This window comes from Mixophyes fleayi, chromosome 11, assembly GCF_038048845.1.
Source record: "Mixophyes fleayi isolate aMixFle1 chromosome 11, aMixFle1.hap1, whole genome shotgun sequence".
NCBI classification, from domain to species: Eukaryota; Metazoa; Chordata; class Amphibia; order Anura; family Limnodynastidae; genus Mixophyes; species Mixophyes fleayi.
The window spans coordinates 23048659-23170554 of NC_134412.1; the positions used below are offsets into that span (position 1 = coordinate 23048659).

The window sequence follows — 121896 nt, forward strand, 5'->3', positions numbered from 1 at the left end:
AGAGGCAATTTTCTTTTGAGGTTGTCACCGGAGGCATGCCACAGACTAAGAGTTAGATGCTGGAAGGAGCAGGATCTCCCAACAGCTTAGAGTGGTGATGATAGACTACTGATGTGGGAAGATTGTGGTCTCAAACGCACCTCTATATAAAGTAAAGTTCAGACATCCAACTTGTAGTTTCCACCACAAACCATGTTAAACTGTAGAAAATAACTTGGTTGTGTAAGTCCAAATGTAGCTATTCTTCAAGTACCTAGAGTGGATGAAAATCTGAGCAGTGGAATACTACTGTATTGTTAGAGATAGGGAAGTTCTCCGTTTGTTCTTTTAACCTCTGTGTAACTGGATATCTCTTTAAAATAACATATTCCTAACTGTTATTGAACAGCCTCCCTAAAATGTGGAAGTTGAGCTTTGTATTGTTATTGTGTTTGTAATAGTCGTTTTATCTCATTATAGAACGCGTCAGATTTAAAACATATCTTAGTGGTGCAAGAGTGCAAATAGAGGAGTTTTTATTTTACAGAGGCTAAAATCTATAATCTTGTACCTCTCTCAGCCTCATGTTGCAGACATTTCATTTAGGCATCATTTTAGTCTATTAATTATTAAGTCTTAATATTTTCCTGTTGCAACTATCCCTTAAAATTGTTTTCCACCAAAAACAAAAATAAATAATAGTACTCACCCATCTGCAATTCATGTAGAGATGTGCATAATGTCAAATTGTATTTTAACCTATAGTTAACTATACTGACTACTGCAGCATTAGGAAAATACTGGGAGTAGGAGACCTACCACATGGGAACACGTACTGCTATAGAACCCCATTTAAATCAGTGGTCCCCAAGCACTGTGTTAGGATAACAGCCATGATGTTAGGCTAGATGTATCATAAGAATTCAAGGGGGACAGAGAAAGTATCTTAAAATATGTTGAAATTATGTAGTAAAGATTATATATATATATTATATATAGTATCTTGCCTGTAAATGACACAAATTAGTTGTAATGATACTTCAGATCCAATTCCCCCCCCCCCCGCTCCCACAAATGAGCAATATGTAGGCAACTGCCTTTTTTGGGGTCTGAAATCAATGGAACACTGATACTTGTGGTCCTAGAACAATGGAACACTTATACTTGAGGTTCTAGAACAATGGAACACTGATACTTGAGGTTCTAGAACAATGGAACACTGATACTTGAGGTTCTAGGACACTGGAATGCAGCACCAAAGAAAGCCCGGTCCCTCTCTCACTTCTACTCTACCTGCCAGCTCTCTCCTCTTATAAGTTACTTTCTCTGAGTAGGTATAAAATAAGCTGGTATAATAAACTTGTGTAAATGTACATTTTTCACTAAAACACTAAGGGCCTATTCAATTCCTTATTGTAGCGGGAGGAAATGGTTCTCCTATGCAAAGGTGAAACGTTTCTCTGTCCCCCTATTCAATTGCCTGAATGTTCACTTCTGCATGAGAGCAAAGTAGGCTTTTTTACGTGCAAAAGTGCCCAGGCAGATCAGGCCCCTTATTAGAAGGAGAAAGAGCGTCACTTGTCTCCCCTCAGAGTGTACATGTATGTACATTTTTATACTTATTAATCCAACTTTTCTGCTCGCCAAACCATGCACGTTTTCAGGGTCCGACAAACAGGCACTTAATCAAATTAAGACATTGTTCAGACACAAAGGCGCGCTGAAAGTATCATTTTGGGTGTGAAAAGGTTCCTGTGCGAGATTTTTTCTCTTCTTCTGTGGGGCTGAATCAGCTCCTAATCAATCCGCTTTTCTACATTAATATTTAATTTTCTATTTTTTTTCCTCATCTTTTCTACTTTAGATAAATCACAAGGACTTCATGGTCGATCCTATAGCAACTACAAAGTGGTGACAAGATGTATATTGAAAAACACGAGCAGCATAATGAAACTCGTCAGAATGCAACTTTGTTTTTTCCCCAGTTGCATTTCAGTCCAAATGCTTCTTGCATCTGCTTTTTACATGGCTACTATTAAAGTCAGAAGAGAACAATTGTCATATCTGGATTGTAATATTGAACAAATTGCATCCAAACACAACATTTTGCTTCTGTTTTTTTGTACAATAATGTTAATATATTTGGCTAAGTAGGAAACAAGCAGTGAGGGGCTGATCATATTGCGTGATAGTTAATTAGGAAACAACTTTAATTGGTGGTCAGACAGCAAGACCCTCAACTTCCTGCCTTGCTAGTAGAAATCAGGATGAGAAAGCCTAGTGTCTCTTATCTGCTATTTGCATTACTGGGTGATAAGGGGGGAGGATGTCACACATAGGCTCACTGCCAATTCCTACTCTTATAAGAATAGTTCAGGTAATTCTAAAGCACAGGTGTCACTCTACAGAGACTTTATTTGTCTAATCTGTATACATGATGGCAAAAATGTAAATAAATGGACCGCATGTACGAAGCACACTGAATGCACACCTGTGGCTTTGTTACGTGTACCTACATGGTCATATTAAGGCGCGTGTCTACTCTCTTCTCATCATCATTTATTTATATAGCGACACTAATTCCGCAGCGCTGTACAGAGAACTCACATCAGTCCCTGCCCCCATTGGAGCTTACGGTCTAAATTCCCTAACACAGAGACAGAGAGACTAAGGTCAATTTAATAGAAGCCAATTAAACTACTAGTATGTTTTTGGAGTGTGGGAGGAAACCGGAGCACCCGGAGGAAACCTACGCAAACACGGGGAGAACATACAAGCTCCTCACAGATAAGGCCATGGTCAGGGATTGAACTCAGGACCCCAGTGCTGTGAGCCAGAAGTGCTAACCACTGAGCCACCGTGCTGCCCAGACTCTGCTCTCGGAAGATGCAAACTAGAAGGATGACCACGCTTGTGGGGGGATCTTAAGAGGCGCACGTGGCGAAAGTGTAAATGTCACATGAACATTCAACCACATATATCATTCCGCAACATTTTACACTTTTCTACTAAACTGTTGTTCAGTTTAGCTGCTTTTTTAGCTTCATTTAATCATGAAAATGACATGTTATTACATGTGACACATTTGTGTGAAAAATGTTATTGCATAGGGCACCTCTGCTGAAGTGTAACTGCAAGACATAAAATTAATCTTAGTACAGTATAGGGTGAGATCTGGGGGTGAACGTATCAATGTGTGAATCTGGCAAACTGCTGATAATCGGCGATATTGCCGGACAGATTTAAGATGGAAATTTGTTTTAAATATACCTGCCAATATTGCCGAATATCGGCAATTTGCCAGAATCACACATTGATACATTTACCCCCCTGATCTGGACCGGTGCAAAATGACATTTCTTTTGTGGTGTGGAAATGGCTGAGCACCATACAGCAAGGAATGTCACTAAAATATGCCCTATCTACCCCTTTTAAATTTAATCTAGTTTTTCTCGTGCGCTGGGGCAATAAGGCTCATTGTTGCACCTACTTCATCCATAGCAAAGATTGGCCTTTCTGCACTCACCCATAGGCAAACCGAGGGGGGTTTCCTAGTGCATGGAAACCCCCCTCCAAGCCTGGAGCACTGTATCATTGAGGTGGCTGGACCCTGCCCCCGCTTCACACGGCATTGCTTGAAAAGGGGAGAGCTGTGCGCACCTAACAGTAGTGCATGGTTAGGTGCAACATTGCCCAGGTATATTATAGGGATAGGAAGAGTTGGAGAGCAGCCAAGCACTGTCTAAAATTATAGCTACGCCCTCATGCATGCTGGTCACGCCCACTGGTGGCGTGGTGTGGAAACCCCGCCTCTACAAATACTGCGTTTGCCCTTGCTCACCTCACCCCATTGGTCTCTGCAAATGTCTGCGTTTCCACAAATGCCATCATATTGCTCGGCAAAACCCTGTTCTTTGGTGGAAATATAGATAGACCTGGGCTCTTCGGTGGCACACGGCACCATCAAAGAGCCCAATTTTTTTTTTAAATCAGGTAAAATTTTATTGCATTTTCCTTTTTTTTTTTTTTTTTTATAACATTTTAAACAACAAAAAAGCCCATAACATTGGGCTTAATCCCCAATTATAACCCACACAGTGTTACAGGTATTATCAAGTAACCATACATAATAGTATCACAAAAGAAAAAATATTGACATTCAGATATACAAGCCAAGGTATGTACACCTCCCACCATTTCAAGATGCAATGAAATAATATTACAGTTTTGATAATACAGAATATAATCGTTGACCTTAATGACTCAACAATAGGCGGCTGGATGTCTGCCCCGAGCATTCATTAGGAGAGCTCCACCTCCCTCAACCCTACTGTAACATATGGGGATATCCTCCACCTATACCATATTCTTTCATACTTATCCACTAGGTCCCTGCTGGTGTACATGAACCTTTCATGGCCGACTGTATCGTTAACAAGGTCAATTCAGCTACTCAAAGTCGGGCCTTCAGGTGCCATCCATTTTCTAGCTATCACCACCTTTGCCAACATAAGTAACGTGTTGATAAGCAGTCTAATAAGTCTACGGGTTTTTTTGTTTAAGCCCAAACCGAATATAGAGAGTTTTGGAGTCAAGGCCACCACTCCCACCTCCAGTCTTTTAATACAATCCTCCACCTTTCCCCAAAAGGATGAAACCAGCGGACATTCCCAGAGCATATGCCAAAAATCTCCTTTTTCACTCTTACACTTGGGACACAACACCCTCTGACCCCCACTAAACTTAGAAAGCCGAAGAGGGGTGAGATACGCTCTGTGTAACAGAAAAAACTGGACCTGGCGAAATCTGACTGATGCAGTGACCTCTTTCGGGCTACACAACACCATATCCCATGCCTTGTCACTAAGTCTCCCCAAATCCCCCTCCCACCTGCATCGCAGCTCCGGCAAGCCCCCTTCACCAGATCCTTCCACCAATATTGAATACAAAAAAGAGATTTGCCGTCTTTGGCCCAACCTAGACAGTTGCACCCTTAAGGAGTCTGCACTAAAGCTTGGGGCAGCTCCCCGGAACTGCGAGGCCAAAGCATGTCTTAACTGCAAGTATCTATAAAAGTAACCCCTAGGTAGCTCATATAACCTCTGAAGTTGCTCAAATGAATATAATACCCCATTTTCATACAGTTGCCCAATCTGTATTATATTGTAGATTCGCCAGGCTCCAGCTCCCTCCATCCTAATCATTTCTCCAAAATCCAAGTTATCCCAGAGTGGAGTGCACGGATCTAAATCCAATCCACCCCCAATCTGGGCTGACAGTCGCCAAACCTTCATGGCCTGAATTAACAAGGGGGGGGTCCCTCCCAACCTTTCTTCCAGCCAGAAGAAACTGCACACGTGTATGATTAGATCCTGTCTCAGAGACTAAAAAGTCATGCAAATCTACACCCAACCGCGACCGGAACCATACCTCAATATGCGTTAACTGGGAAGCAAAATAATAAAGCCGTAGATTCGGCAAAGCCAAACCCCCTGACCCTCGAGAACGATATAAAGTAGTAAGCTTAACTCTTGCTCTCCTGCCTGCCCACACCAAAGAAGCCATGAGACGTTCAATGTATCGAAATGTGCTATGAGGAATATACACCGGTGACTGCTGCAAAACGTACAAAAACTTTGGTTGGATTATCATTTTGACCAGGTTAATTCTACCTGTGACCGACAGTGGCAGCTGCTTCCATACCCCAATCCGGCTCCTAAGATAGTCAATCTGAGGTTGGACATTACGCTGGATATATTGACCCATATCACTAGATATCCAGATACCAAGATATTTAAATACTGGGATCCATTTAAGAGGAGTCTGCAAAACTTGACCCATAGGGCAAGCACCCTTAATCGGAGTTACACTAGATTTGTCCCAATTAATCAAAAGCCCCGAGTACCTGCCAAACACTGAGACCACACTGAGTAGAGTTGGCAGCGATTTATCAGGATATGACAAAAAGAGCAGCATATCATCTGCATAAAGGGCAATCTTGTCCGTCCTGCAGCCCATCCTCAATCCAGTAATATCTGACTGCATTCTAATCATACATGCCAACGGCTCTATGGCCAAGGCAAATAGAGTGGGGGACAAAGGGCACCCCTGTCTGGTACCTCTGCCCATAACAAATTGACGGGACACAAAGCCATTTACACAGACTCTAGCTGTAGGGGAGGAGTATAGCAGTCGAACCCATTAAATAAAAACCGGACCAAACCCAAATTTCAACAGCACCGCCCACAGATACCTCCACTCCACAGAGTCAAAGGCCCTAGCAGCATCTAATGACACCACCACCGCCTCCTCCTCCACCGGGTGGGGCAACTGCAGATGGCAAAAAAAAAAAGAAGAAAGAGCCCAATTTTTACTTGATAACTGACCTATATGTTTTCCAGCATTGTTTCATTACAATTTCACTCAAACCCTTATCATGATAGACAGGTGGGGTCTATAATACCCCATTCATACTGCACCAAAATCCCGGGTTTTTCCCGGGGCGAGCTCAAACGACCCGGGTCTTGGTGCAGTATGAATGGTACAAGTGAAAAATCCCGGGTCTTCAACCCGGGATTTATCGAGGGGTAATTCCCAGGTTGGACCAGGGTTGCCTGCACTATGAATGGTGCAACCCGGGTTTTTGCATAGGGGAGGGAGAGATAGAGGAGAGAGAGAGAGGAGAGAGAGAGGGGGGAGAGAGAGGAGAGAGGGGAGAGAGAGAGAGAGGAGAGAGAGAGAGAGGGGGGAGAGAGAGAGGGGAGAGAGAGAGAGGAGAGAGAGAGAGAGAGAGAAAAAGAGAGGAGAGAGAAAAAGAGAGGAGAGAGAAAGAGAGGAGAGAGAGGAGAGAGGAGAGAGGAGAGAGAGAGAAAAAGAGAGGAGAGAGAGAAAGAGAGGAGAGAGAGAAGAGAGAGAGAGAGGAGAGAGAGAGAGAGAGGAGAGAGAGAGGGAGAGAAAGAGAGGAGAGAAAGAGGAGAGAGAGGAGAGAAAGAGAGGAGAGAGAGAGAGTAGAGAAAGAGGAGAGAGAGGAGAGAAAGAGGAGAGAGAGGAGAGAAAGAGGAGAGAGAGGAGAGAGAGAGAGGAGAGAGAGAGAGGAGAGAGAGGAGAGTGAGAGAGGAGAGAGAGAGAGAGGAGAGAAAGAGGAGAGAAAGAGAGGAGAGAAAGAGAGGAGAGAAAGAGAGGAGAGAGAGGAGAAAGGAGAGAGAGGAGAGAGAGAGGAGAGAGGAGAGAGAAAGAGAGGAGAGAGAAGAGAGAGGAGAGAGAGAGAGAGAGAGAGGAGAAAGGAGAGAGAGGAGAGAGAGAGAGGAGAGAGAGAGGAGAGAGGAGAGAGATTATGCATCTGGAGGACAGCACACACAATAGCTCATTTAAACATGCATGTAGTCTTAGAAACTGTGCTAGAGAGTGTATCTAATAAACCAAAAAACATAGATAATATAATTGGTACAAAAAAAAAAATACCCACTGAGCCATTAACATGCCTATAATATATAAAAAAAAGTACACTTAAGTACCCATAAAAGTGTGTAACACCTTAAAGTCACCCCTTAACAGAACCTCCTTCACATAATTAAAATTGAATAATGCTGGCATACGTAGTGATGCCAACAGTGATATTGTGCAAATGGTCCCGCTGTCGCCAAGTGTGGCCCCAAAATGACCGTAATGCTCAATAATCAGAAGGATCGTTTTCAGGCATGTTGGTAAATCAACTATTGGCCCTCTTCTGTCTGCACTGACAGACCTCAGGGGTGATTCGGCTAAACTGTCGGATTTCATCCGTTACTTAGGCTGGGTACACACTACAGAAAATCTTTCCTAATGCGATATCGTTAACTACTTTACCAACGATTGAAAAATTTAAAAAAAAGTCCCGATCAGCATTACAATGATGTGCTGTAACCCATAGCAACCAATCAGAGATCAGCTTTTAACAGTCAGATTAACACAAACAAGTTTTCTACTTGTACTCTTATTAAATAAGCTCTGCTGTTTCTCCCTAAGTCCTCTCTAGTATAATTTTCTCAGCAATAATCATTTTCTTTATTTATTTTTTTAACAACCTGATTGTTTTGTGTTGTGCAATTAGATTGTTTATACAGCTTGGCAATCACACATTGCTTTCTTCGAAAATTGTGCAGGAATTGGCTGTGAACAGTTTTTGTGTTACCCTTCTGTTGTTTAAAAAGAAAAAAAAGTTTAATTAAAAAGTAATTCACGTACTGCTGCACAAACTCACAATACACACAAATAACTCATCACATGGCAAAGAAATAAATGTTTTCCAAAAAGTGTAACTATGCATTTTGAACTCAACATCAGATCAGACCCCTTCCCCCCAAAAAAGACTAGAAATAAAGTGTGCATAGGCTCATAGATTCTGATATTAAAATATACACTTAGTTATATTTATTGTTATAGAAGTCTAATGCAAACCTCTTCCTCTTGCTCAAGGGATGTATCTAACCAGCAACGAGACTGATGTGTTAATCACGCCCTCTTTCCCGGGTTAGAGTAGGCGGGGCCATGGTACATGGAGTGTTACCCAATGAAGAACTTTGCCTGGGAGAGAGTTTGGTAAAACACATACCCATTGGTTAAACATAATTTTTTTCTTTACTATCTAATTCATTAAAAACTTTTCCAGGGGATCTAAGTAACTCTACTCCAGTTATGGGCAATCTGATACACTTCAGGGACCACAAAAGGCACCTGCTTTGCCTTCAAAAGGGCTTCACATTACCCTTAATATCAGTAATAAGTTGAACCAATGTATTTAATCAAAGAAAGAGACACCTATCTGTAATCACATATCACCAAGCTAGTGTTAGCAGCTATGTCTGACAATATAGGAGGAAGGAGCCTAGGAAGCCGGCATTCGGGTGGTCTGTTACCCATCACTGTTCTAACCAATATTTCCAGAGGTATATGAAATGTGTGCGGATGTCATATAGAAAACCTAGCAACCAACCCATCAGGTGGTTCAAAACCTACGCTTAAAGCCACAGTGGTGGTTTTGATGTGGTAAGGAAACAATGTTTAAAAGTCACACTTTCATTTATAAACACCTAGTAAATATACAGATTGTCTGCGCTGGGCTGGAGGTAGATATGTCACAGATATTTTTGAGGCCACAATCCATTCCATTATCGATGATCATTTCATGTGTGATTCTGTGACGTGAGCTGCTGGAAGGGTCTCTGTGGACAGGGTTAAGAACTGCAGATATGATCATTCCCCCTCGGCTACCATTTCTGCAAATGGTCTGATCTTGGTACCCGTCCCTATTTTGAAGGGCACACGTCAGGGTTGCCCCCTCTCCCCACTTATATTCGCTCTAATTGTAGAGTCTCTGGCCACCAGGATTCAAGCCAACCGGGAGATAGCGGGTGTACTTGTGGGCCCCTCTACACATAAAATTGCACTCTATACTGATGACGACCTACTGCCCATCACTCACCCTACTACTCCTATACCTTCCCTCTTGGCTGATCTAGACCTATATAGCCATTTTTCGGGTTACAAGATCAACTCGGACAAAACTGAGGTTTTAGACTTCAATGTTCCTAACTCTGACAAGATACTCCTGGAGCGTTCCTTTCCATTTCAATGGCGTTCCCCAAAAAATCAAGTATTTGCAGGTCTTTATTACTAAACATTACGGACACCTTTTTGAAGCAAATTTTCCCCGTCTCCTTGACCAAATAAAGCTAGATCTCACTGCTTGGTCACACCTTTATACATCCTGGATTGGCTGCATTAACGCCGCTAAAATAAAAATCCTCCCCAGATTGCTTTATTATTTCCAGACTCTACCCATCCGTATCCCACCCTTTGTTCTTAAATTCCTCCAATTTCACATTTCGAAATTTGTTTGGTCGGGCAAATGGCCCCGGGTACGACTTAAAGTTCTTCAGAGATCCCCGCTGGGAGGAGGTCTGGGGATTTTTGATTTCCGACGTTACTACCTTTCCGCCCAACTCGCTCACTGTGTTTTATGGTGTGGCTCAACAGAATCCAGAGTATGGTCTAAACTTGAGGCTGAGGGTCTGGTACTGGTCTCACTCTCTTCTCTGCTGTGGCTCTCAAGGTCTCGTCGTCCAAAGCGGTTTTTACTCCACCCAGATATCTCGCATTCGTTATCCATTTGGGACTCCGTTTCTCTCGCCTCATCCCTCTCCTGTGATTCCGTTATTTAACTTCCCAGATTTTTCCCCCGGGACTTCTCTCTAACTCATTTCAGCCAGGGAACTCACGTGGAATCAGATATCTCAATCACCTAACTTCTTCCACAATTTTTCCTCAATTTTCAGACATCCAATCTCACTTTCATATTCCCTCAAAACACTTCTACCAATTTCTACAACTACGCCATTTCCATAATGCAGTCAAAGACCGCCTCTCCTCCCGCCTTCTCTCTACCTTCGAATCTCTCTGTCTACATCAATCTTCAACAAAAGGTCTTATCTCTACACTGTACTATGAGCTTGCTCCCTCTACTTTGGGCCTTTGGGACAAACTAGCCTGGGAACGGGAACTTGATGAGGTGTTACTAGATGAGGAATGGTCTGAGATCCAGTGCTGCCTCCAGTTCTATTTGTGTTAGAATTAAGGAGAATATCTATAAAGTGCTATTCCGATGGTACTACGTGCCTTCGCGACTTTGTAGAATCCTCCCTCACTCTTCTGAGTGGTGCTGGTGAGGGTGCTCCATGAGGGCACATTCCTTTATACTTGGTGGGCATGCCCAAAACTGACAAGCTTTTGGACTGAGATCAAACAATTCTTCAGGTGGATATTCCCCTGGAGCCCAAGTTTTTTCTTCTTCCCCTGGGGGTCCCCTCGGCAACCCGCCATCAGAATAAACTTATTAGACACATTCTCTTGGCGGCTACTTGCCAAATAGCAGCGGATTGGCGGCAGCAGTCCCCCTCCCTCCCTGCAGACCATAGTTAATAGAGTTTGGTAGACCCAGCGAATGGAGTATATGACCAGAGTCACCCGCAACTCCTCGAGCGCCTTCACCAGGGTTCGAGACCCGTGGCCGTCCTTTTACCAGGCTTGCTCACCTTGAATAAAATCAACTCCCATCACTCAGTGAGAGGAGGCAGAGAATGACAGAGGACGAAACGCGTTGAGAGTTCTAATCGTCTTCCCCACCGCACTGGGAGTTGATTTTATTCAGATAGGTCTGCTATCTGCTACTTGATATGTAAGTGGCTACTATTTTTATATTAAAGTGCTGTTTATGATATTACATCGTTGGTTTCTTGTGTATTTTAATTTCTGAGGCCATTAGCTGTTTATCCGGATATGGAGCAAGTGTGACCTGTCCATCAATATCTGTGGGACCTCGATATATACAGGCTGCAAAGTTCTGATCTCTGGTACGCATATACCTGCACAAGTGTGTTTTGGGTGTTCCTCGTCACACTCTATGAGGGACTTGTCATTTAATTAGTGTGACTGACCTGAGATAAGCTATTGAGTTCACATATCTGGTACACGCACTATTATATTCGGGTGATGCATTTTGTGGTTGTTTCCCCACTGATGAATTCATTTATATTACTGTATTACGCTATTGTGCGCCTCCTCCTCCATTCTTTTATAGGTATTTCCACGTCACATCGCCTGGCTTAAGGAGGATTGGCAGCCGCCCGCACATGGGAAGTGTGTCTATTGAGAAGAATATAGACTTTTATCTGGACAATTTATATTTACTGGTGAACTGCTATAAGCGCCATTTTTGTATCTTGTGTTTTTGATTTTATATATATATATATATATATATATATATATATATATATATATAGATAGATATATATATAGATATATATAGATATATATAAACAAAAACAGACATAGATCCTCTGCACTCACCATGTACAGACTGGGGTGCAAGAGGGGGTTGCCCACATTGTATAGACAAGAAAACATGGATACTCTGCACTCTTCAAACACATAATTAATGCTGTACCAAGTACTGTTCTATAGTAAAAACAGGGAATGTTAGTTCCACATATTGCAATATATGTTAAGCTGACCAACTCACGCCAAAGTCTTCCAATTCTGGTCAGTCCTAACATGATCAAATCACCTGACTCACCTGACACAAGTTGGAATTAATTAATGTAAAGAATTCTTTACATTAATTAATTGGTGAGTTGGTCAGCTTAACTTATATTGCAATATGTGGAACTAACATTCCCTGTTTTTACTATAGAACAGTACAGTGTTTTTGTTTATACAATGTAAGTCCCATGACTCTTGCACCCCATTCTTTACATTAATTAATTCCAACTTGTGTCAGGTGAGTCCCAGGTCTCCCATGGCTGCTAGTGCTAGGGAAAGACTTGCCTTTAAAAGCTGTGTGCAGGTAAGCCTTAAGCCCAGATAATATAGCATAGCATTTGATCATGTTAGGACTGACCAGAATTGGAAGACTTTGGCGTGAGTTGGGTGAGTTGGTCAGCTTAACATATATTGCAATATGTGGAACTAACAGTCCCTGTTTTTACTATAGAACAGTACTTGGTATAGCATTAATTATGTGTTTGGAGAGTGCAGAGTATCCATGTTTTCATATATATATATAGATTATTTTATTTTTTTTGCATGCGTTCTGATACTTAATATTACACAAATGCATCCTGCACTCTGTTCTATCTGTTAACATACGACAAATACTGTTTAGGCAGAGTGTACCCAGATTCAAATGGAAACAGACACGTACACACAAGTTTCTCTTTTCAATTTAAAGATAATATAGCGTAGTCACTAGAAGGTTTTTATGTGTATATATCCTTGTACTACAACAGGTTAATGGTTAATGCCTCTGAGTAAGTGTCATTGCAGATACTAGTTAGGCCTCCAGCTGACCCGCTAACCTATTTTTTTTTTTTTTTTAAAGTTTTATTTTTGAGAAGGTCAATAATGAGCATCAGTCCAAGACAAAATCTGTTACAATCAGGTTATACACATTCAGGGACTAATACAAACATTGTGTATCATAATGAGAATATTGAGATTGACCAAATTTTAGCTATAGGGATAGCAGAAGAAAGAAACAGAAAGGAGGCCAGTCAGAGAAAAGTGGGCAAAATAGATTAGGAGGCGGTGTGGCAGACCGCCAATAGAAGAGAAGAGAAAGAAAGCAGAGCAAGAAATAGAGAAGTGGGGGGAGGGGGGGGGAAAGGTAGCGGGTTGAGGAGGGATATCAAGTGGAGTGTTTTAGAGGAGTCATAGGACAAAAGGAATTTGGATTTGAAAAAATGACATCCAAGGTTCCCAGACTTTATTGAATGATTTAGAGGTGTTGCGCAATATGCATGTCATAAACTCCATTTTGTATGAGTGCCAAATTCTATTAATAATTGTCTGCATAGTGGGCGCGGTGGGTTGTTTCCAATTAGTGGCAATTTGACATAGTGCTGCAGAAACTATGTGGCGGAACATTTTTGTTTGGTGTTTAGTTGCGGATGGAATTCCAAGTGGGAGAAGGAAAAATCTGGGAGAGACCGGGATGTCAATCTGCAGAATCTGAGATGCGAAGTTCCGTAGTTCCGACCAGAATGGGGCAATCTTGGGGCACTGCCACCAAATATGGAGGAAGGACCCTTCTGACGAGCATCCTCTCCAACATGAGCTGGATGAGTCCGGAAAGATTTTTTGTAATCTGGTCGGGACCAAATACCATCGATAAAGAAGCTTATAGGCATTTTCTTTCAGCTTCACACAGATTGAACTAGAGGCCGTGTTGGCTTTTATTTCATCCCAATCTTCCCCATCCAAGGGACCCCCCAGATCCTCCTCCCAGGCTCGCTCATGGGAATCTTGGGTGTCTGAGTCAGGGACTCTCAGCTCCCCATATAGCCGAGATATAAGGCCATTGGTAGAAGATCGCCGGAGGAAAAGTGACTCGAATGAGGTCAACGGCCTGATTCGTAAAGATGATTTAGTGGTGGAATGAAAGTTTCTTAGTTGTAGGTATTGAAAAAAAAAAAAGTGTTGGGAATATTGAATTTGGTTTTTATGTCTTCGAATGAAGGAAAAGAAGCGTCTGTAGTGATATTATTAAGATAGTAAACATCATTCCTTTTCCAAAATTCAAAGGACGAGACTATTTGACCTGGTAGAAAATCTGGGTTATCAAAAAGAGGAACAATTGGACTAGGAGCCGGGGCAAGATTAAACTTAGTGTTTGCTCGGTCCCAGAGAGAGAGCGAATGAGATACAATTGGGTGATAAAGAGCGGACCGAGGACGTTTAGTACGAGGGAGCCACAGGAGAGAGGAGGCGGAGGAAATACCCAGGCTCTCAGCTTCAATCGAGACCCACCGCTAACCTATTTTTAATGATTATTATTTATTTTTTTTGCTATCAAAGATACTTGTTCAATATACTGTTACCTTTGAAAGGTGCGAGTTTGGTCGGATCCTTGTTACACTTTCAATTGACGCTTTAACACTGCAGAAGCTGATCACTTTTATGCAAATGAGTATACACTAACCGAGGAAGCGGGTAGGCATTATTCAAAGCAGGCTCTGTGTGTCCGGTCATAAATATTTGCTCTCAATTTAACTGTTGTCATTTTTAAAAAGCTTTCTTTATGTTCCCTTCAGATGAGACTTTATTAGCAATCGGGACTGTTAATCTTCTATCAGAAGGAAAACCACATGGCGCGCGCACACACACACACACACACACACACAGACACGCACAGACACACACAGACATACACAGACACACACACACAGACATACAGACAGACACACACAGACATAGACACACACAGACATACACAGACACACACACACACATACAGACATACACAGACATACATACAGACATACAGACACAGACATACACATACACAGACACACATACACACACACACACACACACAGACACATACAGACAGACATACAGACACAGACACACACAGACACACAGACACACAGACACACAGACACACAGACACACACACACACACACACACACACACACACACACACACACACACACACACACACACACACACCCCTTCAAACCTCTGTTTTGTTTTATTTCTTTAAAATTGGTCAAGGGACTGTTTTTAAGTTTATAATCCACTTGGCACAGGTACAACTAAGCCAGAACAATGGACAAAAGACATAAAAACAGAATCGTAAAAAATCTCTTATGTTTGTAGCATGCAGCTATAAGAATAACAGATGTATCAAATAGAAGTAAAGAATTCCGATGAACAGAGCTAATGTTTTTTGATGCAAAAATTCACTGGTGCAGAGTAAAGATAAGGAATACATTATTTGGGATTCAAATGATCTGAGACCGAAATACAGGGAAATTGCTCCTAGGGAAATATTTGATATGTGGGACTGTCAAAGATGCGAGTTTAAATGGTGTTTTGAAAAACTAATTCGAGAAAACTTAAAATTAAATGTACGTTAAAAACAACTTTATTTTTTTTTAACTCTCAAAATGTCTTGTTTGTCCCCCCCCTACGTTACTTTACAGTGAGAGTGAAACTGGCAGTACATTGGGAGAAACAAAAGTTCAAACTAATGGGGTAGAGGACCAATTGTGATAGTACGAGTTGCTTTGAGCTGATGATTTTTGTAAATCATATACATCTAAAGTCTAAGAGCTAATAGGTACCATTAACGGGCCAAATCACGCACCTACATTTGATTACAGGGAGAGTTTTCTTTCTAAGCTTTTCTGAGCGGGAGCACACAAAATCTGTAACCTTTGTACACTTATATATTGCACTAAAGAAATCATGTATACTATATGGACAAATGTATTCGGACGCTTGACCATTACACCAACAGGGACTGTAATGACATTATATTCATGTACATATTCTTTAATATGGAGTTGGTCCCCCTTTTGCAGTGATGACAGCTTCCACTCTTCTTGGAAGGCTTTCCACAAGACGTTGGAGTGTTTCTGTGGGAATTTGTGCCCATTCATTCTGTAGAGCATTTATGAGGTCAGACACCGATGTTGGAAAAGGCCTGGTTCACAATCTCCGTTCCAGTTCATCCCAAAGGTGTTCAATGGGCATGAGGTCAGGGCTCTGTGCGGGCCAGTCAAGTTCTTCCACACCGAACTCATCAAACCATGTCTTTGTAGTCCTTGCTTTGTGCACTGGGGCACAGTCCTGTTGGAGTAGAATAGGACCTTCCCCAAACTGTTGCCATAATGTTGGAAACAAAGTATTGTACAACATGACTTGGTATGCTGAAGCATTAAGATTGTCATTCACTGCAGGGTGTGTCGATTTAAATCAACTTGATTTTAATCACGATTTAAATTGTGATTTAAATCACATGATTGTTTTTATTTATTTTTTTAAAATCATTGATTTAAATGACCTTTGAAAAAAATCCAGAGTTTTAACAAGTTTTTAATGGTAATTGGCATACTGTACAATATGGACTTTAGCTGATAATGAACATATCATGGTAGCCGCAGAGCAATCGCTAACAGCCGCAGCATCAGCTTCAGTAGAAAGAATATTTTTCACATTTGGGTTGGTGCAGTCAAACCTGAGAAACCGCTTGGGCACTGACAAAGCTGCAAAACTTGTGTTTCTTTATATTCTTTATAAGGCGTTAAATAAACCTAATGTGTAGGCTCATTCAGATTTACAAATCAGGAAAGGCAATTGCCAACTATTGTAACTTTTACCATCATTGCTGTTTCTTTCTTTTTGCAGTTTGTGTTGTGATCTGTGTGTAGTTTGTTGTGCCATGCCATGATTGGCGACAATTTTTTACCTGGTTTATTTGTTTACTTGATCATTCAAAAAAAAATCTGATTTAAATGAAAACAATCAGATTTTTTAAATTTTTTCTTTAAAAAAAATCATGATTTTTACCCGAACCCTGAAAAACAGCCCCATACTATTATCCCTCCTCCACCAAACGTCACAGTTGGCGTAATGCAGTCAGGCAGGTAACGTTCTCCCGTCATCCGCCAAACCCAGACTCGCCAATCGGACTGCCAGAGAAACGTGATTCGTCACTCCATAGAACACGTTTCCACTGCTCCACAGTCCAGTGTCGGTGTGCTTTACACTCCATCGGACGCTTGGCATTGGTCTTGGTGATGTGAGGCTTGTATGCAGCTGCTCGGCCATGGAAATCCACTCCATTAAACTCCCGCTGCACAGTTTTGTGCTTACATTAATGCCAGTGGAAGTTCGGAACGCTTCAGCTATGGAATCAGCAGTGCGTTGGCGACTTTTACGCACCATGCACCTTAGCAGTCGTTGACCCCACACTGTATTTTTAGGTGGTCTTCTGCTTCATGGCTGAGTTGCTGTTGTTCCTAAATGCTTCCACTTTCTAATAATATCACTTACAGTTCACCATGGAATATCCAGCAGGGATGAAATTTCACATACCATCTTATTGCAAAGGTGTGAAAGTTTAAATGTAATCACTTCTAACAATTTATTATAAGTTTCTTGTCACTAGAATGCACTTTGTATTGTATATTGGTCTCTAGAATACTCTCTGTATTGTATATTGGTCACTAGAATGCACTGTGTATTGTATATTGGTCTCTAGAATACTCTCTGTATTGTATATTGGTCACTAGAATGCACTTATAGTGCTTTAAAGTAACACGTTTACATATATTTCATATAAAAGAAACACCCGCATTTGACAAGCCACACCCATTTTCTTGCATGGCATGCTTTACATGCTGCCATTTGTTTTTAACATTAATTACATAAATAAAAAGGATTTCAATGTGTACTGTATATCTTAGTGGTATACATGTCTGTGATAGCTACGCATATGTGTAATTTTTAAAACGAGGACTTGCATCTGAGTCAGAACGCCCTCACTATACATGACTTACGTTAGTCCGCCCCTTTCCTCCCCCATTCTGCCTCTCAAGTCGTAGGGAGCGGTAAGGGTCATTTGCGTTGGGACATGAATTGATTGCATTACATTCACTGACGTAATGTCCCTTTCTGGGCATGCTATCCCATGCACAGGGCCGGTGCTAAGGTCCATGGCACCCTAGGCACTTTGAAAATCGGCGCCCTCCTCCCTCCTCGTCTTTCCTTACCTTGCCTCAACACAGCCGCTTCTCTGCTCCCCTCCACTCACTGACACTGTCGGGCCGTGATGATGATGTCACGGCCCGCAGTCAGTGAGTGGAGGGGAGGAGACAGAGCAGAGAGGCGGCGGTGGTGAGCAATAGCCTCTTCCCCCCTCCCCATGGATTTATATGAATGCTGTGCGGCGGCCGTGCAAGGTCAGCGGTCGCCGCCCAGTTTTAAAGTAATTTTCATTCTGTGGCGCCCTCCAGAGCCAGGCGCCCTAGGCAACTGCCTAACCTTGCCTAATGGGAGCACCGGGCCTGCCCATGCACGATACGCTACACCAGTGTTGGCTAACTTGTGACACTCCAGGTGTTGTGAAACTTCAAGTCCCAGCATACCCTTCCAGCAATAAGCTGCAATATAATGGCAAAGCATGCTGGGACTTGTAGTTTTGCAAACACCTGGAATGTCACAGGTTAGCCAACACTGCGCTACACAAACAGATGTGCGTCTGAAAGTGAATCCTATTGTCTCCCAATACTGAAAAGTTATGACCTGTTTTTCATGCTAAAAAACATTTCTTTATCTCATTGTAAAAGGTCATGGAATATGGATTGTAGATAACAATCTGTAGGCCTTAGAGGACTTATTTGCATTTTTTGGCGTACATTTCCAAGTACTCCAAACTAAACTAGAACCACTGTTGTCTGTGGAAAACATTGGATCTTATCTGAAGCATGCAAATGACTATGTCGAAGGCTCTTTGTGTGTTTAATTACATAAATGATAATGGAGTTTATTTACAAAGCTGCTTTAAATTGTACATAGAAGATTTAGTTTAGTTTTTCCCTCCAAATAGCAAGTTAAGTAGCTTTTAAGCATGCATCTGATAGAGATCTTTCTTAACTCAAATCATTATCTCCTTTTTAAAAGCTCTCTGTTTGGCAACCAAAAATGGTTGGCAGACACAGGCTTGCGGTTCTCAGCATGTCATGTGATGTCAGAGGGGAAAGAAGGAGGATGTCACAGTGCAGACAGAGCTCAAAGAGACATTCCAATGCCTCTGCTCACTACATCATGTGCCATGTGTCTGTGGTTGCCATGATAGTCCAGCTAATAGCTGCCTTAAGAAAGAATACAAGGGGAAATGGTAAATTCCAACATTCTTCTTCTAGCCTGTCACGGTTATTTATGTTTTACAAAAAACAACAACACATTTTTAGTGGGATTGCTGGTTTAATGATCACTGTCTACTGTGGCTCTGAAGAACTAATTCAGAATCTGTTAGTGGTCACATTCCTGATGATCCAGAAGGAGGCCATTAAGAGGTACCAGGAGGAAGATTTGGTGGCAGGGTGAGTGAGTCATCAGATTTAGTGGGACCGGGTTAGAAACCCGGGTGTGCAGACTAAACCGCCCTCCACCCATTTTTTCTGAAATGAGAAAGTGTCTGCTGGGAAAAGTAAAATTAAAATGTTTCCATTTTTCCATCCTAAAATTCTTCTCATTATAGTCATGAGAAAAAAGGGTTATTTTATTACATGTGTCTTTTTACAGTGCTATCTGTATGCAGTATAAAGTGCATCTGTTTGGTGCAAAATGCATCCAATTACAATTTTAGGCTAATGCTTGCTCTCTGCCGCTTCTGAGGACATGTAAATGAATGCCCAACTAATGCACAAACTACTCCCTTTGAATATCTCTTAGCTCAGCATAAAATGTTTTTTTAAATATGTTGGCAGAGAATTAACAACATTTCTACACTGTACCTGGGTTGAGCAAGGAACACCCTGATTGCCCAGCTCTCCCATCCCGTTTTGTCGCTGCCATATTGACACTCTAATCTAATTGTATAATTTTATGTAATAAATTATTATTTTTTTGGCTAACACTAAGCCTATCTAAAATTAAATTACCCTTGCTCGCCCTCTTAATAACTAATAGTTTCCCTAATAATGTTTTTTATGAGATAATTTTTAATAATGGATTTAGTATTATTTATGATACACATTTAATTCCGGCATATATATATATATATATATATATATATATATATATATATATATATATATATATATATATGTCAGTAAATATAAAGCACTTATACTTAGAATAAAGCATTTTGTAGCTCAGTAATGGTTCAATTACATTAATTAGTAAAGTGAATGTAATAACATGTAGCATGTGTGTATATATATCTACATCTATATCTATATATGTATATGTGTGTGTAATACTTATTATTACATAATAATAATAATTTGTTATATGATATAAATCATATATCATGTTGTCAATTTTAATAGTTTCTTTTTTTAACATTCTGTTAGTGAATGTAATCTGGGCTGTCAGTTGAACTATTCATGCACACAACTACGGAGACTAGCGCAGCACAACAACAAGTTAACGCCTAACTTTTATTTTTTGATGAATTCAGGTGATAAGTGATTTATTATCAGCCCACTAAAAAAAAAAAAAAATCATACTTATCGCTGTGAAAGGGGGAGTTAATAATAAATCGACCCATAAAGTGGCAATAACTAACTGTTATTTAATGAGAAAAACGTTTACAGTAATTGAGTCTGTAAATCTCAGAAATGACATGATTCGCAATCATTAATTTTAGCCTGGGGGTTACAAAATATCACACGAGGTGGGAAAATAAGGAACTAATCAAGTTATAGCATTTTATTTAAGAGACGGAATCAACCAGCGTCGCCTAGAGTGTAGGCTTTTGTGCCGAGAGATTTTCCCTGTCAGCTGACATTGTCTATCAGCCATCTGAGTCTGAGCATAGTTTTGGCGAAGATATTATTCAACGCCAAAACGTTCGTTTCCTGTAAATCTCAATGAACCAGAATTTTATTTTCTATATATTTTTTCCTGAGATTTCTCTGCAGCAATCCCTATTGTATCTAGAGATGCTCAGGCTCGGTTCCCCGAGAACCGAACACACCCGAACATAGCAGATCCGAGTATGGCTAGGTACTGTCGCGCCATTGTTACGTCAGTGTTACAACCTCGGATCTCGCGAGTTTTGGATTCCTTCTTAAGATCCAAAATGACGGTGGGTGGGAGGGAGTTCTGACCCTCCTTATTCTTTTCAGCCACTGCTGTGTGCCAATGTGTCCTAGATGTGCTATGAACTGCTATATGTTTGTGTCATTGCTCTGTCGCTTACCATCCAGCCAGGTCGCTGCAGTATTTGTCCGAAAGTGTATGAAAATAATATTGTGATCTGTGAGGTGCAAAGTTATGTGATTTAAGCATATTTTAGGATTTTTTCTAAAATATCCAAAACCAAAACAAGCGAGGGCGGTTTTGCCAAAACCAAAACACGATGCTAATCCAGATCCAAAACCAAAACCAAAACCAGTTCACGGGGGTCAGTGAGCATCTCCAATTGTAACCCTAGACGAATTACAGTTTGAAGTCAAACATATTGTAATTTATAATCTTGGATTTAGTTCATAATGTCACATATTTAATGAGACAAGTTGCAATATAATTTTTAAGTAAATAGAAGCCCTTTCATAAAACCTGCATGCTAAGTGCATTTACCCCCATACATGTGTTATTAGATAAACCTGAATTACACTGTATTTACTCTCTCAGATGTTATCACTATAATATTACCACCAAATAACTAAACTGCTTCTGGAATTGCTACACAACAGCCAGAGTCACAAAAATCTGTGCTGTCATTTACTACCAAATTGTCTTAATATATACGGTAATAAGGGCCCCTCAACAATGTTTGCTCAGATTAGGTTATTAAACAGAGGTACACCAGGTGTGCAGTACGTGATTTTGTAAACAAACTGACTTACACTATAATAAAACATGAGGGGAGATGTGTGCTCAGTGACTGAAATATGTCACTAGTTAAATACAAACTGGTTAATGCCGCCATTTTCACTGAATCAGTGATGTCTTATCCTCCTGGTGAATTGAAAGGATGGATTCTCACGAACATTGGTTCAGTCAAACAAAATGGCTGCCTCCGCTGTGTGTGTGTGTGTGGCGGTAGAACCGTAACTAGGGCTGTGAGACAGGGGCAAGCCGCCCAGGGCAAACTATGAAGGGGGTGGGGGGGGGGGGAGCAGGGAATGAATATTTTACATTAATTTGTTTACAATTCAGGGTATGGGGGTGTCATACTCCCTTCTTACCCCTGGCGCTAACATTTCTAGTTACGGCTCTGGGTGACAGATATAACTGTTATTAGCCATTGACTGTCGCTCTAAAGAAGGTTTATTAAGTTATTAACACTATTTATATATTTGTTATTACACTATAAAATGTTTTTTAGAAATACTATATAATGTACCATCAACTGACAGTAAGACCTTCACATATGTCCTGAGCGCGAGTCCTAGTTCTCTCCAGCACCTGTCTTCTGCACCAACGTCATTATCCCTGTTGGTGCTAAAGAGAGAGATCTTATTTCCAGTAATCACTAATATTGGAACTTGTGGAGTTGACCTTGACTACCTGGCCTACCAGACCTCTGACCTGACTACAATTACAGTCTGCTCCCCCCGAAATTAACTCTCTGTACTACTTTGAGAACCATACATCTTATAGAGGGACGTCATCCAGATTGTTGATGTTGATTGCTTAACGCTATATTTATTGTGGACAATTACTTTGCTGTTCATCCCCTCGCATTAGTAGCACGCAGCCCTGACTATGAGCGCTGGGGTTTTTATCACCTTGGCCTTGTCTTTGTGAAATTTGTATGTTCTCCCTGTGTTTGCGTGGGTTTTCTCCAGGTGCTCCGGTTTCCTCCCACAATCCAAAAACATACTGGTAGGTTAATTGGCCACTAGCAAATTGACGTGTGTGTGTGTGTTAGGGAATTTAGACTGTAAGCTCTATTGGGGCAGGGGCTGATGTGAGTTCTCTGTACAGCGGAATTAGTGGCGCTATATAAATAAATGATGATGATGACCACGCCATTTCTGTACTCGTATTACACTTGCACGTCTTTTCCCTCATCCGTCCCACCTAAGTGTAAGGACTCACAAGTACAATATGCGGCCACATCTGCATCCGGACATGTGAGTACCCTATTTTTTTGTGTGCACATGGGCATTACAGAAAACCATATTTTATGTTTGAAATAGGACATGCCTCTAATACAACCCAATGTGTGTATCATTGTGGTATTACTCTACCTTTTGTATAACACACATCTTCAGAGCAAGGTCGACTGCAAAAACTAATCTCACACCTATGCATTATATTATAATATATTACAGGACAAGGCGCAAAGGCCATCACAGAGATAAAGGCAGTCTCATAGCTTCCCCCCCCTGACCCAAGCATGGAGTTTAGAGCAGATAGTGAGCTTGTGCACTTGCATGAGGTCCATTAAATACTAGGGTGATACAGAAAACGAGGTGACAAATGCTGATTACACGCAACATGTTGACTAAGAGAATAATGTACAGATAATGGGACAAAGCACGGAAATAGTTTGAGACACTTCCAGCTATACCACAAAGTTGATCAATACTGTACACAACTCACCACTAAACCAACTGGTGTACAAGGTGACATTGATGGCTGATTACCAGATGCCAAGGGGGACACGCACTCTGCACATCCTGGTGCCCTGTTACAAACGTCAGAATGACAATTGCAAAACATTTATAAATGGTACCATAATATCCAAAAATACCTCTGCTTTTATCAGCTAGACAGATAACAGCTATCTGCGGATTGCTCACATGTGGTTCATTGCAAAATTTTGTTACATTTATGTTACTGTTGCTTCTTAGCCAAAAGGCCAGGACATAGAAAAGAAACGGTACCAGCTATATCTATATTCTATAGGGCTAACTGCAAAGTTCCACAAGGTCCCTGTCACATAGAACCTCATTGATCTTAGTTTCTAGGGTGCAAACCTGAATCTTGCTGAAACCCCACGGGACTCGTATGAATCTGGGACTCAGTACATCCCTACTTTTAATTGGCACTGTATCCCAGCTTGCAGGAAGTAATGTGACCATGGGTTATAATGTATGGAATCCTGTCTCATTGCATTAGTTGCTTGACCTCACTGTACCTATACAGATAGAGCAGCATGGTGGCTCAGTGGTTAGCACTTCTGCCTCATAGCACTGGGGTCATGAGTTCAATTCCCGACCATGGTCTTATCTGTGTGGAGTTTGTATGCTCTCCTCGAGTTTGTGTGGGTTTCCTCCGGGTGCTACGGTTTCCTCCTACACTCCAAAAAACATACTGGTAGGTTAATTATCTGCTATCAAAATTTACCCTAATGTCCCTCTCTCTCTGTCTGTGTGTGTGTGTGTTAGGGAATTTAGACTGTAAGCACCAATGGGGCAGGGACTGAGTTCTCTGTACAGAGCTGTGGAATTAGTGGCGCTATATAAATAAATGGTGACGATGATGATGATGATAGAGTAGATCTTATTGCAGTGCCTACTTGGATAAGTGGAGAATCGATGCCACTATGTTGTGTCAGATCAGAAATTAGGATATCTCTACTTAGGCATATTTACAGTATTTCCATTGCTGTGGTTTAACCAGTCACTAAAATAAACACTGCTCTAAAAGGAAGGGAAACAAAAGTAGACACTGTGGGACCGATTCAGAGACATTAAAGAAATTTAGTTCTTGTCAGTGCTAGCGGCAAACATCTAGTAACCTTTACATAAATATATCTGTAGTAAGTAACACATAAGACAAGTTTTAGTCATATAGCATTACATTATTATAGGCACAGCACAGTTAGGCATTACATCACATAAAGAGTTATACAAGTGATATGTTTTATGCAAGAGACAAATTAACCAATCAGGGTGGGTTAGAGTGCCACGCTTGTGTCTGCATTCTAATTCTGACATCTCAAAGTGAGCATTCTCTTTCTGACCATTCATGTAGCTGAAAACGGACAGCGATCTCTATAGGAGCATGTTGTAAATCTCATGAGATGCAGTTAAGAAACGATTCCACATGTGTTTGGCTTGAACAACTTGATGTTTTGTCACAGCGCATTTTTAAATATAGCAGAATGCACTGGTATATTAATGCATATTAAACACGCATTAGACACACATGTAACTGCAATTTGGTTTATACTAAAAAAAAATTCTGAGCATTTTAGTATGAGTTAAAAAAAATTGCATTGCAAACGCCCCGTGAGTCCGCAGTATTAAAGTGAGCAGTTATTTGCAATACAACCGAAAGTATGGATTCCGCGAAGATAACACAGACAAGCACCTCCTGTGTTTGGTCACTGATCTCAGACCCTCCACCAGCCTGTTCACCACATACCCCTAGAGTATGAAACCCATAGGAAAACCGAGGGGGGGGGGGGGGTCCTGGTGCCTGGAAACCCCCCTCCAAGCCTGGGACAAGCACTGTCTAAAATTATAGCCACACCCCCATGCATGCTGGTCACGCCCACTGGCGGCGTTGTGTGGAAACCCCCCTCTACAAATCCTGCATTTGCCCCATAAACCATAATATTAATACCCAAGATCCTGCTCCTAACTGGGTCTAAGTTTATTTTTAGAACCCCCCAAACCTTGTTTTCCTATGTCTCCCCCACCCCCCCCAACGTTATCTCTGTAATGCAAATAATTCCATACTCTTATATTCCGCAACATTAGCTTTTGCATTTTTACATCTGTGTACCAACAGGATATTCCTATGTATATCCATGTAAGTTTTTATTCAATTAGAGAAATGTTTTTTTTATACAAAAATAAGATTGTATTTGTTGCCATCTCACTTCTCTGTTTCCTGTGAACCTCAATAAACCACAAACACCTTTATTTCAAAAGACCTTTGCCCAACATCTACTTTTGGCAGTCCACATAATGTCATTTAAATATCAGACAAATTATAACTGTATTTATTTTTAGCTATTTCATATTATCAGATATATCAGTTTCAGACAGACATAACGGTAGTGTGTGGAAATGCTTTTTTCATAGACACTTAGGGCTAGATTTACTAAGCTGCGGGTTTGAAAAAGTGGGATGTTGCCTATAGCAACCAATCAGATTCTAGCTGTCATTTTGTAGAAGGTAGTAAATAAATGAAAGCTAGAATCTGATTGGTTGCTATAGGCAACATCCCCACTTTTTCAAACCCGCAGCTTAGTAAATCTAGCCCTTAGAGTTGCACGCAAAAACGCATCTGCACAGTCGCGGACACCATTATCAATTTATGTCTAGTGCAAAAATGTGTGCCTAGCAAATATACCAAAATCACCATCATCATTTGTTATAATAATGACTGCCGTATCTTTCATTGTTAAAAATAAATAATAATTTAAAAAAACAAGTATGAGCCCCACCTTCAGCACCAAAGTTATGTAGCCTGGTTTGGTCGCCACTTAAACAGGAAGGCAATTAGCTTGGGATAGAGACCAGCGCCATGCTAGACAGGCTGGACCAGATCACACTATAATGGAAACCCGAAGCGTGGGGACCAGACCTAGGGGTATATTTACTAAACGGCAGGTGTGAAAAAGTGGAGATGTTGCCTATAGCAACCAATCAGATTCTAGTTATCATTTATTTAGTGCATTCTACAAAATGACAGCTAGAATCTGATTGGTTGCTATAGGCAACATCTCCACTTTTTCAAACCTGTAGTTTAGCAATTGTACCCCCAAGACTGATCACATAGAGCAGGGGTCGGCACGCGTGCCGGGGGTGGCACGCAGCCCCCTGAGTCCTGGCACGCCGTCCGTTCTCAATGACAGCTCACTCCTTCCAAGCGCAGCAGTTCAGTGTCGGCTGCACAGTTCCTCCCAAGCACCTTTGCGGACCGGATCACGCCTGGAAGAGGTAAGTATAAACTTATATGTTTTTTTATTCATTTATTTGTGTCCTAAAAATGTATTTCATGCAATTCTGAGGCTATAAGAGTCATTGGGGGCATTTTTTCTCTATCTACAAAATTTTTGGGAGGCACTTTGAAGTGTGAAGAGAAGGGGGCATTATTGTGACATAAAAGGTATTGGGGGCAACTGTGGCACACTATGTGTTTCTGGGGCAACTGTGGCACACTATGTGTTTCTGGGGCAACTGTGGCATACTATGTGTTTCTGGGGCAACTGTGGCATACTATGTGTTTCTGGGGGCAACTGTGGCATACTATGTATTTAGGGGGGCAACTGTGGCATACTATGTGTTTCTGCGGGCAATTGTGGCAAAGTATGAATTGAGGGCACAACTATGTGGCATAAGATGAATTGGGGGCACAATTATGAGGTATGATGTGAACTGTGGCACTACTGTGCGGCTTAACATTTTTTTTTTTTGCTGGTCCATTACTGCTAATATGATATTAGCCTCATAAAATGAGAAATAATTATATATATATATATATTATATATATATATATATATATATATATAGCCGCCGAGAGGGGAGGGGACGGCTACAAATTGCCTGGGCCTGCTTGGTGGCCCGAGTTCCCTCTGGAGACCTAATTTTGAAAAAAAAAAATTATTTTAAAAGTACTTTTTTTAAAAAAAAATTATTGAGTGCAGGGGGATCGGTAGTGGCTAAATCCCCTTCAGCTCAGGTACCTTCAGACGCCAGGTCATGTGACTGCAGTGGTCACATGGTCCTCAGCGGGCTGCTGGATATCTTCCCATGCTGTGCAGTGGAGAATAAGGTAAGAAGGTGTGCCGGAGAGGGGGCATTTGTGACGAAAGGTGATGGAGAGGGGCATGTGTCACTAAAGGTGCTGGGCAGAGTGGGGGCAAGTGTGATTAAAGCATGTGGGCAGAGGGGACATATGTGAGCAAAGCTGCTGAGCAAGGGGGCATGTGTGAGTAATGCATTTTTCTGTAAGAGGGTGGCCTGGTGCTTTTCACCTGCTAGACACGCCCCCAATTATGTACTGCCACGCCCCCAATTGTACGACCACTCGCATGGTAAAAAAATGTTGTGCGCGGCGGCACAATATTTTTTTAACTATGCTTAACTATAAGGGAGGACACATGAAGTTGCTGTACTGGGGCCATGAATCTCTCTAGGCAACTCTCTATGTATGTATGTATGTGTTTGTGTGCGTATATATATATATACACACACACACACACACACACACACACAACGGGCACACCTGGGCTTGACTAGATTTTAGCCGGCACTCCGATAGACAAAGGTTGCCAACCCCTGACATAGAGCCTATATGGAGAAAGGGGAAGAAAGAAAACCAGCACTGTCCAAACAACTGAAAGGTGCCAGAGATCTTCTGTGCTGTGGGTATTGGGATAATGGAAAAAAGTGGAGCTGAGAACATCGCTGCTAATTGAATTTCCCCCCATGGATTAGCAACTTTTCCATCCCAGGGGCATTAACAGGATGATAAGAGATTCCACAAATACATGCTGTGATATAAATATAGTGTTAATAATACATTTGCACATTTTAATGTGATAACATTTATTTTATAAAAGTCTCACCGAAAACACCTCTTTTACCACTTGATTAAAAAAATAAATATATCAATGTAGGTACAGTAATACAATGGCAGTCCTTATCCTTTATAATCCACAGGGGATTAAATAAAAACAACAACAACATATTATGTGGTGAGAAGTTGTCTGCTCACAGTGTTGGCATTTGATGGATCCATCACATTAATCGAGGACACAATCATTCACCGTCAGGGCTCCGAATGGAGCAGTTACAAAAAGAAATGCATTAGCTATGTCCGGCTTAACTTCGTCTGGTAAGGTTAAGGTAACCCCACATCACATCTTTCCATAAATGTCACACAAGGAACAAACAATACAATTTTTTATAGGTGAAACATGTATCTGAAGAGAGGAGAATAAACTTCATTCAGTGCAAGACAAAATAGCAGAACAAGACTTCAGTAGTTTGTTTCATCTCTTGTGCCTTCTGCTTTACAGTCATGGCCAAAAGTTTTGAGAATGACACAAGTATTGGTTTTCACCAGTTTGCCGCTTCAGTGTTTTTAGACCTTTTTGTCAGATGTTGCTATGGTATACGGAAGTAATATTACAAGCATTTCATAAGTGTCAAAAGCTTTTATTGACAATTACATTAAGTTTATGCAAATAAACAATATTTGCACTGCTGACCCTTTTTTGTGAAGACCTCTGCAATTCGCTCTGCCATGTTGACAATCAACTTCTGGGCCACATACTGACTCATGGTCGCCCATTCTTGTCTAATCAATGTTTGGAGTTTGTCAGAATTTGTGGGTTTTTGTTTGTCCATCCACCTCTTGAGGATTGACCACAAGTTCTCAATGGGATTAAGGTCTGGAGAGCTTCTGGCCATGGACCCAAAATTTCGATGTTTTGATCCCTGAGCCACTTAGTTATCACTTTTGCCTTATGGCAAGGTGCTCAGTCATGCTGGAAAAGGCATTGTTCATCACTAAACTGATGGTTAGGAGATGTTGCTCTTGGAGGATGTTTTGGTACCATTCTTTATTCATGGCTGTGTTCTTAGGCAAAATTGTGAGCAACCCCACACATGAATGGTCTCAGGATGCTTTACTGTTGGCATGACACAGGACTGATGGTAGCGCTCACCTTTCCTTCTCCAGACAAGCAGTTTTCCAGATGCTTCAAACAATCTGAAAGGGGATTCATCAGAGAAAATGACTTTACCCCAGTTCTCAGCAGTCCAATCCCTGTACCTTTTGCAGAATATCAGTCTGTCCCTGATGTTTTTCCTGGAGAGAAGTGGCTTCTTTGCAGGACTTCTTGACACCAGACGGTCCTGGCGCTTGCTGGACATTCTTGGGCACCCTGAAGCCTTCTTCACAACTATTGAACCTCTCTCCTTGAAGTTCCGGATGATCCGATAAATGGTTGATTTAGATGCAATCTTACTTGCAGCAATATCCTTGCCTGTGAAGCCCATTTTGTGCAAAACAATGATGACTGCACGTTTCCTTGCAGGTAACCATGCTTAACAGAGGAATAACAATGATTTCAAGCACCATCCTCTTTTTAAAGCTTCCAGTCTGTTAGTCTAACTCAATCACATGACAGAGTGATCTCCAGCCTTGTCCTCATCAACACTCTCAGCTGTGTTAACGAGAGAATCACTGACCTGGGGGTAAATGTATGAACCTCCGGATTCTTCAACTCCGGCGAGTTCAGCGTCTTCAGCGCTTAAATTTAAAGAGGCGCTGCCTTGTAAAGGGAAGTCTCCCTTTACAAGGCAGCGCCGCTTTAAATTTAAGCGCTGAAGACGCTGAACTCGCCGGAGTTGAAGAATCCGGAGGTTCATACATTTACCCCCTGATGTCAGCTGGTCCTTTTGTGGCAGGGCTGACATGCAGTGGAAATGTTGTTTTTGGGATGAAGTTCATTGTCATGGTAAAGAGGGACTTTGAAATTAATTGCAATTCATCTGATCACTCTTCATGACATTCTGGAGTATATGCAAATTGGCATCATAAAAACTGAGGCAGCAAAATAATATTTGTGTCATTCTCAAAACTTTTGGCCATGACTGTAGGTAGAAACCATCTGTTTAAGCTTCCAAGGATATAACAATTAAAATATCTCAATAAAAAGTTCCACTAATTTAGTTTGTGTTACTTTTTATGTAAAATGAACCTAACACAACTATGGCAAATCCGTATTCCAAACCGGCAATATTATATCTGCAAAGTTTCATATTCCCTTATCATAATAGGACTTAAATGTTTTCCATCCTATGGAACCTTATCTTCCTCATTCCAAGCTATTATTATTGGGTATTGGCCATAAATAGGTTCTGATACAGGAAATCTGGTGTGCGCAATGAAAATGACCCCCGACAATTGAATACACATCCACAATGTTTAGTTCTATTATACAATAAAACTTTTATGCATTTGTGAATGTTCTTATACAAAGCAACTTTCATTTTAGGCTTAAATACCTGATATATACAAGACTACATATTCTTCTGGCTTCTTGCAAGAATTCGCACCTGCCTCTTCTTACACCCATAAGCCACAACTAAACATGCAAATCATGTGCAGGTAAGTGTGACATGCACAGATTACAGTCTATAATGTGTTGTTACTGTATTTTTATTTCTTAATATTTATTTATATAGTGCCAGTATAACTCTTCTGATTCACAATTGGATGCATGATCCTTAAACTTCCTTTACTTACAGGATGCAATATATGTGACCCAATATGCCATAATTAAGTGCCGTGCAACTGCTAGGTGGAGGTAATTTGATATCCGATTGCAATTGGCAAGGGTTGTTTGTTGCAAGCGTAGAACATTTGGTCACTGGTATTACAAAATAAGAGTATTCTGCAACATGTTAAAGACAGCACACACATCCCTTGTAAAACAGCAGATAACATCTGCAAGGAAACAGATTAAGTTATCGGACACTTCATACGGAAGGAATGACTCCACCCCTGGCTGGGCCAAAGAGCTGCAGCTACTTCATTTAATGACACATTAATTCTTCCTAAACAGCAAATATAATTTTGCTTTTTTTTTGGGGGGGGGGGGGGGGGGGGGCAGTTTTTTGTTTTTTATTTTACACCACTCACTACAGAATTTTTCTTTGATAGCAGACTGTCTAAAATAAAAGCATCATCTAGCTCAACCCTACTTTATAAAAGAGATATTGTCAGATGGAGTAATGGATGAGGTTTTTGGTTTTTTTTTTTAATTTAAGTTATCAACCCAAATGCTAAGTGCATTCTAGCATCCAAAAAGAAAGTTGACACGGGCCACCGCAGCAGGAAACAGAAATTAATAGTGGTAAAACCCAATTCACCCTTGTCCTGTGTTTAATTATAACTGGCAATTTTTACTTTCGTGTTAAAGTGTGTCTGCCACCTGCACATGGTGAAGGCAGCCATTTTTTGGTTGGTATGAATATTCACAGGGAGGCGGCAGATAAAGAAATAGAGCCTCATAAATAGTAACTGTGCCTCGTGAATGTTCTTTTCACACAAAATTGCTGCCTCTGGTGCATAGAAGTGAGAGGGGATCTACTATCTCCCTCCATATACCCGCCACATGGCATTAGCATCAAGAATTAGGTACCGGCCACAAACCCTTTTATGTCTCTTTCCTGCATAAGATCGTTGGACCGGTTTGGGAATATTTCCCTCAGACGATGGTCTGTTATGTCGTCCCAGCTATTATTAAATGTGTTATATGTACCTTGAACGTATAACCTTTTGTAATGCCAAACCTGTTTTTTATTGTTATGTTAGTTTAAAACTTTTACAAATAAAGATATAAAAAAAAAAAAAAAAGTGAGAGGGGATCTTTAAAAGCACCTTACTTTTTTGTTTGGTGTTGAATATGTGCTGTATATTAATAAATAATAATAGTAATAGTACAAGTGGATCAATGTTAAACATTATTTATACTTGTATTTATTTATGGAGCAATGTTAACACTATGTTTGTACTCTCGAGGCACAGGCTAGGGCTTGTGACTGTCTCCACTTTCCCTCCTGTGACCTAGCCAGATTACACGTCTAGGTAAGTGGCTACTCTCTATTCAGCCCTGGCGGACCCAGGCAGCCTCTATCTTGCTGCATCAGCCAGTCTCCTACTCCACACTGTGTTGGGCAGTGTCATTTTGACTACGTACATATTGGCATAAAAATTATGCTTCGTAGATGTTTTTCTAACGCAAGTTAAGTGCATATCTTATCAAATGAGGCGGTAGATATTTGCCTGTTTACCAGCCAGGATAGGGCTGGCAAATTTTAGCCCTGGTGCAAGACCATACTTGTCTACTCTCCCGGAATTCCCGGGAGGCTCTGGAATTTCGGGGGACTCCTCACAGACTCCCGGAAGAGTAGGCAAAGCTTCCGGATTCACCGAAATTCACGGGCTTAATCACATCATTAAGCAGCGCCCCTGTTATTCAATGCTGTGATTTTCGTCATTTTATAGTAGGGTCGGGGCTATGGTGACCCGACAACGTCAGCACGCCCCCTCCTAACCCCTGTCACATGACTTCTCTCCTGGGAGGTATGGGTAAGACTCATCTCAGCAGCCTATTTTAAAGGGAAAAAAAAAGCAGGTGGCTCAGTGACCCAGCCCACATTAGCCCACTATGGGAGCGGGGCACCCCCCAGCCCAGCCTGCATCTGTTACCCGCATTTGAGCATTGAGTTGCGCTGCAGTGCATTGTTTTGAATATTTGATGTGACATTTCAGTGCATGTGATCCACATCAATGCAGAGGAAAACATCATCATCATTTATTTATATAGCGCCACTGATTCCGCAGCGCTGTACAGTGAACTCATTCACATCAGTCCCTGCCCCATTGGAGCTTACAGTCTAAATTACCTAACACACACACACAGTCAGAGAGAGAGAGACATTAGGGTCAATTTTGATAGCAGCCAATTAACCTGCCAGTATGTTTTTGGAGTGTGGGAGGAAACCGGAGCACCCGGAGGAAACCCACGCAAACACGGGGAAAACATATACGTTTCCACATGCATCTGGCTTGAACAAAATAAATAAATGCATCTAAACCCCAAAAACCATGTACATACATGAAACCTGGCATATATGCATTATTACTTGCATTTTAACATGCAATAAAAATACATTGCAAGCACCAGTGTGTCTGTAGTCCTTCCTGCTCCGTTTCACTGTATTACTCCTTTGTCAGCAGCAGATAACACTACTGTGAATTTTCACAGAAAAAAAAAGCAGTTTCCATTCACAATGGAAAACCCAGTTTTCGTTTTCCACTGTAACAGAACTGCATGCCCAAAGGGGGATGTGCATGGGGGGCATGTGATGGCCCCCCGTGCATACTCAGATTATCATAGCAGTAGTCCTTAGAGTGGGGAGTAGATATGCATTGCCAAAATGTTTTTTTACTAAGGGGCCCAGCTAGTTATGCCCCTGCCAGAACATACAGTAATAGTCACATGCAGTTAGGAAACCTGGGGGTATATTTACTATACTGGGGGTTTGAAAAAGGGGAGATGTCGCCTATAACAACCAATCAGATTCCAGCTGTCATTTTGCAAAATGTACTAAATAAATGATAACTAGAATCTGATTGGTTGCTATAGGCAACATCTCCACTTTTTCAAACCCACTCTTTAGTATATATACCCCCTGGTCTCCAGCTGGCTGTATGCCCATGCCAACCTGTGAGGAGGGCACCTGCACTTAACAGAGTGCAATTCTTGCATCAAGCCGACACCACTAGGCCTATTCTGTGGCCTTCATTCTTTACCCAGTACCACCACTAACGTGGGTGCAAACTGTACACCTACACAAATATCTTAAACCAGAAACACAGGTTTTATTAATAAAAAAAAAAAAATCAAATAAGAAAATAGCTTTAACTCTATTACACATATTTAACACTGTGTTGAACAGGATAATACACAGGGGGACATATACAATAATGTCTGATAGTCTCACCGCCCTGTGTCAAGTCAAACTCAAATGTCATCCTGCTTTTGGCAGGCACACAGAGGATCAGGATCAACAGATACGGGATGAGATTCCAAAAGTGAGGGAGAGGCAGTCTTCTCCGAGTTGAGATTTCTTCTTCCAGACAGTCCATTGTGAACCGAAATTCCCACTGTCCTGTAACCCAAGTTCTCTGTTTGCTCTTCGTCCACTTGTGAGTGCTGGCTAGGGAAGGAGAGCTACACTTAAGATAGGTTGGATTGGTGGCCCTAAAAGATGTATCTAAGGTTTGGGTATGAACCCTAGTCTGCCTTAACCCTTTGCTGTGGATCAAGTTGGACAAAAACTTCTTTTCATAAGGGCATTGTTCGAGTTCCAAAAAGGAGACAATCACTCCCAACAAGGGTGAGTGGTGGATCCCTCCCTGAACATAGCTTGTGCGATGCTTTTTGTGCTGGCCGTCACTTCTGGTGGGTAGTAGCTGTCTGCCAATATACCAGTTTCTGCAAATGTAGCGGCCGGTAGTAGAATCTGCAGAAGTTAGATCTTCTTTCAGGGGATTTGCAGGGGAGAGTAGTGAAGAAAAGAAATATCTGAGTGATTGAGCGCCAAAGCATAGGACATCCACATAGGTGTGGCTCATGTGTTAATTAAGCAAATAACATCCCGACATGATCAGGGTCATATAAAAAAAATGGTGAACTGTTCTGTTTGCCTATAATTATGTCTCGAATGGCCATTAGAAGACCTCAGTGGTTTTAAAAGAGGGGTGAGAGCCGGGCACATTTGGCAGGACCTTCAGTGTCAAAGACAGCTCAACCCGTTCATGTTTCACAAGCAAAAGTGTCTATGGTAATATCAGGATGGAACACCGAGAGTAAAACATGAGGAGGAAAGGGCAACAGTAGGTGGGAAAGCATATTCCGAGCAGTGGTGAAAGATTGTATGGGTAGATTAACAGTTTGTTACAATAAACAGATGAGTACATGTGTGGCACGAACCTTAAGAACTCTAAGGGCTAGATTTACTAAGCTGCGGGTTTGAAAAAGGTGGGGATGTTGCCTATAGCAACCAATCAGAATCTAGCTGTCATTTTGTAGAAGGTACTAAATAAATGAAAGCTAGAATCTGATTGGTTGCTATAGGCAACATCCCCACTTTTTCAAACCAGCAGCTTAGTAAATCTAGCCCTAAGTATCTTGAGTGTTTTTTTCCCCAACAGTGAAGGGCTTGGTTGGTTACATAAAGTTGTTGGGCACGTTATGGTTGCCATTAGCTCAGGCTTGTCACTTTCTCTGAGCTGTAGTCCTGCTCAAGTATTCATGTATAAAGTTATAGCAGACGTACAGCTACAACACCACTAGTGACATGGTATTATTGGACCAATCAGTGAGCAGTGAACGCAGGACAGCTCAGAAAGACAGCTGGTCACTGGTTGTCTCAGAAACATGGAGGGAACCTGTCCAACCCCGCATGTTGCTGCAGGGCCAAGATTCCAAACCTGGAGGGAAATTTAAGCAAGGCCGGTATTGTCTACTCTGTTACCCATGTCTTCACTAGTTGTTTGATGATTTATTTGTTTAGATGGTTGTCCTGATGCTGCTGTGTGTAAGATTGGTGATGGATTTCAGGGGTGTTTTCTACATAATTTCATTAGCCTCAGGTACTTATTTGATGTTACTTAATTTGATATATGTGTGCTTATGTAATGCGATAATTGTCAGGTCATTGTTGCTGGCAACAACTTTTTAGACAGAGAGAGAGAGAGAGAGCGTTTCACCTCCCCAGATGCTGAGAGTTGTGAGACCCTCCCCCAACCAGAGTGAGACCCCAAAGAAACAGGAGGCTCTCTTAGTAATGGCTTTTATTAGGGGGATCAAGGGATAAACACTGGCAATTTACTAGTGCAATGCTATTAAATTATCAACTAAAAGATTCAATACTCTACTATATTCTTAATTTGATAATTAGGGCAGCAAGGCAGCCTAGTGGTTCGATTCTCGACCATGGCCTTATCTTTGTGGGTTTTTTCCGGGTGCTCTGGTTTCCTCCCACACTCCAAAAACATACTAGTAGGTTAAGTGTGTGTGTGTGTTAGAAAATTTAGATTGTAAGCTCTAATGGGGCAGGGGCTATGTGAGTGAGCTCTCTGTACAGCGCTGCGGAATTAGTGGCGCTATATAAATAACTGATGATGATTAGCTTGCTCTAATGGCTATACCCAGTGCCGTAACTAGACATTTTGGTGCCCTGGGCGAGACAGGGCACCGGTGCCCCCCATCTAAGTGGGAATGGCATCTGACAAGTGGGTGTGGCCAACCTAATGTGGATGTGTCCAGCACTTTACTGAAAGAATTTGTGTGTATATATATATATATATATATATATATACACAGTGGTGGGATTCCAATAAATTAACAACCGGTTCCCTGCCCTAATGACTATTTAAAGCATGCTAAAAATATATAGTGATAGGTATTATGCAGTGGTATTGTGTGTGTAAAAAATTTTACAAAATTGTCTTGTATATAAGAGCTTATGAATTTATATGTAAATTGTCACCACTTCTTCAAGTAATTTTGAAAACCTAATCAATGGGAATTGAACACCAAGAAAAGTATTTTACTGCAACAACATTATACATGGAAATAAATATTAAATACTAAGGCTAATAATTAACCAAGTACTATGGTAGCTAAAGAACATTTTAATGGTGTTATCACACACAATGGCAAGTCTGCAGAACAGAGGCAGCCCACTGTGGCTCTCATGCTATTATGGAACTACAAATCCCAGCATGTATTATTCTATATTTGCAAATCAGTTCAACAGCAAGAGAGACACTATGTCTACTTCTGTCATGAATAATTAGCATCACATTAAATCTTTATCGAAAGCAGAGTACAGGTAAACCTCTTCCCCTTGGTGTGTGGTAGAGAAAGGCATTTTTACACCAGGGAAGCTGGATTCACACACTGTAAATACTCGGCATTTGCGTTCCAAATACCTAACTTCCTGTCTGTGGAACGCACATGCGTTCCACTGCGGAAGTCAAAGGCACATTTTGAATGAAAGGCTCCGCTGCCGTGCACCGCTGTGTCGTGTCTGCACTCTCCTCCAGGTCTGCCGTTCTTATCACTGGCAACAGAGCTAGGTAGTGGGCGGCTGCTGCGCCCTCTTTGGGCTTGCGCCCTGGGCGACGGCACCGCCCGCACCACCCTAGTTACGGCTCTGGCTATACCCAAAAGAATTTCTGTGTATACCACACTCTAAAAAGTTCTATTTATCTTAAACATATATTAAACTTAGCCCAATTATTGTAAGTAAAATTCAAAGTAATCTGTCATTTATACAAAAACATGTAAGATTCAATTAGTCACTATCGGCATTGGAGTTACTAACATGACTATAACTACTATCTTACTTTCAGTTTTAATGTTAGTTTCCCCTATTCGTAGTAGAAGTAGAAGTTCAGTTTCACTACCATTCTGAAGGGGTAATGAATGACCCTCACTATTAGGTTTTAATTTTTATCTGCAATTTGTGTTTCTTAGTCTCTCTCCATTTACTGTCTTGTGAGTATTTGTAGATTACAATATTTTGGTGGAATTCTACAAGCCAGAACTTGTATGTCTATATTACTTTTTTGTGGATATAATTAGGGAGTCATTTAGTGGTAACAGTTATGGGTTCCTGATGAGACCAGAATTAGTGGAATGAAGAAGTTGGTTTCTGTTCTCCTGGTCCAGGCAGACTTGTTTCTGAAGCTTTGTAGTTAGGCAATCAGATGTACGGTAGTCAAAGTATTTGCTGTAGGCCCAGGGGATTGCTGTCTGTTTACACTCCTTGATCTCCCTATTATAATCCCCTCTCTCATTTGCACTTCACTTTTTGTTGACTCTTTTAGACACAGATCATCTATCTGGTGCTTTCCCTACGTATGCTACTCTGCCTGTTACTTTGCTTTCCCTACGTATGCTACTCTGCCTGTTACTTTGCTTTCCCTACGTATGCTACTCTGCCTGTTACTTTGCTTTCCCTACGTATGCTACTCTGCCTGTTACTTTGCTTTCCCTACGTATGCTACTCTGCCTGTTACTTTGCTTTCCAAAAGTATGCTACTCTGAATGTTACTTTGCTTTCCCTTTATTATTTATCATTTCTCTATATAATTGACTGACTTTCCTCATCTAAATCTACTCTATTTGGAAATACTCTTACATTTCTGTGTAAACATTTTCTATGTTGTCTTTTATTCTTTCTCACTCTAGGGGGTATATTTACTAAACTGCGGGTTTGAAAAAGTGGAGATGTTGCCTATAGCAACCAATCAGATTCTAGTTATCATTTTGTAGAATGTACTAAATAAATAATAACTAGACTCTGATTGGTTGCTATAGGCAACATCTCTGCTTTTTCAAACCCGCAGTTTAGTTAATATACCACTAAGTTTGTTTACTTTACTCTAATAACTTCGCTCTTACCTCTCATTGTCTAATAATGTATTCTCTAATCATTTATCTTCAAGGAAATATTCACTTTCACTTTATATGAATTTCTATTTCTCTCCGTTTCCCTGTATCTTTCCATTTTATTCTTCACCTCTCTTTTGTGCTCAGTATCTTTATTTTCTCTCTCTCCCATTTCTTCGTAGCCTAAATTTTTCACTGTCTCCTCCTGTCAGTCTCTCCTGCTTGTACTTTGCCTGTCAGCCAATCTCCCTCTCAATTCCACTCTAGCGTCTGCTACCTCTTGCCTCTCTCTCACACTATATTGTCTCCTTTCTCTTAACGCTCCTCTTACTAAAAGCACCTCTTCTTTCTCCCACACACTCTATGGCCGACTCCATAGGCAAATCGAGAGGGGTTTCCTACTGCCTGGGAACCCCCCCACTTCCAGCCTGTGGTACTGTATGATTGAGGTGGCTGTGCCCTGCCCGAGGACCAGCCATTTTGCAGCTTGTGTGCAGATCATTTCTGTCTGCACTGTTCACAGCCATCTCTCCCCAACAAGTATTGAAAGCAGTAAGAACAGGTAGGAGAGAGCAGGACAGTCTGTCAACTGTTCTGACACACTCAATCAGGACAAGACTGTAGGGACAGTTGGTAGCCAATCTATATCCTGCTTCACACGGCTCTGCTCAAAAAGGGAGAGCTGTGTGCCCCTAACAGTAGTGTATGCAGCATTGCCCATGTATATGATGGGGATAAAAAGGATTGGCGAGCAGCCGAGCACTGTATAAAATTATAGCCACTCCCCGAAGCATGCTGGCCACGCCCACTGGCGGTGTGGCATGGAAACCCCTCTCTACAAATCCTGCGTTTGCCCCTGGTCTCTTTTAAAGCTCCTTTTATTATCTTCTGATTCGTGCCTCACACACTCTGTGGGCTCATCTTTCTTAAAGCTCCTCTTACTAATTGCTGTCTCCTCCCAATGGTTTCTCTTGCAATTACACTGATCCTCTCTCACACAGGGGTACCTTCCTCATCTAACAACTCACTGGAGTCCCATGCGTGAAGCCTCACTCTTGACTGGCTACAGTGTTCAGCGAGGGGCTTTCTCCAGTCATGTGTGTGTGGGGAGGGGGGGGGGGAGGGTGATTGTCTCTCACTTAGACACATACAGGCAGTCTAGATTTCTGTTATTTTGCAGCTGTCTGCCGCTAGTTTTAAAAGGCATAGGGTCCTATTTATGAAGCCCTAAGCCTTGCGGAAACGGCTTTTTCTGCATGGTTTAGGCATTTTTAAGTAAAATGGTCATTTAGTACATTCCTAACGCAGGAAATATCTGAGATATCTCCTGCATTAGGCAAATTACAGCATTAACTGCGTTCTAGGCAATTTAATCACTTGTCCCCGTTGGCTAACATCATCTGAAGAGGCATTAGTCATTGAATCCTATGGGGAGAGCATTACGGTAGGGTGATCCTCAAATCCCTCACCGCAACCTTCCTGCTCTCCCCTCCGGTCACTATCGCAAAGTGGCTGATGATTTTTTTATTGAATTCATTTGAAAAGTCATCTGTCATCCGTGTGATGGGGCAAAAACCCTGTTAATTAATAACTAGGCCCCATAGATAACTATTATTACCATTTATTTTATATAGCGCCACTAATTCCGCAGCGCTGTACAGAGAACTCACTCACATCAGTCCCTGCCCCATTGGAGCTTACAGTCTAAATTCCCTAATAGAGACACACAGACACACTGACAGACAGACAAAGAGGGACTAGGGTCAATTTTGATAGCAGCCAATTAACCATAGTTGCCAACATTTTTTTTTCTTTTTCCGGGAGATGCCGGCTGGGACGTGGGCGTGCAGGGGGCGGGGCTGCGAAATCGCGTCATTTTGGCCCCGCCCCCGTGACGGGGCTAAACGCTGCGATTCCGGGTGAATCGCGGCGCTTAAACTAAATTTTTCCCCCTTCCTATCAGGGAGATTGCCACACTCGTCCGGGAGACTCTCGCAAAATGCGGGAGTCTCCCGGACAAACCGGGAGAGTTGGCAAGTATGCAATTAACCTACCAGTATGTTTTTGGAGTGTGGGAGGAAACCGGAGCACCCGGAGGAAACCTACACAAACACGGGGAGAACATACAAACTCCACACAGATAAGGCCATGGTCAGGAATCAAACTCATGACCCCAATGCTGTGAGGCAGAAGTGCTAACAACTAGGCCACTGTGCTGCCCATAACTACATTTACTGGTACATAAGGTTTCTGAGTACCACTGTTTGCAATTACCATGACTATATGCAATTGTACCCTAAATAATTGCTTCGTATGTACCATTTTCATATTATACCAACTAATTGGGTTTCTCGTAGTTATTTAAATGGCCATTTATTTTGTTGGGTCCCTACATTTGTGATAATGATGATATCATTTTACTTATTTAGCTGTGCATATATAATACTGATTATTGGGCTATCGGTGATAGCGATTGCATTTGAACCAAGAAAACACTATACATAGACAGAAACAAAGCCACAGATGTATATATTAGAGATGGGCGGGTCCGGTTCTCCGAGAACCGAACCCACCCGAACTTTGGGTATCCGAGTACCGAGCTGAGCAGCTCGGTACTCTCCCGCCAATTCCGAATCCAAATCGAGGCCGAACGTCATTGTGACGTCGTCGGATCTCGGGACTCGGTTCTCGCGATACTTCAACTTTATAAATACACGCCTCCACAGCAATCCATCGCCATTTGACAGAGGGAGAGAGCAGGGTGTAGTCATAGGCTAATTAGAGCAGGGACAGAGAAAGAATACAATATTGTTCTTGCAATTGCTCTAACCAAAATCGCTAGTGCAGAGAGGAGGATAGAGGTTTATTATTTTTTCTTCATATTTGGCACTCCCCAGCGCTTTTGGGTTGTCCCCCATAATTGTGCATTAATATTTCTGGCTGTCAAAAGTCATATCTGTCAGCAGTATCTACTCAATAAATGTTAGCACTCCTCAGTGTTTTTGGGGTGTCCTCTCTAATTGTGCATTAATATTTCTGGCTGTCAAAAGTCATATCTGTCAGCAGTATCTACTCAATAATTTTAAGCACTCCTCAGTGTTTTTGGGGTGTCCTCTCTAATTGTGCATTAATATTTCTGGCTGTCAAAAGTCATATCTGTCAGCAGTATCTACTCAATAAATTTTAGCACACCTCAGTGTTTTTGGGGTGTCCCCCATAATTGTGCATTAATATTTCTGGCTGTCAAAAGTCATATCTGTCAGCAGTATCTACTCAATAATTTTTAGCACTCCTCAGTGTTTTTGGGGTGTCCTCCCTAATTGTGCATTAATATTTCTGGCTGTCAAAAGTCATATCTGTCAGCAGTATCTACTCAATAATTTTTAGCACTCCTCAGTGTTTTTGGGGTGTCCTCCCTAATTGTGCATTAATATTTCTGGCTGTCAAAAGTCATATCTGTCAGCAGTATCTACTCAATAATTTTTAGCACTCCTCAGTGTTTTTGGGGTGTCCTCCCTAATTGTGCATTAATATTTCTGGCTGTCAAAAGTCATATCTGTCAGCAGTATCTACTCAATAATTTTTAGCACTCCTCAGTGTTTTTGGGGTGTCCTCTCTAATTGTGCATTAATATTTCTGGCTGTCAAAAGTCATATCTGTCAGCAGTATCTACTCAATAATTTTTAGCACTCCTCAGTGTTTTTGGGGTGTCCTCCCTAATTGTGCATTAATATTTCTGGCTGTCAAAAGTCATATCTGTCAGCAGTATCTACTCAATAATTTTTAGCACTCCTCAGTGTTTTTGGGGTGTCCTCCCTAATTGTGCATTAATATTTCTGGCTGTCAAAAGTCATATCTGTCAGCAGTATCTACTCAATAATTTTTAGCACTCCTCAGTGTTTTTGGGGTGTCCTCCCTAATTGTGCATTAATATTTCTGGCTGTCAAAAGTCATATCTGTCAGCAGTATCTACTCAATAATTTTTAGCACTCCTCAGTGTTTTTGGGGTGTCCTCCCTAATTGTGCATTAATATTTCTGGCTGTCAAAAGTCATATCTGTCAGCAGTATCTACTCAATAATTTTTAGCACTCCTCAGTGTTTTTGGGGTGTCCTCCCTAATTGTGCATTAATATTTCTGGCTGTCAAAAGTCATATCTGTCAGCAGTATCTACTCAATAATTTTTAGCACTCCTCAGTGTTTTTGGGGTGTCCTCCCTAATTGTGCATTAATATTTCTGGCTGTCAAAAGTCATATCTGTCAGCAGTATCTACGCAATGGATTCAAAGCAGTCCACATATGATCTAAATGAGCAACCAGGTTCTGTCACCAGTCCTGATGTTAGTGTTCCCAGTACGTCATCTGGCCAAGGCGATGTCAAACAACAGAGTGTTTTCAAATTAGTGCAAAAAACAAAAACCAAAAAAAAATTTACTGTATTGAAGCGAAAACGAAGTGTAACTGAGCAAAAGTTAAGTGACGATAAAAAAAAAATTGCAAGCATGCCATTCTACACACGCAGTGGCAAAGAGAGAATGAGGCCTTCACCTTTGGCTATTAGTGGCAGATCCCAAAAAGTTACCCAGCCTACAATTGGTGCACAACTACTGTTACGCGTCAAAGCTGAGCTGCAAGATACCAGTGAGGCATTACAGGAGAATATTTGCTCTGATTCACAAATGACAACAATCCCTGTGGAGAGTCCATCCAACAGTGGGATGTCTAATCGTGAGCATTCTGCTGATGTGTGCCTTAATAGCCCGAGTGTAGCCGGTGATACCCAAATTGAGGATGCCACTTTGGAATTAGAAGAGGATGAGGGGGAGATTTGTGTAGGCGACGAGGGCGCTAATGAGGATGTTGATGAGGATGAGGTTGTTTGTGTAAGTCCTGCACCAGTGGCAGCAGTTCTGGCACGTGACAAGAAAAAGGCCATTGTCATGCCTGGGCATAAAACAAAAAAATCCACTTCTTATGTGTGGAATTATTTCTACCCAAATCCAGACAACAATTGTATAGCCATTTGTAGTGTATGTGAAGCCACAGTCAGTCGAGGGAGGGACCTTAACCATCTTGGAACCTCGTCTATGTTACGCCATTTAACGAGAGTTCATGGCAAAGTGTTGGGAAAAGCTGAAAGTTCTTCCCAAAAGAATACAAGCACTCCCTCATCAGCTAAGACCCTCCGCTCACCGACATACCGACGGCCACAAAATACACCCACCACACCATCCTCATCAATATCCTCAGTAGCGCTCGGAGTTAGCCCGGCATCCCACTTAAGGCTGGATGACTCCGGCACTATTATTGATTCCTCTGAAGAAAGCGTTAGTCCTGCTGCTGCTGTTGCTGCTGCTGGGGGTGAATCGTCATCCCAGAGGCAGGTGAATAAAATGAGCAGTCCTACATTTCAGCAATTAACTGTGAAACAATCATTTGCGAGGGGAAGCAAATATGACAGCAGTCACCCAGTCGCCAAGCGAATCACAGACGCCATGGCTGCAATGTTAGTGTTAGATCTGCGTCCAATCTCCACAATAAACGCAGCTGGTTTTTCACAGTTAATTGAGGTTTTGTGTCCGCGTTACAGAATTCCATCGCGACACCATTTCTCCCGTAAAGCTATTCCACAACTATACCAAAAAGTGTGTAAAAATGTAGAGATTGCGCTGAAAAATGCCATTCTGCCCACTGTTCACTTAACCACAGATATGTGGACAAGTGGAAGTGGCCAAACCAAAGACTATATGACTGTGACAGCCCACTGGGTTGGTCATTCACCTTCACCAGCAGGAACAGCAGCAGCATGTACACCACTACGTAACATTTGTCACAGGCAGGCCACTCTTTGTATCACCGGCTTCACTAACAGGCATACGGCTGACAATTTGTTACGCAAACTGAGAGATGTGATTGATGCATGGCTTATACCACTCGGACTCTCCCCAGGGTATGTCATTTCAGATAACGCCAACAATATAGTGCGAGCATTACAGCTGGGTGATTTCCAACATATTCCCTGTTTTGCTCACACCATCAACTTGGTGGTGCAGAGCTTCCTACGAAACAACCGTGAGGTGCAGGAGATGCTTTCGGTGGCCCGTAAAATTTAAGGCCATTTCAGGCATTCAGCCACAGCATGTAGGAGATTACAGCAGCTCCAAGAGCAGTTTAACTTGCCCTGCCACCAACTTAAGCAAGAGGTGGTAACTCGGTGGAATTCCACCCTGTACATGCTTCAGAGGATGGAGGAACAGCGCAAAGCCATCCAAGCATATTGCACAAGTCATGACATTGGGAAAGGAGGGGGGATGTATTTCACTCTTGCACAGTGGGGAATCCTTTCAGTGCTGTGCAAGGTGCTGAAACCATTTGAAGTTGTGACATGTGAGGTCAGTGCAGACTCTGCTAGTTTGAGCCAAGTCATTCCTTTAATTAGACTATTGGAAAAGCAGCTTGAGAAAATGAAGGAGGAGCTGAAAGCAAGCAATTCAGCAAAGTATGTTGGCCTTGTCGATCAAGTACTTAATTCGCTTCACAATGATCCTCGAGTTATTAAGATCTTGAACTCGGATCAGTACGTTTTGGCCACTGTGCTTGATCCAAGGTTTAAAACCTACATTGAGTCTTTACTTGTAAATGAGCGAGATGTGAACTTTTGCAAGGAGCTATTGCTCAGCAAGTTGGCCGCTGAACTGGGCCTCGGCTTGACGACGTGTCCTCCTTCACTTTCTCAAGCTGTTGCTCGTAAAAAATTAAATTTCCAAAAAAGAAGCAGGGAAGACACAGGGGGCAGACGAGAACAATTTAACATCTGGGCTGGTTTGAAGGATTTTTCAAAAAAAAGTGTCACTTTGCCCATAAGTCCATCCAATATGAGTATAAACATGCAAAGGATGGTGGAGGATTACTTTCAAGAGGTAGTTGATATGGAAATGTCAGACAGTCCCTTTCCTTACTGGGAAGAAAAGCAAGCTATTTGGAAACCCATGTACAAACTTGCTTTGCAATACCTAAGCTGCCCACCCTCCAGTGTGTACTCTGAACGAGTGTTCAGCACAGCAGGGAACTTAGTCAGTGATCGCCGTAGAAGGTTACTTCCCAAAAATGTGGAGAAAATGATGTTTATAAAAATGAACTACATCTTCCACGAGGAAGGCCTTCACCATCCAAGACATGCAAGCACTGACTGTTCTCTAATGGCGGATTCAAGCGGCGATGAATTGATAGTCTGTGATGATGACGATAACACTGATGAGGGTGAGGATGAAGCTGAAGATGATGCCGATAACATCTTTTTAAAACTTTCTATGTAAGTGTAGGGTGCAATCTACCCCCAAAGAGGAAAGGGACTTGTGGCATTTCCATATCACATACCATCTTGAAAGGCTGCTGTTAGGGCAATTTATCCTTAAGGGTAGGGTGTCATAGACAGAGTGACCCTAAACTGGCTTTGTCCATTTTTCATAATATTGTACAGTCTATAATGGCTGAATTTTTTAGTATTTTATACAAGTGGAGGGGGGCCTAGAGAGACAGAAACCAAACTGGCTTTCTCCATGTCAATTAATATTGTACAGTCTATAATGGCTGAATTTTTTAGTATTTTATACAAGTGGAGGGGGGCCTAGAGAGACAGAAACCAAACTGGCTTTCTCCATGTCAATTAATATTGTACAGTCTATAATGGCTGAATTTTTTAGTATTTTATACAAGTGGAGGGGGGCCTAGAGAGACAGAAACCAAACTGGCTTTCTCCATGTCAATTAATATTGTACAGTCTATAATGGCTGAATTTTTGGGTATTTTATACAAGTGGAGGGGGGCCTTGAGAGACAGAAACCAAACTGGCTTTCTCCATGTCAATTAATATTGTACAGTCTATAATGGCTGAATTTTTGGGTATTTTATACAAGTGGAGGGGGGCCTTGAGAGACAGAAACCAAACTGGCTTTTTCCATTTCTTTACATATTTAACTATAAGTGTAGGGTGTAATATACATTCAAAGACGATGGCTGCATTGCCAATATGCATAGATGGAGAGGAAGACAATCTGTTTTGTGTGTAGAATAGGCCTACCAACGAAGAATTAAACTGTTTTTTTGGATGATTTATTACCTCAACAATTAGATTACTTGTCTCTAAAACAGTTGGAGCACTAAATTGGGTTAATTTAGGCCCAAAAACATGGATTTTCCCAAAAAATAGCAAAACAAAACCAAACAAAACCAAAACCAAAACCAAAACACGCAATGGCGGTTTTGCAAAACCAAAACCAAAACCAAAACACGACGGTAATCCAGATCCAAAACCGAATCCAAAACCAAAACACGGGGGTCAGTGACCATCTCTAGTATATATTGTGCAACTATCATGCACTATGAGACTGTATCTATCAACAGAGCAGAGTGTAATTCGAGAAATCGAGTTGGCACAAACGGGAAATCACTCAATAATAGGAAATGGTCTATAAATAGTGTAAATAATATAAATACAATACTCGGCTATGGATTCATAAAGACCACCAGCTTCATAGCACAGAGTTTCCATCTTTGATTAAACAACTGACTACTGTTGGTGTATCCCCCCCTCTTCCCTCTCCCTTCCCACCTTTCACTATCTCCTTCTGGCTATATATGTATATTTTTTGTGCGTATTGTATTATGTTTATGTCAGCTATTGATAACACCATCATTGTTGTAACCCATTATATTTTGTTTTATTTTTGTTGTAAAACCTTAATTAAAAATGTATTCAGTTAAAAAAAAACAAAAAAACTTTTATAGCACTAGACAACAAAATGTTTTCAAATATCTAAGACAGGTGGCAAATTGAAATACCTTTGGCAGTTTGTTCCAGATATAGGGAGCACAGTAGGATAAAAAAAAGAGCATCCAGATTCCTCATTGAAGTTAGTAACCATTAACAGGCTTCTGGAGGTAGATCATAGGTGATAAGTGACGTTAGCTGCAGGGATGAAAAGGTCTGTTTAGGTAATTGGGTAAATTAGACAAACTTAATTTTACATCTAGACTCCAGGGACAGCCAGCCTTGGCCTGTCCATCACAATGGTATGTTTTGTAGTTACACAGCAAAACAAAATGACCGATTGAGATATTATGAGTATTAAGCTTGGTAAGTTGAATTGGAAGGCTGTCCCATAAAATGTATCCCCATAGTCCATATAAGATGTCTATATGTAAACCAAAGGAAAGGTTACGATAAAGTTATATACCTAAGTATTTATATTTGGATAAGTGATTGATTATAAAAAATTCCAACATTTATCTAACAGTTGATTAGGTGTAATAAATACACTTTGCAAGTTTAGCCATTGTCCAAATAACATGGATACTGTTTTATCATCTAACTAAACTTTTATTATCTAACTAAATTAGCCAATGTTCCACCAGAGATAAATCATATTTTAGTATGTTTATGTAGCAATCCATATGGGTTGAAGCTGATTTATTGACTGTAGGTAAACAATAACATCAATTATTACCCAATTATTGGGTAAATCAATAACAAATATGGAAAACAGTAATGGTCCAAGAAAAAGGCCTTGACGGACCCCACAACTTACATCTGAATTATAGGTGCGAAACGACTTTAGGCAATGTGTTCCTAAATCTGAGTACTGAAGTAGTCTGATCCACAGTGTCAAACATGTTCTGCGAAAATATAAGCATAATGCATTAGTTAGATGCCCATGTTCCATTGCACGCTGAATTTCATTCCAGACTGCTAATAGGGTTATTATAATGGAATGGTTTGGTCAACAGCCAGATTGAAACGGCCTAAAAAAATTGCTGTTTTGGAAAAGCTGCTGATTTTGGGATGGACAGACTTTCGCATGATTTAGGATAATTAAGACAGTAGAGAGAGTTGTAGACTCTGGAACTTTCTAAAGTATAGTTCAAGATCCACATTGTTGTTGGGCAGCTACTAAAGTATCTGGAATTACATCTTGTTGAACAGACATTTCTGTGAAAGCAACTTGAGGTTGTTCAACGAACATCAAATTTGGCTCCTAAATTGATTCCACAACTTTTGGGCTCTTTTGAATTAGTTCAACATTTGAGACAAACATAAAAATTTCTAGTCTTTTTTTTTTATATACATACTTTTGAATTGCTTGTTATGGACTTCTTTACGTACATCTGGTTTCAATAACTCCCAACAAGATCACTACACATTTGTTTGGGTAACCCATTTCTAGAGAATATAGCGACAGCAATAGGTTTCTGGAGACAATGTAGACTTCATCTTGAGGACTTCAGGCCACTTAGAATGTGCATCTACCACAATCGGAAACATGATCCATGAATGGACCTGCAAAATCAATATGAGCTCTTTGCCATGTAGAGGAGGGCCATTCCCAATGGTGTAATCGAGCTAGTGGAGGTGTGCTTTGTATTCGAGGTAGTGGAGGTGTGCTTTGTATTCGAGGTAGTGGAGGTGTGCTTTGTATTCGAGGTAGTGGAGGTGTGCTTTGTATTCGAGGTAGTGGAGGTGTGCTTTGTATTCGAGGTAGTGGAGGTGTGCTTTGTATTCGAGGTAGTGGAGGTGTGCTTTGTATTCGAGCTAGTGGAGGTGTGCTTTGTATTCGAGGTAGTGGAGGTGTGCTTTGTATTCGAGGTAGTGGAGGTGTGCTTTGTATTCGAGGTAGTGGAGGTGTGCTTTGTATTCGAGGTAGTGGAGGTGTGCTTTGTATTCGAGCTAGTGGAGATGTGCTTTGTATTCGAGGTAGTGGAGGTGTGTTTTGTATTCGAGCTAGTGGAGGTGTGGTTTTGTATCTTTTGACATCTTTCACAGTCATTAGTTATTGATTTAATATGGCCATTGAATCCAGGCCACCATACACGGTGGCTAAGTGGTTAGCACTTCTGCCTCACATCACTGGGGGGGGTCATACGTTTGATTCCCGACCATGGCCTTATCTGTGTGGAGTTTGTATGTTCTCCCCGTGTTTGCAGGGGTTTCCTCCAGGTGCTCCAGTTTCCTCCCACACTCCAAAAACATACTGGTAGGTTAATTGGCTGCTATCAAATTGACCCTAGTCACTCTGTGTCTGTGTGTGTGTGTGTGTGTGTGTGTGTGTGTGTTAGGGAATTTAGACTGTAAGCTCCAATGGGGCAGGGACTGATGCAAGTTCTCTGTACAGCGCTGCGGAATTAGTGGTGCTATATAAATAAATGGTGATGATGATGATACATAATTTCTAGCTTGACTGTGCTGAGACGGCTTTCATGCGATTCTTCTAATATTCTTGTACAAAGCGTGGTAGGCACTAATACTCGGCACCCACACATTATTGTTCCTTAACATAGAGTAGATCTCTTCTTCCTAAAGAATCCTGGCTACAATGAGACAATAAACTTTAGATCATACTAGATCATTTCTGTTTTCTCATTTGATGACAGCATTAGTTATTGGAAGCTATTTTATAAATATACAGTGATACATACCTTCTTGGTCCATTTGGACAGACTCATCAAGTTGTTGTAGAGGGGGATTGTGGCAATTTGTCAGTGTTGCGTTGAAGTTTTCGTTCCTTTAAATTCAAATCTCATAACTGTGAGCTCCCAAGAATAAGGACCATCTTTGTAAGCTGGCAGCTGTCATTGCAGGAACTGCCTTCTGAGGATTAAATATAAACACAACATAAAATAATTATAGAAATAGACAACAGTTGGGCACATGATATAAATACATGTCTTAGAACACACTCCTAACGTCGACCTCCGCGGAACTATACATTAGTCAACAACTTACAAATCTGAGGCTCAAAGAGTTGATTTTGGATACTATTAATTATTGAAAAACAACTTCCCATACTGTCAGAAGGATTGGAAGAGCAATCAACCTTATACAAGAATAGGTTTGAGTATCAAAGTTATCCTCATTGCCTTAAATACACAGCTGGCCCAATAAGAACTTACATGCACCCCTGCAGACTAATGAGCCATATGGCTCCAGACCAATCAGGGCTGGTCCCTGATAGATTAACACAGATGCAGGCTAATGCCTGTAACTATCAGTCTCCTTTAATTAGCCCACAGGCTGTGTCCTTTTTCGCGCATGCGCCCGGTTTCCAACACCGCCGGGACGCAGCGCTACCTGACAGGCGTCCGGCCGTTGCCTTGGTGACGGCCGGGTAGGAAGGGGAAGTGATGTCCCGGTCGTCATGGTGACGGCCGGGACGCTGGGGCCGACAGGAAGCGAGCCGCGGCGACTGTGAGTACCGCCGCGGCTCGTGACACCAGGCTTCACTGCTGCCCAGGAACAAACACAGGATACCTAGGGGTAAATGTATTAATGTCCGGATTCTTCAACTCCGGCGTGTTCAGCGTCTTCGGCGATTAAATTTAAAGCGGCGCTGCATTGTAAAGGAAAACTTCCCTTTACAATGCAGCACCGCTTTAAATTTAATCGCCGAAGACGCTGAACACGCCGGAGTTGAAGAATCCGGACATTAATACATTTACCCCCTAGAGAGGAAGCTCCAAATGTTAGATTACAGAACAAAACAAAACAATAAAAATCACCTGTTACACACTGACATGTCCCTCGCTGCCCACGAGCTTTTGTTACATATGCAACCTCCATTCCACCAGCTTTTCTCACATGCCCCCTACCCAGGGCTGGATTAGCCCGAGGTCTTACTGGGTTAGAGCCCAGGGGCCTCGGGCATCTGAATGCCGGTGGGCCACCATCGGGTGGTGGGCGTCCCCGCCCCCAACTGTCAGCTGGTCAAGGAGAAGGCAGGCAGCTAACAGCAAATGTTATGCTGTTAGCTGCCTGCTGTCACTGTAGCACTTCTGCGACACGCAGTAATCTTACTGAGATCTCGTGAGAGTGAGACTATGAGTCACAGTTTCACTCTCAAGAAATCTCCTCAGTAAGGAGCTTACTGCACATCGCGGAAGCACTACAGGGAGTGACATAAGACCGCCTGCTGCCTGCAGACAGTGAAGAAAAGACGGATCAGGAATAGGAGGTAAGTGTTCAAGGGGGCCTCACAGCGTTATATTATGCCCTATTAAATGTATCGGGGGGGCTCCACTCCCTTAATCCGGCCCTGCCCCTATCCACTAGCTTTTCTGTCATATGCACCCCTGCCCTAGCCAGCTCTTCCACCCTTGTCCCCCTGCCACACAGCTTTGCCCTCTTGCCCACAAAATTTTAAACAGCTTACTGCTGTATGCATCACATTTAGATTACCTTTGCTTATGTGTTAAAGTATTCTGCATATTTACATTCATTTTATCTGAATAGAATGCCAAATAGTGTGCAAATACTAATAAAGTAAATGGTTGCTCAAACTTTTAATTCCTTTAAATTATTAGTATGTAACTTGTGGAGATTTCATAATGTAACCTCCCCCTCTCTCTGTCTCCACATTTTTCTGGTGCCCCCTCCCGTTCCCAGTCTCCCAATTTTTCTGGTGCCCCCTCTCTCCGTCTCCCCATTTTTATGGCGCCCCCTCTCTCCATCTCCTCATTTTTAAGGCACCCCCTCTCCTCCTTCTCGCCAAATCTTCTGGCGCCCACTCTCTCCGTCTCCTTGCTTTTTCCAATTCTTCTGGCACCCCCTCTCTCTCTCCGCCTCCACTGTATTTTCTCTAGCCCCTCTTCCTCAGTTTTCTCTATATTAATGTAATTACCTTTACTTCTCTCATCATCTTCGCTTCTTCTTTCTTCTTGGAGCCTTTTGGCTCCTGTCCGCTGACAGTGTCATAAGGTCACAACGCTGTCACAAGCCTGGAGCGATGCTGGGAGGCGGTGCTACCACCTCTCTTTACACGTCAGTACAGGGGATATGGCACTGCCCAACTAACAATGTTTCATTCAAAGACATTGTTAAAATGGATGCCCAGTCACCATGGCACCGCCACCAGAGCCCGGCGCCCTAGGCAGCTGCCTAGTGGCCGGCCCTGCTGATTACAGTCTTTAAAAGGCTCAGGTTTTGAAGAATTATTTGCAACCAAGTCACCTATAAATTGAAAGGATAAAACCACAAGACAGCTGTGTTAGTAAAATGAATGCGTGCGATCCATGTAATCAATGTGCGGTATGCAATATCTGCCACAAAGAGTAGAACCTTTACAAACTTTGACAATATGCCAAGGACAATATCAGGACATAGAAATGTCTGTGGGAAGGCTAAATCATTAAAGCCACGCTAATAACGGACACACAGCTTTTTCTAACTTGGCGATCCCTCTAGCCGAGCCCCAGTGGCTGCTCCAGGGTTCCACGGATTCTGGAATACAGAATTCCATTTATTTTTTAAATGGTGATAGAAGAGGATGCGAGAGGAAGGACGCCTCACTGGTGACAGGAGATTGCAGCTTCTGACTGATGCTATAGACAGAGGGAAGGGGGGTTGAATGGGAGGACCACACAGCCCTGAGCTTAAGTCAGGCATGTTAGGAGAAATACAGAGCCTCTGGGAAAACCTCCTGCTGGGGTAATCACCAAGTTAGTAAACCATAGGTAATACATATTTAAAATGTTTCAGGAACATTTATGCAAAAGTAAAAATAAAGCGGAGACAGACACGATCAACAATGCCTCTTACACCCCCTGCCTCAAATCTAAGGCAATACAACAGGTCTGGCCAACCTGTGATCTCCAGGTGCTGTGAAACTACAAGTCCCAGCATACCTTGCCAGCTATCAGCTGGTTATCTACTGGCAAAGCATGCTGGGGCTTGTAGTTTCACAACACCTGGAGAACCTCAGGTTGGCCAGGCCTGCTATACAACATATTGGTGATAGTGTAAAAATTCTGACAAAGAGAAACAGATTGGCGTTTCACATTCACTAACTTCTGCCCTAAGGGCTATATAAAAGCTGTGAAATCAATACTTTACCTAAATATATCACTCTGTTGCAAATACATGTTCTCATGTAGGATAAAGGAAACCTTTTATATGTCTGAATTTTCCCCAGCATGAATAAACATCTAGAGCAGGCCTGTCCAACCTGCGGCCCTCCAGGTGTTGTGAAACTACAAGTCCCAGCATGTCCTTCCAGCTATCAACTGGTTGTCTACTGGCAAAGCATGCTGGGGCTTGTAGTTTCACAACACCTGGAGGGCCGCAGGTTGGACAGGCCTGATCTAGAGAATAGATCAATGCATAATAATAATAGATCGATAATAGAGAGCAGGAAGGAAGCTGCCACGGAGGGAATCAAGGAAATGAATTTCACAGGTAATAATTCTCCCATTGGCTTCTCCCCCTCCGTGGCATCAGAGACTGACGGACGGACCTGCTCTCAAGCAGTTCATTATCTCCTGGGTCAGGGGAACTACATTTTGCTGTAACTTTCTGCTGATTTCTGCTTCTCAGGAGTTGTTACATCAGATATGTAAAGTAGGTTGTTCCATCCTGTCACTTAGCATAGTTCCTCTGCACTTTATCTGCCCATAAAGTAGCCCTGGCACTTGTCAAGTGGGCTTTTGGATGCTTAGGGCCTTCTTCTAATTTGCTGTATGCCCTGACTATGGAATCTCTAAGTCCCCTCACCACAGTATAATTTTTGGAGATTGCCCTTTCCAAAAACTTACTCTGGACAAAACTTACATTCAGAGTCGGGAGCAAATAAAAATAAAATAAAATAGGAGCAAATTTGCACCTTGGCAAAACCATGTTACACTACAAGGGAGGAGTGGTGTATTTAAAATGCGCAGACAGATTTAGAGTTGGGACGGTGAATGTCCTAGCTCATCTCTAAATTGCAGAGTAACAATAAAGCTCTCCAGTGTCCATTTGTGTGCTACAAGCAAAAAAAAAAAAATCCACTTGAACCACTTGCATTGTAACATGGTTTGTCCAGGAGCATTTACTAGATCCAGAGAGTGTGCAAGGCATCTTAGAATTGGGACAGGAGGAGGGAATGACCAATTAGTGATTGATATCAATTATATATCCTAATTAAAACCATCAGGGTTTTAGGGCAGGAAAAAAAATAAAATAAAAAAAAATATTGCATCTGAAATGGTCCTAAGTTAGGTCCCAATTGAAACAGACCGTGCAGGTGTGACTTCTGTGAGGTCAATTCTGGGCCACTCTAGATCCAATAGGATATGGCAGATACTGAATACCCCATACCTTCATTTTTACACCTCCTTTGAAACTTCTGCACAAATATAAATTGATCGATACGACTTGACCATATATCAGTGTCCCTTGACCCAGACATTTCCCAAGTCTTCTCTCGGTCACACTCTTGTCCCTGGAAGAGGCTTCAAACAGGGCCCAATTAGTCTATATGATATGATTGACGGGGCTTCATGATGACCACTTAACACCAGCATCTCTCGTTTCTTTCGAGAGAGTGCGCTAATACTCTCCCTTGTGAAAAGATATATCTATAGTTTATAACATGTGATGAAATGCTATCCTAGAACCCTCTGTGAAACATGAGCAGGACTGGGAAAAGGAGACCTTGGCCTTCACCAGTTGTTGAGGCTTGGTTGTCACGAAGGCCTCGATCTCAACCACAGTTAAAGGACATTCTTGCAAGTTCTGCTCAAAATGGCACGTTACCCTTAGGACTCCATAAAATCTACCCAGCTATCTCATGCCTATGTTGGTGTGGCTGCTGGCAGAGGGGGCGATTTTATTCGATATTTGTGGACTTGTTTCTAAGACCTCGCCCTACTGGTGGGAAGTTCAATCCATGCTTGACATCTCCTGGCTCTGGGAGATTGGTAACTACAGAAATACCAAAATGTGCGTGTGTAGCAATTAGGACTGTGGCAGGATTACCAAAACCGGACCGTTGATGTTTGGAAAACCCATCACCTGGTCTGACTAACCTCGATTTCTGCTGTGAATTGCAGATGGTAGGGTCAGAATTTTGTATAAACATGAATCCATCTTGCTTGTGTCAACAGGGAGAGAGGTTGTCCTATCCAGCACTAGAAAGGTGTAGCTAATAAAGTGGTTACAGAGTGTATACATCACATACCAGATGTGTAACATTGTAGGTTTCCATATTATAAAGCATGGTACAAGCCTTCATTGTTTTGTCAGTCATTATAACTCGTTTGGCTCTCTGTAGTGTCCTCCATTTGTCTATTGTGCCTATATAAATAATGTCCTGACAATCACAGCTTTATTTACAATAATTGTACTTGAGTGTCTTTCCCTATTAGGTAATGTGTACATTGGATTTGATTTAGCCTCCGATGTGCGATTTTAGCTGTAGGTGCTATACAGAAAATGATCACTTTGGAGGAGAATGAACACAGAAATCTGATTAAGTACACACGTCTCTCCTCTACAGTGGTGAGCCACATGGTATATGTAAAAGTCATTTATAAATGCAAAGCAATAAGAAGATGACTTAAAAACATTTTTCTTGTGGGGAAGTAAGGAGAACCATGAATTGCAGAACACTATAAATTAAATTCACTTGTATGGTGGCACAAGTAGCATATCAAATATTTCAAAGATTAGCATAAAAGTGTCTCTAGCTAGAAGCTGATTGGTTGCTATGGGAAACACATCCACTTTGCCTTTTTTGAAGGTTGATAAATCTATCTCACGATGTGTGCGTGTGTTAGATTATTATATAACAAATACTAATAAACAATCTAGGCTCAACAAAGTGTTAAACTCTGATTTGTTACTCAAAAGCAACCACCCTCTTAATCTCCCTAAATTACCCTATTACCACCCTCTACACAGCTAACACAAGACAACAACCCTCTGACCAACATTGCTGTGTGACTGATCACACAGCCCACTGAATACTTTTTGCATTCTAACTGGACCAATATGCAATATGATGTAGCACATGCCCTTGTGTAAGTGACTCCCATTGTCCCATAGATTGTAAGCTTGCGAGCAGGGTCCTCTTACCTCTCTGTCTGTATGTATTACCCAGTATTGTTTTATTACTGTTTGTTCCCAATTGTAACGCGCTACGGAATCTGCTGGCGCTATATAAATAAATGTTTACCATAAGGAATAAAACTTCAATATCTGCTGCAGATTGTATACAGGCATTTCCCCAGTCACCACAAATAAACTGAAAACCTTTATTATTTATTTAATATTGGTACAAAAAACACATTATAAAAAAGTCTGAAAGTGAGGTAAAGTCAGTCTCGAGAAAAAAGAGGAGCTACAAAAAAAACAAAACACGGCTGGTCAATGACTTGGCTCACACGTCTTTCATCCTTTATAAAGGAAAGGGACGAATCTTCCTCAAATGTCATATTCACTGTAATAGTCAGTCAGCAGTGGCAGTTCACTGGTTAACAATTATGGGGCGCTACTTACTCCAATGTAGGTGAAAACACCCCAAAACAGAATTCAGTTTCAATTTAGTCCAATAGAATATGCAGAATCTGGTGACGACCAGTTTGAGTCTCCAGCAGTGTAGACATCTGTATATGAAACAAAATATTTTTATCCCAAAATAAATGTATTCACTCCATATTGTAGACAGGTCGGCGACTAACGATCCAGCATAGCGATCTGTGCGTACGATTTGTTGGTGCCCAGAGGTGAAGAGACTATTACCAGGTAGGGGGTCCAAAGCGTAGGACCAGCTTCTCCTGGTCATCAAGGTCTTTCTGCACTTTCTTCCTCATGTAGAATATGGGACAGTCTCGACTGTGAAGGAATTACATTGTTTATAAAGCGAAACATTAGTATTAGACATTGATTTGCCTTCCTCTTCAAAATGTTATTTAAAAAAAAAACAAAAAACAAAAAAAAAAACAACACATGGGAGTCCATTTACTAAACTGCGGGTTTGAAAAAAAATGGAGATGTTGCCTATAGCAACCAATCAGATTCTAGCTGTCATTTTGTAGCATGTACTAAATAAATAACTACAATCTGATTGGTTGCTATAGGCAACATCTCCACTTTTTCAAACGTGCAGTTTAGTAAACAGACCCCGGGGTGTGAACATAAAATATTGATAATTTTATTGCTTATTAGACGAACCAAAGAAAATATCCGATTGGTTTCTATAGATTACGGAAAATGTGATATTCGCATGTCAGTAAGAAATGAGATTTAGAAACTCTCTGGCTATCTGTTCTCCATCGATGATTGTTTCATCAGGAGAGTAGGTTAGGACGGAGGAGATATTTATAATAGGTGGCTCGATGCTTTCCCTCAAGTTGTGAAAACTTCAGTTTTTAACTCGGAAAAAATAAGCATTTTTAGAAAACCTACATAAAAGATTTATTGAATTATTTGCAGTAAGTACAAAAATAAAAAATAAATAAAAACCAGAAAACAGGTGCATTAAAACACACTTCATTAACTGTTTTCTGCAGTTACAAATTTCAGGGTATGGTTTAATTTTGGGATATTTAAAAATGTACCCTCGAGGGAAAAAAAAAAGATGGATGTTGAACTTTGGGTTCCTGCATTCTGGAGTAAAGAGAAAGTACACAAGCAGGCACCTCCGTACAGAAATAGTGTAATGACACCAGCCCCTGGAGAACCAAGGGCCTTCTACTGTTCCACAGACATATCCTTATTTTTAGATCACACCTATGTTGTAGTAGAATGCTACAGATTAGAATGTTGAGAGACTAGTCAACATTCTGATTTGACCAATCAGACAGAAAGATTACGCACAGCTGTACATTTCAGTGCAATGGTTTATTGTGCAGACATACCCTATCCTAATACTTAACCATTGGTTGTATACAGTCTGTCTGTTCTAAGTGGGTCATTCATACCCGGTTCGAGGTATGTGCCCAGCTATCACAACGTCACATACAGAATGTCACTGGATTTGGACAGACTTGCACAAATGGCTGATAGATTTAGTAAAATGCTAACACTACAAGTAGAGTCAATTACAATGTTGTATAGTAATACGGTGTTAAGAACCAAGAGAGAGACCTGCTAAGACTTCTTCAAAGAAAGTCATGTTAAGGACGTATGACATGCAAGGACATGCATAGTCCCGAGTACATGCAGAAACAATATATCTCATGCCGTAGCCCACTTCAACTCCCAGTGGTGTCTTATCAAACAGCAACGCACAACGTGGTACAGTAAGGACGCAATTCTAAGATACAGCTGGCAGGCGACAAAGTGGAGTCATTGACTCAAATTATCTTAAACTAATAAATCAGGACCAGAAGTGGCCCAATATCCATTTTATCCTATGACATTTTTATTTCTTTTACTGCAAGCAAAAAAATGTGCGCAGTTCCCTTCATCTGGAGTATGTACAGAGGGCAGGTCCGTCATAGAGCCAGCACACCCAAGCTTAGCAGAACACAACATTCATCCAAAGTACAACGAGCTCAGGAACATAAAAATCTGTGGATGTATCGGACCGAACCTCACAATGTAAAGAGGTGCACAGGTTACCAACCACTACTCACACGTAGGCACCAACTGAAATTCCCGAGATAGCCGTAGCAAATAGGAACGGAAAACCCAATTCCCCTCGCGCCCTCCCTTCTTTTACATAGGCAATTTTATGAATGTTGTAAATTTAAAGCCGTGTTGAAAGAAAACAAAAAAACCGGCCATAAAGCACTGTGGCTGTCAGTCTCTCTGCCATTTCTCATAGACCTTTGTACCTGAGTTGCACATGGGGTATCTCTTCAACGGCTCTCTGCAGCCAGCACCTGCCGTCAGGCCCAGAGACCGTGAGAGACAGGTTTCTCCCTGTCTGCTGCTCCCGTGGTGCAATCAACTCAGCTGCAGTGATAAGAGATCTCTGGAAGCCATATTCTAAAACACACATGTGCAGAGAAGGCCATATATCACCTCACCCATAGCAGCTGGTGTGCGGAGCAAGGAATCTGTAAGCTGGATAAACTCCAGTTTGTTTTTCCCTTGGGAATCTGGAATGGTCTCATAAGAGCGGAGATTATGGGGCTATATTGTATGAAAAGGAGTAAAACTCAGTTTGATCTCGTGCAGATTTGTATGTCAAATCAAAGTCACACCAGTCTGCCCAGACTCTTCTGTTATCAGTAAGCAACAGGTGCGATACACCCAAATGTTTAGATACCAGGTCAACAGTTTATCAGTGTGATCATTACACAGTGATTTGTTGAGTAGCAATCTTCAGATCAGGCTGGCACTGAAAGGACGAGACAGAGATATTTGCATGGCGCAGGATGGGTTATGCCATTGTATGCCACCTTCCAGGCACCATGGGTAGAACTCGTTCTGAAAATAGCTTTTTTTGATTTTATATTACATGGAAGTGGAGACCAGGGGGTAAATGTAACAAGCTGAGAGATTCCGGTGGGTTTGAAAAGCGGAGATGTTGCCTATAGCAACCAAACAGATTGTTTAGTACATTCTGCAAAATGACAGCTAGAATCTGATTGGTTGCTATAGGTAACATCTCCACTTTTCAAACCCACTGGAAACTCCCAGCTTGATAAATTTAACCCCATGACTAGTTAGGTGAGCAAGACCTCTTTAAAAGCAATATACCCACACATACGTGTTGACGTCACAGAACCTGGAAAAGCATATTTTTGCACCGCGCTCCATTATTTCTTTACAGGTTGTTACTAATACATTTCAGTTGCAGTTTATTTTGTTAAGAAAAAATACAGACAAAACGGATATATCTGTATATATTTAGTGCGATTTCAGATGCTATGACTCTTTTATATGCTGCGATCTTCGGAGAAATTTGCAGTCACATGATACAGACAATAGCAGCAACATTAGCACATAAAAGTAACAAAAGAGAGCCTAACCAAAATAAAAGTAGAGGAGCATCACAACACAACTGTAATAGAGATGATCTATGCTGCATCAGCATCAACATAAGGTGATGTCAGTTTAATTGTAACATAGAATAATGGCTCTAAATACATGAGGTCATACAGCCTCCATAAATTTAAATCTTCCGCATTATGTCCTGTTACAACCTCACAACACTATTCCACTATCCTCACCTAGTGCACAGGACATCCTCGTGTAGACTTCCCTGACAGCGTTGGCATTGAGTCCAGAGACGGGAGAATTTCTCTTCCAGGGAACCCAGGTGAGAAATCTGCAAGAGAAAATACGGGGAAGGTTTGAGGGAGTGTGTGAAGCTGGCGTGCAGGCTGGCAGGACCAGGAATGTACCACTGTAACTTTACAAATGCAGCAGTGATCCAGAGGGGAAATAAAAGGTACTTTTGAAACGGGCAATAATAATTGACATATTTCAAGCTAACCTCTGGCAAAGTCAAATTAATCCTGCACACAAAATAATGTCCGTGAGAAGATGACCCCATAGCAGATGCTGAGAGGCGATTGGGCAGGGGGGGCCTCCTATTCATACAATGGACGATGCGCTGCTCAGAGCGGCGAGTTTCGGTCTGTTCTGCATTCCACTTCGGAATGTTTTCAAAATAAACACTTAAAAGCTTAGTGGGTGGGGGAGAGGACGCTGAATAACGCTATAGGGCATGGTGGGGTGGAAGTATGGCTGGGTGTTAGCCTAAGACCCAGAGCTTCTACTTCTAGAACATGTACTTACAAACATAAATGATTATGTAAGAGTTAACTCTGCAAGGGACAGGGCACAGCGTAAACTTTCCCATGTGACTCACTCTGCATCGGTCATATGTACTGCCCGCTTCGCAGCATGCCAGATCTACATTACATACTGCATAGGCTGCTCACTGTACCTCTGTAGACATACATCTAGATACAGTAATACCATGATATACTAGATTATCTGACCTCTTTCTGGTGAAGCTCCGATTCCTTCTTCTTACAGTAATTGCAAACAGCTCCTGTCACAACAAACAATTACAATATGGTAAATTTATACGACTTGTTTCAATAAATCCTAAGTCGTCTGTGCAATGTTGCTGACTTTACATACAAATACCAGAAATCTGACATGTCACTGTATGCACCTAAGCAGTCATTCAACTTACAGACATAGGGCCTGATTCATTAAGAAAAGTGAAGTAAAAAAGAAAATTGCGTAAGTCTCCTGGACAAAACCATGTTACAATGCAAGGGGTGCAAATTAGTTTTCTATTTTGCAAATAAGTTAAATACTGTCTGTTTTTTCATGTAGCACACAAATATCAACTTTAAGTTTCAGTGTACAAATAAGCTATCAAGTATTTGTGCGTTACATGAAAAAACAGCCAGTATTTAACTTATTTGCAAAATAGAAAACTAATTTGTACCCCTTGCATTGGAACATGGTTTTGTCCAGCAGACTACTCAATTTTTTTTTTACTTCACTCTCCTTAATGAATCAGGCCAATAATGAATATTATATAAGTATGCCAAGTACAGTCATTTAGTTTTAATGCAAACACATTTTTACCAAAAAAAAAAATATGAAGCCGTTTCCATGAGATTAGTGTCTAATTTTGGCATCTGTGAGACAGACAAGCTGACGATAGTATTTAATAAGGGTCTCCAGCAAATCTCTCATTCAGTGACCTTAACTGCTGACCTAATCATTCTCCCATATGAAGATAGTAGATTTAAGCAGTATAATTAAGGCACAAATACAATGAACAAGGTCACGATTACAAAGTTAGTGCATTTAGCAATTACACCTCATTCCTATACACTAAATACATAGAGGCGATATGCTTTTGATAGTGAATGCATGTTGTTATTTAAACACTTGATAGCTTAGGCCAGGGTTGTCCAACCCGCGGGCCGCATGCGGCCCAGCAGGCCTGTAAATGTGGCCCAGAAGGAGTTTTGGTTGTGGCAAGGGGGCAGCACTGTTAATGTAAAAAAAAAAATCCTGCAAAAAAAAGAAAAGAAAATACTTACCGTGCGGTCACGTCAGCTGGTACTCCGGCTCCCTCCCTTGTCTGCTCCCCCGTGCGGTGCTCGCAGTGAATGTCGGCTGTGATGTCATCACGCCCAACATCCATTGTGGAGCGCAGCACAGAGGAGACACCCGCGCGAGAAGAACAATCAGCAGCACAGAATTGGAGAAAAGAAGAGAAGAGGACAGGAGAACAAGCCAAATAAAAGGGAAGTTAAGGGGGATTTTTTTTTATTATTTCAAGAGATGCTGACAAGGGAATAAAAGTCACCTGGTTCTGGAGCATCATGGACCTTATCTCCCTGCTACATACTTCTACTTGTAATACTAATGGGGCATTATATATTATTCTCTTTGGCCCATTATAAGTTGTTATCCCTTAACTAACAAAGTGGTGTAATTAGCAAAACAGGTGACAATTTGGGGTCACAGTGGTGTATATGTCAGGTACCGCAGGCCTGGTCAGGGCACCCTGATATACAATGCCTGACTTAAATGCACTTTATTGATATTGCATCGAAACAATACAAAAAGTGATTATAGTATAATAACTAGAGAGGATTTTTTTGAACAGGGCGATTGAAAGGTAAGTATAGGGGGATTTGAAAAAAAAGTGATATATATATATATATATATATATATATATATATCTATATGTTAACTATGTTTTCTATGGTTTTTTGGATGATCAGCTATCGTTATTGTTAGTGTATCTTATGTGCGGCCCAAACCAACTCCTCGTCTTCCAATGTGGCCCAGGGAAGCTAAAAGGTTGGACACCCCTGGCTTAGGCTGTCCCATATTATGACATCTGCAGACTTTGGAAATATTAAACATAAAAGAAGCACATAACACGGAGATATTGATGACTACATTTTGCTGAACCTTTCAGCTGCTGAATTAGTTTTAACATTATAATATATGTAAATCTGTAGAAAGGTATAAACATTGGCTCACACCTGGCTATACTTGCCAACTCTCCTTGAATGTCTGGGAGACTCCCGCATTTCTGGGAGACCTCCTGGGCTTCCGGGAGAGCAGGGCAACCTCCCGGTTCTCGACCCCGCAATAGATAAGTGGCGGGGGGGAAAGGGCTTAATGATGCAAATATCGCGCCATCTTGGCTCAGCCCCCTGCTGTAATTGGTCAAAAGTGTGACAATCGTTTAGGGGCGGGCCAAAATGAAGCAATTTGTCAAGTCCCGCCCCCGCACGCACACTTCCCCCAGGATTATCCCTGAAGCCAACAAAAAAAGTTGTAAAGTGTGCTCCTGGCATCTAAATTTATTATAATTGAGCATAGGTACGAGTACAGCTAAATGTGTTGTGTGGGGTTTAGAGTTTTATCCAAATGGTGAGAGATTGTATTATTGTCCTGCTCAGATTAATCCTGTTAGTGTCCCTGTTATTAGTGTGGAAGGTTTGCAATCTTCCTCTTACAGCTTCTTGGCGTTTGTGCCGTTTTCTAATTCTTTTCCATTGTCCGCCTTAACTCAAGGGATTTTTGTAATTCTCCCTGGGTGGGAGCAGGTGCAAAAAATGGTACCGAAAACTGCAAAGGGGGCAAGGCTAAACATTTAGATCCCATAATATGAAATGTATAGTTTAGGACAGAGCAGACATTTTAATGTGAAGCCTCTGCTCTTCCTATGGTCCCCAATCACAGTTCTGCTTTGTTGCGCATTACAAAATTAAGGGTTAAATGACTCAAACTGAGACTCAGCAATTTTGGTGGATGCACAAGTTTTGATCAGGACGTTCAGCTTCCTGCTATTTCGCCAACACAAACAATAACACGGCTCAGCTAGAGTTTATTTTCGGCAGAATAAAACTCCGCTCCAAAGTTTTACTGCTCAGAATAAGTTTTGCTGTTTACAAACAATGTTTTACAGGTCGGGACAATCGGTGACAACTGCAGCTCTGTAACCTTTGTTTCTACTAAATGACCTTAATACACACTAAACATTTGTAACCAGTATCTCTGACATTTTTACCTTCATTACCCTAATGCAAAACAGAATTTTCATATTGTCCTTTTGGATTGGAAAACAAAGGAATCCCATATAAAACAATAAAGGCCTTTTATGCTTGCACAGAACATAGTAAAATATTATATTTGTTTAGATCTTGTGAACCTTTCACAGGTGAGTCAAGACAGCTGACTGAGCAGGTTTGTAACCGTTCAAGACTGTTATTAGAGCTAAAAGTGGTCAGGGCCAATATTAGTGTTCAGGATCAAAATGAGGACTTTATAGTGAAATATTTAGTTATGTGATACACTGATGTATACACAATGCTTCAGAAAGTTGTAATGCCCAAGTTACTCTTTGTTTCTCTGTGTTCCATGCACCAAAATTAAAGTGCTTTGTCTAAGGCAGTGGTGGGCAATAGACGGCCGACATGCCTTCATCTGCGGGCCACCAGCTGTCTTTCACGGCACATGACCAATTCTGCACAGTGTAGGGAGGCCACGCGGCGTACCAGGGCGGACGCGGGAGGCCACGCGGCGCACCAGGGCGGACGCGGGAGGCCACGTGGCGCACCAGGGCGGACGCGGGAGGCCACGCGGCGCACCAGGGCAGTCTACACTCCCTCCATCCTCTGTGCGGCCCTTTTGAAAGCTGGAGGATCGCACAATGGGGGCAGCAGTTTTGTGGACCAAATGACGATCCTGGAAAAGCAGCCATTAACTCACTAGGGACAAACAATAATGAAATTCCAGAGTAATACTCCACTAGGAACAAATACTCATAAGAATTCAGTATATATATATATATATATATATATATATATATATATATATATATATATATATATTTTTATTTTTTTTTTCTGGTAAAATTGCATAACATAAAGTCACATTAAGGGGCACAGTGGTTAGCATTGATGCATCACATCACTCCTATCTGTGTGAAATATGTAGGTTTTCCCAGTGTTTCAGTGGGTTTCCTCCCACACTTCAGAGTCATACTGGTAGGTTAATTTCTGACCAGTTATCGTGTGGTAGGGAATATAAATTGCAAGCTTAATGAAGTTGCATAAAGTAGACATTATATAAAAGGTTAATAATGAGCATAACCTCTTAAGGATTATCTGGTCTCCTCCTCAATAAACATCAGCATTATTCCACGTTATTAGTACACTGACTTGTACTTGACATTAGGTCGAAGATAGATTTGAACTGCAAATTTGAGGTCACATTTGAGGGACCTCTGCTGAAAAGTTTCATGAGCAATGAAGGAGCAGAGGGATCGGAGTAGTGGCTGTAATGACAGAGGACTCCTGATTGGACGAGTCCTGGTACCATCCAATCAGGAGCCGGTTGTCGGTACAGCTAATAGAATCCCTCTGCACTTGAGCTAACCAGCAGAGTTCCTCAGTACAATTAAGGGCATAAGAACAGGACAGCTGCATAGTGAGGGTCCTCGTGGGGCGATCTGTAACACTTCTTTCCCAAAGGTGTAATATCCCTTAGCTTGCATAAACAATACATCAATAACCACTTGTGTCATTTATCTACAAAAATAATATATTAATCATACATTTTTATTTTAAAGATAGAGAGGTAAGAGACAATTCAGCAGACATTATAGTGGTTTAAAAAACAGATAGTACCTTAAAAACACCAAGTCTGCTAGACGGATGCTTATTTCATACGTCAATGTGATTATATACAAGGATTAGCACAGTTATGCAATTCACTTTTTCATGTACTACCCCTACATAATACAGAGCTGTGGTTTCCTTAATAAACATCACGCAGACAAATGTATAACTAAAATATAATGATGTATCTGGACAAAATGGAAGCTGTTCATTAGATAATGGCCAAAATTACATCAAAAGTCCAAACATGCTTTGCATGAAGATAATAAGACTCATTGGTATGATCCCAAAGTGTTGCCCCAAGTATATGTGGACAGGCTATAAATTATAGATGGGGGGCTCGGTTTCTTGAAAACCGGACCCACCCGAACTGCGGGGATCCGACTCGGCTCGCCACTTTCGCGCCTATTCGGATTCCAAAACGAGGCAAAACGTCATTGTGACGTCATCGGACCTCGAGAGTTTTGCAATCAATAAATACCACCCTTCACTGTGATCTAGGGATACAGAAGGGGTAGAATAGAGTGACAAAGCACAGAGCTCCATTGCTGAATTTCTCATTGCTGAAACAGAAATATTCAAGTCCTTGCAGGCTTTTTGTTAGATTTTGCAGCAATAAGTGTAGGGTCTAATATACACTCAAATAGAACAGTTGCTTTGGTAATTTGGCCATTGCTGAAATACTTGCAGGCTTTTTTTTCTGAATTTGCACTAATAAGTGTAGAGAGTTATCAAAATGCATACACAGCAGTACACAGAAGAGCAGGAGCAGCAAGCAGCTGCTGCCACCAGTCCTGATGTCGCTTAACATCCAGCCAGCTTGCTGCAGTATTTGGCTGAAAGTGTATGAAAAGCATACTGTGACCAGTGAGATGGTAAGAATTGAATGGAAATTAGTGTTAGTGAGGTTAATAATAATGTAGGTATAAAATAATACCTAAATTATGTGATTTTAGCCCAAAAAATAGCAAAACCAAAACCAAAACCCAAAAGTAATCCAGATCCAAAACACGGGGGTCAGTGAGCATCTCTACTATAAATGGAATCCTGACTTAAGCACGTAGAGGCTACTGAAGGTCCAGTGGAACATGGTTATGAACAACAAAACAATTTAACATGCTGTCAGCATGGACATTAATGGGAGAAGAAAAGTCAAGAAACAATATATATCTCAATATACTGAAAATTGGCAACTTGAAAATCAAACAATGTAATATAATTGCATAAATGTACTCCAGACAAGGACTTTTACACTAACAGAGAAGCATGCAGTAAGCACGCACAAGTGTGCGCTCATGTTTGCTTGCTTGGAGTTATGGTGGGAACATAATAACAGGTCTTAGCAGGTTCCAGTTATTAAATACAAGAAAGTAGACCCAGATACTGAACATTCCATTTGTATTATTTTTCACATTCAAGTTTTACCACCAAAGTATCTCGTTACCTAGCAATGGAGCATCACTCAATGGCAGCCGCTCTCCTACAGAATGTGTAGACTGAATAAGGGGGAGGAGTCTGCTACGTATTAATAACGCTGCAGCCTCAATGCCACAAGAGGTTTCATATGTGTCTGATGTCTTTGGATGTGGTGGTGGCGGCCATTTTGTGAGCTGAGCCAATATAATCAGCGAGGCACAAGATGGCCGTTATAAAAAGGCCATTTCCAGTGTGTAGACTACAGGCCCAGTTTAAAAGATAGAAATAATGCCGCCATCATACTAGACTACAGGCTTTGCACTGCTCACTGGAGCTATAACGTGCTAGGCTGTGAGAAATAGACGCCTGGGATATTCTATTATTACACCATTGCTGTTGCTTATTTTTTTTTCCTCTGGTCAGAAGCGAGGTTGAGCAAAAGCAGCATAAAAATAAAAGAAAAGAGGAACTTTCTTCAGCTCTCCATAAGAAATGGAAGACGGTTCCGGGAAAACAAGACACCCACGTCGCAAACTTTTTTTTTTTTTTTTTTTTGGCAATGCTGTTTAACTTTAAATTCTGCAAAGTATTAGATTTTTTTTTCCTGTCACAAAGCAAATTTGCGTAAAATGAAAATAGCAAGGTTCCAGCAGCTGTAATATCTAAATCACAGTCTCTAAACAGGGGGTGCACAAATAAGACCTCAATTCGGGCTGTTTTTCTAGCCTAGAGTAAGCACCCAGTCGACGAATCATGAATTCACGTGTCTGAAGGCCAAAGGAGATATTGAAAAAGGTTGTTAGGCCCTCAAGCCCAACGTAGTTAATCTCTTACGTTAAGTAATAACTTATAAATGAGAAGTAACAAAGCAATCAACACAGAAATGTAGTAGCCAGCCAAGTGCTCTAATAATGCTTCATTAATTAACCACAGAGTGCAGGCATCACTCTTGCGCCTCATTGCAGACCACTGAGCAGAGGCAGGTGGAAAAGTACCTTCTGTGTTCCAGAACAGTTGGTCTGTGAAGGTCAGATACAAGTGTACAATAAAAAAAAAAAAAAAAAAATCATAAAAAAATAAATAAATAAAATATCTGCACTTTAACAATAGGTCATTCAAACCAAACATTTTGGAAAGAGGAAATCCTGGAGGCAGTTGTGCAAGCAAAATCCTGAAATAATTTGCTAAATTAAAAAAAGGCCACCAAAATAAAAAAAAGTGCCTGTGAGAAAAAAAAACCAACAGGTTACCGAGCAAGAAAGTCTAATATCACAAACTTTTATCCTTGCAACACTCAAGGTCGCTTACCGTCATGATTTAGCGTGGCTTTACATCCAATGCAGGTGCTGCGTTTCTTGGCGAAAGCCATGAGACCCCCAATTTTAGAGGTAAGGACGGTCTTACAGCGGGTGTGTTCTCCCTCTGCAAAGCAGAAAAACAAAAAACAATAGTCATGCCAGACAATCCGCTTTAATTGATCACCATCTAATACCCTTCCCAGTTCATTACCGGTAACAATAAATAGTTAGCGGTCATATATACCAATTATTCCAGTTGCCTTCAAGTATATATTTACTGAAACCATGCACTTTTAGTAGTTACCGAGGACGACAAGTGAGAAAAACTACATTTATCAGTACCTAAACTTAGTCGCCAAAACTGTAAAAGTCACTCATCTAAGGAAAAAAAAATAATAATAATAAAAAAAATATAATAATAATAAATAATAAATAATAATAATAATTCTAGGTATTTTACAATATATTTGTCATTCTGGTGTCCTGCAAAATGTAGGCATATGTGCATGTTCTGCTTTAGGAGGAACTACCAAACAATTATATAAGATAACATTTTAAAAAAACAGGTAAATAAATTACTGCCTCATACTGCGAAACTTTTGGAAAAACTTGTCTGTTCTTGGTCATGTAAAAGATTTGGCTTCAGCCACACCAGTCAACCTATGGCTTAGGAGAGACAGATAAATCTCAGAGATCCACATATAGAAAGTGAATCTTATTTCCAGGGTACAAGAAGCACACACCTTCTTGTCATCTAAAAAAGGACTTGTTAGCAAGTCCGAGAAAGTATCCTCACCGTGCAACCAGATTTTAATTTAGCTACTGAAATCAGGGGTCAGAATTGTACCAGTAGCTAGTGAAACATTTGTCTATCTTGAACATAGAGGTTCTAAGCTATTAGCTAGGATGGATTTTAGCTAGGTTTGTTTAGGTTGTCTAAGTCTCCTAACAAGCAGAAGCCAGGACCTCAAGACTAAGCATTAATTATTGTATTGTGTATTTGAGAAGGATGAGGAACAATCAGGAAAAAAAAAAATGGCTTCTAGATTTCCAGCGTTCTAAACCCAGCTGCAATGAAAGGCTTCATTTTGAGGACAATTTTGCCCAGGGCCACCTGTAGTTCAGGATACACCTACACAGGTCCCATCTGTATGGCAGTAACAAGTGGGTAAATCCTCTGTGTTATCAAATCTGGGAGACAAGTGCAGGAAACTATATACAGACCTGCGGATAAATATCGGAGCTATATATGGTACAAACTATAGAAGAAAGCTCACTGCATTCAATCTGGGAGAAGGGACAGCAGATTCATGATAGTTCCTACTCGGAGCCAATCGTCTTGAGAACAGGGAAAGAGACAGACTTATAGGTAGTAAGCCACAGTGGCAAGCGTCCATCACCATTACTTTATCCGTTACGGCCAGTGTACAGATCCTTAAATCAGCGCATGGTTGGCAAAAATAACAAAAAAAAACAAACATACGCACACATGTAGAGGGGCTCATTGGGCGCCAGTGGGAAATTAAATATGCCTTACCATGGAGATAAAAAAAAATTGGCAACTAGTTAACAAAAGCTAAAAACAAATCAAAATAGAACAAAAGACAGGATTTTCACACATAATACAATTATTATAGGCAAATTTTGTTTAGTTGCGTCATTTTCATTCGAGATTAATTTAATATATTTTTTTTTAATTTTTATTAAAGCCATTATATTGGCTACTACAATTTAATGGAATAAGTTTTGATATTTTAAACATGGCTGAAATCAGCTGTTGATAACACTTGAGCTACTGTTGCGGCTATAAAGAAATAAAAATCTGTTGTGAATCTCTCTCTCTTACCAACATCCGTTACCACGGAAACAATGACTGCAGTCCAGAGTTTATTTCCCCACTTTGGCCAGGATATTTCGCCTGTTTTCCTGGCAGAATTTGGTCTGCAATGTTCCCAGCCCGACCCAATACCCACCACATGGCAGAATGAATCGGCCTTTGTTGATCCAGCTCTATTCGTAGACTATACACATACAAAGATACAGTGCAGAATGGCACTGAGCGGGACTGTGCCTAGTTCCATTGAGACAATCCATTTGTGTGAACTTTTGCCGAAACTTTGCTCATTCTCTCATTTTTATTCAAAAATAATTTAATGTACAGCCTAAGAAGAGATGTGAATATTATAGCGATTTTCCAAAGGCCAACAATAAGCCTCATTATTTCTCTTAAAAAAACATATGTATAACTTAATTAAATGCCACTTCTCTACAAAATCATTTCTGCAGTGAAATACAAAGGTAGGACTTTATAGTAAAACGTTGCAATAGTACGTACTCCACTGCAGTCAGTCAGTGATTTGCTTTCATTGGTCTACACGGCATTTAAGTAAATCAAAGTTCTTATTCCGGTTGCGTCATTTGCACTAACAACGTTATGTACAGGTAGAGACAGTACTCACTCAGAAGAACACTTTCCGCCTTGGTCTCTCCCAGAATGGGCTCAAAGATTCTAAGCAAGGGTTTTGCTAGCTGCTGCTCCAAATAATACTGAGTGTCAATCGGGATGTTATTTTCCAGAACATAGATGGGGTCCTGCAAAAAGCAGCACAGACACAGAAACACACTCCAGATTACAACTGCAGACATGCACGTAATCTTATGAAAATAAATATTGCAGGATTATCATATTATCATGGAATTGCACAGTAACATGGTCGTCTGTCATGGTAATTCAATGTCACAAGGGAATAATATTTTTTAAAAAACACAAAAACTTGTGTTTATGTCACCTAAGCACGTGGAGGTAGCCATTTTGAAGCCTGAACCAATATTGAGTATACAGCCTGTCCATTGACTAGAAACCAGTGACATCACTAAGGTCCGTCATATAGTCATGAGGTACCGATTCCTGGTGAATTTATAAGCTTCATTTTCACACATATTGGTTCAGCCCAAAAACATTCACCCCCTCCGCTGTTTATATGTGACAATCGCACTTTAAAAAGGTCTAATCAATGGAAGGGAAACTTCGTGGCCTTTATCTGGCCTTGTATGAAAGGCTTCACTGTTCATAACATACTTATCTTTAAAGCAACGGGAAGAGAGAGTTTCTAAAGACTGGAAATTTACTGTTGAATACCCTTTGTTGTAGTGTTAAATCGGGAAAAAAAAAATAATAATCTGTCATCTACTTCACTGAATACATAATACATGTTCAATTCACATTAAAATAGTTCCTCTATAATGACACAATAGGGGAACAGCATAGACAACAGGGTTTGTCGTCGTCACTGACTAAGCTTAGTTAACAGACAAATTGCAGAAGTTAGCAACTTCTGGTCCCTGGTGAGAGGGAACCACTTTCTCTGCCAGACCAGGCTCTGAAGAAAAATAGTGAAAAAGCAGAAGTGCAACCTGTACCTAAACTCACTCTCTCCTAAAGCGCACCTGAGCCCTCCCAGGTGTGCTCCTTTCTATCCTTTTACTTATAATCCAAAACACAAAGAAGCGTCACACCTATTAATGAACATTGGCTGAATCCACAGATATATTGATAAGCTTTTACATTACGTGGTTTAATGTTGATTTATTGAAAAACATAACAATCACTACTGCAGATTAACTTTGTTTAATTGCTACTAAACCGTTCTGGGGAAAGCATATGCAAATTAAATGAAGCATCTGTAGAGTGGTTAATGTTGTGGTAGAGATGAAAGTGGGGGCTGGGATTAGAATGTTATCATTGCTCACTATAATATACAGAAGCAAGATTCTGTTACATCTTCTGGGCGTATGGACTCAAACACTTGTTTTGTACACATGTATTGGATATGTGCACTGGTATAACTGTTGTTTAAAAATACAAAATAAACAAGTTTAGAGTTTTGAGTGAGTGTACTAGAATAGGATTTTTGTACTGGTGTTAAATAATTTTCTCTCAATCCAATAGAGGACACTGGAACACTAGGCATAGAGTGAGAAGACAGGGGCTTGTGTACTTTAAATTTACACGGGGGGGGAAGAAAAAAGCTCCTCCCACTACACCACATTGGCTACATGGGAACCTCAGTACAGAACAAGAGGGAGGGAAGAGAACAATGTTGTCCAACAAGAACCCTAAAAAAAAAAAATATATATATATATATATATATATATATATATATATATATATATATATATATATATATATATATATATATTTTTTTTTTTTTTTTTTACAGGAACAAGAACAAAGTGTAAGCAAGAAAAAAATTGGGCGCAAACATAAAAATACCATTTTCTCATTCATTCATGGAGGATACTGGAATACTGGGGAAATCGGATTTCCCCAGTACGCTGAGAAGTTACGGTGTGCAGCACCTTTGGACATAACAGTGTTGTACCTGTAGAAGTTTGTAGAGGTGGCACAGAAGACCAGAGATGCTCAGCCAAGGCTCCAAGCCGCACCATCTAGAAAGCTTTCCCAGATCTGGTAGAATGTGTCCTCCTGTTTACTAGAACGGGATGTCCTGTTCCACTGTAAACCTGGCGAATTACCAAAGTAATCCATCCAGCAAAGGTCTCCTCAGATGCCGGCCAACTTCTCTTGTGGAAATCCTAAAGGACCACAGTGCAAGTTCTATAAACATCAGCCCTAAAGCACAGACAGCAACCAGCAAGTGAGTAGAACCCTCGACTTCCAGATTCCTACCATGTTCTAAGGCTGGAATGCAAATGATCAGATTTAGATGATACTGAGAGAACACTCTTAGCTGTTCCTTGGACCTTATTTCAGCCATGTCTTCATGAAGAGGACATAGAGGCTTACAGGTCAGAGAAACTAGCTTGCTTAGCTGTGAATACAGCCAAAAGAAGGGTGTTGTCCAGGTCAGGAACTCTAACTCCACTAAGGATGTCAACACCAGTTTGAGATCCCAAGGAACTAATGGAGAAAAGAAAAGAATGGAGGTTGCAGCTGCATAACCCCATGAAAGAAAATGTGCCCTTCCAATAAACATGCCGGTGTTCTCTGAATACAGAGTGAGCCAAAACATGAATTTTCAGCGAGCAAAGTCTGAAACACCATTCAGATCCTTCTGCAAAAATAGCAGTAGATGCGGCACCCGAAATAGAAAGGTAGGAAAGCCACAAATTTTCACACTGAGATATAAAAGTCTTCCACACTCTGCTGTAATATTTAGTCAAAACCGTTAAAGTCAACCACACTAAACCTTGGTGATGAAAAAGGCCTCTGCTTTTGAGACAAGACTTGTTAGACACCACATTCTTTTTGGCCTGTTGAGAACCGGAACCACCAGTATGACCTAAACTGCCTCTTCTTGCTCTCGACAGAACCCGCGAAAGCCTTGCTATGGAGGGAACAGGTAAATCAGATGATGGTTTAAAAGGAGCCGACAACGCGTCTACTAACAACGACTGCTGATGGAAATCTGCCTCCTAGATTTGCACCACTGGAATGATTAGCCGCTGCAATGGCCAAAACATTTTGTTCCGCCCATTGAAATATTCTGCGGTTTTCTCACATGTGAAGGGGGCTTCTGGTGCCGCTCTGATGGTTGAGGTATTATACTGCGACACTGAGTGGGCCCATAAGCAAGAGATGGTGTCATCGTACCATTCCCAGACCAAAGATCCTAAAAAAGAGGATTTATGTACTTACGTTAAATCCGTTTCTCCGATTCCGTCTGGGGGACACTGCTTACCATGGGTTGTGGAGGGGAGCTTGGGAGTTGGCACCTAACTAGTTAACTTTAGTACTGCCTACAGACCCCTCCCCTCTACAATCCCCCCGCCTCTTCCTCCTCAGTTATTTAAAAAGCCCCAAGGAGATAGCTCAATCAACCAAGAGCATAGAGAGGAAAGGCAGAAGGGAGGGATCGCAGTGTCCCCCAGACGGAATCAGAGAAACGGATTTAACGTAAGTACATAAATCCTCTTTTCTCTTTCATCCAGTCTGGGGGACACTGCTTACCATGGGGACGTTCTAAAGCAGCCCCTAAAGGGTGGGACTACTGTGAAAGCCCCGCTTGTAAAGCATTACGAGCGAAATTTGCATATATATTAAACTGGAAAACCTTTGTAAAGGTGTGGACAGAGGACCATGTGGCTGCCCTGCAAAGCTAGTCTGCAGAAGCCCCATATCTCGCTGCCCAAGACACCCCTACCGATCTGGTAGAATGGGCCGTAAGTCTCTCTGGCACCGGACGGTTAGCCTTATGTAAGCTTGCCTAATGGTAGCCGTAATCCATTTTGCAATGGACTGTTTTGAGGCTGGCTAGCCTCTCTTATTAGCATCATAAAGAACAAACAAGGAAACAGTATGCCTCATTAGAGAAGTTCATTTAACATAAACGCGGAGAGCCCTAACCACATCTAACTTTTCCATAGACTCTGAATCCGAATGGGAAGTTGGAGAAAAGACCGTAATTACAATTTCCTGTTTCAGATGGAAAGCCGAAACTCTCTAGGAACGAAGAAAGGGAGGGTTCTCAACCGCTCTGTCCTTTGTGAAAAAAACAGATATGGTTCCCGGCAAGACAGAGCTCCTAATTCTGAAACCCTACGCGCAGATGCAATAGCCAAAAGAAAGAGGACCTTCCAGGTCAGCCACTTCAATCTGCCACAAATAATGGCACAAAGGGAGGCCCTTTAAGCATGTCCAGCACCAGGTTGAGATCCCACGGTGCTGTAGGCGGAACATAGGGAGACTGAATATGCAAGACTCCCTGAAGGAAAGTCCTAATATCTGGCAAATCTGCTCATTTCAGGTGAAAAAAGACTGAAAGTGCCGATACCTGAACTTCTAGGGAACCTAAACGAAGGCCTGCTTCCAGGCCATCTTGAAGAAAAACCAAGAAACGAGGAAGACGAAAGGAGGACGTGTGACATGTCCTATTTTCGCACCATCTGATATAGGCCTTCCAAATCCGGAGATAGGTGCGAGCTGAGACCGGCTTTCTGGCTCGCATCATAGTGTTCGTCATGCTGGAGGAAAAACTTCTAGCCCTCCAGAGGCTAGCTTAAACAGCCATGCCGTTCAACTGAGCTGAGGTAAATTCTGGTAAGGGAAGGGAACCTGCAGAAGGTCGTCTCGAGACGGAAGACGGAAACCCTGTCCTTCCGCCATAGAGATTATGTCCGCGTACAAGACTCGGCGCGGCCATAAGGGAGCTATTAGAATTACTGGCAGACCTCCCTGCCTTACTCGTCTGAGCACGCGAGGAAGCATGGGGATCGGAGGAAACAGGTATTCCAACCTGACTCCCATGACATCGTCATGACGTCCACTGCCACCGCTAAGGGGTCTCTTGCCCTTGCGCAGAACCTGTGAGCCTTTTTGTTGTGTCTGGAGGCCCTGAGATCTATGTCTGAACCAGGGACTGGAAAACCTCCGGATGGAGTGACCACTCCCCCTGTTCTGCCCAAACCAAAATTTGAGCACTCCTGGTTCTTCCCTGCCTGTTGACATATGTGGCATTGTCTGACTGAACTCCGACAGGGTGGCCCTGGAGGAGGGACTGGGCCCCCCGGAGGGCCAGTAGAATTGCCTTCAACTCCAGCACGTTTATGGATAGGGCTGATTCCTGAACCGACCAAAGTCCCTGGAGCCTGAGGTGCAGGATTACCGCACCCCCAACCTCTTAGGCTGGCGTCCGTCGTGGCTATGATCCAAGACCATGGAGCGAAACACCTGCCCACCGTCATGTGATCCTGAATCAGCCACCACTGAAGTGAATCTCTCACCCTTGAGATAGAGAGATTCTCTGGAGATCCAAACGTAGGTGGGATCCTGACCATTCGTCCACAGATCCCACTGAAGACATCGAGAATGGGCTCGACGGAAGGGGATGGTCTCAAAGGAGGCCACCATCTTTCCCAGCAGCCGCATGCACAAGTGCATTGAGGGGCTGGGAGAGGACAAGACCTGAGTAGTAATACTCTGAATAGAACTGATCTTCTCGACAGGTAGGAACATCCTTTGCTGGCTGGTGTCCATAATGAGCTCTAGGAAACCATGCTTTGACACAAAACCATCTGGGATTTCCTTAAGTTTATTGCACCCCTGCCAGGAGAACAGAGTGGTCGTCAGGACGCAGTCTTTTCCTGGGTCTTGGAGACCTGGCGTCTAGCTGCAAACGAGGATCTCCCCCTGGCAGAGGAGCCTCGAGAATTGGGCTGTCTGCCTCTAAAGGACTGTCCTCTAGGCAAGGAGGTCCCCCGAAAAGGCTGATGAAAGGAGCTAACCCAAGGGTTTCTGCTCCTGCTAGAGAATACCGGCAAGGAAGTACTTTTGCCCCCCCATTGCCTGGGAGATCAGGGTATCAAATTCCGGACCGAACAAATCTGCTGCAGAAAAAGGAATTGTTTCTACTGGCTTTTTTTGATTCCGCATCTACTTCCCAGTATTTCAGCCATTTCAAATGCAAAGCCAGGGGAAGTAAATCAGAGTCCTGTAAGGCCTCTGCCAGCTGGTCTGCCCATGCTTCCATGGCTCTAGCCACCCAAGCCGAAGAAAATGTGGGCCTAAAGGAAGAACCCACAGCCGTAAATAAAGATTTCAGCTGGGATTTCACTCTGCGGACTTTGACATCCTGCAGAGATGCAGAACCTGGAGCTGGGAGTAAAGTGTGATTGGCCAATCGGGTTATTGGAATATACACTTTTGGAATACTCTCCCAGCGAACGACATCTTCCTCCTGCAATGGGTACAGGGAAGAGAACCTTTTGGGAACAGAAAACCTCTTATCAGGCTGTTTCCAGGCTCCTTCTGCAATATCCTTAAGTTCCACGGAAAAAGGATAGCCTTTCTTTAAGCCTTCTTAAAGAGACTTCTGTCTCTAGGAGTAGGATCCTCCGGTTCTGGGAGGTCCAACGCCTGTCTTACTGCTAAAACCAAATCATTAATAAATTGGCTTTTAGAGCCCTCTTCCTGTCCCAAATGTTGAACCTGGTCAGGATCAGAAATAATTTCCCCCTCTTCCTCTGAAAACTCCTCAGAGTCCGAAAGGACCATAAGGTCTATGGGTATTATCAAAAGGGTATTATCAGATCTAGGCCTCCTTCTTTCAGTAGGCGGAATGTTTGGGGATTCAAGTAACTGGTTTAGTTTATCCAAACCCTTTATAAATGCTGTAGACCATGCCGGTTCTGTGGGAACAGGGGCTAGGTCTGTATGAGAAGAGGAAGGTCCTGGTATAGACGTTCCAATAGAACCTGTGGTAACAAGGAGGCCCAACTGAGTATTAGATTGAAAAACCATCTGTGCTAGGGAGGAAACCGACTGTGTCAGGGAGGCCACCCAGGCCGGCTCCTCCGTCAGTGGGACTGAAATCTGTGAAATAACAAGTAATCAACTGATCTTATCATAAAAGTTGTACTTGTAGTAGTTAAACACCATAAAATATTTAGGCAAGTAGGAGACTATAATGTAAACCTTACTAGCCCAGTTATTACACAGAAAAACAAGTTATGTGTTTAAATAAAGCTGATACTTAGCCCATAGGCCACAAAGGGGAGAAGTCTAACAGCAGTGTCCTGTGCCTGCTCCCTCAGCTCTGTTCACTTCTTCCCGGGTTTCTCTTGGCGCCAGAAGACTGGGATAGACCATCTCTCTCTGGAAGGAGGGGGGAACTCTATGCTTTAGCTCCCCCCCCCCCTTCAGTAATTGCTGTCTCTGCAGCTATCCATTTTTTTAAAAAAAAAAGAAACTTGCTTGAAGCGTGGCAGAGTAGTGGAGACCTCTAGGACAGAGGTCTCCGCAGCGGAAGATACCCGACGCCCCCCTCCTATGAATGAGGGGGGAATCTTCTATAGTAGAACCCACTCCAGCGCTGCCACCTGTAAAAAAAATAAAAAATAAAACTCAAATAAAAAATTTTAAATTTACACTAAGTACTAAAAAACACTGCCCAACTCCTGGGCACCTAAAAAAACTGAGAAGGAAGAGGCGGTGGGATTGTAGAGGGGAGGGGTCTGTAGGCAGTACTAAAGTTAACTAGTTAGGTGCCAACTCCCAAGCTCCCCTCCACAACCCATGGTAAGCAGTGTCCCCCAGACTGGATGAAAGAGAAAAGAGGCACTAAAGTGTAAAACACTCCAGCCTTAAGGCCATTATCACCATATCACACTTGAATTGAGACCCCTGAAGCTGTTGACTCTCAGCCACCAGAGGAGCGACTGACAACCCAGTCTCAAACTATCTGGTCAGATGATGGTGTCACTAGTTACATTTTCCACATGAGTTCAATCTGTAATACTCAAGTGGAACCGTGCTAATTGTTCTGTCTCAAAGGTCAGGACCACCTTCTCAAAGACCTTCCTGCAAAAGGAACACAAGTCTCTCTGCAAGCAAACAGAGACTTTACTAGTCTCTGTAAAGAAACAATCTTGTCTTCTGGCAAGAAAACACTCTACTCAGATGTCGAACAGCAGCCCCAGGACAGATCATCCGCTGGGAAGATTTTGAAGTGGATTCTTTGAAATTGCTGATCAAACCAAGAGATTCCATATTCTGTACCGGTTCTCGGACCTGAGCCAAGGTTGAGAACCGTGCCTTGATCAGCAGATCGTTCAGGTAGGGAGCAACAGTCACACTACCCCTGGACCCTAAAAGAGCAGCCATAACAGTCATGATCTTTGTGAACACTCTCCACGTAGGAGCCAGACTGAAAATGAGAGCACAAAATTGAAAAGATGGGTCTGAATGGTAAGTCTGAGAGGACACTGGTGTCCTTCCCATATTGAAACATGCAAGTGTGGGTATGGGCAACTCATTCCGCTCCATGTCACCCGTTCACCTTAAGCTGGGTGTTAAGAGTCTTCAGCCTGAAGAGGGGCATAAAAAAATGGTGTTTGAACCAAGATGGCATTTTAGAGGAGAAGAAGAAGAAAGAAAAAAAAAAAAAAAAAAAAAAAAAGGTCAAGAATAAACTAAGTATTCACCACTGGCTGCACCCACTGTCTGCTCAAAAGCTGGTGTCCAGTTCCTCAATCCTCACTGCGCCACGTTACTGGAAGCATGAAGCAGCGAGGTGCAATTTGAGCTACAAAATTATCAGTCAGCCCCTACATGTCTTAGACTATTCTCCAGGGAATGAAGAGAAACGTGGGACAGCAAATTGTAGGTGAAACAGCTTTCACAGAGCTACATGGAGGGACATCACAGGCATCTGATGAGGTATTAGCGCTTGAACGCATTGTAGGGGCAGCTGCTCTGCACGGTCATCTATTTCCCATGGTCAGTACAAAATTTTTCTTTTTATTCTCTTTACATTTTCTGTGGAGAAACTCTTTAAAACATCATCCAAGATTTGCTACATTATGGGGGAGATTCAATCAGCCGCATTGCGCATTTTTACTGTTACCACGGTGAATTCTCCGCTGATTTTTCCTAGCACTTCTATGGGGTGTGAGGAAAAAAATCAGCAGAGATTTCTTGTAAAAACCCTGCAGCCGCGATGTTCTGAATCTCCCCCTATTAGTGCTTCAGATGGTTATTTAATCAGTATTGTATGCATCTCACAGACATAGTACTTATACCAAAGCACACAAGCATGTCATAAATACCACTCACCTCAGACTTCATATAAGCAGCCACGCCCTTGGCAGCCCCGATGATCACATAAGGGACTCGGTCTCCTAAATTGGGGGCACTTCCGGGGTCTCTCTTTCGCATTCTGTACAAACAAACAAACAAACAAGATAAAATGAGCCACTTCAAACTATTCCATGGCCCTCTGCCACTACTTAATCACACTTTAAGGGGTTAATTCAATTGGGCGCGTAACTGGTAAACGTAACGCGGACTGCGCATTATTACGGTAATACGCTTAATTACCGCTAGCGCAGTAGTTTCAACGCCGGGTTAAAATTACCGTAATAACGGTAATAGCTTTAACGCCGCGCTAATTCGGGGAGAATTGAATTCCTCCTAGTAATCAACAGTTGGATCGCTAAATACCACTTAGCCGTGATGCTCCTGAGAGAATCGTGGCTGCGCATTTTTACCGTTAATACGATAAAAATATCCGCTCATTTTTGCTCACAGCTCTAATGAGCAGATACTTCACTAAAACACATACGGCCACTCTGGATGAACATCGTGCGTAATTTTTTCTAAACTGAATCTCCCCCTGTAACTTGATACAAAAGTTTTAATCGAGGGTCTATCAGTTCAGAATTCCAGATTTCATTAGCACAGGACTGTCCAAATAGTGCAGCGCTGGCGAGATGTTAGCGTCCAGAACTTTTGCAAGTTGCTAAGAAAGTTACTGACTTAAACAAATAAATAAGCTGCCCTTTAAACGAGGAATTTATGCAACAGCAGTATTCTTATTTATCTCGCTCTGTTCGCATCTACTGTTTTTTTTCGTCTTTTTAATTAGAGCAAATAATTTCCTTTGTACTTCCGCCGCTAAATAGTTTTATGCAAACACGGCTGGTCTAGGACTGTTGGAGCTGTGTGGCTGCTATGTCTGAATTTTGGCTTCAAGTCACCCACTATTTAAATTTGGGCTAGTGGGAGAATGGAACAAATTTGGAACCATGACGCATATATTACTTGCTTAAACTGATGCTTATATAACCGTCAAGCTGTACACAGATGCTCAGGGGAACCCGGCTATGTCATCTCCTACATGCAGTCAACAGAGCGCAAAGCATCATGGTTTAAATGGTCGCCACCCACACAGAAATAAATCGAGGTGGGCGTGAGAGGAAAGGTGCTCAAGGTACTTGCCATACCACAAAATTGAGAAGGGGGGGGGGGGGGGAAACATTATGGGGAGGAGGGAGAGACACCTGGTCAGCTTGTGCTTAACTTCGTGCTCAACAATGTGTAAAGAAAATGATGTACAGGAAGAACAAATGGCTTCCTTCAGGTCTGAGGGGAGGCACCGTTTAACTGTAGGAGCCATCAGCAGCTAAACACTAGTAATATCTGTCATTTATATATTCCAGAACGTCAAAGCCACATACTAAACAGTATATTAATCACAGCACAGAACATCCATCTTCTACACAAAGCAGAGGTAGATTAGACTGGATTTGAAAGAGTGAAAATGATAAAAATGCTTCATACCAAGCACGACCACCACCAACAAACCACTAAACGCCAAAACGATTGGGAGAAACACACTCCCGATTATACAATGTCTATTTAGTAAACCCTATCAAAAGTTATCACTATTTGCACATCTTTGCTCACAATTCGTGAGCTAATGCAGTGGTTTCCAAACGTTTTCAGTTTGCGGTACCCTTAGAGTCACCATAATTTTTTTTCAAGGCACCCCCCCAAAATAATTACAGAGCAGTCCCGTTTTATAAGTAGTTAGGTCGAAATAACGTAGTAAGTATTTAGGTCAGGACAGAAAAACTTACTAAGTGGTTTGCAAAAATAATACACATAAATCCAAGGGAAAAGAATATTTTTAGATATTTTTTTTCAATTATATTCCTGTCAAAGAATAATTTACAGCTAATTTTAAGAGGAATAAGATAAAACAAAATAAAACAAGTACAAGTCATCACACTGTGCCCTCCTTCATCCTCACCACCCCACGCCCTCCTTCATCCTCACCACCCCGTGCCCTCCTTTTTATTTTAAATGCAGTTTTAAGCAACTGGAGAACTGTGCCCCATTCATTGTTGCCTTATTGAAGGGGTCTTGGTCACCCCCTCCCTCTTTGCTTACAGACTCTAGTGGATGTATAACAGTATGAGTTTAGTTGGTGAACTTCTCTCTCTCTCTCTACACGGGAAGTGTAGTTAGGATGTGAACGGAGAAAATAAGTCTAGCTCAGCGTCTGGGGGAAAGAAGGTGCACGGACCACGTTCCTAGGGTGATGCAAGCTGTGTAAGCACAATAAAACACCTTTAAAAAGCAAAGAAAAATCATCTGAATTGCAAATAACCGTCTCTTAGATCACAGTCCTGGAATTTTAAAAGTAGATTTTGTGCGCGCCATGTACTCTGCTGTGCGCGCCATGTACTCTGCTGTGTCATTAGACCAGTGTAGCCACTTCTACTGAAACCTTACTTTGCACTGTTATGAGAAGGGTATGATCCAACAATACAATTGTGCCCCATTATATTGAAATATTTTGCTCCTATTAGATGCAGGTCAGAGACTTATCCAACAACTTATAAGTCATCGGTTTACATTTTACCCACACTATGCTCACAATATCCAGTGGAGAGGGCTGTTTAGCGGTCCGGTGATGGCCTCGGAGAGTTAACAGTGGCCTCGCTGCGACTGTTCCCCAAGAGGAAACCAGCACCGAATACCGGCAGCGATTACAGATAATAGCTCACACAGAGCTTTAATAGCATTCAAAAGAGAAACCAAACAACATAATAAACATTGGCCATGCTAAATAACAAGAACGCACATTGGGACTAAACACACACAGCATATCAGAGTAGTTTTATCCAATGTTCTCACTGCTGTTGGCTGCAGATACCAAGATCAACCCAACTAAGAGCTTAGGTCAAAATTCATTTTGATATGTGCTTGATGCTGCTCAATTCAAGCAATGAAATATCCCTGCTTTAGTTGAGCTCACCCTAGATACCCCGCTAGCTTGGCGTAATAACCACCCAAGGTCGCCAGTACTGGAAGATGGTCCACGTTCTTAGTCAGCGGTAGTCTTGATGGACAGGAATAGCATCAGAGAGTTTTGGATTCTCTTTCGATCCCTTCACACCCAACCCTGTACCCTTACATTACCAAGTTTTTAAATGCCCCAGGACCCCAGCTCTACTAGGCAAAATGATCCTTACTGGGCTAATAAGAGTATGTAGAACACAATTATCCCATAACCTGATCGTAGGGTAACATATTAACCTTTCCTAGTGGTGTATATCCGTACACGGTACAGGTTCCGATCAAACTGTCATAACATGATAAAGGGGTTAATAGAAAGAGTTGCTGGGTACAATGAGCAGTTGGTGAGGCTTAAGTAGGTGGACTTCAGCATTATTAGGTCTATTCCTATCCCTATTTTTATGTCTATCACTATCCCTATTACTACCGACTTAAAGAGAACATTTGCCATAAAATGATAAAAAATAAATCTTATTAATACTACATATACAGTAGATTTAAACTGATACAATAAGGGATTGGGGTCTAGGACCAAATCCATGTATGTATATTTTTGTCACAATTTGTTACAGACTATTGGTCTTGTGGCCCTGGTCGTCCTGCCCGCATCACACAGCAGAGCTGGTCACTTGGCGAGGCGCCGTGCTGGGTGGATGAGATAAACAGGACATAGAAAGTCTACACCACCTCTGAGCTGGCAGAGAGACAAGTACCAGCCTCAGTGACTTTCACACACTGCGGTCACGAGAAACACACTTATTCTGAAATCAACTTTTTACTCAAGGGAAATTCAATATTTATAAGCAGCAGTGTTGTGCTTAAATGGATGGTAACATATGGCAACAAGACTATACAGCATGCGGAGGACAGACTTTCCTCCAGGCTTACAAAAATCTAACATGGCGGATATTTTGTTCACTACTTCAGCAGTAAGCCAGCCCTACCTGACTGCAGGGGTAGGCAACCTGCGGCTCTCCAGGTGTTGTGAAACTACAAACTCCAGCATGCCTTGTCACCTATCTGCTGGTTATCTACTGGCAAAGCATGCTGGGACTTGTAGTTTCACAAACACCTGGAGAGACGCAGGTTGCCTACCCCTGGTATAGCCTTTTTTTTTTTTATCCTAAAAAGCGCTAAAATGTCCGTATGTTGTCCAGTCTAGTACACAGCAGCACCCAATCCTAACCGTGTCAACACGTCAACTTCGAAAGGGCCCTGACCAAGTCCTATTTAGAAGTTATATTTATATTGTATTTTTTCTTTCGGATACATGGGCACAGGCCACACCACCCCTCAACAGCTGTTGCAGAACCTTAATAGGCATTATGGGATTTGTAGTCCCACAACAGCTGGAGAGCCAAAGGTTCTATACTGAACATAACTATTGTAGATTCGTAAGGAGGCGCCAGAGTGCTCCGCAGCGACGCACAGTGCGGAAAACAGTAAATACAGAAAACAGGGACATACAAGGTAGACAAAATAAATGCAGACATGAAAACAAAGGGTAGGGAGGGCATCAGAGCTTACACACTCTTTAAATAAAAAATTTTTAAAAAAAGAAACAACATATAATTTGGGAATTAAACAGTCCTACACACAACGGAAGCGGACTTTAGTGTATTGAACCAATATTTCATGTGAAACCAGCGACATCGAGTAGGCACAAATGATATTTACACGGCAATGATTTAATAGTGCACCGATAAACTATCTTATTTCCAATATTGGTTCAGTTAAAATAGGTTCTGGTGCTATTTAATGGATTGTATTAGATCACACACAGGCACAAACATACGTGAATACAGCTAAAAAGAAAGTCAAGTGTCAGGGTCACAAGTAACCATTGTCGAGCAAGGAAAAAAAAGAAAACAGTTGGCGGTAACTGCAGCGATTCTAGGATCTCTTAATGAAGCAAGCGGTTGAAATTCTAAGAAAAGCAGGTTCCTTAGGAGGGGGAAAAAAAAAAAACACGAAAACTGCTGAGTACAGGAGACTGGAGTTGGGCAATAACTGGCCAGCATGTAATGGGTTACAGGAAGTCCATGTAATTTTCATCTCATGCTCTGTAATGCTTCTTTCCACACACTTCTCCCCCACCTCCTCCTTCCACAACAACAGACCGTTTGCAGACACAGCTGCAACTCTGGGTGGGACAAGTTATTTCTGCGTTTCCCCTCTGTCACGGATCAGTACGCGCAGGCTGCGTTACCAGCGGAGGGGTAACAGCGAGCTGCCTGTCGATGCGGAGGGCTTTAGTTAGTACAGAGAGAGAGTTGTAGAATGTCACCGACACTGTGCCGAGTGATGCCTACCCTTCTAAACTTCAACAGCACACACAGGCTTCACCGAGAGCCACCCCCTGCAGGCTGGATACCCCCCCATTGTAAAAACGCTGCTTTGCATACAGCAGGCAGAACTCCCCCAACACCAATTAACATACACTAGTCCAAACACTAGACACAACGGCCCTGATCCTACCTCTCGGCCAGCTCCACGTGCGCCTGTTTTCCTGCGTACTCGTCCGCCGTGCGGGTCAGCTCCTTGGTGATCACAAGCTGAGAGATGTCTATCCGATTACAGAGCAGGTCAGAGATCACGTCTTTGGCGTGTTCTACAGCTCCCATTGGATCTCTTAAAGTCAACGCACACAGAAGAAAAAAGAAAAGTGAATTGGCGCAAGACCAGAATTGTATAAATGACATTTGGTGCTTTATTATAGGCTGCCAATAAGTGCCACAGGCTGGATTATAGATGTGGGGGTAGAATACACCCAATAACTAGGTAGCCATAATGGAAAGCCCCAATGTGTGAAAAACCTACAACTAAGAGGGATGCAGAACTTGTCACACTATGAAATCCATGCAGTCGTTTTAGGACTTCGTACCAGCCACCTTAATAACAATGTTGATGGACCAACGTGAACGTGGTACTGCAAAGTACACAGCATGGAGGAGACCAAACTCATTTTGGGTGGAATTGCAGGGGAAGAAGGGGGGGGTTGTCATGCATCATTCATCTGAACGGGGATCTCAAAGAGGAGGGGCCTTGACAACTGCATTGAAAGTTTGAAAAAGGTCAGCCCTGGAAATATATATTCATGTGGTATTAGATCATAAAAGTTACCATAAAGAAAAAGATAAAAAAAATAAAAAAAATAAAGTAATACAAATGTAAAGCTAACATTCTATTAGCCATTATCTCCATTTAGTCCACTGACATACCTGTCAATCAGGGTCTTCTGCAGACAAGTGTTGATGAGATTGGCCACTAGAGGGCAGTTATCCCTCCTCACAGTTTCTATTCCCTTACAATCCATCTTATCATGGGTGTCTGGGTTGGAGGAGAAGTACAGGCCAGCGTATCTCTTCTTGTTGATCAGAAGGTAAGGAAAATATACCTGCACGTTACCAGGAACAACGTATCACTGTCAAGGCTCAATTACAGTTGAATAAAAGCAGCTTTAAAAATCAGATAATTATAATATACACTATATTCCACATTTTATTCTACACTGAACTCCTAAAGTAGCATGGTGGTGTATAAACTTTAATTCTAGCATAAAGTCTCAAAAAAAAACAAAAAACAAACAAGATAAAAAACACACACAAACAGAAAAACAGCTGTATATAATGCAAAGGCGATTTTGTGCCACAGGGCGGAACATTTAAAGAACTAAGGAAAGAGATGCAAAAGCTAAAACAAAAACCAAAAGAAAATGTTTTGAAATAAATCAGTAGGAAAGTAATACACCCATTGGAAAGTGGTTTGTGCCCGATTGGAGGAGATAAATTGAAATGTAGTATTTCTGCTGTGAAAAGGTGGCATTAAGTGATCATATCTTTTATAGGTTCATAAACAGGGGAATTGCATCTATTGCGTTCAATCCTGCTGCAAGCTGAAACAACAAGGATCTAAAACCATAAAACACTTGAAATAATAGTCTAATAAGTGTACAGTTAATTGCAGATGTGTTAAAATGCAAATGACTAATTAGCACTCTTAGGAAAACTCCAAACAGCTGTGATTTCAGACCCCCCAAAGGGCTGAGACCCATTGTAAAGTGGGTGTGGTTTCATCAGAAAGTGTGTTACCCGATTGTGGGCAGGCTTATTTTTAACCAAAAATGTGCTCTTTTAAATGTTCAGAGGTATACCTTAGACAGTTGTGAGACAGAGGCAGATCTAACTACCAAAGGGGCATATTCAATTAGAAAGTGCGCACTATTGCCGGTAATACGGTACCGCAATAACGTGGATTTTCTTACGCAACCCTATGGGCTGGGAACGAAAATTCACGTTAATGCGGTACCGTGGATTAAGTTCGCGGCCTGTTCCGGCGTGATCCCGCGGACCGGAATCGTAATTGAATATGCCCCAAAGAGTACAACAAATCCAACTAATAGATTGTAGACGGCATGCAAACCAAACATCTACATTCTCAAAATTGTGCTACCCAGGCATATAGACTTATTAGCATTGTGACGGACACCGACCTTCTCAAACTCCAATTTTATGGGAGGGGTGAAATGACCGGAGACCCATTCGGCGGCCTCTCGTCCTATCTCCATGCTCTCGGCCACCGTCTTCACCCCGAGTTTGCACATCACAGAGTCTGTGTCACCATAAATGACCTTTGGGGAATGACAGGTACATATTACAAGACTATCCCACGGCTTCACAAGCCCGACTCAGACAACATCCGGGGCGCTTACCTTGGCGTCTGCTTTGTACCCATTGGCCAGAGTGTACTTCGACTCCACCAGTTGTTTGGTTTTCTCTATCATCTGTCTCCCAAAGCCAGTCACACTCTACAGGGCAGAGAACCATCATTGTACATCACAAGTTATCAGTGGATTCTTTATAAATCACCAGTTATCTGCTGCACTGACCTCTAATAAACAGGAAACATTAAAGCAGTATGGTGTATGTACAATCTAGAAAATTGTTATCCAGAAGGTTCTGATAAGCAGCCAAAAAAATAAATTAATATGGTAATTGCAGCTGTACAGTATAAGTCATTTCCACCTGAAGCCACTGTGAGGAGCGCTGCTACACAAGAAGATGAGAATGTCACTGTGAGGAGCCCTGCTCAACTATTTAAGGAGGCATATTCCAGTGTGAGGAACACATGATTACATGTAATTCAGAAGATATACGGCACAGGGCTTTAAAGTAAGAAGAAATTCACTCTGAGCCCTAAATGAATAACACTCCGTTAGTAATCCCCTTAACTGTATTGTTTGACACAAGACGTCAGTCTATGTGCATTTAATCAATTGACAGGTGGTTTCGGACACTTGTTTGCCATCATTCTGTTTGGAAAAGTGTCTAGCAATAGAATCCCAAACACCTTTATTATAATTAGCACAAGAAAAACATACAAATTATACACCACATACAAACCCACTCACTTGAATACAATTAGAGCACACTATGTTGCAATATCGCACAAGTTACTCAGGGTGCACATAGCACTGTGTTGCAAAACATCCAAGAATATGCATAGAAATACCATAAGTAACACTAAAACGACCAGCACTGCAGCCATAACCTTAGCTGGTCTCTGTATGTGGGCTACAAGGGGCGTTTAGTCACGTTATCACCACTATGAAAACAGTTCTGCTGCAGACACTGACACACATGAAGCGCTAGTTTTCAATTGGAAACTTCCAACAATGTGACGACACTATGACAGGACTTCAATAAAAAGGGGACACAATTACATTACACATCTCCTCTGCAACTACAAAATGCCACATAAGGTTTATGCATGCTGATCTGGACTCCGTTGGTAAAATCGCTAACGATATCGCATCGGGAGAAATTTTCTGCAGTTCGCCAAAGACTACTGATTTTAAACAGGGGAAAAACACACTTTCCTGTTCAAACAGAGTCTATTTGCCCTTTGAAGAGCAATCGGGCTAACAGAATATGGACAGGCATTATATACAACCTATGTTACTGCAGGTTATAATCCTCCAACAGTATCAGTTTCAATTCTCTCTGCCATGTCCTTCTGCAGAACCAAGCACAATGTGCTTAGTCCATAGGACAAAATCTCTCCATTATCAATGTCTCAATAGAATTTACCTAGAGAAGATCCTTAAGCGTTTCCATACATATTTGGCACTTAGACATAAAGCAACCAGCATATTTATTTATTTATTTATAGGAATTTTACATCTTTATTCAACTCTGTCTACTGTAGTTTGGGCACACCTCCCCCATGAGAACCTTCGAAATGGGAACCTTCAACTCCCCCCCCCCCCTTCCCCAATCCTACAGCATTATGGCAAGGGGGGCATTATAAAGAGAGTGATACTATGAATTGAACGCACCTTTGTGCAGACAATATACCTGGTGGTAAGGATGTGTTATGCAAACAGAGATCTGTAATTAAATTTAAGTTTGAGTAAAACTACAAAGCTTGTGTCGACAGTTTAGGCCACCAGAAAATGCAATAAGACAACAATACCTTTTATTTCTGGGTAAGTATGCAAATGCTTCCTTACACATTAGTGACTTTAAAACACACTATGTATAGAGAACGGTATTTTAATTTTAGGATTCCTTCAAATTATTAAAAACATAACAAACGTACTACCAAGGTTTAACAAATATAGCAGAAAGCAATGGCAATAACTAGTACTGTTGTGCACTGTAAAATGGATCTAGAAGTGTTTTAAGAGCACAAGAAAATATTAGAAAAGTGAATGACGGTAGCTCTTATAATTGTCACTTGATGGCTAAATTGCAGGCGCCAACACCACAAATATTTCCCAGCCTCCTTTGCGTGGCCTGTCTAATGACTTCTGTCTGTGTTCCCCTGAACCAATTTTGCAGAACTGGACAAACTCTCCAGACAACAGGAAGCCACCAGCTGAACAGGAAAACCTCTCTGGTATTCCCACATGCAAGCGGGTTAAATTTAAGTGAATGTGGGAAACGATACGTGCAGACTGTAAATGGTATAACATATATAGAAATAGAAAGAACTTGCAGATAAAAGAGAGTGCATTGGAGAACAAGACAGACTGGTGGATAGTAGTATAAAATAAAGAGATAAGGAGACTGGAAAGCAATCTATACAGTAACCAGTTTGCAATGAAGGTTCTACCGTGCAGAATTTAGCAAGACCCGGCCGGCCCTCGAGTTCCTGTTTTATTGACCCACACTACTGTAAACACAAATGCTTTAGGCAGATAAGCAGACTTCTACACAACCCCCTGCAAGGGCTCAAATTTGGAAAGACAGCTCAATCTCCTCTGTTGCAACCTCCCTCCCCCCCCCCACCACCATCCGGAAGGATGTGTGCTCAGTGTCTGGTTTTCCTCTACACATTTTGAAACAGCGGTTGTAACCTATCCGCAAAACACTGCCACCTTCTGTGAGCCCAGTGGCTGCAGTACGGGTCGTCAGGGGCAGAAAGCTTTCAAGTAGGAGATTTAAAATCAGTTTTAGGTGCTATATAAATTGTGGTTTTTAAGGTTAGGCACAAACCTTAGTTTCACCATTTCCAAAAACAGCTGAAAAGACTCAACAACTTGCTGAAGATCAAGAAACAGATTATCAGTGTCAGCTTCTTATGCTCTCAAACAAGTCAAAATTAGACTAAGGGGTAGTTTTATCAAACCTTTTAAAAGGAAAGAAAAGTGTTACCCATAACAACCAATCAGATTCTAGCTATCATTTATCTAGTACATGCTAGAAAATGATTGGTTACAGAGGGAAATACCTCCACTTTTCCTATCAGATTCACATCCCAGAACGTACTTGATAAATGATAGCTAGAATCTGATTGGTTGTTATGGGCAACACCTCCATTTTTCCTTTTTGGAATGTTCAATAACCCCGATCAAATCAGTTTACACTTGTTATTAAACTTTATTAACCTCAGCTGGTCCATAAATCTTACAAAAAAAAAAGTTTAAGAACTATTTCAGTCCAGCCCAGGTTATTAGAATGAGAAAATATGAAAATCAATCCATTGTATGATGGTCCCCCACTTCTTTTGTACCTATTATTAATATTTTATGCTGCCAATGGTTTTCCTTTAACTACCAGAAGGCTGGAATAGATATAAAATCTCACTCTCCATTAAGCTTAACTTTATCACAGAATTTGCATACTTACTGGAACTTGTACATTTATTGGAACAAAAAAGAAAGAAAAAAAGTGTGCCATAATTTTGTTTTTGAATAAGACCATTGATTTGAGTGCACTGGGGAACAGAGGGAATTCCCAGGGGACAAACAGTAATTGTATTTGCCAGCACTACCTAGCACACAGCTATAAACGCACATATACAAGGGGTCAGTGACAAGAGGGCAACTAAAGCCCTCTAATGGTGGTCGTTTACTTTAGGGCTTATATGTATCCCGTCAATCATGTTTCTTTCTATTAACTAATAAAAGGTGGTTTCCATTATCAGATGAATATATATTAATTTGTATAAGACTTCTTGCAGTATTTACGAATCTTATTCCTACCGCTTGTCGTCTATATTTTTAATACAGAATATACTGTAACCTACATACACTTTTTTTTTTTTTTTTTAACTCCAGTTAAAAAAATAAAAATCAAACTTTGGATTGTAACACATGAAATTCACTCCCAGCCTTTCAATTAAATGTGGCAATAGCCTTTTAAACCGTTCTGTATCACCAGTTGTAGGGATCTTTGAGGGATTGTACCCCCTAGTTCTAAATATTGATAGCTGCTTTGACATTTGTGGGAGGGGTTTGAAAACAGCAGGCGGCAGACGACTGGTTGAGGGTTGCTCGCAACCATCTCTCAATACGGCACGGAACACCCCCTATCTTTTAAATGAGCCTACGACGACTTATGATCCACAATATGGGGACAGGTTATTCTAAAAATTACCTAGATAATCTAAAGTTCTGCACATTTGGCAGCTTTACATGATCAAATGGCTGACTTGCCCAAAAAAAAAAAAAAAAAAAAAAAAAAATACATAAAAATTCAAATGGAGTTACCAATTTTGATATGTTGGCTGTGCTTTATTTATAAATCAGGGTTAAAACGTTGTGAACCACAGTCCCCTAAATCATAAATGTGGTCATTTAAAACGGAAATGTCCAACCTTTAGAAACGTCAAAAAGTAACAAACTTCAATTTGAGGTTTGGAGGTCCTTTAGCTTTTAACAATGGAGTAGAATGTTGTCCTCTTTGTGTCCGCCCCCTCCCTCTAGAATGTAAGCTCTCACCCTCCCACACTATCCTATTTTCCTGTGTACCACCCTTGACATGCACCGGCCACCTTTAGACAGAGTCTTCAGCATCTCTAGTCTATGCTCCTGGGCACAGACTGTCTTCATGCTGGTACACTCCCGGTCTTGTCTTCATTCCTCCTCTGTTCTCTGCAACTCATTAGTTTACGCTCTTTGTGTAGTCTTGTAGATGCTATGCCCTTCCTATATAGTTTATACATATGTAGTAGATGGTTTGTAGTGTAAATATAATTTTGCCGTTTGTCCAAACCCCACTTATATTAACATTTATTTTTATAGATAAATGATAGGCCGCGGGACGGGCGCAGGCCCTCACCTGTGATATTTCCAGACAGGGCAACTTGCCAACTTGTGCCCCCGTGAACCCGTACACAGAGTTAGCGCTCACTTTCAGCGCCAGCTGGCGACCATCCAACACTTTTTGCTTGAAGGGATCGGTCTCCTTCTTCAGTTCTGTTTTTGCCCTGTGTATACAGACAATGAAACAAAATAAGAGGTCTCCTAACAGTTGCCCCGTATTGGCAAGTAAAGCCCAGTAACATCTCTATTGTAGGAGAAAGCCACTCAAGCACCTGAAATCTAAATACATTATAAAGTGCATTTCTTTCTCACATAATGCCAGTGTTTGCAACTAACCTGACAATCGCCTAAATTTGTCCTATATAAACGGACCTAGGCGGCGGTCCGGTCTTGAACAATACTTCAATAGTCTTAATCAATATATTGCTTTATACTTTTTAATTTAAGTCCTAAATAAAAACCTTAAACACTGCTAAAATGCAAATCTTGTGGGCTAGATGCAGCCTACCCCCTTTCAAAGTGATCTTAACGATGCCAGGGCTTCCTAATGCTGAATTCTAATAATTATTCAGCCCAACATTGATTCCTCCACCGTATGAAGGAGCTGAATCAAATCCCAACCACCAATAGTCTTCTCTGTTACATAAAGTCGGATTGTTCTGTAGACTGTAAGCACTAAACGCCATCCGTAAACAGAGCTCTATGGACGAGGGAGTCCAGCTCTTGGCTTCCGGTAACAAGGGGGCCCCTATTTGCCATACGAGGAGTGGAATAGGGTACTGAAGGCATGGAGAACCCCCTTTAAAGCACCCCACTAAAAGGTAACACAAATAAATATAAATGTAGGTAAAATATATTACAAATTTAAAATTCCATTAAAACACAACACACAAAAAAACAAAAACATCTTGACAAGGATACATATTTATATGTCCTCACCGTTTGCGGGCCGACAAGAGGTTCTCCAAGATCTCCGGTAGCAGCCCTTTCCGAACGCTTGTCTTTACGAACTGATCGCCTGTCGGGGTCTTGATAAAGTCTTCTGGATTCAGTCTGGACATTTAAACAGGATACACAGCAAACATGAATAAGTGGAAGGCTAATGATCTTCTACAGTGTTGCTCACTAACGGGTTTCCGGTCTCGCCCTACTTTAGGGCGGTTTGCTGCCAATGCTCTCTTGGAGACTACTGAAACACGGAACGGAAGAAATACTCACCCGTATTTGTCAATAGATCCAGACTGCAGCAGAGTTGTATAGCACAGATTGTGAGCCATCATGATAGATGGATACAGCGAAGAAAAATCTAGAGTTGCAATAGGGACGTCATAATACCTGCAAAAATACGAACTGTTACAAAGGATGTCCGTATACAGCCTAAATGAGACAATGTGAATAACAGATAGAAGTACTTGTGATGTGAACTATAGACATATAACCTGACGATTGATCCGTCTATTAACCTATAGAATGTTCTTACATCAGTCTTTGTGGTGCATTATTCTCTCCTTCTAGAGAAGGTTTAGGCATCTGGTGGCTCTCCGGCTGCGGTTACCCCAACCAACACTACAACAGAGTGGGTCGGCTATGGTATGCTGGCACTTATAGTTCCCCAACAGAACTAAAAGTTTCCCCATGCTTGATCTACAGTGTAAGCTTTTACAAGGAGGGCCATCATTTCCTGCTGTGCCTGTTTTACACCACAATTCATACTACACGATTGGTACAGGACTAGAGAACATGTTGGTTCTATGTAAATCTTATTACCAAGAACAGTCGCAGCCATGTCATGAGTCCCAGCTTTTTATACACTACAACCACAGTCGGCTCTATGACCTCTTACAAAAAGGTTAATGCTCAGCAGCGACTCATGTGCCAGAGATTTTTTACATTGATATTGTACATGGTTTGCAACCAACGCGTGACGCGTTTAAGAGCTGAATGCAGAAGACAATGGATGAGTGACCAGGAACATTATCCAGAGCTTCCTCACCCTTTAGCAGGTTCAATGACTGTGGCACCGGTGTAATCCTCGCCCCCTTCAGATTTCACCACCGGCATTACTAGATCCTGCTTCATGGCCTGATGTATCAAGGGACAACAGAAGAACGTAAGAAAACAAACAAACAAAAAAACAGAAAACAAAAAACAAAACAAAAACAAAAACCACAAACACAGACACAAAACAAATACAACTAATCTCTATCAACATATATAAAATCAAGTTGCTTGTTTGATGGTCTTTACATTTTGTGACTGTATACATCAGACAACAAAGTCAATTACTGAGATGCTGTTACTGTAAGACTACGTTGGCCACATTGCTCTTGCAGAATAAAGTGTTCATGGGAGATTTGTCATTTCCCCCACACTGCCATATTTGCACTGTTTTAGGCGTCCTAGTCTGGGTAAAGCGGGAAATCTTTTGTGTTTACAGCAATAACTAACCACAGTGCCCATAATCCAGCAGTAGAAGCCAGATATCCTCATAGTTATGTAGATCAACAAAATAGAACGTGCGTGATTAGTTTTCCTAAAAATTACAGTGTGCAAGAAAAATAACTTTTTAAAAGCAGAGGAACTACAAAATAGCATCTGTATTTCGGATGTGTACCCATGTTTGTTTGCCATGTGTAATTTTAGTTTGAGAAGCAAAGATGGCTGAACATACGGTATAAGGGAAGTATATAGAAACTAGTAGAGAAATATATGTTCCGTTGGCACATACCTGTCTGAGCAGCTGCGAGACTACCTTGATCTGCTGCCCGCGGGATAGCAAGTAGTTGAGAGGCACGCCAGTCACACGCGCCATCTCCATGTAATTAATGACGCACATGAGCTTCTCCAGAAGACGCAGCGGTAGGTAGGCATCCTTCAGGCAGTACACAGCAAGCCGCCGCCGAGTCTGTTCATTGCCATTCTACCAAATCACAAAGTGGTTTAGTGACCAAGTCTGAAAGTTTCATTTAGGGCACATGCAATTTATTTAAATGAGTGATCATTTCTTTTAGAAAGCCTTTCATCCAGGGTGTTACGCTCACTCCTGGGCCTCCAGTCTCCTGCTGTGCAGAATGGCGGAAACCAGTCCAGGGGGTAAATTTATCAAGCTGCGGGTTTGAAAAAGTGGAGATGTTGTCTTTCACAACCAATCAGATTCTAGCTGTCATTTATTTAGTACATTCTACACAATGACAGCTAGAATCTGATTGGTTGCTATAGGCAACATCTCCACTTTTGCAAACCCGCAGCTTGGTAAATTTATCCCCAGGAGTGAGCATAAAGCGCTGTATAAAACGCGCACTCCAGGTGAACAGCATTATGGGGGAAAGCTGCTTTTTTTTTTTGTTTGCTTACTAAATAGTGCACTAGGTACTCTGAAATACAGCCAACAAATAATCTATAGGACCTGGTGACAGATCCACTACGCGAGTTCTCTGAGCGCTCTACAGATGGCTCACTTTGGCCCTTTTAAACATGGTGACTGTCAGCATACCAAATATCGCTGTACTATATCTTCAGTTAAGGTTCCCAATCTATTGCAATGTCGTTCAAAAGACCCAGAAGCCATCTTAAAGTATATATAGAGTATATTGGGAACAAGCGCTCAAATCCAGAAATAAAAACATCACCCTATCACAAGCAGCACATAGAGAGACTCTCTCCCAAGAGCCCAATGTTAATCCTGTAATATAATCCTATAGCGCTTCAGTAATAGAACATATAACTCCACATAAACAAATTACACATCAATATACATACATCAATAAAAACGTGCACTGGGTGGAACTTGGTTGCACCCATGCACTGATAACATACAGTCAATACCCCTTTGGGGTGATCTAGTATATTGTTCAAATTGAATGTTGAATAAAGGCTGAAAAAAAGGCATGAGCTGGAATATAAATAGTACCGTTATAGACTAGAGTCTAGAAGACGGTGTTGTGCCACACAATAAGTCAATCTTCTCCGTTGTGTGGGGATGTATCATCCGTTTGGGCAAGTTGTGTTCCTGGATAGGATTTAAGCCTCGCGGTGGTGAGCGCTGCTGATGGTCTCCGTGTCCACTCCAGAAACAGTGGATAATGCTGGGTAATGTAGTTCGTATGGAGTGATAAATCCTCCAGCGTTGGACACTGTATATCACAGCCACCGACAGTGCCTTTCCAAAGCGTGCACGGCAACCAAGGAAGACCAAAGCAATGGATCAATACAAAAAACTTTATTGTGACATACAAATTACATCAGTACTTACACTGAGGTTTTGGTCACGATGTTCCTAGTGCACTCTTGAAAAAGTTCCCTAAGGGAACGAAACGCGTAGAGGAGTACTAGGAACATCGTGACCAAAACCTCAGTGTAAGTACTGATGTAATTTGTATGTCACAATAAAGTTTTTTATATTGATCCATTGCTTTGGTCTTCCTTGGTTGCCGTGCATGCTTTGGAAAGGCACTGTCGGTGGCTGTGATATACAGTGTCCAACGCTGGAGGATTTATCACTCCATACGAACTACATTACCCAGCATTATCCACTGTTTCTGGAGTGGACACGGAGACCATCAGCAGCGCTCACCACCGCGAGGCTTAAATCCTATCCAGGAACACAACTTGCCCAAACGGATGATACATCCCCACAGAACGGAGAAGAGTGACTTATTGTGTGGCACAACACCGTCTTCTAGACTCTAGTCTATAACGGTACTATTTATATTCCAGCTCATGCCTTTTTTTCAACCTTTATTCAACATTCAATTTGAACAATATACTAGATCACCCCAAAGGGGTATTGACTGTATGTTATCAGTGCATGGGTGTAACCAAGTTCCACCCAGTGCACGTTTTTATTGATGTATGTATATTGATGTGTAATTTGTTTATGTGGAGTTATATGTTCTATTACTGAAGCGCTATAGGATTATATTACATCTTAAAGTATATGTCCACGTCTCCATTCAATAAGCCGATTTGCAAAACTATTGTCAACATGTTCCCTTATAGTTGAAGACAAAGTGCTAACTATTCTGCAGGGAGCTGTACAATCTTTGCATCAATTTAGAAAAAAAAAAAAAAAAAAACACCCAACAATCCAGAACAAGAAAAACAAAACACAGAATACTGATGTCAGACAGCCAAGTTCTGTTGCAGCGAATAGGGAAGGTCAGCTAAAAATCACCAAGTAGATGTGTACTAAAAATAAGCATTAATTAAGGACGTTGTAACAGAAAGAATAAAATTACATTATTTGCAAACAATCTTATGATCTATCGGGGGAAATGAAAAAAAACAACAAAATGTTGATTTCCCTTGAAAATCTTTTGGATCTGGACTGACATGAGAGATCTGCAGATCTCTTGCTTCCCTGTCAAACACGGGAATCGTTATGGCTAACCAATAGGTCTCTGGTCCTCCAATAGATGACGTTGTACCTGCAGATCAGTAATGATAGAATGCTGTACGTCCTCCTTCTGTTCCTGCAGGAAGTGGAAACTAACAGCATTCAGGGTGTAGGAGCGCAGCTTGTAATCCCTCAGAAGTACCTGAGGAGGAGACAACATGAGCACATTATAAGCACCACATACAGGTATGGACTTAAAATAATTATTGAGTGCAGTAAATTCGTGTTGGCGGTGAGTTTTAGCCTGCCACCTGCTGCTGGAAATAAGGTACTGCAGGGCAGCAAATAAAATCACTTCCATCGGATGCAATCACTATTGATAGTGCTATCCTCTGCAACAAGAGACAAGTCTACAGATTAAACCGGTTTATTACAGAAAGTGTCTATCGAGCAGTACCTGCAGCAGATCAAACTGAACTCGGCCCTCTATGTTAATAACTTTGTTCTCTCGCCTGCCCATCTGTTTGGACTGGAAGGAAGAGTCTCGGATGACAGACTTCATGCTCCGAATCCTCCCCAGGAAAGGGAACATTCTTACCTGCAACACAAACACACACAAACAGATCAACTATATGCATCTAAAATTAGCTTTGTATATAGTGCATTAAATGTTCACAGGAAATCACCTGACCGAGGCTGTAGTGACAGCTCAAAGCCAATAAGCTCAGCTCTTACAACTTCATAAATAAAAGATCTGGCCTTTGAAAATAGAGGTTGCTTCCGTTAACTTTTCTATGTATTCTGCACAGCTACTTCATGACCGCACCAATTCTCAGGTTTAAGCAGGATTATATGCATTTTGGTGGGCATAAGTTTTGGGGTTGTTTTTGTTTACCAATGTGAATCGCATACAGATTGAGGGAGATATAGTATAGAAAGCGGAAGCATATTGTAATAAAAACCTTTTATAAAACGGTCAAAATTCTGCTTTCATAACTTCAACATAGTAAGTGCAACCCCATAGATTAAATCAGCTAGCTCTCCGCAGTAGAACGGTACTTAACAAGTGCATTTTGGTTTTCCTTATTATTTGGGGAGGGACAATGGTTTGTTTGATGGGTCCGGTCTTTTTGCCAGCACTAAGTGGTTCATTGTAAATTGGATTTGCAAATGCAGTAAATCAAAACATAATCACCAATTGTTGTATTAATAGAATAGTAAACAGGCAGCCAGTGGATTTAGGTGCCTCACACAAATCCCAGAAAGGGGAACCATACAAAAGATAATAAAACCAATTCATAAGGATTTAAAAATAAAAATAAATAAAATAAATCACACATAAAATATACAAAGCATTAATGGTGCTCTAAACATAAACAGAATTTCCAGGTAATATGTTAGAATAGCAAATCTTAATAGTCCTAAAATAGCAATGCGAGTTATGTGACCAACACCACTTAAATAGCAGAATAGAATATAAAAATATATATCACACACGGATTAAAAAGCTTTGGTACCAAGTGCATCAATTATTACAAAACATAACAGATATTTCTCTCCGCACTCTTCCAAGTAACTCAAAATGAAAAACAACTCTGATAAACCACATGTAGAATGTCACAAAGAATTATACAGCCTCTGACTTGAGGAACATCATAACACCATCCTTTTAGCACGATAACAAATCGGATATGGAAAACCTATTATATGAGATCTATAACAAGCTTTCCGAATGATTTAGTCCCCCTGGCTAGATGGCCATGAAAGGACCTTTTAAACTTTAACATATATTGAACAATTCAACTTCACAAAACTCAGACTCTGTACCCTTGTCCTTTCCCATCTGTACCTGTTCCTAAACCCTTCTCCACACAAGGTTTCTTTTTGTTATTAAAATGTATTAACAATTGATAAATGTAAAAATCTACTTGCATTTATCTCTCAATACCTTAATGTGTCAGTCATCATCTTTATCCATAATGTTCTATACTATATATCCATCACACATATACACAATGTAAATATATATACAGAGAGAGAGAGGAGCAGTGGGGGGGGGAGAGAAAAACCAAGTCTATAAATTCCCCCCCTAGATATGTTTATGATTTTTGGAATTTCTCCTATAATGCAAAATGAACAGTTTCTTACAGTGGAAGGAATAGTGCAACATTACAGAGCCTATATTAGTCATTTACAAAGTAGGCCTAGTGCTAGATAGTAGCATTTCTCTTTGCAACCATATGCAGTGTCAAAGTTTCCCACCGGTCTCGTGAGCTTGGAGCTCTCCGAGATAAATCCAAAATGCATGCACACCAGGAACAAATATCCAGCCGCCTCATCCGGATACCCAAGCACCTTGGTGCTGGGTCTTACAGTGGGCGAGACTTGGGGGTGAATGTATTAAACAGCGGATTCCTAAGTCTTAGATTTTCGGCAATGTTAACGGCCATTATTAAAATGGAAATTTTAATCAAAACTAAAACTCACCAGTTTTATACTTTCACCCCCCTGACATTAAAGTGTGCGCTTCCATACGGCACTGCGGGCCTTAATATTGATATCAATTTAAAAATAGTTGTATTACAGGGTTAAGGCATTAATATATGCCTTGGTATTAGGGACTGGTGTAGCGCTATATTCATTTTATGGTTCATTGTTTTGGACACAAATCCTTTAGGAGTTTATGTTTTCATTCTACATGTAGCTATAATATACATATTAATTAAATGATATATAAATATAGCGTACTAAGCATTGTCATAAATATGCATCTTTATATAAAGCAATGCTGCATTATAGTTTTCAACGGCAAAGACAATGCTATATGGTTACTTTAAACATTAGGAAGCATTATTTGTATGTTTAACCCATTACGTCTCCAGCAGTTATAGATTTGTTTTTTAATAATTAAACACTGCAACTAATGAATACATTTCAGGTTTCAAATGCGATTGGGATAGAGATGGTGGTTTATGCTCCAACACTAGGAGGCAGTGCACTGGAAGAGAGTTGACCCTTGTCCCCTTCCTACGTTTACATCTAGCAAGAAGAGGAGAAAAATAAGGAGTGTAGTACAACAGACAACAAAAATTCCTAGGCTGATTGGTCTTCATCTCTGTAGAACCTCAAAGAAAGATGCAATGACGAGTCCCCTTTTCTTCTTCTGCAGAAGGGGAAACATCAGCTTTGTAAAATGCATGCTGGGTGACCAGGTGGCCGCTCTGTAAGGTTCACTTGCCAACAGCCTACGATACATTGCTCAAGAAGAACAAACCACCCTGGTCAAATGTACCGTCAACCCCCAGCGAACTGTCAGAGTAACTATCACAGAGTAGGAACACCAGATTGCCATCCTGACCCAGCACGAGATAGAGAGGAGGGAACACATCCCTTCCTATAGCCATTGAAATAGGACAATCAAGTTGTCAGAATGATGGTAACTACAGAACTCTGTATTTCTGCAGACAACCAACAGGGAGTGTAGAACTGCCTCCTTGGAAGTTCCGAAAGAGAATACAAAGTCAAGATCACCAGCACATGGTTAATGTGAAAACCAGGGATAGCCTTTCATAGGGTCCCGTTTTTCCAACCCAAGGTTATCTTGTTTTAGAACAAGGCTATCTTGTCCCAAAACAAGGTTACAGTTATCCCCCCAGTGTGTCTGGGAAGGAGAGTCTTGGGCACTGGGTGTGGCAGTCGTAGAGCCATGCCTGCCCTGGACATGAAGGGGACAGTGTTGGGAGAATTGGACAGCGAATGTTGACCCTCTAGCAACAATAAAACACAAGACAACGATAGGGCAGAAGGCTAATACAGGACAGTGGTAGGGAGACGGGGGTGGAGAGTTAGGGCTTCCACTCCCACTTAACTCTATCTGATAGGGGGTGAAACATCTCTGTCCAACCAATGACAGTGCTTAGCAATTCTGGTCCTCAAATCTCCCCACCAATCAAAGTTTTAAAAAGGACAATGAAGGATGTTTGAATCCAGATGATTTAGTGCCAACTTATAGGTGGTTTTGTCAGATTGACTGAGGCACTATGCTCAAGAATGGATATCCTTAAAATCTGAACTGTTACAGGGAATTGAAGATTGAGACTGGAACCATTGACCTATTCTTAAGGATAAATAAAAGTGACCTTAACTGGTCATATCTGATCATCATCTGGACAAAAACCATGTACATCAAATCCAAAAACCAGCTCACCGGCTGCACTGGTTGTATAAACACCCAGATATCTCAGATTAAAGCCATAACCAGTGAAAATAAGGTGCAAACTTCTGAACTTGTTCCGGGACTGAAGGGCCAGGTATGACAGTTTCATGGCTAGCATAATTATAAGTGCAACAATTACTTCAAATAGGACTCTTAGCAAGCATGCAAAAGTATTTCTAAGTCATACGCTCTTTTAAATCAGTATCCATCAAATACAGATTGAAAAAACAAACAAACAAAAACAAAACAAAACAACAACTTCTTTACCTTCAGAGTCTGCGCTCTGTTGATCAGATATGGCAAGTCAAAATTCTGAATGTTGTAGCCGGTTATAATATCTGGATCTATGATGCGCACAAACTCTGCCCAGGCCTAAGAGAGAAAATACATCATCATACTGCTGACAAATGATCCACTGTAAAAAATTTATGTATATTTATTTTAGTAGTCCTGTTCTAGAATGCCAAAATGTCCAGTAAATAGAGGAAAAAAAAAAAACCTGACACATACACCATTAAATTTACCTATGAACAGAAACTTAGTTCTGCCAGTGATGCATTATGGGTCATGTTGAAGAAAAAAGAAAAAAAAAAAAATACCAATATTTGTATTCTACAAACAATTCAGTTGAGACTTTGCTGCAGGAGCCGAATATTCCCAAAATATAGGAAAGACATGCAAATGTACAAAGCCATTTCAGTGCCCGCTTTTGTTATACCAGATGTATTACAAGTATTTACATAGACTCATTAAACAGACATTGGCAAGAAACGAAGTGGTGAAAGGAGATCTGTGTATTTTGCAATAACATTAAACAAAGACTTCATGATAAAGTGTGCAATATAACAAAACAAAAAAAAAACAAAAAACAAACATAAAAAAAGGTATAAAAAAAAAAAGTGATCAGTCAAGAATCTACTTGAGGATAGAGCAGAGTGGAAATTTCCCCTTGTAACAAAGGAACATTGTAACAGACGTCAATTAACCACACACCGGTCCTTAGATTATCCAGCAGCCAATAGCGGGTAGCTAAACTACACAGAGGTGCCCATGTGCAGCCAGATCTGGATTGACAAGTTCAACACTTGTGTGGCAGATATGGCTACAAAGACTGCGGCACTATCAGTCACAGAAATGCCTGGTCACCAATATTGCTGGTCTCAAGGAACTCCATTGTTATGTTCGGCCAATAATGCCATACACGCACTGATGTCACTCATTGCATGACCAGATGTTCCAACTGTTCATCTGGATCAGCGATTCGACTATATACATTACTATAACAGCCTAACTTGGCTGCAAGTGGCAGTAATCACCGATGCATGTATTGCCATCTTTATAGGGGCAGCATGGTGGCTCTGTGGTTAGCACTTCTGCCTCACGATTCTCGATCATGGCCTTATCTGTTTGGAGTTTGTATGTTCTCCCGGTGTTTGCGTGGGTTTCCTCCTGGTGCTCGGGTTTCCTCCCACACTCCAAAAACATACTAGTTGGCTGTTATTAAATTGGTGTGTGTGTGTGTGTGTGTGTGTGTGTGTGTGTGTGTGTGTGTGTGTGTGTGTGTGTGTGTGTGTTAGGGAATTTAGACTGTAAGCTCCAATGGAGCAGGGACTGATGTAAGTACGTTCTCTGTACAGCGCTGGGGAATTACCCTATTGTTTACTGAATGTAATAAGTTGTTATGAAGAGGCTGTAGATACCTGTAGGAGGGCATTTTCCTTCTCAAAGCAAAGCACCTGTGAGCCTACAATGCTAGAACAGGTGCCCAGAGTGAACACATTGCGGATGAAAGGGTCTTTCTCCCCCTGCCGCAAAACCATGTTGGAGATCTGGATGACAGGGTCTTTGTCAGGCTCCGGGAACACTCCTACAAAACGGGAAAAAATAAAACAATCTGTATTGTATATTTTCTACAAATGACTATTTTTGAATATTAAAGCAACCATACAATTGTTCTGTGTGTATCACAAAATCCATGCACTAATGTTCTACGTACCACAAACCCTGCACAAAGCAAAGTCTACAGTAACTAGACTTGGGGGGGGGGGGGGGGGGAGGGTGCAGTCTTCTTAAAATCAGCACTAACCACTGATATAATTTTATATTGTTTCTATTCTAATTCTAACTTTTGCTCTGTCTACATGTTTGTGGCCAAATGAAGAATGACACAAATATTTTGTGGAACAATTTCGAAAACATTGCTCATCGCTACAGAATATAACAGAGGAGTATGGAGAGAAAGCCTTAGATAAACCAGTGGATTTGCATATTATTTACATTAAGACCGATGTATTGCTATATACATTTTTGTTTTATTTTTATAATTATTTTTACTCAGATAGTACAAATACAACATAACAAAAACACCTTAAATGCGCATTAACGCTATATACATTTATAGCAAACTTGCATGTTTTTTTCCCCCACAGACCTGCATGAAACTAGCCCCTTAAACTTCTATAAAAAAAACATAGCTATAATGTTTTGCATTTAAAAACACATGTTGAACCCAAACACTTTTTTATATGCATTTGCTACTAAAATTCGTAGGTCACTGTAGGATTCCCCAATGTCTTTAATTCCGGTAAAATATGAGTGGGTATAGGGATATTAGAAACAATGGTTTGCATCATCACACAGGTTTAAAAAAACGCTAGTGAACGCCTGTAATTAACGCTAGTGGGTACGAGGGTCCCGTTTTCAAAATATGGGCGATATTGCACTTGGCTATATAAGCTGCAGCACACCAAGTCCAAAATGTACCATCCAAACCCATTGTATATAAACAGTGTAACATCATTTACCTATACAAACACAGTAATAAAACAATACCGGGTAATGCAGACAGAGAGGATGCATGTTCTATCAATTTTGGACAGCATGGTGGTTCAGTGGTTAGCACTTCTGCCTCACAGCACTGGGGTCATGAGTTCAATTCCCGAACATGGCCTTATCTCTGTGGAGTTTGTATGTTCTCCCTGTGTTTGCGTGGGTTTCCTCCGGGTGCTCCGGTTTCCTCCCACACTCTAAAAACATACTAGTAGGTTAATTGGCTGCTATCAAAAAACTGACCCTAGTCTCTCTCGGTCTGTGTGTGTGTTAGGGAATTTAGACTAAGTTCCAATGGGGCAGGGACTGATGTGAATGAGTTCTCTGTACAGCGCTGCGGAATTAGTGGCGCTATATAAATAGCCGATGATGAATTTACACCCCGTATCCACATAAGTGCACTTCAGTTCCCTTACCTTTCCTCCCGGCACACTCAATGTCAAAACTGAGGACCCGAAGAGGTGCGATTTTCTGCCACTCCCCTTCAGCAGGGTGACTGATGAGATCTGTCCAGCTAATATCAACCTCCAGCTGGGCAAGAGACACCTGAAAACAGACCGAGTGGAGGTTACAGGACCACCGAGCCACAGGAACGGATAACGTGATCATAACCTGCGGCCACCCCTCACCTTGCTGGGATTGTCTTTAGTGGCATCCTCTCCCAGAGACTCGCTACGAATACGGTATTTACTAGCGGGGAGCTCAATCCAATTACACCCAACAATGTCATTATCCACCATAAACCTGAAAAAAAATCATGAAGAAAATCTAGTTGAGTCCGACTACCCATGTGTGTCACAATAAGCCGTCTACCATAGACGGTCAATCTGATCATACTGGGCCCGATTCTGATTGGAACACAAGCTTAAGCGCTTAAAAAAAAAGTTTGCACATGAGTGAAGGTGTATGTACGCTGTATTAAAGAAAATATATTAAGCTGCAGATCTGTCAACTTGCCGATAGGGTCAAAACAGCAATTTTAATTAAGCCAAAACACACCATGTTTTGTCTTAAATAAAATGGTCGTTTTAAATATGATGGATCTGCGGATTTACTCCCAGGTCTGAATGAGTAGCAGATGCATCCGGTTGACAATAGACACACCCTTCATACACTTACATCCAACTTCTAAAATCTTTTATTTTATAGGTTACAAACATAATCGTCATGAAACAATTTATTCTTAAATAACCTAGCTCAGTGGATCCCAAACTTTTTCAGTTCGCGGCACCGTTAGAGTCTCCATAATTTTTTCAAGGCACCCCTCCAAAATAATTAGATAGAAAGGAAAATAAAAGTAATAATACCTGATTTCAAAGTCAATATTGGCTTCATAGGCCTGATAACAATGTAAAGGAAAGTTCCCAAACCGCAAGCCCTGCTCTAGAAGACGCTTGGCAGGTGCAATAAGTCGTTGAAGGGCCATCGTGATCTTCAGAAAGGGAATGATCCTCTTCCCATGGTATCCGTACATATCTGTGGTAACACCAGAAGGGATTCCATTACATGCATAAATATTGCACCCACATTATAATTAAAGGTTACTTACTAATAGTTTACAATGGCTTATCAATATTGATAATTATACTGACTATCCAGCCTCTCTGTGGCGCAGGCTCGCATTAGCCGTCTAGTTCTGAGCATCAGCACTGAAAACTCTTCAATGGCTGCGGAGCTGAATGCAAGGTAATAGTGGGGATCGTTGGGGAGAGTGCCTCACATAATCCGCACATACCAAGGAGGCTGCTTTCCCAAAACGAACAACTGAATTTAAACATGTACAACCGTTATGTGATCAGTTGCGATATGTACATTATTATGATCCTCTATTAAGAACTGATAAGCTTACATATTACAAGGAATAATATATCCACAGCTGTAGATTACAATGACATGAGAATTCGCCTCACAGCGCTGTATTAAAGTACTTTTCTGCAAGTCTCATGGAAACATATTGTCACTGAACATCTTAGAAAAAGTATTGCAACATTAACTTGGTGCAAAATACGCTTCCTGAAAAATGCTGCAACACTGTTTCACTAGAAAGCATAGAACCAAATTCAAAATGTAGCCGCTAAACACCACAAACGGAATGTTCAGAGATCCTGAAGATAGTAATCACTTACTCTCCTTCTGGCAGATCTTAACGGCCAGAACTGCCTGCGACATGTTGTCTTTGTTAGAACGCATATCCATGATCACGGCAGTGTTCAGCACTTTCTTGAAGTCGCTCAAGTAGTCCTCCTTGAACCCTGAAGAACCCAGGGCGCAGTAGAAAATACATTGTAGGGTTAGTCTCACTTTAGCAGTCTACTTTAAATCAAAAAGATATGGGAACAGAGGAATAATTTACTGGAGTAGTTTTTTTTCTGTGCCCATTCAGAGCATTACAGCATTGAGTGTCAGTACCACCCCTAGACAATCAGATCACAACACAAGAGCCATCAACAAAATGCGTTTGTGAAATATGCTTTATTCATGAAGGGTTTACCCAACTTGTTTTCTCCACTTATAAATATATGGTTTTATCCTCTCCCTCCCCTCCGATTGCTAGCATACACTTCCCAGACACGTACCGGTTTGGCAGGGTACATAGAAGTATGGAGCGAAGCCGTGAATATGACAGCATACACTGTTCCCGTCTGCTGTGATTCCAAACATCCGTATGATAGGCACAGGGCCTTGTGTAGCACCAGGCATCCCTGGAACATGGAAGCCTGCAAGACACAATATCCGTAAAGCTCACAGTTTGTTATGTAAATAAATTCTAGAGATATATTTATTTGGAACATTATTTCAATAGCTGTTTAGCTTCCAGTAGATCGGTCTTAAATTAAGAATACACTTAAACAAATTGGTCGCCCTGAGCAAAGCAAAATAAGCGACATACACTGCCTAAAAACCAGATGCTTGGAGCGAGTTTAAATTAATTCATTGTCTGACATCAGCGTAAGACTGCAAATTACCCTGCTCACAATTCTGATCACGAATTTCTGTTACAACTAAAAGGGACGTATTAAATGTTTACTAGTAAATACCCCACCCACAATGACAACGGCTGGAGGTCTGACGTACAAGATCCCTACTGTTTGGGACACGGTGACCCACCCAATACCGCCGATCATTCTGATGTACAGGAGGAAGCGGGATTCTGAATGTCAGTGCTGCCAACAGTGACTGGATGGCCAAGTGAGCATCTACTTTATTCTATATCTGCTTTGTCCACAATAGTATTTTGTTTCCCCCAATGAGGTTATTTAGAAGTTAATTAATGGAAAGAACCTATGTATTATAAAATAGAGGAACAAGCTTCTCTGGCAGGTTTAGTCTATATCCAGACGGGATTTTTAGGTTTATGAAATTACCAGGTACAGGCGTAAAAAAATGGGACTGGTTCTTTTTTCACCACTCGTAGACACAACACCATGAAGATGCCAGAACTCACGTAAATGATCTGTAGAAGCTACGCCCATAACGTTGAATGATGTGAGAGAAGGAAAATCTCCTATACTAAATGTGTGCAGTGTACAATATATTAGCACAGCATGAGGGATACTTTTTTCGCCCCAACATTTTATAGCATTCAATAAAGCATAGCTTCAAACTGAAATACTTTTTACAAAGAAAGTTTCACCTACATCAAAACAATATTATTACCTACATTTTATGGATGGCTACACCTATTAGACTCATTGTTACAACAGATAACAAAAACGGGGGAGGAATCAATACACGATTTATAAATTGCATCAATATATTTAACTATGGCATATTGATTAGATAAAACACTACCGTACGGAGGCAAATGCAATCAGTGCAGATACACGTGATTTATCACAGGATGCTGGCCAGTGTTAATTACAGCAATTCAGAACATCAAACATCTGAGCCACCTACCCAAAGCAGTTTAATGTTTTTTAGCTTCCTTAACTGCCCCTTTTTCCTGTGTAGGAGTACTGATTATCCCCAGGGGAATTCCTCAACCAGCGACAGCACAATCTCTTACTTTTCCTGGAATTAAACCTTCAACGAGGGAGCAGGAGTAGGGGGATAACAGAAAATCGTTGGCAAGTAAAAAAAAAAATAAAAGTAAAATTGGTTCCCTATAGCACCAATACTACCTGCTCTAATCACCTCTAATGTGCTACTTCCTTATTTTCACAGAACAAAGCAAATAGCTGTCCTTCGTTTATTTTGGATCTAGAGATTAACTCTTATAAAAAGGGCCATAAACAAAATACTTGCACACATCACCGAACTGCAGCCTCCTCGGACAACTTGACAGAGGCATCAGTTACAGCGAACACAAAGTAGACGCAGACACTCTGGCTGCTAAACCAAAATTAGTTACAATGCAGTCAATCAATTCACTAGGAACGTCAGGGATGCAGGATGTATTTTAGCCATGGAGTTTTGGTCCGGTTCACAAAAAATCTCCAATACCTTCACTTTACTGTAAAAAGCAACAAACACATTTTGAAACACTTTTTGAGGCAGAGGCTTGAACAGTCACACAGAAAGTAAGCTTCTGTACCGTGAGCCACAAAAGGTTAACCCGTTTCTGGAGGTTCCTCCCACCGCGGCACAATCACTGAATCATAGAATGGATTCCTCCGTGGCTCAGAACTACCCAATTAGAATCCAAAATTGCACTCGCCCACAAGGAACAACAAATCACACAGAGATGGATGCCTTAAAAATGAACTTATAACCCATCTACAACTTCTTGACTACAGGATCTGATTAGAGGCAGAACTCTCAGAATTCCAAAGACAAAGTCTTTCCACTTCCACGCAACAATGCAATGCTATAGTAAGCTCATTATGGTGCAACGCCTGCAAGACCACGGGGGAGAGTGGGTAAATTAATTTTCTAACTTTATTCATCCGAATTACTTCTACTCAATAAAAAAAAAATTGTTTTCGGTGGAATAATCCATTAAGCCAGTAGTTCCCAAACTTTTGCAGTTCACGACAGCCTTAGAGTCTCCATAATTTTTTCAAGGCACCCCTCCAAAATAATTATTGAGCAGTCCCGTTTTATAAGCAGTCAAAAAAACGTAATAAGTATTTAGGTCAGGACAGAGATACTTATTTAAGTGTATGCAAAAATAATACAAATAAATCCAAAGGAAAAAGAATATTTTTTATATATTTTTTTCAATTATATTTCTGTCAAAGAATAATTTACAGCTAACTCACTCTGTGGCCCCCCTGCATCACCACACACTCTGTGCCCCCTCTGCATCACCACACACTCTGTGCCCCCTCTGCATCACCACACACTCTGTGCCCCCTCTGCATCACCACACACTCTGTGCCCCCTCTGCATCACCACACACTCTGTGCCCCCTCTGCATCACCACACACTCTGTGCCCCCTCTGCATCACCACACACTCTGTGCCCCCTCTGCATCACCACACACTCTGTGCCCCCTCTGCATCACCACACACTCTGTGCCCCCTCTGCATCACCACACACTCTGTGCCCCCTCTGCATCACCACACACTCTGTGCCCCTCTGCATCCACACACTCTGTGCCCCTCTGCATCCACACACTCTGTGCCCCTCTGCATCCACACACTCTGTGCCCCTCTGCATCCACACACTCTGTGCCCCTCTGCATCCACACACTCTGTGCCCCTCTGCATCCACACACTCTGGCCCCTCTGCATCCACACACTCTGGCCCCTCTGCATCCTTTCTGCTCCCTCACTCTGCCCCCTCTATATCCCGCTGTGGATAGGAAGAAAAACAAAACAAAACAAAAACAAAACTTACCAATCCGGCGGCGCCCGGTACCCAGCATCCTCTCTCCTGCCGCTTCTCACTAAATATGTCATCACGCCCGGCATCCAGTGAGAAGCGAGGAGGGAGGAGGTTGCTGGGTCCCGGGTGCCGCCTGATTTGTAAAGTTGTTTGGTTTTTTTTCCCCCTCTTCTTCCTGGGCACCCCTGTGACAGCGCTGCGGCACACAGTTTGGGAACCTAGGCATTAAGCTCTAAAGTTTGATGAGAAAATTTTTTGTTAGTTAATTACAATAATGGTTTCAAAATGGTTCTGCTACAAAAGAGTTAACACCCTGGTCATATTAGTTAGTTTCTTTGGTCCGTACCCAACAGGACTCTAGATTGCAGAATGTCAAACTATCCAGAGGACAAACACCATATCTCTCAAGGAGAGGCTCTTGTTTAATTTCATTCTGTTTAAAGTGGTTAGATTTAGTTTTGTGTCTCTCGGGAGTGTTTCACAATAAAATCTACACTGCATTTTCTTGCAATTGTCCACTTTTGTCCATATACCAGTGCTCCGGTTTCCTCCCACACTCCAAAAACATACTAGTAGGTTAATTGGCTGCTACCAAAATTGACCCTAGTCTGTCTCTGTCTGTGTGTTGTATGTTTGGGAATTTAGACTGTAAGCTCCAATGGGGCAGGGACTGATGTGAATGAGTTCTCTGTACAGTGCTGCGGAATCAGTGGCGCTATATAAATAAATGGTGATGATGATGATGGGTATAATGTGTAACTGATTGTGTTGTAATAGTTTGTTAGCTTGTGTACTTTGGATCACTCTGGATTATGAGGTCAGTTTATATGAAGTGTGAATGGAATATATAGAGGTCGCATTATTTGGATTCTCTTGCAGCCATTACACACTGTCCACATTCCACCTATGTCTCATGGAAACATTTACCATTACAACAAAGATTTTGCGTATCTCACAGGAGTCATTTTCTCCAATCACGATGATCATATTAACTTACAACGGCAGCCATATTGAAAGCATGGAGGGATTAAATCAACCTCTATTTTCTCTATTGTCTACATAAACACAGTCTCCACTAAACACATTGTATATCACATTGCCGCCATATTAACCATCATCCCATGAACTCAATTTCTCCAGCTCTAAACGCCGTTACTTCAAAAGGTCACATTACAAACTACCCTCCATCACTGCACGCTCATTTCAATCCATTCTAAAATACCATAGAAACTCCAGCAATTACAGTTGCACATTCTAGCCATCTTGTACACCAAATACAAACAAAACGACCTCTATATAGTCCATTCAAGCTTCATATAAACTGACCAGTGATACAAAAAGTACACAACCTAACAAACGCTATTACAATACAAGTAGTTACACATTATACCCATCTTATTGAGTCATTAAATCTTCGCAGCTATATCAGGAAAAGTTTCCCCTGCTCTTCTCCAGATTACAAACTGACCTGGCTTTGTGGCGCTCCTTTATAATTTTGTGGCTGGGCAAGATAATTAGTATTCCTTATTGATCTTTATACTTTTACACGTGCATTTCATTTTGCACCATTTGTACAGCATGCATTTAACATGTATATTGACCCACTTAATACTTACAAAAAAAAATCACAGGAGACCAAATTCTTTATTTTTTTTTTTATTTCCATGCTTTTTAAATGTACCTAGACTAACCTACTGACTAACTTAACAATGGTCCCATGCAGAAGAATCCCATGCAGAAGAATCCCATGCAGAAGAATCCCATGCAGAAGAATCCCATGCAGAAGAAAGTTTGAAATATCAATGTGACTAAGCCTTGCACGCCAACTTAATAATTTTTTTTTTCTTTTTTCGATGCGGTTTAGGTGAGGCGACAGCTGGAATTGGTCGCCTTAGTCTTATTTGTTCTTAGACTGTTTTAGGCATTTTCTGCCCATTACCTTCCTTGGTCCTCTTCTCCCGACACTTTCTGTACCTCTTCCGTCTTACGGATGTCTGGAGTGTCTTGATAGTCTTCCGTTTTTTCAGAAACGCTTTTACAAATCTCTCCTTCTGCCTTTTGAGGCGTCTTCTTTCCCTACCAGAAGACGCCTCATTTTTGGCCATGTAGCTTCTCTTATGCTTTTTTGCATAGGCCGTGGTGTTGGCCATGTGCTTTTGCTGCCTTTTAAAATGTCCCCGCTTTCTGTATGATACGGACCGGTTTTTGGGCAGGTGACCCTTCTTCTGTTTTCTTTGATTGGCCATGGTAGTAGCCAATCTGCCTTCAGCCAGGAGCAGATGACTTGTGGGCTCCCGGTCCTCTCTTTTATACCCCGAGACTACTTTATGATGTCATATGGGTGGGGTTTGGGTGTGGCACTGTCTGCTTGTCATGTGGGTGTGGCCAATTAACAAAGGTCAATTGGGTGGGGTCTCTACAAAGGTCAAATAGGTGTGGCCTATTTTTCCCTTAAATGGGCATGGCTTCATTATTGTGTTATACCAAATTTACTAAACATCTGAGCTCACAGCCACAATAAAACAGGTGACTGTTACTTCTCCTAGAACATATATTCCAAAGAATCCAGCTTCAGATGTTTGGAGACAGCTGGAAAAACGTCTCAAACAGACCTACACACAGTGGGAGGGTTATTAGGTACAGCCGGGGTTTCCAACTGTCAGTAAATTTATTGACTGTAAAATAAATAAATTGGCCACCAGTCAGTAACTAAAAAGTAAAGGTCGGCAAAAAACAGACCGACCCTCTGTATCACCAGCCCCCCCCCCCCCTGCAATGTTACAGAAATGATAAAACTGTGGACAGATGTGAGCACCATTTTTAGAAACCCTGAGCCCACATTTGTTTGTAGATTGAGAGTTCAATATATAATAGGGTCATTCCACCTCAAATCAACACAGGGTTTTAAACTGACCATTTCAGATTGTACTGAAATTGGGTATAATACATGTTGCCATGGGTGTAAAGAAACCCTCCCAAATCTTAGGCTGACATGTGTATTGGTTTTGAAGTTATATGCCTTTACAGTTGCAATTTTTTAACAAAACAAATTTGCTTTTAATATTTTTTTTAAATTGCATTTGTAGCTAGAAAGTTGTGCAAGGTCTAATGTTAAAACTCTTTTTATGAAAAAAAATAAAATATATATATATATATATATATATATATATATATATATATATATATATATATATATATATATATATATATATATACAGAATGTGAAATTTTCAAAATTTGGATTTTCTCAAAATGCCCCATTTTCACATTTCTGAACATTTTTGAATTGTTCATACTGTTGTTAATACATCCCCATTATTTTTGGATCATCTGCTACAAGAGCTTTCACTTTGGACTGTTAAAATAATGAAAATAAGAACCATCTAGACATGTTCATTATATCTGATGTATATTATGTACAATGACTATTTTAATAATGAACTATTTAAAACATTTGTGATAATTTTATGTCCATCACATATTATAAGAGAGCTTACTACAGATCACTAACATTTGGTGCTGCTGCTCTGGATGGATGGTGCTACCTGATGGGTTGGAACTGGCTGAAGGCTTCATTTGTTTTTACCATACATTCAAGCTGTTGGACTTAACAAATTCACCTTACACAGAACATCTACCATAGTGATCCATAAAACCTCCCGCTTCCCTGGCTATGATAAAGATGGCGATGGACCAGCTGGATGGAGGAACGTCACTTTCACTTCATCAATGTTTTCATCTTTCTCCAGAATAAATGCGAGCTGCCATTTCTTGTCATAGACAGCAGTTACATACCCTCCGATGTCAGCAAGTGGGAGCTGATACTACATTATCTTGAGGAACTGAACAATGACCCTCTAGCTCTTTTTGAAGTGTCACAGATTGTTTTCTGCAGCTGGGAAAAATATTGTTTTGTTGATTTTCTCACATGTGTAGTGTCTTAATAAATGCAATTTTCATGAATCAATCAAAACTGAAAGATCTTGAAGCAGATGATCCCATAATAACATTTTGGGGATTTATTAACAACACTATGAACTATTTTTGAGATGTTTTTCAAAAATGTAAAAAAAATAAATAAAAAAAAAATGCTTTTTTGAAAAAAAAAATCAAATTAAAACAATCTACATTTTTAATTTTTATCGAAACATACTGCTGTGTTATAAATCATATGAAAGCCCATAAAAAGAGGTTTAAAATTAGACCTTTACCAACTCTCTAGCTCAATCAGGTGAGCAACAAATGCAACTTAAAAACAAACAACAACAAAAAAAAAGCTAAAAAATTTTTTTTTTTTTTTTAAAAAAAAAATAAAATAAAAAAAATAAATTAAAAAGGCATATAGCTTCAACACCAGTGCACATATCAGCCTAATATTTGGGGGTTTTCTTTATACCCATGGTAACATTTATTATACTAAATTTGATTAAAATTAGAGAATGCAAGGTATATTTTTTTTCTAAAATTGTGTTGATTTGATGTGGAATGACCCAGCTGCACAATTGTCTTCCCATTGTGTTTATTTAATTAGAATACCCACTGCCAAAACATAATGGCAGCTTTTCTACTCAGTCCCTTCTTTCAATCAGTCTTATAGAAAGACAGCCAAGGAGGGCTCCCAAAATAGGGTCCAAGGCTAAATGCAGCAGTCCTTAATACAACATGAACCAGCAACTCAGTCAGATGAAGAAACAACACAGCCTAGTTGTAATCCAAAATATAAATTTAAAAAAAAATAAATACATTTTTATATATCTTGATATTAAGACGTTATATGAAATTCTATATTTACATCTAAAGCGATATGCAAAAGGAACTAAATAAAGACATTATTAAAACAGTATTTATGGTGAATCAATTTATTTTTTACATTATATTTTTGTTATAGGAAAAAATAGTCAAGTAATCTTGTGTACAGAACTCACCCACATAATGGTCCAGCTCAATCTGATGAAAGCACAAAGAATCCTGGTGGGGAGTAATCTGGGGAAGTGGAGGCCTCGGCCATTTTGGGGAAATGTTGTCTGAGAGTTTAACTGATGGTTTGAAGAAATAAAAAAAAATTAAAAAATTATATATATTTTAGCATGTTTCCCACAGATGCTGCAAGTTTTTCTTCAGTTATGCAGAGATTTAAGTGCACGCATTGCCTAGAGTGGAGGAAGCCATTTTGTGGGAGACCACAGAACTAGCCACACGAAAGATGGAATCCACACCAAGTAGTTTGGCATTGTTGCCTCAAAGTACTATAGTACTATAATGTAGTAAAGAAAATGACCTACCAACAGGCAGGACATCTGCATTGGAACATCCTTCACTCATCTCCATAGCCATATCCGCTTCAACCTCATCCAATAATGCCAGTTCCTCCTCAAAATTGCTGGGGCCATCGTCATCCCAGTCCGATTTTTTCTTCTTGGCCTGGGAGGAAGAGAAGCCTCCCGTGGACACCGCCTTCTTACGCTTGCTATCCATTATTAACTTCTATAGAGGGAATGAATTACGTTAGTAACTCTAAAGGAGAACAAAATTAGTGTATCACATTTACAGGAGGCATGGGTGGGCACAAAGGCAACAGACAGGTTTAATTTTTGCACAGAAAAATAAATAAATGAATGAATATGAATATTTGGCTCATTAGTTATGAGCTCAGAGTCATTATGATACAGATGTATTTGTGGAAGAAAGGTTCTGTCTGTCCCTGTATACTTGACAGAGTCAGATTCTTAGCTTCGCTTGGTAAATACACTACTTATGATAATGCTGGCAAGTTGTTAATTTTGTTAAAATCTCAATCTAAATAAAACAATGAAGGTTATTATTTAATGGATTCTAATTTTTTATTTCTATTTCCTTTCCCCCCCCCCATTTTCTCCAGATGCAATGAGCAAGATCCATGTTGGGGCTGTAGCAGTATGGTTTGTTTGTTTTGCACGTCCGAATGTTGAATTTAGATCAGGGTGTCTGCAATTATTTGTATTGTCATAAGAGAGATTATGGAGGGTACAGTGGTAACAGGCCCAGACTGATTAGGGAGGCTTCCCAAGCTCGCAATTACAGAGGAGGTGGGGGGGGGGGGGGTGTTCTGGGCTAATGGGAATCTCCCACCCCCCTTCCATTAACACTTCAGTGAAGAGCAGCCTGCAGACGCTTAGAATCTGGAGTCCACGAAAATGGGCGCCCACTCTGCCTGTCATTCAGGACACAATACCACGCCCCTCACTGCACCACAAGTGCAGTGGCCATAAGACTCCGCCCCTCTCTTTGCAATTGCAGCACAGAACAATAGTATCTGACAAGCTCCTCCCACACGCTGTAATCCGGGGATGGGGCCAATTGGTGAACTATGGAGGAAAATGATCCCCAGCAGGGGTTGGCAAGTGGCTGTGATTGGACAGATAGACCAGTACCTCATTGACTTTAGTATCTATTAAATCTTAATTACAACAAATTGAACCAAAATACTTTATTTAGGGCATAATCTTGTTATCACAGTGCCATGGATGTTGAAATCCTAATTGCAACTGGTAAAAGAGGTACCAAACCTATATAATGTATTAATTTGTTGCCATACAGCAGGAGCTGATCTATCCTCCCTAAAGTTTAGGGAGCCATTTTTTACCAAACTGTGAGGATTGCGGTTTTAGAACTACATGTCCCAGCATGCCAGGTCAGTGGCTGTTATAGCATGATGGAACATCAGATGGGAATGGACTGGAGTCGGTCACCCTGAAGTCACAGCCAGTACTTACCACCAGGGTGTCACAACTGTGCTTGTTACTTGCAGTAAAACAACTTGACTAATTATGACAAACAAAAGAGTATTTGTTGCTAATAACTGCAGCTTGTGTTTTTTTTGCTTTGTTCCAAAATTAAGTGTTTGGAAACTCCCCTGCAGAAACCCTGCGTCTGTCCCTGCCGCCAGTTATACATAGACGGCTTGGATAAGAACCTTGGTTTCCCATAGTACACAGCTCCGGCAGCCTTGTCTAGTACAGGAGTCCGGTGACACTCACCCTACATTCTAGGCAAAGATGACTGTATAAATCTTCTCATTAGAAGGGGTCACTGGCAGGGTACATGGGTCATCCATAGTCATGCCCCAACTCACTCCTCTACCAGAGAAGCAGTCCAGTGAGCGAGCTGCCATCCTGAAGCAACTACGGCGGGCACTGGTGCACATGTCTGCCCGACACTCCCTTCATGGCACCAGGTGGGTGTGTGCATATGGGGCTACCAGCTTGTCCCTGAATTAACAGGCAGTTCCTCGCACTTGCCAGTGTCCGAGGGTTACCGTCTGTGTTATATATGTCTTCTGCCCGTCTGAACACATTACTGTACCCATTCACACCAGATGATGACCAACTCTATTATCATCATCATTTATTTATATGGCTATGGCTGCGGCAATGGTGGAGAGGGGGACTACAGGCACCAGGAATCTCCCTACTTCGCCAGCTATACTTATTACAGTAAAGACTGTTATGCTGCCATGTTATAGCACTGAATTCGGTCCTATTTAAAAGGCTGTGCAATCTTTATGCAAATACAGCAGGACATTTATCTAATGCATGCTATATACACTGTATGTATAATATAGAGCAGTCACATAACTAAAATAGGACTATTTTGGTAAAAGGCCGAGAGGGGAGAACACTCACTGTGAAGGTCCCCTGCTGGGTTCAGATATACAGTAACAGGTGATGGACTGTGGGATGTTCATACAGATGACCACCTCAAGGATACGCATGGGAACTTGTCTGTTCTTTGTTCTCATATTAAATAACAAGTACAAATCCCTGTTGAGAATTGCACTAAGCTGCATTTTTCTGCTCCTATTTTGTTGTTTTAAGCAGTATAAACAAACAAGGATGGATATACATGCAGTATCACAATATGGTTAAGGAGGAGGCCCAATATCTGTCTGATGTCAGTGGTAACATCCCTAGAAAATGATCTTCAAGATAAAAATGTTAAGTCACAACTAAAGATTTTTACCTGAAAACATTCTCCAGGGTTGTTCTACAAGAGAATTAATGTAAACTCTGTTAGGATGAGATTTTCTTTATTGTGTTCAAAGAGGATTTTGTGTGGTTCTTTTACACATCTATCACTCTGTTCAGCTCCATGACTAAGGGATGTACATCACAGGTTTGGTTTATGAATGGACAATGATTTATGATATTCATGCATCATGGAATATCCCATTTTATTTGTTATTATTGTGAAAGAGATGAGTCTTGACTTGGCTCCTCTTCCTAAACTGATTTGTCTTCTGGTGATTGCAAATGATGCCATATGCGGATATAGAGGCTTAATTCCTGTCCATGTCCAAAATACTCTATTTGCTTTGGTTTCACTTTAAAACATTGTCAGTCTTTACGGCTTCTGTCAGGGAAAAGACAACCATAACTTTAGCGCAACAAAATTGGAGTTGCCCTTTTCTCACAAGCATGGCTTACAGCTTTCACCATACAATGCACTTGGTCGGGCACCATAGCTCCACCTTTGTGTTCACTGGGACACAGTAGCCTATTAGGAACATTTTAAAGTAAAAACTAATTGCAGGTAGCCCAGTGACCCAGCCCAAGGTAGCCCACTAGGGGACCAGCCCAGGGTGCAGATGTCCCCCAACTTGCCCCTAAGCTTTACACACGTCATGGTCTTCAAGCAGATGTCATCAAGCACGTAGATAGATATAACTTCAGTAGGATCACCCCAAATGTGTAAAATGCACTTGTTTTTAGGTGTAGTTCACTTAAGCAGTGTTCTGCTCACTCCATCGCAGCCCCCAAAGCTTGAGACAATGAAGCTCAGTAGGGTCCAGTAACGGGAAGTACAGCAGAGGAGTTCAATATGGAGTCTATCACATACATTAGTTCAAATACAGAATGCATTCCTTTATACAGTCATTAACCAGGCATTTATCTGATCTACAATGTAGTATGCATCTTTCAGATGTATATGGTTTAACAGGTGACACCTTTGTACATCTTTTGCACTTTTCACACAAACATTTGAAAACTGCATTTAAACATAGGTCAAACACAAGTCAACAGTGACATTCCCACCATTACATTCTAAAGTTTTAACACTGCAACTAACATTTTATAATGCAGCAAAACCATGTGTCAGCATGCATTACCAGTACAATATCAAACAGTAAAATGCACAGCACATCTAAAGCACATGCTACTTTTCAGGCATTTGTTAACACTTTCCCAGCACACATGTGAACAATCCCTAAGAGTATATGCTCACGTGCAACTGAACATCCAATGCCAGATCATGCTCCATTCAAAACGTGTTAATAATGCCACAAGTAGGGTTACAGCCCTTGTCATAGTGACTTACTGATCAACAGAGCCGTAACTTAGAAATCTAGCACCTGGGGCGAGAAAGACAAAAGCCTACCACTCAATTTTAACCAAATTAACCTAAAATATTCCTAAATTGCGCCCCCTTCAGCGTTGCGCCCTGGGCGGTCGCCCCTGCTGATCAATATTCTGGCACAGATGCTAAATACACGTGCCAGGGGACACATCACTAAAGGCATCTGAACACACATCCTATAGATCATTCAGACAGGTGTATTTAGGATTTCCACATTCTGTTGTATTACAGAAGACACACATTCAACATGCAGTCAATAACCACAAGCATATGTATAAAGGGGGTCATAGGGAACACAAACTCCATTTTAAATGACAGCCTGATGTGCCTATATTGGTGTTGGCTAACCTGTGACACTCCAGGTGTTTGTGAAACAACAAGTCCCAGCATGCTTTGCCAATATATAGCAGCTTATTGCTGGAAGGGTATGCTGGGACTTGTAGTTTCACAACACCTGGAGTGTCACAGGTTAGCCAACACTGGAACATTAATCCTAAAAAAATGGATATAAATTACAGAAGGTGCTCTATAAACCCACAGCAGCCATTGCAATACTGAAAGGATGAGCAGCACATTGCTGCGCCATTCCCCATCACACAGTATTGCCAGACACACTGCACAGCAGACTCCAGCCCCTCCATGGCCCAGGCCCTGCAGCCTGCGTGCTCCCAGCACATACACCATGCACACACAGCACATACACCATGCACACACAGCACATACACCATGCACACACACCATGCACCATGCACGCACACAGCACATACACCATGCACACACAGCACATACACCATGCACACACAGGACTTACATCCCTCACTGCAGCCTTCCTGTCTCCCGCCAAAGTCACTTCTTCCTGCCTCGGTCTCCTCCCCACTCTCTCGCTGTTGTCATGGGAGCAGGACGCTGATAGGCCGCTCTCCCTGCAGTCCCCCTTCTGCTAAAGTAGTCGCTGATGTCTGCGTGACATCGCCAGGTCATGTGACCGCTGTAGTCACATGACACAGAGTCAGTTCAGTAGAGAGCTGGTGAGGAGGGGACGTGTGAGGTGGAGGGGGAATCTGTTAGCACAGGGGTAAGTGAGAGATAAACCACTGGGCAGGGGGCATGTAAGGAAGGAGCTGGTGGGAAGGAGGTGGAGGGCACGGGCCAGGTGAGGCTAGAAGCTGGTGGGCAGAGGG

The 121896-nt window shown here is 41.4% G+C and overlaps 1 protein-coding gene across 1 annotated transcript; it reads right to left on the reverse strand.

The window, feature by feature from the left end:
- Window positions 1–56975: 56975 nt before the first annotated feature.
- POLD1 (DNA polymerase delta 1, catalytic subunit) lies at window positions 56976–121688 on the reverse strand. The gene is made up of 27 exons (XM_075191494.1): window positions 121527–121688; window positions 116605–116806; window positions 116248–116358; window positions 108130–108270; window positions 107680–107805; window positions 106861–107029; window positions 106183–106297; window positions 105970–106099; window positions 104425–104591; window positions 102992–103096; window positions 98966–99106; window positions 98600–98710; window positions 95902–96093; window positions 95167–95255; window positions 94392–94508; window positions 94113–94226; window positions 93190–93337; window positions 88335–88430; window positions 88116–88253; window positions 86845–87020; window positions 86102–86254; window positions 80594–80696; window positions 71481–71613; window positions 69032–69145; window positions 61637–61689; window positions 60860–60957; window positions 56976–57569 (listed from the first exon to the last, which is right to left on the reverse strand). Exons 2-27 carry the CDS (start codon window positions 116795–116797, stop codon window positions 57473–57475), a joined length of 3330 nt encoding a protein of 1109 aa, XP_075047595.1. The 5' UTR covers window positions 116798–116806; window positions 121527–121688; the 3' UTR covers window positions 56976–57472.
- Between the last annotated feature and the right edge of the window lie 208 nt (window positions 121689–121896).

Excerpts from the sequence above, each read along its gene's own strand:
- POLD1 (XM_075191494.1), bottom strand. The coding sequence starts at position 116,797 with ATGGATAGCAAGCGTAAGAAGGCGGTGTCCACGGGAGGCTTCTCTTCC. Across the intron at positions 106,100-106,182 it reads CTAAAGACAATCCCAGCAAG|GTGTCTCTTGCCCAGCTGGA; the intron begins GTGAGGGGTGGC and ends GTCTGTTTTCAG. Across the intron at positions 86,255-86,844 it reads CAGAAGACCCTGATTGACAG|AGATCCAATGGGAGCTGTAG; the intron begins GTATGTCAGTGG and ends GTTGACTTTAAG.